The sequence below is a fragment of the Mangifera indica genome, chromosome 6, assembly GCF_011075055.1.
Source record: "Mangifera indica cultivar Alphonso chromosome 6, CATAS_Mindica_2.1, whole genome shotgun sequence".
NCBI classification, from domain to species: domain Eukaryota; kingdom Viridiplantae; phylum Streptophyta; class Magnoliopsida; order Sapindales; family Anacardiaceae; genus Mangifera; species Mangifera indica.
This window is the reverse complement of record NC_058142.1, coordinates 3,526,211-3,666,668: the sequence shown is the minus strand read 5'-3', so window position 1 is coordinate 3,666,668 and position 140,458 is coordinate 3,526,211. Positions and strand designations below refer to the sequence as shown.

General features: G+C 33.0%; 20 protein-coding genes, 1 non-coding gene and 1 pseudogene across 31 annotated transcripts in view; 10 read left to right on the top strand and 12 right to left on the bottom strand.

The window, feature by feature from the left end:
* LOC123218903 (transcription factor MYB106-like) overlaps positions 1–1,495 on the top strand; it is a 1,707-nt gene extending 212 nt beyond the window's left edge. Inside the window, exons 2-3 of the mRNA XM_044640556.1 lie at positions 28–157; positions 577–1,495. Of these exons, the coding sequence (XP_044496491.1) occupies positions 28–157; positions 577–1,495 (1,049 nt within the window). The remainder of the gene's footprint in view (positions 1–27; positions 158–576) is intronic.
* A 4,264-nt stretch (positions 1,496–5,759) lies between these two features.
* LOC123218449 (putative cyclin-D6-1) lies at positions 5,760–7,849 on the bottom strand. Its single transcript, XM_044639910.1, has 6 exons — positions 7,357–7,849; positions 7,173–7,259; positions 6,927–7,022; positions 6,635–6,836; positions 6,407–6,537; positions 5,760–6,328 (listed from the first exon to the last, which is right to left on the bottom strand). Exons 1-6 carry the CDS (start codon positions 7,531–7,533, stop codon positions 6,065–6,067), a joined length of 957 nt encoding a protein of 318 aa, XP_044495845.1. The 5' UTR covers positions 7,534–7,849; the 3' UTR covers positions 5,760–6,064.
* A 6,530-nt stretch (positions 7,850–14,379) lies between these two features.
* LOC123218283 lies at positions 14,380–16,040 on the bottom strand. The gene is made up of 2 exons (XM_044639633.1): positions 15,643–16,040; positions 14,380–15,542 (listed from the first exon to the last, which is right to left on the bottom strand). The coding sequence occupies exons 1-2, from the start codon at positions 15,890–15,892 to the stop codon at positions 14,488–14,490; spliced, it is 1,305 nt and encodes a 434-aa protein (XP_044495568.1). The 5' UTR covers positions 15,893–16,040; the 3' UTR covers positions 14,380–14,487.
* Positions 16,041–19,245: 3,205 nt separating this feature from the next.
* Positions 19,246–22,140, top strand: LOC123218175 (equilibrative nucleotide transporter 3-like). Its single transcript, XM_044639449.1, has 9 exons — positions 19,246–19,573; positions 19,686–19,790; positions 20,063–20,218; positions 20,341–20,484; positions 20,572–20,677; positions 20,909–21,081; positions 21,184–21,347; positions 21,559–21,817; positions 21,911–22,140. The coding sequence occupies exons 1-9, from the start codon at positions 19,532–19,534 to the stop codon at positions 22,019–22,021; spliced, it is 1,260 nt and encodes a 419-aa protein (XP_044495384.1). The 5' UTR covers positions 19,246–19,531; the 3' UTR covers positions 22,022–22,140.
* Positions 22,141–22,757: 617 nt separating this feature from the next.
* On the top strand, positions 22,758–26,172 carry LOC123218174 (equilibrative nucleotide transporter 3-like). Of its 6 annotated transcripts, none has more exons than XM_044639442.1 (11): positions 22,758–23,079; positions 23,198–23,230; positions 23,429–23,470; positions 23,573–23,677; positions 23,835–23,990; positions 24,113–24,256; positions 24,364–24,469; positions 24,752–24,915; positions 25,023–25,189; positions 25,412–25,670; positions 25,764–26,172. In XM_044639442.1, the coding sequence occupies exons 3-11, from the start codon at positions 23,438–23,440 to the stop codon at positions 25,872–25,874; spliced, it is 1,245 nt and encodes a 414-aa protein (XP_044495377.1). In that variant the 5' UTR covers positions 22,758–23,079; positions 23,198–23,230; positions 23,429–23,437; the 3' UTR covers positions 25,875–26,172. The 6 variants fall into 6 exon arrangements, with proteins under 6 accessions (XP_044495377.1, XP_044495380.1, XP_044495378.1 ...); XM_044639445.1 differs by having other exon boundaries at positions 23,198–23,286; XM_044639443.1 differs by lacking the exon at positions 23,198–23,230.
* Positions 26,173–31,209: 5,037 nt separating this feature from the next.
* On the top strand, positions 31,210–34,702 carry LOC123219105 (annotated as a pseudogene).
* A 720-nt stretch (positions 34,703–35,422) lies between these two features.
* LOC123219104 (probable serine/threonine-protein kinase abkC) lies at positions 35,423–40,103 on the bottom strand. Its single transcript, XM_044640849.1, has 5 exons — positions 39,909–40,103; positions 38,298–39,624; positions 37,455–37,724; positions 36,811–36,966; positions 35,423–36,458 (listed from the first exon to the last, which is right to left on the bottom strand). The coding sequence occupies exons 1-5, from the start codon at positions 39,914–39,916 to the stop codon at positions 36,339–36,341; spliced, it is 1,881 nt and encodes a 626-aa protein (XP_044496784.1). The 5' UTR covers positions 39,917–40,103; the 3' UTR covers positions 35,423–36,338.
* Positions 40,104–45,749: 5,646 nt separating this feature from the next.
* On the bottom strand, positions 45,750–47,342 carry LOC123218533 (transcription factor MYB102-like). The gene is made up of 3 exons (XM_044640009.1): positions 47,079–47,342; positions 46,862–46,991; positions 45,750–46,764 (listed from the first exon to the last, which is right to left on the bottom strand). The coding sequence occupies exons 1-3, from the start codon at positions 47,209–47,211 to the stop codon at positions 45,942–45,944; spliced, it is 1,086 nt and encodes a 361-aa protein (XP_044495944.1). The 5' UTR covers positions 47,212–47,342; the 3' UTR covers positions 45,750–45,941.
* A 10,167-nt stretch (positions 47,343–57,509) lies between these two features.
* On the top strand, positions 57,510–58,298 carry LOC123218569. The gene is made up of 2 exons (XM_044640060.1): positions 57,510–57,892; positions 57,968–58,298. Exons 1-2 carry the CDS (start codon positions 57,614–57,616, stop codon positions 58,133–58,135), a joined length of 447 nt encoding a protein of 148 aa, XP_044495995.1. The 5' UTR covers positions 57,510–57,613; the 3' UTR covers positions 58,136–58,298.
* Positions 58,299–61,635: 3,337 nt separating this feature from the next.
* On the top strand, positions 61,636–64,088 carry LOC123218091 (vesicle-associated protein 4-2). Of its 2 annotated transcripts, none has more exons than XM_044639310.1 (7): positions 61,636–62,091; positions 62,247–62,317; positions 62,439–62,499; positions 62,638–62,756; positions 63,406–63,483; positions 63,589–63,708; positions 63,803–64,088. In XM_044639310.1, exons 1-7 carry the CDS (start codon positions 61,842–61,844, stop codon positions 63,860–63,862), a joined length of 759 nt encoding a protein of 252 aa, XP_044495245.1. In that variant the 5' UTR covers positions 61,636–61,841; the 3' UTR covers positions 63,863–64,088. The 2 variants fall into 2 exon arrangements, with proteins under 2 accessions (XP_044495245.1, XP_044495244.1); XM_044639309.1 differs by having other exon boundaries at positions 61,640–62,091; positions 62,439–62,520.
* Positions 64,089–66,847: 2,759 nt separating this feature from the next.
* Positions 66,848–69,292, bottom strand: LOC123218049 (sugar carrier protein C-like). The gene is made up of 4 exons (XM_044639248.1): positions 68,901–69,292; positions 68,489–68,811; positions 67,574–68,203; positions 66,848–67,493 (listed from the first exon to the last, which is right to left on the bottom strand). Exons 1-4 carry the CDS (start codon positions 69,031–69,033, stop codon positions 67,017–67,019), a joined length of 1,563 nt encoding a protein of 520 aa, XP_044495183.1. The 5' UTR covers positions 69,034–69,292; the 3' UTR covers positions 66,848–67,016.
* Positions 69,293–76,131: 6,839 nt separating this feature from the next.
* LOC123218902 lies at positions 76,132–76,893 on the top strand. Its single transcript, XM_044640555.1, has one exon. It carries the CDS (start codon positions 76,132–76,134, stop codon positions 76,891–76,893), a length of 762 nt encoding a protein of 253 aa, XP_044496490.1.
* Positions 76,894–79,859: 2,966 nt separating this feature from the next.
* Positions 79,860–81,901, bottom strand: LOC123219515 (vacuolar protein 8-like). Its single transcript, XM_044641509.1, has one exon. It carries the CDS (start codon positions 81,774–81,776, stop codon positions 80,049–80,051), a length of 1,728 nt encoding a protein of 575 aa, XP_044497444.1. The 5' UTR covers positions 81,777–81,901; the 3' UTR covers positions 79,860–80,048.
* Positions 81,902–86,808: 4,907 nt separating this feature from the next.
* Positions 86,809–87,861, top strand: LOC123217937 (dynein light chain 1, cytoplasmic-like). The gene is made up of 2 exons (XM_044639030.1): positions 86,809–87,495; positions 87,581–87,861. The coding sequence occupies exons 1-2, from the start codon at positions 87,358–87,360 to the stop codon at positions 87,770–87,772; spliced, it is 330 nt and encodes a 109-aa protein (XP_044494965.1). The 5' UTR covers positions 86,809–87,357; the 3' UTR covers positions 87,773–87,861.
* A 21-nt stretch (positions 87,862–87,882) lies between these two features.
* Positions 87,883–93,763, bottom strand: LOC123217936 (protein TRANSPORT INHIBITOR RESPONSE 1-like). Of its 3 annotated transcripts, none has more exons than XM_044639027.1 (4): positions 92,873–93,763; positions 90,277–90,769; positions 88,362–89,133; positions 87,883–87,945 (listed from the first exon to the last, which is right to left on the bottom strand). In XM_044639027.1, exons 1-3 carry the CDS (start codon positions 93,370–93,372, stop codon positions 88,378–88,380), a joined length of 1,749 nt encoding a protein of 582 aa, XP_044494962.1. In that variant the 5' UTR covers positions 93,373–93,763; the 3' UTR covers positions 87,883–87,945; positions 88,362–88,377. The 3 variants fall into 3 exon arrangements, with proteins under 3 accessions (XP_044494962.1, XP_044494963.1, XP_044494961.1); XM_044639028.1 differs by having other exon boundaries at positions 87,883–87,938; XM_044639026.1 differs by having other exon boundaries at positions 87,883–89,133; positions 92,873–93,762.
* A 5,161-nt stretch (positions 93,764–98,924) lies between these two features.
* Positions 98,925–103,252, bottom strand: LOC123218518 (external alternative NAD(P)H-ubiquinone oxidoreductase B2, mitochondrial-like). The gene is made up of 10 exons (XM_044639987.1): positions 102,943–103,252; positions 102,431–102,695; positions 102,082–102,288; positions 101,672–101,922; positions 100,901–101,120; positions 100,637–100,741; positions 100,243–100,515; positions 100,027–100,148; positions 99,725–99,844; positions 98,925–99,263 (listed from the first exon to the last, which is right to left on the bottom strand). The coding sequence occupies exons 1-10, from the start codon at positions 103,029–103,031 to the stop codon at positions 99,176–99,178; spliced, it is 1,740 nt and encodes a 579-aa protein (XP_044495922.1). The 5' UTR covers positions 103,032–103,252; the 3' UTR covers positions 98,925–99,175.
* Positions 103,253–107,996: 4,744 nt separating this feature from the next.
* Positions 107,997–109,099, bottom strand: LOC123218587. The gene has a single exon (XM_044640081.1). The coding sequence runs from the start codon at positions 108,945–108,947 to the stop codon at positions 108,147–108,149; it is 801 nt and encodes a 266-aa protein (XP_044496016.1). The 5' UTR covers positions 108,948–109,099; the 3' UTR covers positions 107,997–108,146.
* A 2,809-nt stretch (positions 109,100–111,908) lies between these two features.
* LOC123218236 (bifunctional riboflavin kinase/FMN phosphatase-like) lies at positions 111,909–115,900 on the bottom strand. Its single transcript, XM_044639532.1, has 11 exons — positions 115,804–115,900; positions 115,538–115,669; positions 115,264–115,450; positions 114,419–114,549; positions 114,218–114,287; positions 114,053–114,118; positions 113,201–113,355; positions 113,017–113,112; positions 112,608–112,759; positions 112,438–112,521; positions 111,909–112,342 (listed from the first exon to the last, which is right to left on the bottom strand). Exons 2-11 carry the CDS (start codon positions 115,605–115,607, stop codon positions 112,214–112,216), a joined length of 1,140 nt encoding a protein of 379 aa, XP_044495467.1. The 5' UTR covers positions 115,608–115,669; positions 115,804–115,900; the 3' UTR covers positions 111,909–112,213.
* Positions 115,901–119,024: 3,124 nt separating this feature from the next.
* On the top strand, positions 119,025–119,096 carry TRNAD-GUC. The gene has a single exon. It is a non-coding gene; the product is annotated as a tRNA-Asp (tRNA).
* An 809-nt stretch (positions 119,097–119,905) lies between these two features.
* Positions 119,906–128,712, top strand: LOC123217946 (anaphase-promoting complex subunit 4). Its single transcript, XM_044639046.1, has 19 exons — positions 119,906–120,256; positions 120,342–120,453; positions 120,576–120,667; positions 121,168–121,251; positions 121,349–121,588; positions 121,728–121,808; positions 122,214–122,365; positions 122,607–122,767; positions 122,868–122,968; positions 123,054–123,128; positions 123,525–123,704; positions 124,597–124,679; positions 124,757–124,855; positions 125,747–125,851; positions 126,051–126,186; positions 126,397–126,615; positions 126,709–126,861; positions 127,302–127,383; positions 128,339–128,712. Exons 1-19 carry the CDS (start codon positions 120,188–120,190, stop codon positions 128,431–128,433), a joined length of 2,319 nt encoding a protein of 772 aa, XP_044494981.1. The 5' UTR covers positions 119,906–120,187; the 3' UTR covers positions 128,434–128,712.
* Positions 128,713–129,826: 1,114 nt separating this feature from the next.
* On the bottom strand, positions 129,827–136,939 carry LOC123219171 (calmodulin-binding protein 60 B-like). The gene is made up of 8 exons (XM_044640951.1): positions 136,422–136,939; positions 134,793–134,868; positions 134,113–134,171; positions 132,323–132,816; positions 132,053–132,213; positions 131,770–131,973; positions 131,154–131,370; positions 129,827–130,955 (listed from the first exon to the last, which is right to left on the bottom strand). Exons 1-8 carry the CDS (start codon positions 136,520–136,522, stop codon positions 130,399–130,401), a joined length of 1,869 nt encoding a protein of 622 aa, XP_044496886.1. The 5' UTR covers positions 136,523–136,939; the 3' UTR covers positions 129,827–130,398.
* Positions 136,940–138,787: 1,848 nt separating this feature from the next.
* LOC123219403 (nucleolar protein 12-like) overlaps positions 138,788–140,458 on the bottom strand; it is a 7,709-nt gene continuing 6,038 nt past the window's right edge. For 2 of the 3 annotated variants that reach the window (XM_044641355.1, XR_006502874.1), the window contains exon 3: positions 139,695–140,196. In XM_044641355.1, coding sequence (XP_044497290.1) covers positions 140,131–140,196 — 66 coding nt within the window. In that variant the 3' untranslated portion in view covers positions 139,695–140,130. Of the gene's footprint in view, positions 139,462–139,694; positions 140,197–140,458 lie in introns of those variants that run through there. The other variant, XR_006502875.1, reaches the window with a different exon arrangement.

The window sequence follows — 140,458 nt, the reverse complement described above, 5'->3', positions numbered from 1 at the left end:
CCTTTCTCGATCTTTCTCTTCTTCTAGGTTTGTTGAGAACAGGGAAAAGCTGTAGACTTCGTTGGATGAATTACCTAAGGCCAGATATTAAGCGTGGAAACTTCAGTGAAGAAGAAGAAGAAATTATAATAAAGCTGCATCTAGAACTGGGAAATCCGTGAGTACTGTCATATCTAAAGAAACATCTTTGGAAATTAGTATTAATTTTTCATTTTGCATGATTTCATGATTCGTTACCTCTTTTGGGGATCATTAGGGTTTGTGAAGATGAACATCTAATATTATCTCAATTTAATTATACCTTTTTTTTCCATTTGTTTTCATGTTTGACTCCGGTCTTAATAATAAAGTAAGATCGTTTCCAAAGCTTATATTTTGCAATAATTACATTAATGTATCATTATTACCCATTTTTTTTATTTTGAATTAATGTTAAAGACTTTAAAGGAATTATAGAAGTATATCATTTGAGAATTGGGATCATTAATTCCCTAAACAAGTTAATTATACATCCTGTGAATCTTTCCAGACCTAGCTATTTGGATTAATAACATTTTTGTCTTGTTCTAATCTCAGATGGTCCCGTATTGCCTCAAAACTGCCTGGAAGAACTGATAATGAGATTAAAAATTACTGGCACATCCGCTTAAACAAGAAGCGCTTGGAAGAAACGCAAAAAGCCAACCAGAAGCATTTGTCTGAAGCCGTTTCCTCACCACCAATCACTGATCCATCTTCATCCAACTTCAACAGCCATAAGGCTTCTCCCATATCCTCACAATTATCAACAAATGATTATTCATCATCAAACTGTAATCCTACTAGTGACATTTACGGAATGCAGACCCTGGAAGAGGACAATGAGTTATTTGAAACATATGGAGATCTTCAAAGTTTACTGGAGGAGTCATTTCCGGTGAACGAATCTTATGAGGCTAAAGGTCCTGGGTTTATGGTTCCAACTTCTCAAGTAGAGTTTTCAGATAAAGAACTCCAAAATTTATTGGAACAACCGTTTCCAGGGGAGGGTTTGGACATGGTGGATGTTCTAGGGGCTAGAGATCCTGAATTAGTGAAGCCAACTTCTCAAGGAGAGTTTACTATAGAAGCACTCCAAAATTTATTGGAACGACCGTTTCCAGGGGAGGGTTTGGACACGGTGGATGTTCTAAGTGCTAGAGATCCTGAACTAGTGAAGCCAACTTCTCAAGGAGAGTTTACTGAAGAAGAACTCCAAATTTTCTTGGAGCAACCATTTCCAATGGAGAATTTTGACATGTTTGAAAGTTACGGACCGGCAATAGACCCAAGTTCTATAGTAACAGCTCCTCAGGTGGGATTTTCAAATGAAGAACTTCGAAGTTTATTGGAGCAGCCATTGCCCACTGAAGTATCCACTTCTCAGTGGGGGCTCCAAGAGGATCCATATCCATTTGCTTTCAACTACAATGGTGGCCATGATTTTCTAATGGAAGTAAATGATAACGGGATCTGAAATTGTCTAATAATTTGTTTCCCTTCTTTCCGTACCCTAGTTATATGAAAAGTACTGTTGATGTATATATAGAGGCATCCTGGTACGATGCTTGCATGGGTCGATGTACTGAATGTATCAGCTGTAACAAGAGCTTTTTATGTTTGTTGAATATGAATAATTGCTCAGCAGCAAATGACTGAAACGATATGTTATGTTCTAGTTGTTAGCAACTTACACTATGGACTCTTTCAATAAACTTGGAACCAAATTTTATATATATATATATATATATAGAGAGAGAGAGAGAGAGAGAGAGAGAGATTGGATACTATTAAGGAATTCCAATCTAGCTAATTGGTGACTCAATTGGATAAGACTTATTAGGCAAAGTAATAAAAACTGCCCAAACCTCACCATTTCAATTTTTTATATAGAAACAAGAGTATAGAGATCTGGAGAGTTTCACTTCATTGCTCCCCAAATCAAATATCTCTCTTCTTCTATTCTTGTTCTAGGACTCAAGCTGTCAACAGTTGTCTTCTATGCATCTAAGACTTTGTCTTAAAATTTAATCATAATTATCAACATTTTAGGATATATGATACGTATCTTATGATATGATACGATACAAATAGAAAATAATACGTATCATAAGGTATATTGAATTAATACGATATAGTGAATGTATTATATGATACGTTACGTATCTTATAATACAATACATATTATCAATAAAAATTGATACACTTTTTAAAAAAAATCATGATATAATAGGTGTGTATATAAGAAATTTTAAATTTTTAATAGTGTTTGAGATATTTTCAAAAATGATGACGTGTCAATTAGATTTTTTAATTATTTTTTAAATATTTTATTATATTATTATTTAAAAGTCATATCCTATGATACGATGATACATAACACAAAAAATTAGATTTTTAATATACAATATAATACACTATTCGGTAATTCAATCAACATGATCAAAGACTGAAAGTTGACTTTGTTACTGTGTAAATAGAAGCATGAACTGTACAGATCACCTGGCTAATGAAAATCCAGATATTTCTGTCAATCTTTGGTTGTTTTCTTGAATCCGCTCGTGGTATTAGAACCATAGAAGACTAACGTCATTATTCTATCGTTGATCTTTCAGGAAATTCGCCACTTTCCACTCCTACAGTCACAATGAGTGAAAGGTATTCGAGGACAAATCAGTCTTCAATTCAATGTTGCAAGCGATCTCACCAAAGTTCACACGAAGTAATCATCCATTTTGGAAATAAAACTTTTTTTTCGCAATCAGAGAACATTATCTTGAAGACCATCTAATAGGCTTATCAGTATATCCACCTCCATTTTGTTAATACTCCGTCAGAGGACATAGACACCAATTCTCGTATACTCATAAAACCTAATCCTGATTATATGCTTTGGAAGAGAATAGATAATACATGTCGGTTAGTTGATTGTTTGCATCTGAAAGCATGTTTAGGGTGATTTCCAAATTTCAGTTTACTTCTGTAATATGGAATACTTTAGAACTTGAACTTATTATTTAATCTACAACTCGATTGTTACAGGTTCGAAGTCTTCTTTAAAAAACCAAAAGGATAATTTCACAATAGGAATATTACTGAAAATGAAAAGCATTGCAAAGATGTTGACGTTTAGTGGAGAAGATATACTTACGATTCTACCATTCCAAAAACCATAATGGCTAAGAAAACTGGAAAAGAAAGTGGAAAAAGTCAACCAACGAGCCATTTGATGTAGATCATATTATGTTACACTTCCACCTCTATGCCTATCATTGAGTGCCAATTTTTACCATGAATTGTGTTCCTCACTATAATCCTTCTCTAGATAGACATTATTAAGGAGGTATGCAGTTAATAAAAATCATCAGCATTTGCCCATAAGTTTTTTTTCCTCAAAATTCTGAAGCTACGTCTTCAATTTCATTGAATATTTAAGCCCTAGTGATCATAATACATTTTTTTTCTTTTAAGGTACAAGGGACTCACATGAGCTATACCATTCTTATTAAGTAGGTAAAATCCTTGAGTAATTCAAGAGTCTCATTTTGATCTAACGACACGGATTTCGGATCTGAACTCTCTTAAGACTCTATCTAGGGATTCTATGCTTAGTCAATATTCATAATTAGATAACACCATTGATAGAACAGGGAAGATTAAATCAAAATGCTGGATATAGAAAATAGCATTGTTCTATTTGGTCTTCCAAATGGAGCCTTTTCATCCTGTCCTGTACATTGTAAAACTTATTGTAACCCCTCCTTAGTCAACTCTTTCTGTGAAATAAATGAAGTTTACAATACAGCATTCTGTACAAACCAAAACCCCATTCTATAGAATTGTCTAATATTAGAATGCTGATAGGTTGGGCTTTAATTCTAGGACCACAGTGAGCCAATGGTCCCTAAATAAGATGTTACCATTCAAGGAACCTGCACTGACAATCACAAACCACAATTTTGAATCTTTGTTGTCTCCTTACAGTCTTCACTGCCCCAAAATTTAAGTACGAGGACCATTAAACCCAAGAGTTCAAGACTCATAGGATACTCATGACTTGAAGTTCTGTCACGCCCATAAATGGTTTCTATCTTCCACGGGGATGCTAAAATTTTTAAGCCAAATGATTAATTCCCATCCAAAGTTTGATGAAATGATAGGTTTTTATATGTTAAGTTTAAAAAAGTTAATTTTTTATTTATCTATTAATTTTTTTAACAAATTATAGTAACTTTTTTTAATAAATTTATTGAAAAAGCAAAAAAACTTTAAAACTAAATAACATTTACTCCGGAAATTTTATTAAATAATTTTATACTCTAATTTATATTAATTTCAATTCAAAATAATAAGAAAATAAATAATACAAATATAGATATGAATGTCAATAACGTATAATCATAAATTTGAGGGTAAATTATAATTTTTTAAAATTATTAGGGGTGTTGATAAAATTTTTAAGAGTTTTTAAATTTAAAAAAAGTTTGAGAGTGTTTTCAAAAAATTTTCCTCAATTGTTTTAAAATTGACAAAATATACTACAGATAAGTGATATAAATGTTATAGGACTTGTTCCCACCGGCCAAAAGACTTGTTCCCACCTAAGCTGATCTAATCTTAATTTCCCACCAGTCAACTTTTAAAAACTCAATTTCTCATCTATCAACTTTTAAAAACCAAATTTTTCACTAGTTAACTTTTAAAAACCCAAACTCTTACCCATCAACCAAATTCTATTAAAACTTTAAATTACATATAAGAGTAAAACTATCATTTCAATAATAATATTAAAAATATATATAATTTATTATATTTCCACCTCATATTTTAAAAACTAATAATTTCACTTCTATCTAAAGTTTTTTAGTTTTAAACATTGTCATTTTGTCAAAAATCATTTGAAAATCCAAATGAAAATTGTCTGAATATCCAGACAAAATTTGACAATCCATGGACAGAGAGATCAGAAAACTCTAACAGCAACGATTCAAGGTGAATTTGATGATCGTTGGTGATAGAGATTGTGGTTGGAGGGGAAGAAAACAAAACCCTAAGTTTGGAGGGCAAAATATAATTTTTCAAAACTGAAAAACTTTAAGTGTAATTGATATTATTAGTTTTTAAAATTTAGAAATGGAAATTAATATTTTTTTTAATATTATTGTTGAAATGACAGTTTTGCGATTATATATAACTAAAAGTTTTAACAGAATTTAACTTATGGATAGAAATTTAGATTTTTTAAAATTGACAAATAGGAGATTGAGATTACATTAAACCTTGGGTGGAAACAAGTCTTTTAGTATAGTACAAATTATTAATACTATATTATATTTTCAAATTATATAAAATAAATATAATAATTTTTAAAATAAGATAAAGAAAATATTCATTTACCTTTAGCAAATTTTTAAAAAATAACATTAACATTTGCAATATACTTTTTAAATAATATTTGAAATAAAAATCATATAAATACTTTTCCAAAAAAAAAATTAAAAGTTGATTTTGATATAAAGATGAAAATTTAACTTTTTTTTAAACTTAATCAGCGGAAATATATCATTTCATTTCATCCAACCTTGGTGTGACATATCATTTGGCCAAATTTTTGAGGAAACTACTTGCCTTAAAGGCTGTATCTTCTCTCTCTTATTCCAACCAACACACAATTAGATCTTACATGCCAATTTTGTCTTGATTTGTTCATATAATTTTCTTATGTTTTGCTCAATTTGATATACGCGTTGACAATGTGTACTCCATTTATTGCGTTTTCAAGAAAATTATTATCATATTGAAGCATTTGGAATACCCCCACTGCCACCAAGGAGGGGACACTGAGACAACCATATTAACTTTGAAACAAAACAAAAGCACAGAAACTTGAAGCCCTTTTTTTTGTTTTTGCTTTCAAAATTTTACTCTGGTGAGCCTTCCATGCCTTTCATATCTCCGTGCTGCTTCAAATCATGACCATCAATTGCTTTTCTCTGTCGGTAAAAATATGCTGAACTGTAGACCAATTTCTTTTTCTCATTATAATCTAACATTGTTGAATCCGAGAAAGCTGGAACTTGCTTTCACTAGAAAAACCACTTTTTTTACGCCTCTTGATGTCTCTCTTTTCTGGCCTGAAAGTTGCAGTGGTGGTTCTATTGCTGTCGATTTTCTCACTTGCTGATTTGCTGAATTTGTAATCCAGAACACTCACTGGAGTTCTTGTGCTTGACATTGCATCTATTACTGACTCCTGCACTTCCATCGCCACCATCTCTTGCATTGTTTCAAAACATTCTAACAGGTTCTCCTAAGATAAAAGTCCCAAAAAAGTCAAGTGAAAAAGTAATGAGGAAAAACTAAGAACAGCTATTCATTAACTTCCTACTTTATTTATATATTCACAAGATGAAATTGAAGTCTTGAAAGAAGGGAACTGCAAAGGGAATAGCTCATGAGATGACAGAAGAAGAGCTGATGCCGCTATTACTGACGGCTTGAACTCTAGTAACTTGATTTCTGTAACAAAAACAAGAAATCTTAATCTGGGTTTCAGATAATTTCCACAAAAGCATAATGAAACAAAAATTTATGCTAATGGGTTTAGGCTAATTACCATTATGTGCATTAAAGATGATATCTGAGGCTCGATCTCTTAGAGCCTCCGTCAAAGGAGGATCTTTGAGTTTGAATAAAGAAATGAAGTAACATAGAAATGGGAAAGGTGTAATTGATCTCATTCTCCAATTTAAAGCATCAAGAATAAGATGCTCCATCCTCTGAATCGTCTGTACATCAAAGATGAAACCCTCTTCTCCCTGTTTCAATTATTTTGAACAATTTGCCTGAGTTGCTCTAACAGTCAATATTTTCAATGAATATATAGCAATAAAAGTGGAAAACTTTACCTGGACTTTAGAGGGTGAGAACTGGGTATTTTTCATCTTTGCAGCTAGAGAAATGCAGGAGGTTACAAGAAGCCTTAAAACCCATGGCTTCCCTTGCTGCAAAATCAGGATTAACTAAAAGTCTAAAACTTTAACCGGAGTAATAAAACAGAACGCAAGGAAAATAGAAGCGCAATATTCAATAAAAATATTTTTATATATGAGAAAAAAGACCACCAAAAGCATTTTAATTAGCCACTTATGTACCGGAATTTCTTGCCGGAAGATGAACCGGTCCAAATAAGTGACAGCAAGGTAAAGAATGGATGGCTCAAAGTTGCAGGAAAATTGTGCCTGCCCAAGCAAACATGTTACAAAAGGTAACAAGAACATTAAATCAAAAAGAAAGAGATAGATCTCCAAAGTTGAAAAGCTACGGTTCAACTTTTACCTGCAAAATGAGAGACACAGCTTCTTGACGAAAGGAGACATAAAAATCAGTAAATTTCAAGCATTGTATGAAGCTGCTAGAGGGCATGTGATCAGACTCAGAGGCAAAGAGATGGGAAATTTTATCAGATTGTTGTTCTTCCAAGCTTGTGAATGGGTTCTCAAGATCAAAGTCCATGTCTAAAATTTCTTAATACTTTTTCCAATGACGTAAAAAACGAGTGAGGTTTGTGTTTTGTAGCAGAGAATGGTGAAGGAAGAGAGAAGGGAAAACAAAAGAAATAAAATGAGAGAGAAAAATTTTGCAAAGAGAGCTAGTAATAATAATGGAAAAGAGAACCTTCGCTTTCTGGGCTAAAAAAGAAGCTCTACAGTCCTCAACTCTTCAATTCAACCTCTCTTCTCATTAAGCTGCTCCATTACTTCTATATATATATTTATATATATATGTTGGTCCCTTCCCTGCCTCCCTCTCTCTCTTAATTTCTTCTTGGAAAATGAACATAATAAATTTCAGAATGTTTCAATGTTAATTTATCTAAACAATTTCTGTTCAAACCCAAAAACTATACAGAGTAACAAACTATTCCTGCATGAAATAATCAAAAACCTTCCTTGTTTTCATATTAATGTGTCTAAACCAGTAATCATATAATTAATTGATTATTAAAAGATTCTTTTTTCTTTTCTTACTTTTGCTTTCATCAGTTATTTTATTAACAAATTGGGCAGTTGACAAGTTCCTTAGCCAGCTTTATCAAAATCATATCACATGTCCTTCTGTCAGAATAGTATACAATCCCATTCTATATATATAATCCTAATATCATCAATCAAGTTCAAAGTAAAAACCAGTCTTACATATTTAAAAACAAATTCTCCAACCCTAAAAGATGTAAAATGAAAGTGGGGCTTTTGTGAGGAGGCCAGTTTCTTTCTGATCCTAATAAAAACTTGTGGCATTTCTTCATTACTTACTGCTAGATCTCTGTCAACCTTCGTCGTTTGTTAGGTTGTTGTTTTGCGGGTATTTTTCCAGCTTTCAGCTCAACGTCAGACACATAAACATGTAAATTAAATAGAGTTAAATCTCTTGAATTAATAACCATTGACATGGACCAAATTGTTGCAGGAAAATGAAGGTGGTCCATTTAGAACAAAGACCATACAGCCAGGCAAGATGGCGGAGTATTATTCATATAACAACACTATTGTAACTTAGATTTAAAAATATATATTTATATAATAAAATTATGTGTATATATTTTTAATATATAATTTAAATATATAAATAATATATAATATTTTTTATGATAACAAATAATAAAAAATGATCCGCTAAATATACCCAAACGTTCATTTTGTTTATACTGATAAATTGCTGCTGATTAGCTGGCAACATCAGCTTTTGTCACAAACGTTTCTCTTGTTCATGCTCATGCTCTTTTCTCTAACTTTTCTCCTCTTTTCTTCACTTCCATGATTCCGGTTAGTTCAAATCTATTTAATTTAATTTAATTTAATTAATTCCCTAGTAATTCTGTTTTCCTTTTTATTTAAAACAATTAAAAGTCAAGGAAAATAGATTGATATATAATAGGAAATAAATAAATATTTTTTAAAATGTCTTTTTATTTTTCTTGTTGACTCGTTGAGTATAAAGCTGGCAAAGCAGTTGAGACCAAATACTTTAATCTTCATTCTGATTCTTGGATTTTTTTTCTTTTTTAAAGAAAGACAGGTCAAAGACCCAATTTCATAAATAAAATTATTATTTATAATTTAATATTAAATTCTTTTTTTTTTTTTAAGGAACAATTGAATCTTTTTTATTTGGGTTTTTCCCTTTCATAATTTCAGGAGGAGTTTAATTTTTTAATAAGATTTTATATATTTATAAATGATTCTTAATACTTAGCAAACTCATAAAAAAAATAAATGTTTTTGAAAAAATACTTTCAAAACTGGTGCCTCTTTTATTTCTTAATTATACACATAGCATGCGCAACGTTAGCCACAATTACCTTTCAACGTAAACCGAACCAGGAAATCCAATCACGGGATTTAGACAGCCAAACTTTAATCAGTAAATAATTAAAAGCTAAATACGGGCTTCTGTATCAATTGCTTAACGTTAGGGAAAAGGGGACAGCTGCTCACCACGTGTCAGACTGGACTATAAGCAGTCCCATCATACTGGAGATATTAAGATTCATTGTCTTTATTTTTAATATATAAATATATTTATATTTATATATTATTATATAATTAAATAATTTTAAATTAAATATAAAATAATATTTAATTATACAATAATACATATAAATATATATTAAAATTAAACCCACACTTGCATGTGCCTCACGTGTATGTGATAAATGCCACTGTATACATATCCTAAACAATTTTCTTTTTTTTTTTAATTTAAAATTTTCAATAACAATTCTACAGATAATTTCAATAATATATTCATGATTAATGGGCATGTTGTGAATTTGACAAATGCAGAAAGGGAGATGTCATAACCCCGCCACTTTTAAGGGACGTCAGATTCCTGGAAATTTCCCAACGCAAAAGATAAAATGTAATCATAGTTTCTGTTTTCATATCAATAATTCATGACTATTTATAGATATAGATATTTATTTTAGTGTGTGATTCTTAAATTTTCTAGCTTTTTTTGGGTCAAAGCTGCAATATTTAGCTTACATTTCTCCGATATATTGAACCATATTGCACCAACTTGAGAACTCTATTGTTTGGGATATTTGGCATTTTCGGTGATAATTGATGGTCTTATCTGATAAATGTTGAAGATGATCTACGGAACTTGGTGGTGGTTGGTGCATGGGATATGAGGCCCCATCACCTACGATAAGGAATTTCCCGCCTTGTGAAATCTGCATTCATTTTTGTGTTCAGCTTTCCAGGAGCTATTCAATGTAAAGGGGAGAACAGGGAAACGTGCACTCGACAAAACAACACTCACTTTGTTTCCATATTTGAAACTTTCGAGGGTATAACAATTTTAATGATCTTCTTCATTTTTATTCAGGTATATATATATATATATATGTGCCGGAATAATAAGCACAAAATTATTAGAATAACTTAATGAAATCTATTTCAGATTCTTACAGACTTTATCTGTTTGTAGTTTTGCGTTGCTCTTTGTTTGGTTTGATTGAACTTAGATTATCTTTAGATCCTTTTGGTTTCCGATTAATTGTCCAACTGGGTTTGCACCAGTATGTTCAAATAATTATTCGGAATCAAGATGAGGTTCACTGTTTTTGGACAAACACTAATAATTTCATACATAAAACAAAACTAACTTTATGGGAGACCCCCCTTTTGACAAAGCTTATCAATTATAACGCATTACTGTCGAGAGGTATGAAAAACAAAAAGTCGTGTATGAATGAATATATGTGTGCATTATTATTTTATTAATAATTATAATTATTCATTCATGCAAATTTATAAATATAAATTTTAACATTTACAGTAGATTAGCTAATAACACAAGTATAAATATAAATTTTTTAACATAAAATCCTGTACATAATCTCTGAAATTTTAGCTGGTGTAGTTTTCAAGCTGAACAAAGGATGTTGAATATGAAATAATAATTATAGGGAGACCCACCTTATATTAAAAATGAACCCGTGAAGTGCGTGTAGGCTGTGGGACTAAATTGAAGGGCCAGCAGGAAACTTCCTGCAGCAGGGTTGATTGCTAATTATAATCATTAATTAATAAAATATGGGGATGAGTAGGTGATTGCAAACGTGGACGGAAGAAAAGGTGGTATCAATTCCTTTAGGGGGTGGGAAATTTATCCACGTGAAGCAAATGCATGCCATAGCTTTCATCAGTGCTGTAGTGGCAATGTTTGAATGTAAAAAGTGAATTTCCTTTTCCCACCCAAGATTGCCATTAAGGCTCTTTTTTACCTTTAGTTGGTAGAAATAATATTTTCTCACCCAAAATCAAACTTTATTGATAAAAAAATAGTATTGGAAAGTAAAATTACTATTTTATCTCTACTATTTTATTTTTAAAAATTATCATATAATCATAAATTTAAAAAAATTAAAAATAAATTATTTAAATATCCAAATTATGTAAAATATACTTATTTTCTTTTCCTTTTATATTCATCCTCATCTTCTTCTATCATATGACGTATCATCATATATTTGAAAATAAATTATAATTTTTGAAAATATAAAATATATTAATTAAAAATTTAAAGGGTTTTGGAAATTCAAAAAATGTTCAATGTATTTTTGAAATTTTTTAAATTTTGTTGTACCATAATTTCTAAAATGTTAGTTACACTTCCAAAAAATTGAATAAAATATAATAAATTAAGTATGTAAATATCATATTACAAACTATTAGATTTATATATATATTTTTAAAATATAAGAGGTTTAAAAAGATTTTAATGATGAATTTATGAGTTTTAATCGTTTTAAGGGTAGAATTATAATATTTAAAACATTTTGGTCTTATTTATAATACCATTTTTTTCCAAAGTAAATAGATAGTAAAATTACAATTTTATCTATATGATATTAGTTTTTTAAAATAAAATTTGATTTTGAATGATAAAGTGATATTTATTCTACTAAAGATAGAAAAGCGTTTTAAGGAAAACCTTGGGTGGGAAAATGTTGTTACTCAAATGTAAATGACTTTTGCGTACGTAATTCAGCTTTCATCAGCTTCACGTATAAAGATGACAAGGTAATGGGCTCTGCTTTCTGAGCAGTGGCTTGTGGCCAAGTTAGCACATTTGAGACTTGAGACATTATCATTTTGTTTTTCATCAAGACTTTCTTTTTTTAATTACCCAAACCCTATTAGAGTTAGATCATTATTTTTATAATTGAATCAATTAAATTAAGTAGAATAAATATTAAATACAGTAATTAATATCATAATTACTAAATCAAATAAGTTAAAATTTTGATTTTGATATATTATTAGAGAAAATTTAAACTCATGTTCTCTTATATATAAAATCTCATATTTTGCTATTCAAACTACTTTTAAAAGTGTTTATCTTTAAGATTAATTGTAGCCATGGATAATCATGCATGATTCATGGCATCGACAAATTTTTAATTTCATCTAAGAAGATTGAGACGGTATGTATGTTAATTTCACTAAATGCAAAACAAAATACTATAATATTCTAAATTAATTAATTGAACATTGCATTCTTGTATGAAGCTTTGGAGAAGATGTCTACATAAAACTTTCTTAGGGCTACGAAAAGCAAGGTTAAAAACTTGTATAAAAGTTGAGCAAATCTCTTTATGAGTTGAACCAATCATAACAGGGAATGGTTTGGAAATTTGATAGATACTCTCAATTGATATGGTTTTAAACAATGTATAACACAAGATTTCATAATTTAGAGGAGATGATGAGTCATGGACCCATGGTTGAATAGCAAGTTTTTATCTTTAATTTGAAAATTCGGCAGTGATGAGTATCTGACCCTATGGATTCTCTTTGGTTGAAGAGAAAGCCTTAAGCTTTTTTGTATAAATTTCCATTTTCAACTCATCGGGGAGACCAATCAACTTTTGCTTTTCCTTTTCATCACACTCTCCCTCTTTTCTATCATATATTCAATTCATATTTCTATATGTAATATTATAATTGAAGTTGATTACATTGAATAATAGGAATACTAGGGTAATGAAGTTGATTTTATTGAACGATAGAGATTCATAATAATGACTGCATGGCATGGATGCACATACCACCATAATTATTTATCCTCTTATTCCCCAACTGTACATTTAAATGCTCATCTTACAAGCACACTAAATCCATTAGTTTGAGACAATATGAAAGGGAAAGAAAAGGGGAGAGGGAGAAAAGCTGGCTGAAGATGATGTTGGAAAAGACGAAGAAAAAAAATCTTAAGGGGGACAAGGTAATATTTCAACTCTTGGTAAATATAAGTATGTTTTTCTATTGGATTTGAGTCTACCCATTGTTGGTTGATCTGACCCATATTACATAACTATTCATGACAATTAATTGGTAGTTGGGAGAGGTACTGTTCCAAAATTGCTGCTTTTAATATGCATAATGTCTTCCTGCTTCCTCCCATGTGCAAAACAGAAGAGAAACAGTCTCTCAAATACAGAGAATCCAGATCAAAATATGACAAAGTATATTGTGTTTTGGAAATTAATGTGTTTTGGAAATCATTTATCAAATAATCCAAGCGGGCGAATTCTTCAAATTTGGGTATGTGTTTACTATATTTTGATTTACAGAATTGGCTGGATTTTTCCAATATTTTCTTTGAAATGAAAAGTTATTTTATTTGATTTTAAAAACTATATATTATGCACACCTTCAAGAATGATGAGTGATTTTTGTAATAGAAAGAAATTGTCAATTCATTGTCCAACGAATTCGGTGGATCTTGGAATAATGGGCTATAGATTTGTGTTCGGCTTTAATGTATTAGCCCAGAGAAACTAGGGCAGCCCAGTTGGTTGTTCATCAGTACTGTTTCTTGTTTAGTAAGTTTTAGTTCTATTTCTTTCCTTTTATAAAGAGTAACATTTGATTGTCTTAATCAGTGTTTAAAAAAAGGATATAAATTTTAGATTTTTTTAATCCATACCCATTTTGACTGGGTTCAAAACGGGCTTACTTGAAGCTTGTTTGCACCAATGTGAAGCACATGAAATATTATAGGTTACGGGTTGGAATAATGTTTATTCATTGGTCACTTGCTCCTACTAAGAGTAGTATCCTTCATGTAGATTGAACAGGAATTTTGATCACAAAAAATTGTGTTTCTTCGAAATTTAAAAAAGAAAATCATATTTTAAAATATTGAAATATTTGTTAGACAGATAAATTTAAAATATAAACGTAATAAAAATTTAAACTGAAATATTTTTTCTGAATATTTTAATTCTTTTACCAATTTTACTAATTTATAGATTTTTTTTCTTTTTTTTTTTTTCACTAGTCAAAATTCTGATCAAACATATTCAACTCAGTTACAATCCACATGACAATTACCAAGAACCATAAACAAACGCAAATATGACAACATTAATTTAATTTACTCTACTTCACCCCTTCAACAGGACTCTGAGATCCGACCCGGCTTCACATCGGATCCAGTCCTTCCTAATCCTTCTCCTCCTGGTACAATCATACCCGGATACCCCTGAACCAAACCCGCATTTCTAACCCCGTAATACACCTGCTGGTTCACTCCCTCAGCTGGAACTACTCTCATTGTCCGCTCATATGCATGATCCATCGTCACAACGGGCCTCACAGCTCCACCATATACTTGACCCGAACCCGCCACTGGCTGATGGTACCCTACAGGCACTTGACCCCCAAGAACGGGATATTGTTGTTGAATATATTGGGCTCGAATAGGAACAGGCTGCAGCGGAGCACTTGCGGGTTGAACCGGACCAGGAACATAATAAACGGGTATTTGTTGTACGGCAGGACCCGAGTAATGTGAATCAGGAACATATTGCCACATGGGTTGACCCGAATATCCGGTTTGCTGTATTGGCTGCTGCGTTTGTGGCTCCATGGTCTCTGCATAGCCATCCACTTGACCACTCTGCTTTGACTCTACTTTCGCAACCGGGTTATCGGGTTTAGCCTTGACCGAAGGTAGATCAGGCATGGATGGAACAATAGGTGCGGATGAAGTGGAGCAAAACGGCAAGGAAACAACCGGAGCAGGAGAACCCGGATCCGATACCGATACATGCTCATGCAAAACAAATCGAGACTTCATTTTTAGTTCACGAGGCTGCGTCTCATCAGAATTATCCAACCCGAATAAGTAATCGGGTACTTCAGAAACAATGGAGGAAGCCTCTGAAGGTCCACGCTCAAGCGTCGCGCTGCTGTTGAGAGCGTCAAAGAACCAGTGTTCTCGGTTAGCCGCGCCGTCAAAGAGCGAGCTGATACTACTAGCTCGGGAATCATCATCACCTTTAGTAAAGAGAAAGAGACGAAGCCGAGCTGATCTTGGGTTTTGATTCTGTGCTATGCGATCATACTCCTCCATCATGTTCTCCACATCCTCATCAGTGGTGACCGAGATCAATGAATCCAAATCCTCGTTAGGCAGCTGATACTTCACGCTAATATTACTCCCACCTGAACAATCACTTTTAACATGCATCAAAAGATTAAACAATAAAAACTAAATATTAAACTTTTAAAACTGGATTCAATCTGATTAATCATTAATCTATACCAGCAAGCTTTGAGAGCTTGGTGAATAGAGCAGAGAAGGTGGTGGAGCGGTGAACGGCAACTATGCGGGTATCACCACCAACATAACGGAGCTGATTATCGTGGGGACGGGGGAGGATTTTGCCTCCGAAGCTGCACATGAATCGTACACGTGAAAAATGGAGATCATGGTGATCAGAACGAGGAGAGGAGGCGACAGAATCGGTGGTGCCGGAGTCGAGCTCTGATGAATAAAATGACGCCCTTAGCATTTAAGTTAAGTTTCCGTTAATTGTAAATGATTGTTTTTCAAAGTGTTGGATTCTCCGCCGGAAGTGAATGTGGGGGATGCGATGTTAACGAAAGAAAGACAAAGAGCTAGAAACTATAAAAGAATGTCTGCAAGTAAATGAGTCTTCCACGCAGGTGGATTATGGATATGTATCACAGACACATGCTGACCGTTGATATAGTTGATGAAAATCATGATATAATGGGCCCTACCCAGGATTAAAATATTTTTAAAAGTGTGTTAAGTCGAAGTTGATTATATGGTGCAGGCCAAAAGACTTATTCCCACCCATGATCTAGTCTAATTTCAAATACCCGTATAGGGTTTTAAAAATTCAAATATTCATCCATTATTTACCTTGTGTTAAATTTTTTAATTAGTTGCAAGGGTAGAATTATTATTTTATAATTAATATTAAAATAAATAAAATTATATTTCATTTTCTCCTTTAGTTTAAAAAATTATCAATTTTCCCTCATTTAATAACTTAAAAAGTTATATTTTCCTCTATTGAGGTTTATTTTATTTCCTTTTCTTATTTGAATATCGAACTCCAAACGAGATTGTCTTCATCATATCCTTCTCCCTCTACAACCAATGATAGGCAAAAAAACCCTAACAGACAATAAATCAAAGATGAAGAAACTGAATTGTTCAAACATCTCTAGATCTATCGACATTTTTCATTAAATGGGCTCTAGAAAAAGCTTCCATTGTGTGATTTGTCTTCAATCAAAGCCAAATCAATGAAAAACGAAGTTGATTCATGTCGTCCAGAGCCGATTCAATGAAGACTCTTTGTCTTTATGCTTCATCGGACATCGTCATAGGTGATACGGGGAGAAAGATAGAATGAAAATTGGTCTCGATTGAAGTCTGATTGCTCGAGAAAGAAAGGGAAAAAAGTAAACCTTAATATGGGATAAAATATAATTTTTTAAACTTTTAGGTAAGAAAATTATTAGTATTTTAAACTAAAAAAAGAAAATGAAATAAAATTTTCTTTATTTTAATATTAATAATAAAATAATAATTTTATTTTATAACTAATTAAGAAATTTAATAAAAATTGAATGAGAGGTAAGTACTTAGATTTTTAAAATCTCACATATAGATATTTGGAAACAAACGAAACCTTGGGTGGGAATAAGTGTTTTGGCCTACGATGTAATTTGATTTGGATGGGACTGGGAGGAGGTCGGTTACTGGGGTCCTTTGCATCCTGATAAAACAGTGCTTAGCTCATAATAATTTGTTTAGAAGCCACTTCAATTGCCAGTGAAATGAAATTAAAGATTAATTAACTATAATAAAAATAAATCATTTTTTAAAATTAGTTTAGGTGATTCTGAAGTGGGCATTGTGGGCCACGTCTCTTTGTCTGATTGTATTCTACGACGTGGTGGCAAGTCACCTCTTTGTCTGTGAGCAATGATAAAACCACAGGATTGTTTCCTTTATACTGACTGACAGTCCATCTGATTGAATGAAATGCCTTGAAAATTTTTCCTTTGATCAAAAGTTCTGGTGGTCTGTTTACTTTCTTGAGTTTTCCCATCGTCTTCCTAAAAGTCAAAAATTTAATTTTGAAGTATTACAAAGAAGAATTGAACTTTTAGAAAAGTCAATAATTTAATTTTGAAGTGTTGCCAAAAAAGAATCGAACTCATATTTTTTAATATATAAATTCTTCTCTTTTGTTACTTAACTTAGGGTTGAAGTCAAATTAAGGTAAACTCAAACTTAATTTGATTTACATAGAATCAAACTTGAATTTATCAAACTCACTTTAAATGTGTTCTAGTTTGACTCGTTTCAAATGAATCAAACTCAAGTTTAATTCAAATCAAATTTTAAACTTGTTTATACTAAAACAATATCATTTTAATTTATTTTGGTCTAAATGACATTGTTTTGTATTAAATTTTTCAACCTCACAAACTTGATAAATTGAATAGTCTAAAAGCTCTCAAACTCAAATTTGAAAATATTGAATTCTCAAATTCAAACTCATTTAAACTGAGCTCGTTTCAAACTCGTTCAAATAAATTTGATTCTGATCAAACCGGATTTGAAGCTATCCCCTAGGAACGGTTTAGTTTATTTTTGGTTTTTTGGCCATATGAGAAGTTTGCTCTTTCATAGTTAACTTGAACGTTGGTTAAAATTGTTAGGGTAATATCAATTTAAAAAACGTGCGTTTCGTAACTATAGCCCAACCTTGACTGAGAGGGCCAATGCTGATGGAAAAGCTTAAGACTTTGCTTTATAAAAAAATCAAAATCGAAGTCACGATATTGAATTGGTTGCGTAAGAAGTAAGATTATAAATAATTAAAAAAAAACAAACGTGGGATATTCAGCTAAGGTAGCAATTCAGCTACTTATTTAACGGCAGAAAACCATCTTCCGTTTCAGCTGAGACTGAGACAGGCAGCATCCATTATACCGCAAATGTGAATGTTAATAAAATTACGTGTATAAATAATATATATAAATTTATATATAAATAATAATATATTATTATATAATTAAATAATTTTAAATTAATAATAAAATAATAATTAATTTTAGAAAACAATTAATGCGTATGTTGGCCGCTAATTCTATGCCGACTTCGTAATTAATTTGACTTGTAGGGCGATATGAGCTGTTAGTCTTAATAAATGGCCATCATGGATTATACCAGCAATAATTTTGGGAGAATATTTTCAAACCTAATTTTCGTCTCCATGACACTTTCCCACCTCAGATTTTGAAAACAACATTTTTTGGGTCAAACTTGTATAAAGATTAATTTTACTTCTATCTCTTAAATATAAATAAATTATATTTTCTTTTATAAATTTAAAAATTATTATTTAAACCTCTACTTCAATTGAAAAAAGTAAAAATCTTAATCTAGCCCACTGTTAATCTTTTAATTGCACTAATCATAGTTGGGATTGGAGTCCGCCAACAATTGTTTTAAATTCTTGAATTTATTTTTTAATAATTATAAATCTTAAAATTAATTTAAAGAAGGGATAAAAGCATTTAATAAAATTTTATTCGAAAAATATTATTTCCTTTCCAGTAAACATTGAAAAAAAAATGAGATTTTTATTTTTTCAGTATACTTACTCTAAAAAATTATTAATTTTACTAATAATTCCACAAAATATCTTACATAATATATTCATATTTAATAAAAAATAATTCTATAATTAAATAATTAAAAATTAAAGATAAAATAATAAATAATTATATTATAATATATTATTATTTACACATAAAATTATATGCATATAATATTATTATTTTATAAATATTTGTAAACTGGGAACTCATGCCATTCTCTTGAGATTCTTTTTGATACTCTTGTTTGGTTTGACCCGCTCATTTGTCACTGTTACTTTCATAAACAAGCCAAAGATTTTCTTTTTCCATTTCATACTCTGCAGTTCACACTCTACACCCTTTTAATCAACAAAAGAAAATTCGTACTTGTCTTCCTTGCTGTCAATGCCTTGCTCTATATAATTCACGCTACCATTGTTTATTTCTACTTCATTATATTTATGTCTGGTGTTCTGTCAATAGCTACTAGCCTTTGATCAACAATATCATCGGAAGTGGCCATGAGTGTTGACGTTGGAAATATGACTCCAGAAAGGCTTGAGGTTTGTGTTCCATCTGTATTTAATTTGTTGAAACAGAAAAAGAAAAGGGAAATTGCTCCCATTTAGATGAAGTGAAGTATGGTGTCAAACAATTTAGTTTCTGCACTAACAGGGAAAGTATAAAGCAATGGCGATTTGCTGGATTCTTGGGCTGGGGTGCCTTGTCTCATGGAACAGTATGCTTACGATAGGAGATTACTACGGTAAATTGTTCAAGGTAGGTATCTTATGTTAATAATCTCACCTTTTTGCAGCCACAGATAAATTAAATCTTCCTTTATGCTGATAGCTTTCTGAAAAATGTTGAATTTTTTCTTGCATAATTGTTTATGTAGGAAAAAGTATAAATTCATTGAGACATACAATGTATTTGTTTGGTTTATAAATGTAGAGCTTCTTGTTTTCTTTTTCTCTCAATTTTACACAAAGTATTGTTCATCCATAAGTGCTTGAATCTGAGTTTGCTGATACTTTTCATTCTTATTCAAGAAATACCATCCTACAAGAGCTCTTACCCTTGTTTATGAAACATTTGCGCTGGGGACAATGGCAATACTAGCATACAAAGAGTCGAGGATTAATACCAGACAGAGGAACTTAGTTGGTTATACTCTTTTCTTTGCAAGTACTTTGGCACTCATTATTGTAAGTATCTCTGATGTTACTTTCTATATTGTTTCTGGTTATTCCATTTTTATCTCATCATTCTTCTGTTTCTATTCATGGTTTTCATTTTATATGATTAACTCTCTGGCACTTTGTGGCAGTTGGATTTAGCCACATCAGGGAAGGGAGGACTAGGACCTTTTCTTGGTATATGCGTCTTAGTTGTTATTTTCGGAGTTGCAGATGCTCATGTTGAAGGTGGAATGGTTGGTGATTTATCCTTCATGTGCCCTGAATTCATCCAGGTTGCTATACTTTTTGACTTTTTTGAATGTTTTCCTAGCTTCTCAAAAAGATTATCTCTCATAGCACATTGATTTTCTAATTCACAGTCCTATTTCGCTGGCCTGGCTGCATCAGGAGCTTTAACCTCTGCTTTAAGGCTAGTAACAGTGGCAGCCTTTGAAGATCAACACAATGGTCTTCGCAAGGGAGTTAGTACGTGGCTTTTTTTTTTTTTAATTACCAGTGCAAAAAATCTGTTTCTTCGCATTCGATATCAGTGATCTATAGAATATATATAGTGCTGAAGTGAAAATCTGGATTTAGATATGCAACTAACACTTTAAGCTATTGTAGTAATTTTGCTAGTAAACAAGTTTAAACAAGTCATTTCTGTATTTGTGTCTCTAAGAGATTTCTTTAATTTCTTTTTCATCATTTTTGCAGTGTTATTTCTAGGAATATGCACATTTTTTGAGTTTCTATGCATTCTGCTATATGCATATTTCTTCCCTAAACTGCCTATCGTGAAGTATTTCCGCACCAAAGCTGCCTTAGAAGGATCAAAAACAGTTACATCTGACCTAGCAGCTGCAGGAATCCAAACAAATGCAGATAAAGTATTTTGCTACTTTTTGTAAACTCTATTACAGTGTTGTATAGTCATATGTTTGAGGAAGTTTTCAGATAGAAATCAATAATAGCATTCGTGATTCTTGTAGGCTGAAGATGAAGTGATACAAAAAGAGCGATTGAGCAATAAACAACTATTCTTCCAAAATATAGATTATGCACTTGACATATTTCTGATATATGTGCTGACATTGTCCATTTTTCCTGGTTTCTTATATGAAGATACTGGACATCACCAATTAGGCGACACCTGGTAAGTGGTCTTTTATAACAGTCTTCATTTTAATGAGTGCCATAATTTTTTAAAAAGTCAACATTTCCTTTATTAGTGATGTATTTTTAATTTTTTCAAGAATTGAAAGGACTGGAAGAAATGTTAAATCCATTACCCTCTACTTGAAATTATTGATAATATCGGAAACAATGTTATATGTTCATCCTGCACATGGTTGGTGGTCTTTTAGGTACCCGCTTGTTCTCGTTGCATCATATAACATATGGGATTTGATATCAAGATACATCCCTCTATTGAAATGTCTGAAGTTGGAATCCAGAAAGGGCCTTATGATTGCAATTCTTGCTCGATTCTTACTCGTTCCTGCATTTTACTTCACTGCAAAGTATGCGGATCAGGGATGGATGATTGCTCTTACTTCCTTCTTAGGACTCACAAATGGTTATCTAACTGTGTGTGTCTTTACAATAGCACCCAAAGGGTACAAGGTTGGTTCTTTCGCCCTTCATCATAATTTCACAATGAATCTAAAATTTCCAACTGGCTCCGAAGAAAAAGTAATCGGGGTGCTCTTTTTGTAGGGACCTGAGCAAAATGCATTGGGAAATATACTAGTGTTCTGTCTATTAGGTGGCATATTTGCTGGAGTGGCTCTTGACTGGCTGTGGCTCATTGGTAAACAAAGCTTTTAACAAGAAAATGCTTTATCTTATTGCTGTAAAGAAATTGATATAAGTTACAGATGAAAACCCTCCTCAACCTTGCCAGATTCTTGTAATTATATATTTATTTTTTATTTGGTTTTGTGGCATGTGCAGAATTTAAAGGATTTTTTTATTTAAAAAATAAATCAATTATATCTGACCATTATGAAGATATGATTTTTACCAATCATCATAGTAGAATACAAACAAATAAGTATATAGATAAATCTAAAATCTTAACTGGGGTGGGCCATTTGTAACAAAAAAGAAAAAGAGAAAGTATATGTAATGTCAAAGACTGGATTGGATTGGATCTTATCTTTCATAATATAAAGCTTCAGCAGCAAAACTAGATTATTGGAATGCCATTTGGTACAAAATATGTTCTTCATATTGTCCACATAACAGCAGGCTTTTCTAACAATTCTGTAAATCAAACACTAAAATCTATATAAGCATTCCAAGGCTCAGAATTATATATGGCTCAATAATTGAAAACTTAAAATAAGATTTGGATTTGCGTTCATACAGACGCAGGATAAGAATTCTGTCCAGTTCACCTAAGACCTGAAAATTTAAATCATCATTTCTCTAATTTGCTAATTGCCAGAGTTGACCATTGACGCAATTGTGCTTAAAAAAACAAAAAAAAAGGGCTATTAGGCTCATAATTTTGTTTGTCTGTTCCAATTGGCATTTCCCTCTTATTCTATGCCATGGATTAGGCATCTTTTCCCAGCATTATTAATAAAATGTCCTATCCGGAAATATTGTTCTTGGCCTTGGATTCAGATAAATTTTAACCATGCAACGTTACTTTAGTATATCTGTATATGTAAGCCTTGAAAGTCATAATCTTCCTCTAAGATTCTTTTGATACTCTTTTCTTTTTTTCCTCCATTCTCCTTCGTTCAGCCTTAGCTATCAATCATTACATCAACCAACTCGTTTTGAGGAATCTTTAACCTTTTTCTATGGACTATTAGTGTCTGTGCTCATTTCTGCTTTCACACTTGCACTTCGCACCCATTCTTTGAAGGAAAAAGGTAAGTTCAAAATCATCATCATCCCTCTCTTTCTGTACTCTTGGTAAGTTTTTTTCCATGTTCCCATGTTTCTGCCTCTTTATAACTGATATACTCTGTTATTGTCTGTTCTTTGAAGCCGCTGTTAGTCTTCATTAAGACTCTGGAGAAAGTGAGCATATTAGCTTCTCATGTGTTAATTTTCACTTGTGGCATTTCATTTTCAATGTAATCAATACTTCTATAAATTTAAATCATGATAGTTTTCCTTTTGCATATCTCTAATATGCTTTAAGGAGTCAGAACTTGTGTACTTATTGTTGAAGTCTATATGGTTCCATTACTAAACCTTGGATGAATGATATTATAGGGAGTAGTCATGACTATTGCTGAGACGCCAGCAAGGCTTGAGGTATGTGGTCAAGTTGTCTTTGATTTTTTGACGATAAAAATTATAAAATACTTTTAATTTATTGAATGAATGTGATGTTCTTTTTGTTTCTGCATTAACCAGGGAAAGTATAAAGCACTGGTGGTTTGTTGGGTTCTCGGGTTAGGGAACCTTGTCTCATGGAACAGTATGGTAACGATGCTAGATTACTATGATAAATTGTTTGAGGTTGGTGGCACACCATGACTCTATTAATTGATTTGGTTAAGAATTGAATAATTTTTTTGCTTTTTTTTTTGGGGGCGAATTGGACTTTTTCAAATTTAGATAAGAGTATTGTTTAGTCATTGAGACCTGATTCATAGTTGGATTATTTCCTGTGAAGAAATACCATCCTACAAGGTCGCTTACCCTTGTTTATCTAACATTTGCGCTTGGGGCCATCGCAATTCTAGCATACAATGAATCCAGGGTTGATACTAGACCGAGGAACTTGACTGGTTACACTATTTTCTTTGCAAGTTCTTTAGCACTCATTCTTGTAAGTACTACTGATGCTTTTTTTTTTTTTAAAAAAAAAAAACTTTTTCCGGTCTCTTCCATTTTTGTCTCACCATTTTTCTTGTTTATCTACCAATGACTTCCAATATTGCGTTGTGGCAGTTGGATTTAGCCACATCTGGGAAAGGAGGGATTGGACCTTTTCTTGGTGTATGTGCATTTGTTGCTTGTTTTGGAGTAGCAGATGCCCTCGTTCAGGGTGGAATGGTTGGTGACTTATCCTTTATGCGTCCTGAACTCATGCAGGTCGGTATTCTTGTCTGAGTTTTATTAATGTTCTGTTTCAAACTATTCTTGAATACATTTTTTACAGAAATTTCTTTCTTAGTACACTTGGGTTTTTTGTTCTGCAGTCTTTTCTTGCTGGTTTGGCCGCATCAGGAGCTCTTACCTCAGCTTTGAGGCTAATAACAGTCGCAGCCTTTGAAAAATATCATAATGGTCTTCGAAATGGAGTTAGTATGTGATTTTTGTTATACTGGCAAGAAAATTGTCTGCTTGTACTCCTCTTTTCATTATCCAATGATTATCTTTGCATTTTGCATTCCAGCAGCCCATTAAAATTAGCTCTTGAACTTTTGAAATATCAATCACATGCATTAAGCTCTGTGTATAAAAAGTTCAAGCAAAACTACTCTTTGTGAGAGAGGTCCAATTTAATGCTCTATTCTGTGAAATAAATTTAGAGTCATCATAAATTTTCCAGATGCCAGATTTAACATCTTTTTGTCATTTTGGCAGTGTTATTTCTTGCAATATGCACCTTCTTTGAGTTTCTCTGCATTCTGCTATACGCATTTCTCTTCCCTAAACTGCCAATAGTGAAGTATTTCCGCTCCAAGGCTGCATTAGAAGGATCAAAAACAGTTTCAGCTGACCTTGCAGCTGCTGGCATCCAAGCAAAAGTAGGCCAAGTTTTTTGCACTTCTTATGAACTTTCTTGTTTTCTTTTATACTGAATATCAAGGAATTTTATAGAAAGCCACTACAGTAGCTTTTTAAATACTTGCAGATTGAGAATGAAGCTATTCAGCAGCAACGGCTAAGCATTAAGCAACTATTATTCCAGAATATAGATTATGCACTTGACCTATTTCTGATATATGTGCTGACATTGTCCATTTTTCCTGGTTTCTTGTTTGAAAATACGGGACATCACCACCGCTTAGGTGACACCTGGTAACACCAAAGAACCTGTTTTTGTTTACAAGAAATTGGTTATTTAGTTTCACATAATCGCTGGAGGAGTATAATTTTTTGTCATACTTTGTTGAATTTTCTCTATGCAAGCAGTAATGTCAACCGAATAAGCAGCATTCATTTCATTGAAACTGCATTTGTAAACCAAATCAGCATATATTTGGTAGAAAGGACTAAAAGCCACAGCTACTAATATTTCAGGTATCCACTCGTTCTAATCGCAGCATACCAGGTGTGGGAGCTAATATCAAGATACATCCCCCTTGTGAAATGTCTGAAGTTGGAATCCAGAAAATGCCTTATGATTGCAACTCTTGCTCGTTTCCTCCTTGTTCCCACATTCTACTTCACTGCAAAATATGCAGATCAGGGATGGATGATCATGCTTACTTCCTTCTTGGGGATCACAAACGGTTATCTAACTGTGTGTGTTCTTACAGCAGCACCCAAAGGTTACAAGGTTAGTTCACTACAAATTTTATCATAATTGAGCAACGAACTAAAATTTCCCAGTGGTTCCTAATAGAATGTAATTGGGATGTTGTTTTTGTAGGGACCTGAGCAAAATGCCTTGGGAAATATACTAGTGTTATGTGCATTAAGTGGCGTATTTGCTGGAGTTGCTCTTGACTGGCTATGGCTCATTGGTAATCAAAGCTTTTAAGAAGAAAGGTCTTTATCTTATTACCCTCAAGAAAGTTGATGCAAGCTACAGAACAAGGGGAGCATGAAATTGCACTATATAGAAGGGAATAAGGCTGCCTTTAATGGGGTCAACAGGAAGTTGCCATCCTCCATCTCAATTTCCAAAGAATGTATTGTAGATAAATCTTATAACCCTACCCATCTTGTACTCCTGGCAACCCATTTCTTTCTTTGTTTTCTTTCAAGTCTGCGCAATAAGTCAATATTTCCAATCAATGTGTGATTATGATGTCTATTGAAAGAGCCAAATTTACTGTAATAATTTACAGGGCGACGCCTTTTACATTTTGCGGTCTAAAAGTAATTCCCAAGAGGTAAAATATGTACATGTAAAATCACTTTTGGCTAGAAAATCATTTTTGCATTCTCTGATCTTGTTAGATCAAAGATGATAGATGTTTGTGTATCGTGAGTACGTTCTGGCCATGTGGCGTTCCTCTTGATTTCTAAATGGCCAAATGACTATTTCCCACCCAAGGTTTGATGAAGCGACTGTCAACCCTTTAAAGTTTTAAAAAGCCTAATTTCTATATATTAAGTTTTCCTAAAAATGATGATTTTCCCTTTTTTTTTTTAAAATTACCAAACTATTTTCAATACTTAATATAAATTTCAAATTATCAATATATCCTCATCTCTATAAAAAATTTATAACTTAGACTTTTAAAATAATATGAAAACTTTAACCAATTTTAAAATATTGCAATTTAACCATTTTTTCATCTTTGATTTTTTGGGAGTATAACTATTATATAATGAAATTTTAAAAACACCCTTCAACAGAACCTTAAAAATTGTCATTAATACCTCTAATATTTTAAAAAATTGTAGTTTGTCCCTTAAAGTTTTGAGAAGGAAAAAAAAAAAGAGGAAAATAAAAAGAAAATAAAAACATCTATGTAAAGTGACTATAATGTCCTTTAACTTTGTGAAATTCACTAACATAATTGAATAATAGATAAAACTGACTTTTTAAAAATTAAAAGTGGGAATTGTCATTCCAGCAAACCTTGGGTGGAAAATAGTAACTTGGCCTTTCAGAATTGATGAATCCTCCAGCATTCAAGGATAAACTACCAAATCCGTTTTTCTTTTGTTTTTTTGTTCTCTTGTGGATAACGGTATATAGTTATTTTAGGAGTTAGTGTTCAACGGTCAACAATTCTTATAAACTTGTCCACTCTTTCTTTTCACCTCTTCTTTAAAACACTTATGCACTCAAGCTTTCCGTAAAAACTTGTTCAACAGAAAACTTGTTAGAGTTGTTGAAGGAATCTCTCTGGCAATTCTCATTAACTGGGTATCGAAATGTTGCCTTGTTGCTGCAATATTCTATATTAAACTACCTTGCTTTCTCTTGACTCCATCCATCTTAATGCAAAATACATTATCATAAACTTAAGTTATTCTTAGCAACACTGGTTTCATTTCATCTTTTGACAATATATTCTCAAATTTCCCTTGAAGGTTTTCTCTTCCTGTTTTTGTATCTTTGGCAATATATGTAACCATAGAATTTTCCATTAATGATGTTATCCTTCACTAACTTCCCAAAATGCCAAAGGCTTGTGCAAAACCAAGTTCGTATATTACTTATCAGGAGTTGGCACAAAGAAGCTATTCCAGTTTCATGGGAGAAACCCAAATTCGGGTGGACTAAATTAAACTTTGATGGATCCTGCAAAGGAGGAGGAACAGGCAGAGGCAGCATTGGCGGGGTGTTCAGAAACCACAAGGCTGAATTTTTACTTGGTTATTCAGAATCCATAGGAAGAACCACAAGCACCATTGCTGAATTGGCTGCACTAAGAAGAGGCCTGGAATTGGCGCTCGAAAATGGCTGGAATGATGTTTGGCTCGAAGGCGATGCCAAAACATTAGTAGATATCATTGTGCAAAGAAGACAGGTTAAATGTGCAGAAGTGCAAAGGCATATTAATCACATCAAATCAATCATCCCAGAGCTTAACAATTGCTTGGTCACTCATATATATAGGGAAGGCAATAGAGCGGCGGACAGGTTGGCTCAAATGGGACAACAGTTCAAGAAGCCGCAAATATGGCTGCAGCCCCCTCATGAAGTTTTAAAAATTATGGACGATGATGCAGAAGGTAAGATTTTCCTTCGAAGGAGATAAAAATGATGCTGGGTATCATTATCATTTATGCATATATGTATTTATTATGTACATATTTTTTTGTTTTCCATCTCCTTTTCCGGGGAGTATGTATTATATTCAATTGTATACTGACAAAATTGAATATAGATGTGTATATATATGTAAATTTATACATAGACATGATGAGTAAATTCTAGTCAACCAATACAAGGAAAAGCAGCTTTCAAAATACAATAAAACTATGTGTACCCACTTTGGGTACACAAATGTATACATATTTATATGTGTTATCATGTGATTAAATGATTTTGAATTAAGAATAAAACAATAACCAATCATATGATGACACATATTAGTGTGTATACATTTGTGTACTCAAAGTGTGTATACATAGTATTGCTCTTCAAAATAATAAAAGAGTTCAAAACCTCTCAATTATCAGATAATCCATATTCAACTCTTCCAGGGGATTAAACTCTTCTATGCAAAATTCTAGTTGTAGGCAAGGCCAAGATTTCAAAATTTGAACAACACATAAGAAATAAATACAAGTCCAGGAAGATACGGAGCATACACATCTGGGCATTTTTCTAATTTCATATAGATTTCGAGAGGAATTGTATGTCATTCTTTGTCAGATATATTTTATACTATATGCAGAGATTATGAGGCCATATCTATGGCAATAGAGTAATAACTTCCAATGTTAATTGAAATTATTGGTATCTAAATTTTATTGGACTTCTTGGCCACGGTTCATGAACCGTCGGTTTACGGTTCGAAAAAATAAGGAACTTGAACCGCAACTGTAATAGGATGGTTTATAACCGATTCGGAACCGACGGTTCCAGTTCATGACCTCGATTTGGAACCGACGGCTCCGGTTGATGACCTCGGTTCGAAACAGACATTAAACCGTCAATTCTAATACATGATCTTGATTTAATTTTTAAATTATTAATTACAATAATTGAAAATTAAAAGAAAGGCTTTGACTTAATTTTTTAATTAAGCTTCTTACATATCTTATTGGGGTTTAGAAGAATCAAAGCCTATATAGTTCTCTTACTTTTGCATATCCAATAGCTGACAATACTCTCTTATCTTATCATTCACCTCCGCTATCTTGACTATTATTTCTCGTCATCGAACTATCCGTAGTTAAATCAAGCGATTCTTCATTGAAGTCCACTTTTATATTTTGTTGGGATAATTCGGCTCTTGAACTATCCACTTTTATATAATAAATAAATTTAATTATATAAATAAATTATATAATTAATTATGAAAGATAATAAAATAATAATAAATAAAATTAATTATAGGAATAAATTCTATAATTAATTATGAATTGTATAATAAAAATTGAAATTGAAATTAATAAAAAATAAAGAAAGAATTTAATTAAATTTAAAATAATTTGATTGAAAGATTGAGAGAGTATTAAGAATTGAAAGGATGAGAATGAGAGTAAATGAGAGAGTTTGAAGGATTTAGTGTGAGAAAGTTGAGAGATTGAATGGATATATATAAAAAAAAATTAAAAAAAAGAATTTAAAAAGGGAGGGGGTGAAATGAAATTTAGAAAATATGCAAGGACCTCCCTGCAAAAGATTTTGAAATATGCCAACAGTTCCCATCCTTTTTGTTAAAATTTTAAAAAATAAAATAAAATTACCGGTTTAGGATATGTAAACTGCAGGTTCATAAACCGGATTGAACCGACGGTTTTACGATTTAAAATTATATAAACCGGAACCGAACCATAAAAATTTGGTTTCGGTTCTGGTTCTTCCGATTTTATCCGGTCTAATTCACGGGCCAAACCGGCCCGTGGGCAGGTCTAGGACCTACCAATCAAAAAAGTTGTTGAAACATGATATCGACAATCTCAATTATAAGAAAGATTCAACTGGAAAATAAGCAAAACCTATGCAGTACGAAGGCTTATAGTACAATGAACCAGTACAGTGCTCATGCCAGTTTAATTAATAAATAACCAACAATCAAGTTGAGGAAAGTTCTTCAAACACGTCTTTGAACTGGTGAAGAGATGTGGTAGTACAATCAATACAGAAAACTCTGTACTGCATTTCATAACCAAGTTTAATATATATTCAGCAGATGCACCAAGATTTCTAGATCTAATGCAAGTGAAACAAAGCAACTTTAGATTAATTCCCAGATTGGAAAAATATCATTGAGTGCAGCGTTGATGAATTAATCCCTCGCTTCATGTTGTTGTTGGATAATTTCACCAGCGCTGCATTCAATCATGTTTTAGCTCTTTTGGGACTATTTCGACGAAGTAGCATCACAGGTTTGCTGTTTGGAAATTTCATTCTCTTTCCCTTTCCCATGACAGAACAGTCCATGCATTTATTTTATTATGTATTGATGTTCTTTTCCCAGACCCTGATGGGGAACGCAACAATTGCTGCATTTTGACTAGCATCTGCCATATGTGTAACCATTTTTTGTTTATTTCATTCTGTTGTGTGGTCATTATAATACACTATTCACCACTGGCCCTTGCATAGTTGGATAATCATACAGAATTGGAAGCAGATATCAAATGGGGCCTGGAATGCTACAAAGTCTTTTCTGCACAGTTTAATTTAGGTTCGCGAGAAAAAAAATGGGATGGGCTTCATAAATCTGGCACCACTTTTTGCATTATCAAGATTTAATTCTTGATCATGCATTTCTGGCATGTTGTGTTTATGGTCTAGAATTTAGTGCAAAAATAAAAATCTGAATGCAGACTGATAAATAATGGCAACTGCAGATAAGTCAAATTTTCCAGGATAAAGAAGCTTCTCTAATTAGCAACATGTATTGAATTTGATCTACAGTTAGATTCGAATTGAGTTAAATTTAAGTTTGATTCAGTTCATATATGATTGGTTCGAGTTCGAGTTCAGTTAAGATCGGCTCGTTTTAGGTTTGACCGAATTGAGCTCGAACTTGGCTCATTTTTCGTTATCAAAACAACGTTATTTCAATATATTTTTGATCAAAATAACGTTATTTTGTATCAAAAATTTTAATTAAAAACTCTAAAGAATAACTCGGACTCGAGCTCGACTGAGGTCTGTTCGTTTCGGACTCGAGCTGGCTTGGTTCGAGTCCAACCCTAATTTGAACCCTGCAAATGAATTTCAAAGAGATTAAGATCAGAAACTATAGAAATAAAAATATCTGCTGCAAAAATAAAAAACCCTTACTTCAAAGATACCGACCTAATTTTCTCGAGAAAATTTTTACTTTCCCGGAAAATACCCAAAATGCCAGAAGAAGAAGAGGCGGAAGCTCTGCCGGACCATTTGCGATGTAAGAGGACAGATGGGGGGCAATGGAGGTGCAATCGACGAGTAATGGACGATAAAAAACTCTGAAATTCATTATCTCCAAGGCTGCCACTGCCAGCACCGGCAGAAAGTGCCAGAGTGGCCGAAACTCCAGAGGAAAGGCAATAAAATCTTCAAGGTTCAATGCAATCCATTAATTAGGGCACAAAAGTTTAAGAAATTGAAGAAAAAGAGGCGAGTGATCGGTGAATCTGAGGCGTTGGATGAAGCTGTGAAGAAAATGAAATTAAAGCGAGGAGATTTACGGTTGGAACTGATAAGAATGGTGTTAAAAAAGGAAGTAGAGAAGCGAAAGGAGTTAAAAGATGGAGACTGAGAGAATTCTGATAATAGTGACAGCGATAGTGACACTGAGTTCACAACAGCTTTACCAAATGCATCAATGGCGGTTTCTACAATTTCTTCTAGTACAAATTCTGACAATGAAGATACTTCTTGTGCTGTGAAAGTTGGTGCCGAGCCAGCAACGGTTAGCAGACGGTGTTGTCGGTCCAAAAACATTGAACCAGTGCCAGAGGGCACATTACAGGTTGCTATATGATTACATTATAATTACAAAGTTGAGTTGTTGCTTTGGATTTGTTTGTGTAGTAAAATTTGTCCATAGGTTGTGCCATATAAGAGGGGTGTTGATGGTATGAGGAGGAGGAACTGCCATTGGTGTAGGAGCAGAAATTCGAGTTTGACAAAGTGTTCAAATTGTCAAAAACTGTTTTTCTGCCTGGATTGCAGAAACAGGCAGCATGAGCATGTTATGTATGTATATTTTTTCTTGCATTAAGATGTTCTAGTTCTAACAGCATTAGTTGTTAACATAATTGAAGAAATTAAAAATGAGAATATATATCAACTGTATTACATCAAGCATCAGCAAAATATTCGATATTAAATATCATATGAAATTTTAGCATACAAAATAAAATTATCGGTATAACACCAAGAACTTGAGTTTATAATGTGTTTCACTATGAACTTCAACTGATTATATTGAAATCACGGCCGCCAATCTAGATGAAAAACTATCTGCATTTCACCAATTGAAGAAAGTACTGATAATTTTTCTTATCCAGATCTACGGAGTTTTGAAAACTATTCTTCTAAGGAACTATTCATCCATCAGGCCAAAATGGCAATCATTTTTTCAATCTAGCTTTACCTAATGTGTTTGAAGACAATGTTCATAAAGTCAAGACATGTAATCAGACAATTGCCTCTATCAATGATGTATTAAATGATTGAAGAAATTTATTTTCACTTTTGCTCCATGATTTCATCATAGCTTTTGACTTTGAATCTCGTATAGTTGGTTAAAAGCAGATGTGTGAAATTTATGTATGATTTTAGGTATTTTGATACACAAGAAGAGGTTAAGAAGGCATGTCCAGTTTGTCGTGTAATCTGTGGCTGTAAGGCCTGCTCCTCAAGTCAATGTAGAGACTTGGAATATAAGGTTAGACTTTTGAAATGGCTAGATTAGGAACTATTGTATGCTTAATTTCAGGCTGAATTCTGATGCTTCAATTTACCACAACTTATGTTTCAGAACCTGTTGAGGGGCAAAATGAAGTTGAAAAAGTTCTGCATTTTCGTTATTTTATCTGTATGCTTCTTCCTGTTTTGAAACAAATAAATCAAGACCAGAGCATTGAGATAGAGATAGAGGAAAAATTAAAAGGTATGATAATAATTGTCCCTGTAAATGAACTTCCAGATTCATCTTGTAGTCCAGGAATTTACATGCTGTGGGTATATTCTAATGTCGTTTCACATGTGACAGGTCAAAAATCTACTGAAGTTCAGATTAAACAGGCTGAACCTAACCTGAATAAGCAATTTTGTTGGAATGATCCCTGCTGCTGATTTGTTACTACATATCTAGTAAAATTGTTCAATTTATTTGTGTTTTTTTTTTTTCGATGCATTGTCTGACTTCTGGAGCAGCAATAACTGTCAGACTTCTATAACGGATTTCCACAGAAGATGCACGAATTGTTCCTAATTCCTATGTGCTTTGCTTAAGCTGTTGTCAAGATATTCTTCAGGAGAGTATATCTGGAAGCTTTAGATCTCTCATTTGAAAATGCCCAAATACAAAAAAAGCTTATACATCTGGAGCCCAACTTTCAGAAAACAAGTCTGTTAGCAACTATCAGCAAAGATATGGAAGCAGAACTTTTGATTCATCTGCATCAGTGCTAAGTTGGAAAGTTCTTGAGGGTGGTGTTGGTATATCATGCCCACCCATGGAGTTCGGTGGTAGTGGTGATAGCCACCTTGATTTGAGATGTGTTTTCCCTTTTAGTTGGATCAAAGATCTGGAAATTAGTGCAGAACAAATAGTTGGCTGCTATGAGTTGCCAGAAATAATAGATTTGTCATCACGTTGCTCATTGTGTTCAGAAATAGACAATGAAGCTAATGGAATCAGGCAGCTGCAAAAAGCAGCTACAAGAGAGAATTCTCATGATAGTTTTTTGCTTTACCCTACTGTTATCGATATTCAAGGTGATAAGATTGAACCCTTTCAGAAACACTGGGGTAGAGGTCACTTGAGGGTACATCAGAATTGAGTTGGGATCCAGTAGTCATGTTCTGTTCTTATCTTCAGAATATCAGTTCCAAACTTGGGAATGATGAGGGAGCCGCTAATAATGCTGATTGCCTGGACTGGTTTGAGGTTAGTGTGATATTCTTTTTTACAACAAATTTTCAAAAAAAATCTCAGCTTTAATTTAATTTTGGATATCAAGAAGCTTGAACTGAGAAAATTGTGACTGCATTAGTGTCTAAATATTTTCCATTAATAGTGGTTCAGAGGTCCCTCATGTTCATTGTCTCTGCTCTTTGAGAATGTGATTGCTACTGGCCTTCAAGGAGCCTAGCGAACTCTAGAGAACATAATCCATCATGTCTCAATGTAAGCTGCTTGGTAATGGGTGACATGTTATCATAATAAAGTGGCACAAGTGTGAAGTGTCCATCCACTTAGCAACTTTGTCTCAAGATTCCAGACGGTGAACATGCATTGTTTTCTTTCAGGTCATTTATCGGTTTTATCTATTAGAATTTTAATGTTGAGATTATTCAGTGATTCATTTTGATATACTTTTTGGTATCAGAGCATCTGTCTATACAGTATTTATGCTGTGCGTAAACAATTGTAATCTTCTTTCTCCCTCTCCTGGAATCTTAAATGAGTCAAATCTAAAATAATTCACCTTTTTGCTGGAATTATAGAACCTTTAATCGTGAAGAACTTAGTGTTGCTTAAATGTAAAATCACGAAGTTTATGCTGATGTACATACTCCAAACATGCACTGGGTGACCATCCTGTGACTTGTGACAGACATTAACCAATGTACTTAACGGTGGTCACCGATGGTTTCGAGAAAAATTCAAGTCATTGATTCCTTCATCAGTTCATCCTTTTTTCTTCTTATTCCAGGTTAATATTTTGGCTCATACTACTGATGTCCCTGCATCTACGAAGCAGCTTAACAAGATAAGGGAGTTGATGAAAAGGCACAAGGATCAAGATCAAACGGACTCTGCATACGTTGCTCCAGAACAGAAATCATTATTTAATGGAGAAGACATGGAAGTGGGACTCTGTGATGTGGTCAGAGATGATTTAACTAGACATGAAACCAGTAATTTAGATCGCAAAAATAAAAATATGTCCAAGGATGGACAACATGATACCGATTCTGGTTTCTCAATACCATCTGTGGGACTATTCGGAGCTTAGAAACAACAGAGAAAAGAAAGGTCTCTGATTCCAAATATTTTACCAAGGAGAGAATGGCAGAGACTTGTGGCGTGCAGTGGGATCTGTCTCGCAGACTTGTGTGCAATTAAAATTCAAAAATTTTACACTAACCTCCAAACTAAACAGTAACTACACAATATAATAACCACCTTTTTTGTTAATTTATTTTCCGTTTTAACTGAATTTTATATGAAATTTTGGATTAAAATAATGTTTGAAAAGCTAGGATTCTAAGATTAGAAATGAAAGTAAAACAAGTATTAATTTAGAATATTGATTAAACACATATAATCCATAGAGTGGTTGGTATGATGTAGCCCAAAATAAATAAAGTCCGTAAATACAAAATTCTATTTGCAGGAGAGTGCTCCTGTCCTGTGAATATCTTCCTAATGAAATATATTCTATTTGGAACTCTTCTCCCTACAATATTCCAAAAGCGTGCAATTCTTTCTCCCTATGATAGTTTACTGAAATACTTACAATAAAAGCATGCGCATAGCACAATCTCTTACATATTTGAATCAACCAAACAGAACTGCATCAGTTTGGCCACTCGTTAGTATGCCTCACGTTGACTTACAGTTGATCAAATTCTCATTCTTACCATAGAACTACCGTCGACAAACCAAGTGTTGAAACATTCTCTTTTAAACTATGGCTGACAAGTTGTCCATAGACTTTTTCAGATTAAATTCAACTCAAACAATGCCCGATGACCAAACATATATCATAGACACAGAGAACTTTATATGTACACTAAAGGGCGCATAAAAATACTTCATCATGTTTGGGGCACCATTGAACTTTGAGAGTAGGAAAGTGCATACTGTACACAAAAAAACTTTGAGAGTAGGAAAGTGCATACTGTACACAAAAAAACTTTGAAACAATAGAATGTCAAAAAATTTATTTGTCTCTTTTGGCCCCCTTCACTGTTTCGCCTGAAAGTATGGAGGCTAAGATATAGCAATGGTTTATAGGAAAATTGGAATAAAAAAAGAAGAACAAAATTGGCAATTTTGAAAAGAGGCTCAATTTTGAAGGGAATTGAAAAAAAAAAAAACTTGAGACACTTATCTTATTTCTTAGGACTGGGATATTATACTGTCCTTGCGCTATCAAAATTGTTTCAGTGGATCAGCAACAAACAAAAACCTTCTTATGGGGCCATCAGTCCATCGATTGTGTAAGAAAGAGACTTTGCCCAATCAGCTTTTAGTAGTAAAGTTTGTAATGTGTCCATCACATTATACCCAGGATCAAGCTTCCGCTGCCAACCCTAAAAAAAATAAAACACGCACCAAAACATACAAAATTAAATTCACCATTGATGATGTCAATAAATTATGACATTGATATCAAATGTCTACACCAATTCAGCTAAAGTACATATAATTATACATTCACCTTTTAGGTCATTTCTAAAATCATTTGATCCACACAAGAATATACTAAATTATAGAGATTGAAAAGATAAATAGCGAGAGGGCAACAAAGACTAAGGGTGAGGTCCCCAATCCAGTAATTCAAATGTTTAATATGCATAGGAGGTCAACGTCCTCCAATTACCTTTTCTTTCTTGAGTGTTCAACACCTAATTGATGAAAGCAAAAATGTAAGAGCACAATTACCTCAAGAACCAAAGTTGTGACCATCACAGTGCACACATTTCCATCAATATTCACTCTATGGCGCCGAACTTTTTCAAGCAATTGTTGCATGCACTCAGCAGGCTGGACCAAATCACCTTCTGGAGAACCCCAGAAAGCAAAAGCCTCTTCCACTTCCTGTAAACACATTATGTCAAAAGCTATACAAATAAAATGGAATAGAGATCAACTACAATTAAAACATCAATGGCATGCACCCAACAGAATTTAAAAGAGTCAAATGCCTGAATATGACATAGTGTTCTTCATTTATAAAAGTTCTCTTACCAGATGATCAAGTGTAATTAAAAGTCCCAAGCTAAAATAGAGGAAACCCTCTAGAATGAAACAAAAGATATTGGGTTCAACTGCCACTAGAGATTTTATGTTCTCTTGTACAGTAATCATGATAGGAAACAATGAGAAACATATAATTTAGGTACAAACAAAGACACCTTATGAGTTACAAACAGAACAAACAGGAAAATCTTGTAAAGTTCTTGGTGCAACGATATAACTTAAGACAGAAGAATCTTGCAAACTTGAAGCCATTGCACACTCCTAACAAATAATCCAAATCAGAATTATTCACATCAAAGTAAATAAGTCATGATCCTGATAATAACCTCAATAAAAGCTTTTGGATTTGGGCAGTTCTGTTGCTTTGACAATTTAAGAGTGCACTCTGCAGCAGTGCGCCCATCCCGGCGGGCAACAGCCTTAAAAAATTCCAATAAATTTACTCGATCACTCTTAGAGAGTTCAGCAGTCATGCCTACATCAAGGAAAATGACATGAGGCTTTGATCTAAAGAGCCGTTTCTTAGAAGAGTTGCTCTGAGCCACCCGTACAAGAATATTTCCAGGATGCATGTCAGCATGAATAAAATTGTCCACCTGAAAGAAAACATTAACATGTCTTCAAATAAGAAATAATACTAAATGTCTATCTTATAATTAATAACTGAAACACCAAGCACAGAAAAGAAATCATGTAATCAATTAAATCAATGTTATTGTGACAGAAAAACAAATCAGCTCAAAATAGGAATAAGAAAAATATAACCCTGATATTCATCATCAGAAATCATTGTGAGAAACCATGTAGAATGCACATCTCAGGTTCTTTTTAAACATATAAAGGTTTTAAAAAAAAAAAAAACTTCCAAGCAGATTTGATGATTTGATAGAAAGACCAATAGCTGTATTAACAACTTTTGCAGTAAAGTGAAAGATTGATTTCTATTACGGTGTTGAACAAAATTCAGCATAGCAACAATTTAAATATCATATTGTCAACTTGAACATACTGTAGATTCAATTCATAGACAACATTAACTCAATTGAAAAGTCAAGAACATAAATAGACATATAATTAAGCATAAAATAGACTTAAAAGAAAATTGGCAACTGACAAATCATAATCGCATCAAGACATAAATATAAATTACTCATTCAAAAAAATGGTACCAGGAGCATTTTCAAAAGTGCATGGGTCCCGATGTGCGCAAGTGCAGTTTTAATCCGAGCATGTCCCTTAAGTTCGTCAACATAGTGTGAGACACTTTCCCCTTGCTCATAGCTTTCCACCAGAACAGCAGGATGCACAAGGGGATACACTGGTCTAGGAAAAGAAACATCCTTCCATCTTCGGAAATTATAAATAAACCGGTTCAAATGAGAAGCTTCCCTGGAAAGGTCAACTTGAGACATCATGAAAACTGCAAACTGCTGAACACTCTCATCCAACCTTAGCCACTTCAAAGCTGGAATGAATGTAGATATCTTTGCTGCCAAGTTGATTATTACAAAATCTCTCCTAATTGATTCACCAACGCCAGGATGTCTAACCTTTACGGCAACTACTATAGACTTCACCTTTTGACCAGGGTTCTGAAATCTCAAAGAAGCCCGATGGACTTGAGCGATACTACCAGATGCTACAGGTGACTCTTCAAAAGTATCAAAAATTTCAGAAAGCTTTCGACCAAATGCTTTTTCAATAGTCATTTTAGAATACGCAAAGCTATGTTCAGGAGCTTTAGTGTGAAGCTCCGAAAGCTTCTTGCATAAATCTCTAGGAAAGAGATCTGGCCGTGTAGCTGCCCATTGACCCCATTTAATGAATGCTGGACCCGCTTTTTCCAGTGTTTTAAGAACAACATGAAGCCATAGTTGCCTAAACTGGGGTCCTAAATAATCAGCAAAAGGTGCCATCGTTAAACTGGGTGAGAATAATACCATAAGATAGAAGGTTCTTACAAGCAAAATAACAGCTTCCACTGCTGAATATAGAAATGAGGTCACAATCACATGCCCATCTTGTGCACGCATGTATAAAGCATTTTGTGAAGGGTAATGCTCAGTCTCTGCAGACACTCTCTGTGCCCATGCTAGCTGCCCAGATGTCAAGGCAAAAATACCAGGTACAACGAGGGGTGAGCGTGTCAAAGACAAGCTGACTGCTTGGATGATCCTACTTAAACAGGGGAAAATCTGTTCATCAGAACCTTCATGCAAGAGCCTTCTCCAAGCAACTAGTGCTCGATGTGTCAAAGTACTACTTGCAGAGGCAGCTGATAAATTCCTGGTAGTGCAACTCCTACAAAAAAGCTCTTTGGTATTATACATGGGGTGCCTTCCCCTACTAAACCCATAATGCGCATAAAATCTGTACTGTGACGCACGTAACCCAGCCGTAACAACAGCTCCATAATTCCTTATTTCTGAATAACAGCTCCTGTGCTTCGAAACAATACAACGTGCAGCCCTCCGAATATTACGGAATGTCAAAATTCTACATCCCAACAATCACACAACTTAACTATAGTTTACAAAACAAGGACACATTCAATAATATATAATTACCTTCGCATCTTTTAGCTTCAAAATATTCTTTAAAATCTCATAAAAAAGGCTACTAACAACTAGCAGCTTAAGGTGAAAAAATCAATAATTCAAGATAAAATTGCCAAAAAAAAGTATAAAACAGTCATAATTCACGATTGAAATCAAAATTAGATAATCGAGACAACTAAAAAAAACCCTAAACGATAGGAGAGAGTAAAAAGGCCGACAGACCTAGACATGGCGATCCTTGACACGATAACTAGAAAAGACTAAAGTGCGCTTGAGGTGAATAATATTGGTAGTAATTGAAAGCATTTTCTACATTGATTCTTGTTCTGTGTGAGTAATTTGTACGGGTGATTTCGTAGTTTGTTTGCAAAGAGCGGCGCAGGAGGAAGAGGATGGAGAATTACTCAACAGTAGCGCATTATGGGCCGTAAAGTTGTTTAACTTTGAATAGGTTGGGCCCACTGTTGCTTTGCTTGGTTCTTTTTCGGTAATGTTTTCGGAACCGGACCATCAACTTGGTGGAAGGGGCAGTCCGGTTCAATCAGTAATCAAATTGTTTGACTAATATTCTAACCAATTAATTATTTAAAAATAATAATTAAAATCATTTTTAATAATTTATTATTAAATACTAATAAAGTTATATATGTAATTTTATGTATAAATAACGATATATTATAATATAATTAGATATTATTTTATCTTTAATTTTTAACTATTTAATCATACTGTAACACATCATTATTTATATATAAAATTTATGCATATAGTTTTATTGTTTATATATAAACAAAATTGATAGGTGAGATTTTTTATTTTAAGTAATAATAATGTTTTTTTTAAATTAGTTTCTTTTATTGACCTGGTCAAATTCAGTTTTTATCTAGATTAACATTCGAATTATTTGATTCAATCCGCTCTAATTCTAAAAATGATTTTCAAACAAACCAAAACTATTTTATTAATGAATAATGATCTAATTAGTCGAATCAATCAATTCAATCCGATTTTTAAAACCATATTTTTCACTTTTTTTTAATTTTTTTTTTTTGACATCATTCACTCATTAAAAGATGTTTGATATATATGTAAAGTTTTTATAATTTTATTTTTTAAAATAAGTTATAATTCTAAGCATATTTTGTGCAAAATGGGTCTATTAATACTAAACAAAATGAAAATAATAAAATATTAAATTTTTTAAAATATATATTAAAAATGGAATAAAGGTAATTTTAGAATTTATTTGGTGTCCAAATAAAAATTTTTAATAATAATTTTGAAACTTTGAAATTGAGTGACTTAACCAGTGCTTCCATTATACTGTACTCCAAATGAATCACTTAGTTCATATAATTGTTTAATCACTTGATTTTCATAATTTAGTTGAACTTCAAATATATTTAGCAAAACAATTTATATAAATATACATATATAATATAAAACTATTTTATAAACATATTTAGTGTTAGACTCGAACCTGGCTAGCTTGGGTTCGAAAGTCGATTTGGCTTAATTCAATTCGATTCAAATTTGAACCTAATTTAAATTAGAAAGTTTGACTTATTTTGAAACTGAGCCAAATTTGAGTTAAAGAAAGTTTGACTCAATTTGGCTTACGAGCTAAATAGATAACTGATTCGGTTCAAATTTGACTCGTGATTTTATTTGAATCATGTTAAGTAATTATTAAATGGTGTTGTTTTGTTAATGAGTCATGAGTTCGAATCATAAATCTAAGTCAAATATTTGAATCATGGATTTAAATTATAAATTCGAGTCAAACTTGAATCGAATCATTTTCATTTGAACTAAATTTGAACTATCTTTAATGTTGGTTCAATGAACTTGAATTAAACTTGAGTCAAAAGATGTTTAGATTTAGCTCATTTGTATCTATCCCTAAACACATTAACAAGTTTTCTTTAAGTTTAATACTTAACGAAAGTCATTTGAGAATATTAATGTTCTAAAACTTGAAGATGGTAGATTCCAAGTTCAACTTTTACATATCATAAACATAAGTTTGTTTATAACATGTAAATTTAACTATCTTAAGATTAAATTGAATGGCAAAAGCGAGACAACTATAATAATAAAAATTAAATGGTATGAGTTTGAAATTAATTGACGATATTTTAAAATTAACTTTTACTTAGTTAAGGGGTCGGTTAGTTGATTTGACGAGATTTTACCGATTTAATGTGATTAGTTTAGTTTTGAAAAGGTTTTATTATTAAACACCCACCCTGAAATATCAAATTTTGTGGACTGTGTGAGTGAAATAAGGGCCTTAGTGAAATTATTAAGGGAAAACCAAAGAGTTTCAGAAGCAAAAATTCTTGTAGACAAAATTTATGCAAGAAAAAAAAATTCTATTTTTAAACTGCTGAAACTATCATTCAACTCTAAAAGAGAACACTCATTATGTCATGCATGTCAATATGGGAAAAAGCATCAAAATTCATTTCTCAAATTGATGCTTATTACATTAGAGATCAAGTCACTACAAAGCAACTAGCGATCCAATATGTGCCTACTCAGTTTCAATAAGCCGATATTTTAATTAAAGCATTGGTTGCTCTCCCACTTTTGTTGATTGAGAGATGGTCTTAGAGTTTGTAGTTTCACAACTTGTTTTTCTACACCAAAGGGCCATGACCAACATAGATTTGTTGAGCAAAAATGTAGTTGGAAAAATGATGTAGAGGTGTTGAGGTTAAGGGAATATGTAAATGTTTAGAGAATATATAGGATTGGGGACATGGTAGAAATATATTTATCTCACCTCTATCTCATCTCTGACGATAAGAATTTTAATCATTCTCATCTTTGTCTTTATCATAAAATCTCTTTTGGTTCTAAGAGGGGTGGGCTGAAGACCCGTTTTCATATTGTGATATCTATGCCTTCTGTAATAGCAACAAAAGTAGACCAACAGTCCACTGTTTTTTTAATCACTAAAGTAATTTATATCAATATCCTAATCCAAGAAATACCCAAAAGCCATATGTTAGTCAATAAAAATCCAGGGTCGATGATAGAAATTCGCGTTCAGGCCCCGATTTCTTGTTTCAGTTGTGCTCATTTTCTTCTTAGAAAATGCTTTGTCTCATCCCAAAGCAATAGAAAAAGGCTACAATGTAAAAAGAAAACATGGAAGAAAGTTATAAAACAAAGAAATCCAGCCAAGGCAAAGACAAAAACCCACTTTAGGGGTTTACTCATTCAAAATAATGAAAAACGTTTTTCTTTGGGCGGTCGAGACAGAAAGAGATCGACATTATGGCTTTACTGTGGTCGGCTCCTAGTCAAAGGGTAGCCATTTTTAACACGTCAACCTCCAAATAGGATCCTGTACACATTATTGATTAATGCAATGGATGTTTACATCTCAAACACGGGAGGCCAAAAGACCTAACTATTTGTTTGCTTTTTACAGAAATCAAATCTAAGTTTTGATGTATAAATGACGTGTGGCTTACATGCTTGATGAACAGTTTGATCTAAATAATCGGTTGACCATTAATAATTCATTATTCATGCATCAATTTTCTCGAATCTAAAGAGAATTATTCCTCAGTAATATCGTCGAGTTTGCAAGTAGATATTTTGCAGTTTAAAAGACACATATTTACAATTAAAATCGTATGACCGACCAACCGACATGGCCACAAAAAGAGGAAAAGAGAACGCGGTCAAATATAACAAAATATTTGAATAACAAAATATTATTAGATATTTAAATTCATTAAGAGAAATATAATTAATTTTTAATTTTTGATATTTTAATTAAATAACTTTTTTTTGGTAATTGGAGATTTTAGTTAAATTTATTAGATGGGTAAGCTTAGAATATAATAATCTGATCTACAGCTACTGTATTAAATAATTTAAAATTTCATAAATATGATAAAAATTTGAATTCAAAACGTTACTTTAAAAATTTTAATATTTTATCAGTTTTATTAACTCTTAAAGCCTAAATAACATTTTTATCTTTAATTTTAATAATAAATTTTTAAAAATTAATTGATAAAAATTAAGGATTTCAACGAATCCCTTGGTGGAAATAAACATTTTGGCCTAAAAAATAAACCAAGGGTAATGAATTTCTAATTTGATTTGACTGACTGTTGACTAAATCAACTTCTTGCAAGTTACTTGCTTCATTGTTTCAAAATATTTTGCGTGTTTCAGAGAAACTTCTACTTTCTTCGGTTTCAGCTTGTAATTTAATTACAATGATAAAATCAATTATTGTTATGGCTTCAACAAGCTGCCGTAATTTATGTTGAAAAAAGACACGAGTTTTGTGTGGAAAAGCTGCACTAGCATATGTAGCCCCAGTAAACTTAGCTTTCGTCTTCTTCTTCGCCCACTGAACCACACAGACACTGAAACTTCATCTCTACGTTATCGCCATTTATTTGCAAATTAAAAAACTTGCATGAGTCGACACACGTGGATCATACAATGGTTTACTTATATTCATAAAAATGCTTTTTGCTATTCCCAGAAAAAGAAAAATTAAAGAACTTATGATTTTGAAGAGTGTATTGTGCATTCTATTTTATTTTTGGATTAGGGAAATTAAGTTAAATTTTGACAAAGATTTTATGGATTCAATTTTCATGTAGAATTATAACAGGGATATGATTAGGTTGGTGTACAAGGAGGTAGGTGTAGTGGAGATGGACAAGCTGGGGGAATAAAACAAGAAATAAATGCAAATTGAAGATTAATTAGTCAACCAATATAAAGTGGGAATAAGATTTAATTTGCGACGCCATTTTCATTCAACAGTAAGCTTAATTATCAATGATTGACTTAATCATGCACTTATGACTTAACATTAGTCTTAGTTGATTAAGCTGCCATTACACAGAAGCCAAGGTTTATGAAATAGCCGGCAAGTTTAAGTTAATTCTTGTAACCCCAAAGCACCTCTTCAACAGAGAAAGGGGAAACATTTCTCTATCTCTTATATAAGGAATAATGAAAAATTCTTATCCCCTTATCATGAAAATTTTTTTTCACACTTTACTTTTTTCACTCTATTAAAAAAATAAAATACTTTATTTATTATTTGAATATATTAATAACAATTTACAATTTTTAAAAATAATTTAATATTTAAAAATTTAAAAATTAAAAGGTCGAGAAAATGATTAATCAAAAATACATTTTTCATCCCTCTACCTCCATTCTTGCGTCCATCAATCAGAAAATCTATCACCGCGTTCGGAGAGAGACCGCCGATTTGTCATCTCTTCTTTTGAAAACTTGACAAGGCCAATCCATAGAATTACCTGGTCAACCAGTCACTCCATAACCCATTATGGGGACCCACTTGTGATTATTGTTTCCATGTGTCAAAAACGATGGCGTAATTAACACTAGGTCTTGGTTTGACGGTGAAGCTATTAAATGGTACAGCACAAGAGACCCGCCATGATTTCAATAAAGCTAGCCAGCTAGCTAGCTCTCTTTTATTTGTGGCCCTGATTCCCGCCAGGTCACCGCTGGTACATGGACAGCTGCCACCCTTTTTTGTCAAACTCCATTCCCATAATCCTCATGCAAAAACATTACTTTATTAGTACGTGAAAAGACAGTTACCCTAACAGGTGTCCGGGACACGTTAGCCTCCCCAACCGCCGGCAGCTCTCGCCGGAAATTTGCCCGGATTTGACTGCCTGTAGGGAACTTTGAAACAATCTTTCTATCTTTTTCTCAATGATAGTTCAATTGCTTTTGTTCAACTTTTTTTTTCCTTTAATTAAAGTTCATTTTTTAGTTTCATGCTTTGTTTAGAGATCAAAATTGGCCTTTTAAGGAAAGACAAAAGGATTTGCATTGAAGATAAGATTTAATCATAAAAGTGTAAAAATTTAATTATGTGGGCAGGTATATAGCAACATACTTCAAATAATTTGTGTATGATTTAAATATTTTATTTGGTTCTTTTCTGTCCATTTGAGGAAATTTGAACATATAATAAGATTTCCAAGGCAATTTAAAACCATAAGATATAAGCAAGGATTAAACAATACAAAGGCATATCAATAATGGAAACTTTTTATTAATTTAAGAATAGAAAGAAAGGACAGGATCTTACTTCCTGATACAGTAAGCTTCAGAAAAATGCAAGAAATGAAATATTAAAAACTTCGACACATATCAACACCATCGAATCCAAAACCCAGAAAATTGACAAAAAGGCAAAAAAGTTGGATTAGTTTCATTTTGAATTTACATGAATTCATTAACACCCAAAATCTCTGGGATTTCAAACTTCAACATATCGCTGCAGTAGCTTTCCCTCTCATCTTCAGTACTAATATATGTTGAATTTGAATTCATTGGAGTTGGACTTGAAGATGGTGTCGATAAAACTGATGTGAAGCTGAAATTTCTGTTATTGGAATAGAAATTTGAAGTTTCAGATGAAGGATCCATGACTCTTTGATCTGAGCCATTGTAATTAGTGTAAGCCGGAGGTAAAGGCTTATAGTCTTCAGAAAAATTTGAGGGCATCCCATTATTACTTTCCCAGTGATTAAATTGAGAATTTTGGTTGCTGAAGTTGGCAAAATTTGTTGGAAACTGCTCAACTTGGGTCTCTATTAATTGTTCTTCGTTAGAAAAAGAAACACTGCGGGGAGTAGTATCTTGAACAGGAAGTTGAAGGTGGTTATCAGTTTGAACAAACTGTTGGTATTGATTTTGAAAATTGCAGAGCTGGTCTTCTTGAACATTTTGAAGAAGGAAATTTTGGTTTTGGTTTTGATTTTGATTTTGGCTTTCACGTTGAGATGAGATGATAGAAGTTGCCAGTCTTAAAAGTTCAGGATTAACTGGGGATTGGAAACCTAACAACCCTGAAATGTTCATTTGAGATGAATTGTAAAGAGATGGGCTTAGAATTGAAGAGAGATCAAGAAGATCAAGGCGAGGACTGTGAGTCACTGGATCGATTCCCATACGAAGAAACCTTTTACGAATGTGGGTGTTCCAGTAGTTCTTGATTTCATTATCGGTTCTTCCAGGCAAGCGAGCAGCAATGGCGGACCACCTATAATCAAACAAAGAATAATACAAAGTTCATGAATATTACATCTTTGAAGATGGAAACAATTAAACCGTATATTTAAAAGCTCTTAAAGACTTGCTTGTTCCCCAGTATACTATGCAGCTGAATTATTGTCTCTTCTTCTTCAAAAGAAAATCTTCCTCTCTTGATATCAGGTCGCAAATAATTAGTCCATCTTAGACGGCAGCTCTTTCCACACCTTTTCAGACCTAAAATTTCAAAACAACGACACAACCCATCAACACAAAGCCTTAAAAAGAAGCCAATGAAATTAAAAGGAGGTGATATTCACATACCAGCATTCTTTGGAAGTGTCCTCCAGTTTCCATAGCCGTGATTTTTAATATAATCAGTCAACTTCTGATCTTCCTCCGGAGTCCATGGACCTTTCTTCAGGCCATTTTTATCACAACACGGTGTTCTTCCCATGGTTATCTTCAAATACAAAGGTTGTTTAACGTACTGTGATCAGTTTGCTTCAAGTTTGAGAGAGAGAGATAGATAGAGAGATTAGTAAATGCAAATTTGCAAACAAAATGATGTAGATTTCGTCTGCGGACGTAATTGTATAAATAGAAACAGGAGAAGATTAAGAACGAAAGGAAGTCAAAAGGATTCGGTGCCGTCCTCTACATAATTACATCAGTATGGCCACGTGTCCTCTTTCTTCGGAGAAATACGTTCATGTCTAATATCTCCCTTCTTACTTGGATTGAACATTTAATTATAAATTAACTTTCTCTCCAAAAGTCTCTTTCTTAATCTTATTACCCAGCTATCATTTTCCGGCGGAAGTCATATTATCTGTCATCCCCAAGAACGAGCCACGTCTCATCAATCACACATGAACTTGTTACAGGGAATCCTCGGTTTTCATCTCTGCAGTCCTTCATTACACGTTTCAAGCTGAGCTTCATCCTCAGCTTAATTACCTTCACCAGTCGATCTTTTTCTATATTTTTAGTCAATTTTGCATGGAATGTAGTGATTATTTATAATAAATCAGCAGGGAAAAGGTGCTTTCCTCCCAAAGATGTCAAGATATATAATCTTTCTAAATTTTAAAAAATATTTTTATTGATTATAGTTAATTATTTAATCAATCCTCGTTGTTGTATATTCTTGTGATAAACCGTACAACTTATCAAAGAGCTATTGAAAAATATTAACAAAGCAGGTTAACTGAGAACTTAAAATATGATATATATTATATTCTTTTCGCTTGATATGAAGGTCAAACAAAGCACAAGAAAAAGAGAAGATCCATTAATAGTCCAGACTCCAGCGCCCCCAACTTTTGATTTTACTATTCATTGCATGTAAGGTTAGGGTTAGATTCAAATCGAATTTATTTGAACTCAAGTTTGGTTTAAATGACTCTAAAACGAGCCAGTCTTATACGAGCTCAAGTTCGAGTCAAAATTTTCAATTAAAAATTTTGATACAAAACAATATCGTTTTAATTAATATGTATTAAAACGACGTCGTTTTAATAACGAAAAATGAATCGAATTAAATTTGAATCAAATTTAAACTTGACTTTCACAAGCTCGAGTTCAAACTCAAACTCAATTGTACGTAAATTGAGCTGAGCTTAAACTCAAGACTCGACTCAAATCCAACCCTATATAATGTTATATATGTTGGCCTCATGAGAAAGCCACCTAAAACGAGACATCTTTATTTGTAGGCGAAGTGACTACTTCCCACCCAGGATCGATATAATTCTAATATTTCATTAGTTAATTATTAAAATTTAAATATTTATTTATTTATTAAAATTTATTATTATTATTTAAAAATTTTATTAAAATTCATATTTTAAATTACCCTCAAATTTTGAAATTTTTATTTTTACTCTCTAGTTTTATATTTTCCAAATTCAAAAACTGACTTCTCTCCGCCCCCTCCCTAACATCTAAGGTTATAGAAGTCTCATTTTTTGCAATAAACAATTGCCCCCATCACCCCCCCCCACCCAAAGTTTTAAAAAATTCTAGTTTAACTCCTATTTAACTTCAGTTTCTTGATTTTCATCTCTAGCGACCAATCGTTATCACTAGTCATTGACTCTCTCCCTCCCGTCTTTCCAATCAACTGGTCTTCTCTCTCCAACCGTCTTAATCGAAGACGAAAATGAAGGGTCTTTATTTCAGACGAAGATGATCGGTTTTCGTTTGAGGAAAACTCTAATGACAAGTCTTCGTCTTAGACGAATACCCTTTTTCTTCATTGGAGACAAAGATAGTCGAAGAGAGAAGACCAATCGACCGGAAAGATGGGAGGGAGAGAGCCGACAACCAGTGATGGTGATTGGTCATCGAAGATGAAGATTTAAAAACCAAAGTCGAATGAAGACTAAATTGAGTTTTTTTAAAACTCTGCGGGGTGGTTGTTTTTTGCAAAAAATAAGAGTTTTACAACTTTAGATTTAGGAGGAAAAAAATCAGTTTTTAAACCTAAAAAATATGAGATTAGAGAATAAAAATAAAAATTTTAAAACTTGAAGGTTATTCAAAATATGAGTTTAAATAAAATTTTTAAATAGTGATTTTACTCGTAATAATAATAATAATGAAATTTAACAAATAAATAAATATTTAAATTTTTTATAATTAATAGATAAAAAATTAGATTTGTATCAAACCTAGGTGAAAATAGTCATTTGGCCTTAATTTGTATTAATAAGAATGCCAAGATTCGCAACGAAACGAGATCGGTCTGAATTGGGACACATACATTCACTTTAGTGTGGATCCTTTTATACTGTATAGTTTTATTTTTTTGTTCGATTGTCACTTTTTCAGTGTCTCTTCATAAAGTGATAAACTTTATTTTATAATTAAAAAAGCATAAATTTGACCATGCTTTTTCGAAAACACATGTTAAATGCCTCTTAGATTCCAAATAAAAAGTCTCTTTCTTTTCAGTTTTATTCAAAAATAACAGGCGGAACACTAACAAAAATTTCAAATCATCTAACAAATGGGGTATGCACTTTTCCACATAAGTGTTGATGGGTTAATTAACTAGATCCGTCTGATCGATCCGATGACATTAACATTACGTTAATATGATATAACTAAAATTTCAAAATAAGTATGAGGTAATAAAACGTTATGCTGATATCACATAACAGTGGAATCGGTTTAACATAGTAGTAAACCAAGTTTTGTCATTATTTATTTGGTTTAATCTCAAATTAACCTAACTTAATAACTAAAGCGAGATTTGTCATGACTTAGACTATATTTGGCTCTAATTCTTGACCGGACTGGTCAATTAGGTCCAGGTTATAAAGCCGTGATTAAAAGCGTTATCTACTTAATTATGCCATATATAAGCTGTAGGATGGCATGGTTTTCTGTTTGTCTCTCGATCAGCCACATCTGGAACATGATGATTTGCTGTCAACCAAATCATAACTTAACTTCATTGACTTTTTGTTATATGCAGTCTTAATCGATTTAGTAGTAGTAATTTCCTTAGTTGCCAGACGACTAACAACAGTGCTGCATCGCCTTAATGATAATTACATGTATGGTTGGCTACATTTCTTCTTGTTGACAATCACCACATTCATCACAACTGTCCTTTCAAACACCCCACAGCCTCTCGATCCTTCAGCACATTTATTTTCTTTATCTCTTTGAATGAATTAACAGCTCCATTGTCCTGACCATATATTCACAACCACCCCCTATCCTGTTAAATATATATAGGCCAAAAAAACTTATTCGCTCCCAACGTTTGGGGCAAAGACAAACTTTCATCTAAAGGTTTTTTAAAAATTCAGATACTCATTTATCATCTAATTTATGTTAAAAGTAAAGATAAAACTATTATTTAACCACTAAACGTTAAAACTCCAAAAGTTTATATCATTCCCCTACCCTTTGGTTTGGAAAACTATAAATTTTTCTCTAAGTTTAAGTTTTAAAAAATTACATTTTGCCCTTTAGAGTTTCAGAATTGACCCTCCATCTTCTGATGACCTTCCATCTCTGTCTGGTTGTCTTCCCTTCCCATGATTTTCACAATCAGTTTTAGGTTGTTTTCTCTTCTCGGTCTTCGTCGTCTTTGGGTCATCATCATCGTCAAAAAGATTAATATGTCAAATAGACGAAAACCCAACCTTCATCATCTCTGAGGCTATGATTCTAGTAATGGCACACATCACATCCTCTGTTTGGACAATGAATCCATTTGGACAATAAATGATTCATCGTCTAGACGAAGATGAATTGTCTAATTCATCTTTTTTTAGACAACAAATCCTTTGTTGTTCAGACAAAGTGGAGAAAAAAGACGACTTGGTCAAAGTTAGTCACCAAAAAATGGAGAGAAGATTTTGAAAGGGCCAAAAATTTATCTTGGGAAAATTTTATAATTTTCCAAACTAAAGGGAAAAAATCATATAAACTTTTATATTTTTTAATATTATTGATTAAATGACCTTTTTACTTTTATCATTAACGAAAAATTCTAACAAAAATTAAATAATAAGTGATATTTGCGTTTTTAAAACTCTATGGGTGGAAGTTTGCATTTGCACCAAACATTGGGTGTGTGTCTGTTTGATTGTCAACAATAAGGATTCCATTGGTAGAAAAGATCGTCACAATTTGATGATGTCCCACTTGTACAACACTGTGGGACAACCAACGACACTTGCTTAATTAATATTTTACCACAATAGCAAAGATCGATGAACCCAAAAACAGAGGGGACAAAAATAGCGGCTAGAAATTTAGAATAGAAGAGAAATTAGGGAAGCTAGTTTACGTCGGCCAAAGACTTTGAAACCCTAAAGTCCAAACTCAATCTAATGATTTATTAGGATAAGGGTCCTACTCTTTACCCTGCGCTTCACGTTTTTCTTCTCAAAATAGGCCAAACGACTATTTCCCACCCAAGGTTTAGCGTTTTCTCAAAAGTCCCCCCTTTAACTATGGAAACACTAAACACCCACCCATGGCCGGTTAGATTTAACCAAACCCTAACGGTGATAGGGGTAAAATCGTCATTTTTACTATAATATTAAAAATAAACTAAAATAGAATCTAATTTTACCCCCCTAAACTTTAAAAACTGAAATTTTCCCCCCGCCTAAGTTTAAAAAAATTGCAGTTTAACCCTAGGGTTTGGTTTTGAAATCTCCGGCGACCTCTCCGGCTCCGTTGCCGACGGCCGCTCCCTCCCGAAGCAACCTCTCATTCCGACGATCTCTTTCCTCCCATTTGGAGGTCCGATCGACGCCCGGTGACGTCGTGGGAGACGAAAAACTTCGTCGGGAAGACGAAGTTCTTCGTCTTCCCAGAAGAAGACCTCTGGGAAGACGAAGAACTTCGTCTTCCCGACGAAGTTCTTCGTCTCCCACGACGTCACCGGGCGTCGATCGGACCTCCAAATGGGAGGAAAGAGATCGTCGGAATGAGAGGTTGCTTCGGGAGGGAGCGGCCGTCGACAACGGAGCCGGAGAGGTCGCTGGAGATTTCAAAACCAAACCCTAGGGTTAAACTACAATTTTTTTAAACTTAGGCGGGGGGAAAATTTTAGTTTTTAAAGTTTAGGGGGGCAAAAGGAGATAAAATTTTCAGGCGTTAGGGTTTGGTTAAATCTAACCGGCCATGGGTGGGTATTTGGTGTTTCCATAGTTAAAGTGGGGACTTTTGAGAATACATCAAACCTTGGGTGGGAAATAGTGGTTTGGCCCTCAAAATACTAAAAGCCTTGAGAATAAGTCTTAAAATCAATTCACACGGCTGAATTTTGGTCACTTTTTCTTTATATTACTGCCGCTTTGATTCATAGATATCCGTTCAAAATGCTCATTTCAGACTTTTATCAGAAGTTGCCACTTCGCTACTGTCCATATTTCAACTTTATTGTATTTTCCCCATAAATTTATTTATCAAACAAACCATTTTTTGAAGAAGTTAAGATTATGGTCGGCTGGCTGTCTTTATCGGCTCAAATTGAAAGCAGCCACATGCATCAAAAAGGGTATTCTGGTCAGTTTACTTCATATATATTTTCATGCATGACGATCGATCTCCCATGTACGAAATGAAACTCTCTTAACAAACAGACGTGGCTTCACAGCATGGTGAGAACTAGTCGCTCTCATCAACCCGCAACAAAGAGCAAGTTTATCTTCTTCACAGCTATGACGTATAAAGTGCCATAATCAACTTATCTATTTTTATTTATTTATTTCTGATTATACTTTTTTATTTAATATTTACTGATAGCCATTTGCGTTTGTGTGCTCCATTGTTTTGCTTACAAATGCAACAAGCACACTGTTGTAGAATCTGATTTCCATAAGATTATAGCATGGCCATAATCTTTTGTTCATGTCTCCGTGGATGCAGTCAAAGCGACATGCTAGCGAATAATATTATTCTTTAATACGTAATTATGGACTTGTTAATCCAGATTATCACTTAATTTGATGAATATGCTTTTATCTTATTCTTGATAGGGTAATTTGTTGTCCATATTTTAGGGTTTGCTTGTTCATGGGTTACCCAAAGAAGTTGACCAACTGATTTGGACAGAATTAAAATTTGGTAGATTATCTTCTCAACTTAATTTCTATTGTGAGTTGTGAGGTGTTGGATTGTTCCAACAAACATTGAATTTTAATATTGATTAGGGTTTATTTAGATCTAGATTGTATAATTAATTCAATAAAACTATGTGTACCCACTTTGGGTACACAAATATGTACACATTTATGTGTCACCATGTGATTGGATAATTTTGAATTAAGAATAAAACAATAACTAATCATATAATGACACATATGAGTATATATATATTTGTGTATCCAAAGTGGATACGCATAGTATTGCTCTAATTAATTTAGGAGATGTTTGGCTCAAGATAATATTTGATTACACTAGTGACATTTATTTTGTTATTAACATTATTTTGTTTAATTTATTAGATAAAATTATGGCGTATAATAATATTAAGATAATTTGATAATTAACTTTATCTTTAACTATTTAAAAAAATTATTGAAATAATCTTAAGTTTATTATAATATTTACCTGCACTCATTAAAATTGCAGAACAAAAATATACCTTCCATTGTGACTATTTTACCTATACTTACATAATTTTCAAAACAAAAATATTTTTGTATTCAATTAAAATTACAGGCCAACCACTACCACTACATTGCCATCATCGTCAGCCTTCCATAACCCACACCACCAATTGCCACCACCCACCACCAAAAATTTGCAGATCTCACCCAAAGAGATCAAGGATATAATTCTCCACAAAATCTTCCTCATCCAATTAACCCATGCCACCAACTCCACCACCTATTCATGCATGATTTGTCTACCTCGAATTGGCCATCGTCCAAATCCTCAACAAAGATGAAATTGAGACGAATTGTGAACACTAGCAGGTTGTAGCCATTGTTAATATGAGAGATAAGATTAACATCCATTCAATCAAACTTTTTGTTTCGCCCCACCGTTTGATCAACTATATAGTTTTCCGCTTGCCATTTTCCTCTAGCCCCTCACCATTTATTCTTAATAGTCTTTGAAATAATCTACACTTGTGGCTCAAACCAAATGCATTCTTAGTGCTATTTCTGGATACGGGATCCAAAGTGTGTGATTGAAGGCCCATGCTCTTAATGCTATAAGCTAACCGTACACATATTTCACATATTTGAGACATATCCATTATTGAAATTTGATTAATTAGTATTATAATTGGTGTTATCAAAAAATGAATTGATTTTGTGTCCAATCCAATGGAAGCGTTTTTGACACGTGGAGGATGAAGGATGATGATGTTGTTTCTTGAAACAAAGAGCAGATGAAGCGAACAATCCAGATTCATGAGATGGAAAACGTGCTTCAATTCAACTTGATTGGTTTTGGAACTAAACGTTGACGTTTTAGTAGTCAGGCAATCCACGACTTGTGATGTGCTTTATTGAGAGCAACCATACATCTGTGCGCCATGAATAAATTATTTTAAATTAAAGATAAAATAATATTTAATTATATAATTTTTATATATATATAATAAATACATATAATATTACTATCAGATAAATTAGTAGGAAATTTAGCTTAAAGATTACACAAATAATCGAATTAATAATACTTTTACAATCAATTCTTATAACCCAAAAAGAATGTTTAGATAATGCCTCTACAGAAGAAATGGGCTTTTTTACTAAGGTAACAGGCCCAACTGAGATCCTTGCATAAAAGCAGGCTCTAAACCCTCTTCCCTAATTTGTTTGAAAAATTTTATTTTCCTCTCAAGTTATTTCTCAACAAGTTAGTGAAATTGTTCAAATTTATGTTTAACTTGTGACTTATTTCTTAAAGAAACTATCTATATTAATCTTGAAAAATCATCAATAATATACAAGTAATATCCGTAACCCTCCTATGATAAAATTGGTTTATGCCTTGAATACAAAGCCTGAAGATATTTTAATCTTAGTTGAGTGAACAAGTGAGTTTTATGTTTTGATTGGATGAGTTTATGCTTGGATTGGTGAGTTTTGACTAGATAAATACAAAACCTAAAGATATATTTATGTTCTAGGTTATATATAATAGAAAAAACGGTTTTATATATATATAAAAAAAATTATTTTAATCAATATCCTTTTATGATTTGTTATTTTTGAATCTATGTACCATAATAAATCGGTAATTAAGTTTGTTGAGATAAGATATCACATGATCTAGAAGGTCTACTCGTTGCTAACCCCATATTATTCACTAATTTCCGAGTTTTGATTGAACTGGGTGACATTGTCGAAGCAAGAACCAATAAAATTGGCCTAACTTATTCTATTACAAGTTCTTTGATTCTTGTAGCATTTTTAGTTAATTATCTCTATCTTCGATTAAAACGATAATAAATTTTCGCAATAACGTCTAAATTCCCCCTAGTGATTTTCACCCAACCAAATTCGTCCGTTAACTATAAAGAAAAGAGATCAGCACCGGATTCTTGACTCCTTTAGTTTTAAAAAAAAGATCCTGCTTACAGTGAACATCTCCTAAAAAAATCTTGCTACAGTAGATGCTTCCAAATATCCTACGTTGTCCTTATCACCTTATCCGAATCTCCTATGGCACGCAATTAACACGTGGCAACCACCCACAGGACTAATCGCCCAAAACTCAAAAGCCCACAGATTTATAATCAGTTTCCGGCTTAATGTGCCTATCACAGCCAATTGTTTCCCTAAAACATTGGCCTTCTTCGCCAATATGTAGCCCACCACAACTCTACCTTAATTTTTCACGATCTTTATAACTTCAACATCCTCGTATCCTTTATTTTTTATCAAAAGATCTTCATATTTCTCCACATCATTAAAATCATCAGTTGGTTTTTACATATGAGCTTGAGGTTCATGAGCAGACTGTTCTACCAGGGAGGAATGAGGGTGCTGCAGGGAATGAAAGAGCAGGCGTCAAAGTGCGACACGACCATCAAGTCTTTAAAAGATTCTGCTTGCTCTTCTTCTTCATCTTCAAAGAAAGCAAGGCGTTTCTCCGGCTCCACTGATTCAAGTGGCTTCAAATCTGCCAAGAACGAGAAGTTAAAGCAGGCGGAGGAATCTCTTCGTACTGTTATGTACTTGAGCTGTTGGGGTCCAAATTGAGGCCATGGTAGAATAGCAAGCAGATCGAAGCTGATTAATACTAAATCGAGGCGTTTGTAGATGTTAGTTCAAGAAGGTTTAATTAATTTTATGGAAGTGACGAAATAAAATTGTATATATTCTTATATGGGTCTAACGTGTAACCACGCATGTGAATAGTAGAGCTTATTGATTCTCATGTAGGCAAAATCAATATGTATTTCCACTGTTCTACCTACTAAAGAATACACTAATTTGTAGCTGGATTATGGTGTTACATTTCTTAATTTAAGAGGCTCAGGTATTAATCCATAAAGATAACTATTGTTCTTTGGCTTTCAGGATATTGTATATTAGTACTAAAAATTCTATTGCATGTAACTTGATGTAAATGGATTGATTAATTTATTTAATGAAATTGAAACAAAATGGTTGGGTTTCACATGTAAGGATGACAATGGAACGAGTAAAAGTCAAATACCTTAATCTATATCTTGATTGAAAAAATCTTTCTTTGTTTCATACCATTTTTGATACAAAAATAACAAGAAATTTTTATCTTCTTTTTTATAAAAAATAGTGATATATTCTTCTTATAGTAAAAATTCTCCACATTTGTCTTTCCCATTCATAATAGAAAATTAATAGCATATTTATTAGGTTTTTGTCTCAACCTTAATAGAAAATTAATAGCATATCTTTTTTTTATGTCTTTCAACCCCCCACGGGAAAAATTTCTTATACTTTCTTCTTCCACCTTGTTAAAAAATTAATGAAATATATATTAAGTATTTAAACATATTTATATTTTTAGAGTAATTTAATATATAATAGTTTAGAAAATATATAGAAAATGGGATAAACTCAAGAGGGGACATGCCACGAAGGAGATGAGTTAGGATTATATTTATCATCATCCCAACTATAAAGACTTTTGTCATTTTCGCCCTATCATATTTTTATTAAAGAATCATCTCTCCAATTGTGAAAATACGAATTGAAGTCCTAATTTTATTAATTGAATTGTCATCTCTATCCATGTAGCCCACGTGGGAATTGCAACGGATGTTATCAATTTTCATCAGCCACATCAATTTGATATCCACCACATAAATCAAACAATTAAACAGAATCGATAAGCCTTTCTTCCTCTACTCAATTCTCTCTTCGACACCCCAAATGTCAAGAACTATGACCCCTCTCAAGCTCTATAAAAACTACTGTCAATCACCATTTCTTCCCACTCCAAAGCTTCAGAAATTAACAAAATCCCAAACAAAATTTTGCGTAAGCAAAGATCATTACAGGAAAAAAATTATAGTGAGAGGAAGTGTAGGGGAAGGAGAAGGAGAAGGAGATAAGAAGAAAGAAAAGCAAACTTTCTTGACTCTAGAAGAAGCTGGCTTAGTAGAAATATCTGGTCTAAGTACTCATGAGAGATTTTTATGCCGTTTAACGGTACGTCTTTCACTCTAAAACCTTGTTTATTTAAGTTTTGATTGTTGAGCTCTTAAGGGTTTAATGTTTGTGCAGATATCATCTCTGAATTTGCTAAGAGTGATATCGGAGCAAGAAGGATGTTCAATTGAGGAGCTGAACGCTGGGAGAGTATGTGACTGGTTCGTGAAGGATAAGCTGAAACGGGAACAGAATATAGATTCTGCAGTGCTGCAATGGGATGACTCTGAGTTCCAGTTTTAAACTTCATTTCTCCAACGTTAGAAAGATGGATTGACAGACTTCATCATCTAATTGTATGAGCAATTTTTAGCAAATTTTATTTCTCTTCTTCGTGTTTATCTTGTTAAATTTCCATTAGAGACTTAAAAATGGTAGTAAAATAAGACAAAAAATTAGTGGTCAAGGGTACACAATCTAGTTTGATGCGGTTTAAGAATTTTTTAAAATTAAACTGAAAACACTTTTTCAAATTTTCAAATAAAACTAAACCAAATCATTTTAAGTTCCAAACTAAACCAAATCAAATTAAAAAAAAATACGATTTATTCTAGTTTGAACAAATTAAAATAATTAATTTTTGAATATATATTATTTAATAAAAGTTTGGTTTATACCTAAACCAAATTATTTTATAAACTAATTAATAATTTTTAATCGGTTTGATCCAATTTTATAGTTTGAACAAATCTATACACCCTCCTAATAGTGGTTAAGTGAAAAAGATTACGTGGATGATCCAGAATTCAAGTAATTTGCAGAAAATTAATGCCAAATTTTGCTTATGTAAACAAGGTCTACACCATCTATATCTTAGCCGAAATCTCAAGCAAATGAAGAAGAAAATTTTGTCAAAATGACCATCTTTTCAGGTTGAAACTAAAATATATAATAGCTGATCCATGTTTCTTTTTATAATTAGGCACTTTTAAAGTGGTTGTATATATGTAAATACCCCATAAATATTAAACTATAATACCCCATCTATATACTTCTATGATATGCCCTTTTTTCCCTATAATCCAATGTATTTTCTTCATTGTTAAAGCCATCAAAGATGATGGTGTTAAAAAGATGGTATTTAGTTCTCATGCCTTTGCTTGTAACGAGATTTTCAAAGATCTTATGTTAAAATTATACTTTTTCAAAGAAAGCCCACAAAGAAAAAGAGATTCTTAGGGTTATTTTAAACAAATAAAAATTAGGTTAATATTGGAAAGCGGCAACAAGAACATTGGCCCCATCAATATGTGCAATCGTAAGATTACAATAATTCTTGTGAACAATTTCATTTTTATGATTTTTGTTTTGAGTAATATTATGCATATCCATTTTGATTTCGAGTATATAAATAAATACATATTTATATATATTATTATATGATGATATATATAAATGTGCATCTGAGTATATAAATAAATACATATTTATATGTATTATTATAGAATGATACATATAAATATATATCAATTTATGAATTCAAAAAAAAATCAAAATAGATATTTATAATTTTAGGAAAAAGAATAATTTTTCACTCAAGTTTTAATTCAATATCAAAAGAATACCCATGACAAATGAAAAACTCAAACATCTACTTATGAACTAATTGCTGTTAAAATTTTTAGTTAGAGATAGGCCTAAAATCGTTATTTTACCTCTAAACCCTAAAACCCTATATTATTTTTTTTCCCTTTAATTTTAAAAAATTAATAATTTTCTTCTGTAATTAAATTTTAAAAAATACACTTTTTTCTCCTTTCTAGGTTTTATCTCAGGGGCTTAGGAAATCTAGCCAGTGATCAAGAAGAAGCAACGATCTTTTCTACCAAAAAACAACAAAACCTATAGATTAAATTTAAACTTTTCAAACTTTGAAAATTGGGTGAAGTGTTAGTTTTTAAAACTAAAGAGAAAAATGATATAAATTTATAAAATTTTAAGATTTAAGAATAAAATAATTATTTTATTTTTATCTTTATTTAAAATTTTAATAATAATTAAGTTATAAATTAGTACTTAAAATTTTTATCTGCGATAGGTATAATTTTAAAAGTGTACTAAAATTAATTGGGGAATGGTCCTTTGCTCATAATTTTATTGTTTTGTTTAACAGTGGAGATTGTGGCAACTTTCACCTACCCATGTTGAAATTTGTGGCTTTGTAATCAAATATTAAAAAGAGAGAGTGGGTTAGTGTTAGTGATGAAGTTAATTATTGCCTCGGAATTATCTCTTAATCAATCACCGATATTGCCTTGCATCAAGCCGTGATTGATTAGTGAAGACGAAGTTATTGAGCATTTACACCTGGAATGCACCAAAAACATGCCTTAACAAGAAATTGGAACATCCACTTTCTTTTTATAAGGCCAAAGACTTATTCCCACCTAAGGTATAGTGAATTCTCATTTCCACCCACTAACTTTCAAAAAATCAAATACCCACTTACAATCAAATTTTTGTTAAAATTTTCAATTAATATTAGGGGTAAAATTGTTATTTAACAAAAAATTAAAGTTTTATCACATTTTCTCCCCTCTATTTAAAAACTTATATTTTCCCCTCAACCCAAAGTTTGAAAAGTGACAAAAACCCCCTCTAGGGTTTGTTCCTCTTCCTCTAACATCGATCTCTCCTTCCCCTGTAGTCGGTCGTCTTCTCTTCCCCTCTTATCTCTCCTCTGGTCTCTCTCTATAGTCTCTCTGACTGTCTTTGACCGAAGACGAAGAAAAAGACAAATGTCTTCGTCAAGACGAAGACGTGTCATCTTCGTCTCTCAAACAAAGATGATCGTTCTTCATCTGAGATGAAGATGCGTCTTCTTCGACTCTCAAAGGAAGACAATGTGTCTTCGTTTCAGATGAAGAGACAAAGACGATCATTCTTCATCTGAGACGAGAATGTGCCTTTTTCAACTCTTAAAAGAAGACGATACGTCTTTGTTTCAAATGAAGACCGATCATCTTTGTCTTTGGTTGAAGACGGTCGGAGAGGCTATAGAGAGAGACCAGAGGAGAGACAAGAGAGGAAGGGAGGACGGTCGATTGCCGAGGAAAGAGAGATCGACACCAAAGGAAGAAGAACAAACCCTATAGAGGTTTTTGTCACTTTTCAAACCTTGGGTTGGGGGAAAAATGTAAGTTTTTAAATATGAGAGAGAAAATATGATAAAACTTTAATTTTTTGCTAAATAATGATTTTACCCTAACATTAATTAAAATTTTTAACAGAAATTAGATTATGGGTGAGTGTTTAGGTTTTTGAAAGTTGATGAGTGGAAATTTAGGAATTCACTATACCCTGGGTGGGAATAAGTCTTTTGGCCTTTTTTTAATCATTTTCTTGAGTTAATGATTCAATTCTCTTTATGTACGATAGAATAATAAAAATTATTCTAGAGTTCTAGAAACGAAGTAAATATTTCCATAGTTAAGTTTTAGATGTTAGCGTAAATCATAAAAAGATAATTGGATAAAACAATCTTTCCCTTGGATAAAAAGATAATCAATCTTAACAAAAATATATATATATAAATATCTAAATTTTTAAAATTTTGCTAACGATTTTTTGAAAATGCGCCCGGCCTCGAGTAGGAATAAGTCTTTTCCTTCTTACAAAATGAGAGTTTTTTGGAATTTCCACGCGTTCCTCTCACCTGCCTTAAGTAAATCATTCATAACTTTGTCATTAAGTGGCCAATTCCACCAAATCTGTACTTAAAACGCGAAACTACAAAATACCTACTAGAAAACTTTTTTCCAAAGTCAACCAGATCGATGCGATGTCGTTTATAATATCTTTCTGCCTCTCGTTCCCGTTGGTCAAGTCATGGACTCAAAAGTAAAGGCAACGGACTTGATCAAAGCAATTAAATTGAATAAATTCCTGATTCCTCTCTCGTGGTCAAGTAGAAAGAAACGGCACCGTGGTTTATCTGTTAAGAGAGGAAATGGCCATAGCTGACCAGAAGTCACCGTCTGACAGTAAAGTCTGGGGGTTCTTCAAGCTGCCGTTTCGACAATCAGGTAATACGACGTCGTCGTCTTCCTCGACCACGTCGCATCACCACAATCAAACTAACCATCATATGGAGGGATCGAATACACATGCTTCCACCTCAGTTTCTTCTGTTGCCAGGTCTATTTTGCCTGCTCGCCGTCGCCTCAAGCTCGACCCTGCCAAAAAGCTCTATTTTCCTTGTATGTTCTTTTACTATCTTTGTTTTTCATTTTTATTAATTTTATAAATGTGATTATGTTAATCACTGACTTGAAGCTCGTAATTTTGATTAAACTATCCTGTAATTGATGTAATTTCTTTAAATTAAAATGCGGATGTGTTATTGTGTTTCTAGATGAACCTGGCAAACAAGTGAGAAGTGCGATCAAGATAAAAAACACAAGCAAGTCACATGTAGCTTTCAAGGTAAATCATAGCTTTGAGGTTTTGTGTTTGAGGACTTTACTTAAAAGAATTATATATATTGTGTTAGATTCTTGTTTTTACAACCGCTAACTGACTAAACTGCTTGTTATTGTTGTTTTAGTTTCAAACAACAGCACCAAAAAGCTGCTTCATGCGACCTCCGGGTGCTATTCTTGCTCCCGGTGAGAGTCTCATAGCTACTGGTAATTGGTTTCTCAAGTTTTGGATCAAGGTTTTGCTTTGCTTGTGATTTATGCTACCATCTATTGTTTTAATTAGTGCTTATGGGTTTTTGGCTTGATTTTGAATGGATCTGCTAGTCTTCAAGTTTGTAGAGGTTCCAGAGAACAATGAAAAACCAATGGATCAGAAGAGTCGGGATAAGTTTAAAATTGTTAGTTTGAAGGTGAAAGGAGAGATGGACTATGTTCCTGAGCTGGTAAGTTAACATTGCATACAATTGGTATATTTTCTAATTGTTGGAATGCTTTTATATAGTGGTGTATAACTGAAATGCACTATATATTTTGATAAATCATGCAATTCATTTATCGTGTTGGTGAGCATTTTAATGATTTTAGGAAAGTTTTCTTCAATTGATCAGTCTATATTTTATATGGGCTAGAAGTTCTTATCAAATTCTAGGTTCTGCAGGAGGATATTTGATATATAAAGTGTTGCTATTTCAGTACCTGGTTGTATAATCAAAAGACTATATGTCACTGTAGGCAGCTAGCTACTTCAAATTTTCTGGCTCGTGTGAGCCTTTCTTAGAAACACAATAACCAATTTGGGGGGCCAGTTTCTTTCATCATCTAATTTTGCTGGTATGCTTGCAACTTTTAGTGTAATTTAATATGCGCAGGGTCTATACATGATCAAGTAGGCATTGCTTGTTGAAACTTAGCTGGTTATTCTAGATATGTGCTTTTATTTATGGAGAACTAGGTGCTTTTAATTGCGGCATGCATAATATCATGGTTCAGTTTGGATCATACTTTAAGTTGCTCTGGTGCCTTTTTATGATAGACACTTAAGGCTAATCTTTGCGAAGTACCTTGCTGCTAAAGTGATTTTGTTACATGCAGTTTGATGAGCAAAAGGATCAAGCAGCAACCGAGCAAGTATTGAGGGTTGTCTTTCTTAATCCCGAGCGTGCTGATCCTGTAAGTATCTTTAGTATGCAAATAATTTAAAAAATCACTGCCCTATAAAAAATGTATTCTTTGAAAATTCCAATTTATATGGTTGCACCTCTTTGTATTATGAAGGCTCTGGAAAAGTTGAAGCGCCAGTTGGCAGATGCTGATGCTGCAGTTGCAGCTCGCAAGAAGCCTCAAGAAGATGCAGGCCCAAAAATTATTGGTGAAGGGCTTGTCATAGACGAATGGGTAATTTATCTTATTAATGTCTTTTGAAAATTTACAACTGTAAACTATTGCTCACACTGTATGGTTTCTGCCTGTCCTTATATTTTTGATGCAGAAAGAGCGAAGGGAAAGATACCTTGCTAGACAGCAGATTGAAGGAGTAGATTCAGTATAGAATTGTTATGCTTCTGTTTGCTTTGCCATGGTTGACCAAAAACTTGAAATGACACTGTAAAGTATGTACCTCCTCAAGTCTTACCCTGTAACGTGAATTGAAATGAAGAATCATGTAGGAAACTGAAACATTGTGGTAGATTGTAAGTTGATTTTTATTGTTTGAGATGTTATGAACTTGAGTAATGTTATATGCACACAGTTTTGAGTATACAATTATATAGACATATATGATGTATCATCGTATAATGGTGTGTTAATTTATTATCAATTCAAAATCATCAAATCACAAGATAACATATTATATATGTACTTAATTGTGTATGCAAAATTGTTTGCACATAATTTTAATGTATGAAACTTGGCTAGTCTCTATCTTGTAGATAACATAAGTTTGATTGTCTACCAAAATATATCTGTTCTATACGGGTGTATTAATACAATGGAAACTCATCTTCAGAAGAATGGCCATCCAATAAATGCAGTTCAATGGGTAAAAATGAAAGTCAAAAGTTACTATAAAGAGCAGATATTATGTAATGAAGTGAATCCATCATTTTTTTTTTTTTAATAAATTTTTTCCTTCAATTTTTGCTTGGAGAAGATCTAGTATTGAACATTGCGTTACTTGGCTGCCTTTTGTCATTATAGTCCATTGTTTCTTTGTTGAATTACATGTATAGATAAACAAAGTCGGATTATTATTTACCATTCAATCACAGTAAAGCCGGCTTCTTGTGAACAACTCAAAATATTAACGGTTTCTTGGCCTATTGCTATGCCTCTTCCATGGAATTTTACTATAAATAGGAGCATTTCTTTAAGATCTCCATAACCCAGAAAAGAAATAGCTTCAACAACACAGAGAGATTAAGAAATGGCCACCAAAACATCTATATTTCTCGATCTGGCTTTAATCTTTGCTCTTCTCCTCGCTGTCTCAGTGGCTGAAGGCCACCGAACATTTGGCTGTAAATAGTCAATAGATGGTGAATATTTGCACAAGTTTATAGCTTTATGAAACATTGGTAATATATTTAATCTGTTTGAACTGTGAATACTGGAATGTGCAGTTGGGTCGTCGAAGGCCAACAGCGTCCCACAATGTTAGGCAGTGGTTGGGGTGAAAAGTGGAGACACATGCTCAGCCATTGCAGAAACATTCGGATTGACATTGGAGTTCTTTAATGCAATTAACCCAAACCTCAACTGTGACGACCTCTTTGTTGGCCAATGGCTCTGTGTTGCTGGCTCTGCTAATTAATCAAGCAGCATGTCTTTATAACAATATATTATATCAAGCTTTAAAATGTGGGCTTTCTTTTTGGTTGATTGTTAATAAGCACATTCTAGTGCCTAAAACACTACTGATAAAAGTTCAGCTCATTTTCCTTCCTATATCATCATTACAGGATTGAAAAGAATTGGTGCAATAAGTTTCACTGTTTACCTTTTTAGAGTAATGTTATGTGCAAACTTAATTTTAAATATTCAACTGAATATTCAGATAATATGTTATTATATAAATAGTTGAATATCCAAAATTAGATATACTTAGTTTTATTGAATTTTTAATTTCTATTTCCTGTCGTAAATTTTTGCGATCGCTCTCGTAAAATAATAAAATTAAAATATACATATTTTTTAGTATACAAATAGATATACATATCATATGATAGGATAATTTTAAATTAAATATAAAATAATATTTAATTATATAATGATAAATTATATTACTCGTATAATTATACTAATAAAGCTATAATTTTAATAATATAGTAAATTAGGGCAAGGTTAGCTGGGCTTAGAATTTAAGGCCAGTTGAATCTATGCAGTTTTGTAAAGAAGCCTGGCCCAATTTCATTGTCGTTTATTTATTATCCATACAAAAAAAAATCAAAAACCAAAATTACAAATGTTCTCTCTCTCTCTCTCTCTCTCTCTCTCTCTCTCTATATATACCCAATCTCTTTTCTTTACAATTTTAATCACATGTTATGCGAGAAACGGAAATTTGTTGGAGAAGTTACAAAGTAGAAAACAAATTCTCATTGGCCATTTCAATGATCTTATCCAAAAGCCTTTTTTAGGTGCCCCGTTATCTTAAATGACTAGTCATGCGATTCTCCTTTGCCTCAATGCAAGGCCGTGACCACATTGATAAGCTATCTTTTTTCCTCCAGAAGGTTTTCCTGCGTATCATTCAACCTCACACTTGTCCCAAAAAGCTCTTCCAATTTCACTGTTACCGCCCTCAAAAGAAAATGCTTCATGAGAAACTCGATTCCCCCCTTGGAATAAAGTTTCGGTTTTGGATCATATTCATTTATTCCGTGGATCACTCTGGATAAGAGTAATATTATGTATATTCATTCTGAGTATATTATTTAATTATACGTATCAAATATATATTTATTTATACACCTAAAATGATATACATAATTTTATTATTAGCAAGTGATTATGTAATTTTGGATAAATGGGTTTTAAATGTGGGCATTATTTAATGGATTATTTAATATTTGATAAGGAACAAAAGTGTAGTTATGTTCTATTAAACACGATTTAAGGCTTTAATGGAAGTTTGATGTAACAAACAACTAAATATTATATCATTTAAAAAGGTAAAAAAATATTTATGCTTACTCTTTGTCATTGAAAATTTTGATAAAGTATAAAGATGATTGGCCAAAGAACTATTTTCCATGTCATTCCATTGAAAGCATTGAAAATATTCCCCCCCTCCATTGTTAAGAGCAAGTTTGTGCAGTAAAATTGGAAAGTTCTCATAAAATTTGGAAGCTTGAGCTGTACTGGTGCCATGAGAATTCAACATCACTCTTCTTTGAACTTATCATGAAGAAGGAAAGGAAATTTGATTATTATGCCTAAACCAATTTCTTTCTTGCAAATATACCACAGTTGGCAATGCTATTAAAACTTTGGCTTATGTTTTTATTACAAAGTAGCTCAAGATGAGAACAAATTTTACTAATCAAAGTAGAATTACTCATAATGTTATAAAATTTTCAGGAAACAATGTTTAAAAGTCTGAACATAAAATCCCACATAAGGTAATACAGCTACCCAATATTAATTAAAATTATATATATGAAAAAAAGAAGCTGTTTATAATTAAGTCTATTAAACATTCTTCACGAAATAGCAATGTTTCCCTTGCCCATTTCCAGGTTTCCAGCAGAGACAAAATCATCTGGACCGACAAAACGGGACCAATACCAGTGAGTCTTCCATACTTGCCCCATCTCTTCGATAGGGATTCCCTTTGTTTCCGGCACGAAGAAGAAAATAAAGGCGGTCATCACGACCACGAAGAAGCCGAAGAAGAGGAAAAGTCCGAACTTAAAGTGGCAGAGCATATTCAAGAACACTTGAGCAACAACAAATGTGAAAAACATGTTCACTGAAACATTGATACTCTGAGCAGCTGAGCGAATTTCAAGTGGGAAAATTTCACTAGGCACAAGCCACCCAAGAGGCCCCCAAGACCAGGCAAATCCTGAAACATAAATGCAAATGAAAAGCACCACAACAATGGCGTACCACTTTGGTAAATCTCCAGGATTCCCATCAGTTCCAAATTTAGCACCAATAAAAGCTGCAACAGCAACCTGCACATAAAAAATAACCTCATCAGAATTTCAGGGAATCGAATTGGCTAATTTATTTAGAAATTTGTTAACAATTTTACCTGGCAGATGAACATTTGAATTCCGCCTTCCAGGAAGAGAAATCTTCTCCCAAGCTTGTCGACATATCGAATTGAAACAATGGTGGCAGCAACATTAACAATACCAGTGATCACAGCAGACATAAGTGAAGCATCACTACCGAACCCAATTGTGTTGAACAAGACAGGAGCATAAAACATGATCACATTGATGCCAGTGAGTTGTTGGAAGAAGGGGATTAAAATGGAAATTGTGAGATGAGGCCTATATTTCCTCTGCAACAAATTTCTCCATGGATGTTCAACTAGTTTAGATGCTTCACTTGCTGCAATAAGGTCGTTGAATTCTTCATCGACATCATCAACACCACGAACTCTTTTGAGTTTCCTTCGAGCTTCATCATGCTCACCGCGTTCGATCATAGAATTGGGGGTGTCAGGGAGGATCAATGAACCGACTGTGATGATAAGAGCAGGAACAATGGCGCCTCCCAAACTCAAACGCCATCCCCAGCCACCCTTTATCTTGGCAAAGAAATAGTTCAAAACATTGGCAACAAGAATTCCAATTGTGATTGACAACTGAAATCCGATGTTGAGGGCGCCTCTGTATTTGTATGGAGCCATCTCAGAAAGGTAGAGTGGCACAGACTGTAGTAAAACAAAAATCACATAATTAAACCCCAAATATAATCTTTGATCAGATCTAAATAAAATGTTAGTAACTCCCCAATAAAAAGCCAATAATGTTAATGGATAAAACCAAGAAAAAATATAAAAACAACTCTATGTTTCACGGAAGGAATGTAAAAGATTCCATCTTGGTTTCAGAAAGAAAATTTCTTGTTCTCTTCTGGCAAGTTGTAATGATCAAAATAAAAAAGAATCTGAAAATCGAATATTGAAATAAAGATCAAAAGCCAAAAAAGAAAATACCTGATTGGCGAAACCGATACCGAAACCGAGCAAGATTCTACCGAGAATGAGCATCCACACGGCATTGGCGAAACCATTGATCAAACCACCGGTAAGAAACAGCACGCCGCCGAATAACATAGACAATTTCCGGCCAAATCGTCTTGTTACGGTGGAAGCAACAAGAGAAGATAGTAGAGCGGCCAAATACAACGAAGACGTGAAGAGAGTGAGCGTCTCGCTGTCGTATTGGCAGTACTGATTAGTTGACGTGTTAGCTTGCTGTTTATTATACACAGAATGAAAGAACTTCTTCAAGAATGGCGCCATTGAAGTCACACCACCTATAAACAGATTTAAAAAGAAAATCAACTTTCATAAAAAACCAACACCTTAAAACGTAAACATAAGCAAAACTCAAAAGGGTATTTACCAGAAATCCCAATATCGTAACCAAAGATGAGACCCCCCATGGCAGCCACCATACATGTTACAGTAACGAATGGGGTAAGGTTACCAGGGTAGGCTTTCCCTGAACCCTTGTCAAACCCTCCAGCAGCAGGCATTTTGAGTGAGCTTTTAAATCTTCAATGATCAAAACAGAAACAAGAATAAAGACAGAACAAAGTATTGTCAAGAGGAAGAAGAAGATAGAGAGGTGCAAAACAAGTATGGGACGAGCATTTATATAGAAAGATTAGAGAGTCGGCCCAAGAATCAAGCGTTGAGCTGTCATAATCCCAAATCAAAATTTTATTTCTCAATATAAGCCACCATCATTCATCCATATTCACATTCTCTCTAGGAAAATAGGAAGTGGGTTACATCTCAGCTAATTTCAATATAAAAAACTCCAATATAATAGCAATTACTCATGGCTTAAATGGAAGGCAAACAGTTGGAAAAATGAGATCAAAATTACACGTCAGATATTACTCAGCTGAGTCAACAGTTTATCTAAACTTGGATAACGTATATAATTAATAGCCCTGTCTGTGGCACGGCCGCTAAGCGGAGAAAATGTGACTTCTAAGTTCTTTACAGCTAATTTTGTACCACACATTTTCTTTTCACATCTAAATAACATTTCATTTTCATTATCAAATACTAATCCTCTTTTAATACTAATTAACAAAATTTACTATACATTTTTAATTTATTATTTTAGTTTTGGTGGGGTCTGATCATATGATATATTTTTTAGGATAAGCTTAATTTTATTATAAAGTTTGAAAAAAAATACATATATATACAGTTGTTTTAATTAATGCCGGCTTATGATTTTCTTATTTTAGTCTAACCACATAATTATATATTTTATAAGTAATAATATCATATTAATATTATTTATATATTAATTAACGTGCTACATTTTTTTTTTCATTTCCTTAATTCATATCCAAATTATTTTAGAGGTCTAGTATAAGAAAATATAATTAATATAAGAAATATTATAATAATAAATAATATTATTTTCTTCAATTTAAATAGTAAAATGGCATTGTTAATGAGTATTTTCATCCATTTTAAAATATTTAAGAGAATCAATTTATCACGTTCGCTTGACATATATATATAATTACTAAATATGAGTATTAACAAGAAACAAAGAGACCTTCCAAAGGAAATTTTGTTAAATACTCTTATCAAGAATATATATTAACCTTATAAATATAAAAATTGAAATCTATATTATACAAAATTAATTAACTTATGTTAAGGTTTACTCTATATACTTATATATCGCTCATTTTAATCAATTTTTATTAAATATGAAACTCTTTCTTTTTATTTGAATTTTTAACATCCTCGCTCAAGTGTAACTATTTAAGTAGTTAAACTTGTCATTTAGTTTAATCGATTTTTGACTGAGTATATTGTCACTTATTTTCAAAAATATTTTGAACTATTAGATCAACTATTTGATTTGTAGTCTAATGCCATATTGAAAATATATATTAAACTTATAAATGTGAAAACTAAAACTCATATTATACAAAACTAATTGATTTATGTTAAAATTTAATTTACACACTTATATACTACTCGTTCCTTAAGGAGATCTTGGGAACAACTTAAACTTACCCTTCCTTATGGGAGGGGTAGCCAAAATAAGGAAAACCAGACAAAGCCTGCACTGAGACAAAAGCTACATTATCTTCTCTCAAAAGAATTATGTTCAACTTATACATCTCAAACTTTACAACGCAGTGAGCATATAGGCCTGTTCAACGAAAAACTCTATGCAAAACATATTTCTCAAAAGGAAACAGAAGCCAAAGTAAAAGGAGATTTGCTGTGCCAAGGCATCCATTTAAAGTTGGATGGGAGAACTGGAGATAGGAGCAATCTGCAGGAAAGGAATCTGCAGAAACCTGCAGATTACCGAAATTTATAAGTATTTGTTAAGTATAATAAAAATATTTATGTTAAATCTACAACAAAAGAGAGATGGGTAAAATAAAATGGCAATTACCGAAATTATATACTAAAACGAAGGGCTTTTAGATACAGAGATTGAGATGCCTGATGACGTATCCGGAAGTGATTGCTGCAAAACTCCCAAAGTCGCGGGATCTGGTAACGATATTGTAGTGTAAAGGGTAGTTGAACTCTTTTGCTTTTCCTTTCTGACAATTTTGACCCTCTCATTCTTACCAACTTCTCACTTCATTCCTCTCCAATCAGAATAAAAATTACTATTATTTTCAAGAAACATTAATTTATTTGCAATATTTTTTCCTTATTTTTTTTTATACATACCTTAATTGTTATCTTTCTCTCTCTCTATATATATATATATTTTTTAGTGATAAAAAAATTTTATTCGAATCGAATAATTTTATTGAGATTGAACCAACCACACAAAATAAACTTTCCATATTAGTATTGATTTTTATAATTACATTACATTATTCATTTCTCCTCAAAATCAATTTATATATATGATTTGATTGCATTAATTCTACACAAAATATTTTCTCTTTTTTTGCTATTTATTACCCAATATAACATCGATTTGAAATTTCTCAACATTTTGAATATCTAAATATGATATGAAATAGAAAGATATTAACAAAATGTATGAATACGAAATCGAAATTGTCACAGTGTAAGATTTGTAAAGGACATGATTCCATCAACTGAGTGTTCAACACTAAATATTTTCTCGAGAAAATTTGGGGGTAATTTCCAGGAAAGGTAACAAATTTTACTTGTATAATTCGTCTAACTTCAGTTGAACTTGACACTGTTTCAACACTCTAATTTTCAGTTGCTTTACAAAAGTTATTTCTATACAAGAAGTTTAGCAATAAAAGGAGAAGCAAAGCAAGAATTCCATCTTTATAAAGTTAAAGAATAAAGTAATGATTTATTCATATATTCAACTATTTTCACATAAAATTATGATATGGATTTAATTAGAGAAATCACATACTTTCGAGAAAAAAGGGAAATATTCCTTTAATTATTTTTTAATTAATTTTATCATAATATTATGATATGGATTAGGCAGTAATTGACTTAAAAAAGGTAAGACAATCTCATATTATCCGATGGTCTAATTATAGTCATTATAAATGGATTTTCTAATTGTTCTTATTTTTTCCTCTTTATTTTATCTTCTTTTTGGGATTTTCTGGGTCGCATCTTATTCAAAGTAGATTATGTTCAGATCTACTTTAATTTATGAATCGTCTAATTCAGATTGATTCTATACATTGCATATACGTATATTTGACCTATGCCTACGTCTTCATGCCACGTTCCTTATTCCTTCTAATTTATTAAAATTAATTTCAATAAAAAGATCTTTAAAACTAGGAAAAAATATTTATAATTCTAAATTTGTTGTGAATGTTAGGTGAATTTGAACCCTCACAACTTAGTTTACGTCGTTGAAAATTGAAAGCAATATGGCGGGTGGGATAACGAAGAAGTTAAGATAATATATAAATGTAGAAAAAAAACCCTAAGTGGAAAATCCCACATCAGATATTGAATTCCATTTATGCAGTACGAAGGTGGCCAATGCCGATTGCTTAATCGTGATCATCTTCCCATTTCGGAAAATAAATATGAAGTTTACGTCAAAGTCAAACCAAATCCACCATCAATGACCGACCCACCGACCTCTTTCGGTGCGTGCAGTCAATTCTATCGTCATCTCTCTCTGTGAACTGTAAATCTTTAAAACCGCAACACCGCGTCAATTGATAAGGCATAAACTATACCGGATAAGGATTAATTCGGAAGTCAACTGTTTTAATATCTATAAGTCAACAATATTTGGATAAAATAAAAGGAATAATCGATGAACTGTTCCAAATTTTGTTGCTGAAATCATGGAGACGACTTTCAAGTTATAGAAGATGGACAATGGAACATTATACAGCTTTGCAAAGTCTAAGGAAATGTATTATGAAATAGATGTATGACGTGTGAATATTATAAGGAATCCATCCTCATTTTATAACAATATAAATGCAAGATCCATACTGTATCCATACGTAAATAATGCAATCATGCAACTGTATATAATCAAAATATCACTTAATGTTATCAGTTCATTACAAATAGAGAGGAAACATCATAGGAAGTCATGAATTATGTCTTGTTCAGACGAGCAATCTACGAACTCAAATTCTTTTCCTTGGAAAAAAGAGTTTGTTTGAGTGTAAATGTTCAAACTTCTTCTAACGATATTTTAAAATTAAACTAATCTAGTGTAATGGTTGTGAGGTTGATAACTAGATTCAATGTTTCATTTATTTGGTATGGTCGATTTAACTTTGAAAAAATAATTCGACTTAAATAAGATTTTTTTTTAATATTAATACAAAACCATGTAACTAGAAATGAGACATTCCTCCGACATCCTTCGTATCAATGTTTAATGATACAAATAATGATGTACATGACTTCATTGCAAGTCGAACTAATTTTCATATTTTCTTAAAAACTTATAACAATATTTTTACATTGTCTCTCAATCCTTGCTACATGCACAATGTTATAATCTATAAGCATGCAGGGACACTTTATTTTTTATTCCGTTGAGACAAGACAAAATTCCATACTTGAGGTTAGATTAATACAAGGAAACAAAGAAGGAACGAACAAGTGAAGAAAATAAGTTGAGAATATATAAAATAAAATGGAAAGTTTTCATGAACAACTTTTTTAAGGGCAAGGGATCGATCCTCCTATTAATAAGTTATTAATAAGAGAGGCATTGCTGAGCCTTCTTGTTGTTTTCTTTCACATGATCTCAGTTGTCATAGGTGCTTAATAATTTGATGGCTTGCGGTGTTCATGGTTTTCTCGGTTCCTATAATTCCCATTTCTTTTTTCTTTTTTTTTTTAAATCAATAAATTAATTCAAGTCGATATCACGAGGCTTATTGAATTTATAACCACACATAGAAACAAATATTACTCTGGCTCCTCGTATGTTTTACGTTGAAGTTGGCAAATTAAGCTCGCCTCGCTATAAATTCCTGTGTACGATAGTTATTCAATCATCTTTGGCTTTTTAAATTATTTATTTTATTGATATGACTAGTTCTAAATGAATGAATTTCCAGGCAAACCAAATTGTTTTTATTATTAATTTCTGAAGGGAGCAGGGGTTAACTTGAGCAGTGAAAATAAGTTCTCCTTTTATGGAAGGTTATGGTTTTTAAATCTCTGACATGGGAGATGTTAGAGTATAAATAGTTTAAAATTTATTAACGATATATAATAACAAAACAAATATTTGATTTATTTTATACAATAACTATAGGTTTAATTATTGTATTTTAGAGTTTGTCTAATCGACAAAGGTAAGTGGGCTTTTGGTAATTAAAAAAAAATTTCTAAAGGTGAGAAGGGGTGCTTTCATAAAATATTCAATATTATCGAACCAATAATCGACAAATTTCCCTCTCGTGAGGGAGAACAAACAACAATACATTGAGGAATGATTTAAGTTTAGGCTGTTTCTCTGTTGGCTATTTATTACCACTCAAGAATTCTTGTACAAAGTGTCCTCATTGCCATAACTACAGTATAAACACATGCCTTGCCTAGAATCTATAAACATTATCTCTGAGATGGGCATTGATAACTGATCATGTTTAGTAATGGTATTAATTAAGTGGACCAACTGGAAGTGTTGAATCGAACCCTACCAGGGAAACTTCCCTGAGCCTGCTTCACAACTTGATTCGTCAATTTTGCACATTCCTTATTAGCCAGGTCCACACTCCACTTTCTGCCATATATTCTTCTGTATTTTTAAAATTTAACCCTAACTTTTTTTTGAAAGAAACCAGACAGCTATTTTAACATAAATCTTCGATCCCAAGTTTCTGTTTTGAGTAATATTATATGTACAAATAAATTGTATAATATTATCGACCCCAGCAAGTATAGTGAGTAGAGTTAGTGAAGAAATTTATGATAAATGAATGAATATGACCATTGAAATAGTTATAGTGTTTGATGCAACAATTGCCCCCCACCAACCAATCCACAGAAAAGGACTTGCCATCTTTCCACATGCTGTGTTCATGAATGAATTCATTCCTCCATTTCAAACTACTTGGATTGTTATTAGCTATTAGTTATTACAGAGTCCCAGATGCTCATGCCCCAGATTTTTATTCATCAATTGCCGTCTAAATTTAGCCAATAGAAACAAGAAGTTATGATGCAGAATAAGTTCAACTGCATTAAACTTCATATATATGTGTGTGTGTGTATGTGTCTGCGTGTATCTGATTCATCAACTGTGATCCTGCAGGATAACTCAACACCAGACAGGGTTCCAAAACTAACACAGTTTTGGGACTGTCAGTGGTCCAAGAGGGTGTCAATTATTATAAGAAAAAGCTGTTCATAAGCAGTACTAGAATTCAACTAACAATCAAAAAAATTGAATGCAAATTCTCAAATACATAGATGAGCGGTTCATAAGCTGTCAGTTTATGGTTGTGAGTTGTTGAGAGATTGATAGATAGGTACCCGAGTAAGACTGTCTCTCCTGAAACTAGGAGCAACAAGCCTCCTCAACTGCAGAACCAACCGCAGATTCCAGAATCCAGTTCAAGTTCCAAACCACAAGCAATGGAAACACGTTGTAACTATAGTAATTTATGTGTAAAATGTAGAACCAAACAACAATTAAATGAACTGAGAATTCTTGTATTGAGCACTTTTGAGAGATGAAATACAAATTGTTCAGACTAACTTTCTGGCATTTTTACATTCATTGATAGCAAAATCATAGAAAACATAACAACGAAAAATAAACAGCAACTCAATCTCCCTCCAGCTTTGGAGAGGCTAGGTCTCTCCTTCACTGCCTATTCTTCTAGTTTTTTCTCGCCTTTCTCCTTATTTCCCACGGCTATTATACCAAACTTTTCCTTGCAGTGTCTTCTCCAATCTGTGGTCCCCTGAGTTGGTTGTAGTCCTGCTGCACATAATACTGGTGGATGGCTTTCTGTTGCGTACTCCTTCTCTTGTGGCTGTGGCTTGACACTTGTTACTCCTAAGTCTTTGACACTTGTAATTTCTGCCCTTGCCGAATCTGCTGCCCTGGCCTTGCCTTTCTTCCTCACATATACCTTGGCTGTAACAGAAATCTTGTAGGTGTAGAAGAAATAAAGTTTTTTATGGTTGGAGAAGGGGCAATTTCCTTGTTTCTTAATCTGGCAAGATCCCAAGATGAAGTTGTTCAGATAAATTCAATCGAGTTTATTCAAAATATAAGTTATGAGGATGAGTCAATTAGGAAAATGGTGATTAGAGAAGGTGGAATTCGTTCACTAATGCAAGTTTTGGATCCCAAGTCATCTTTCTCTTCAAAAACAAGGGAAACAGCACTGAGAGCCATTGAGAAATTGTGTTTTTATTCATTGGATTATGTAAACATGAGGAATTACGGGTTTATGGGAGTACTGCGGTACTTTTTACGGAAGGGCGATGTTTCAATTCAAGAATTGGCATTAAAGGTGGCATTTACGCTATGTGGCACTTCGGACGAGACCAAAAAGGCAATGGATGATGCCGGTTTCATGGCTGAGTTCGTTAGATTACTTGATGCAAAATCATTTGAAGTACGCGAAATGGCAATTCAAGCACTCTCTGGCATGCTTTCAGTCCTGAAAAATCGAAAAAGATTTGTTCAAGATGATCGAAATATCGGGCTCCTCCTGCAATTGCTTGACCAGGAAGATGAAAATTCAGATAACAGAAAGTTCTTGCTATCTATATTAATGTCATTGACAAGGTGCAATAGTGCAAGAAGAAAAATTGCAACTTCTGGGTATCTTAAAAGCATAGAAAAACTAGCAGAAGCAGAGGTTTTGGATGCTAAACGACTTGTGAGGAAATTGTCTACTAATAGATTCCGTAGTATGTCAAGTGGAATCTAGCATAGTTAAATTCAATCTGTGACTAATGCATACCTAATATAAGTGTTATCCCAGTTCTATTTACCCCATCTCAAACATGTTTTTCTTTCTCTTTTCTTTAATTTTTCTTCTTTGCGCAAACAGCTTTTTGTTTAACAGTTGTTTAACACCAGAGAATGCAATTATAGTCATTTAAGTTTGACATTACAATCAAGCTTTTGTCTACATAAATCTATGAACAAAGAAGATAGTGACACATGGAGTCCCTTTGTGCATATTCCTTGTCTTATTTCCAGCCTTTTTCTCCTTCTAATACAAGCTTAAGATAATCACAAGTTAACCAATTGAAACACAAGTTTTGGCATGTGGGATTGCAGAATTGCTCATAATTTTAAGGCCAAACGACTATTTCCCACCCAAGGTTTAGCGTTTTCTCAAAAGTCCCCCCTTTAACTATGGAAACACCAAACACCCACCCATGGCCGGTTAGATTTAACCAAACCCTAACGGTGGTAGGGGTAAAATCGTCATTTTGGCTATAATATTAAAAATAAACTAAAATAGAATTTAATTTTGCCCCCCTAAACTTTAAAAACTCAAATTTTCCCCCACCCTAAGTTTTAAAAAATCACAGTTTCACCCTAGAGTTTGGTTTTGAAATCTCCGGCGACCTCTCCGGCTCCGTTGCCGACGGCCGCTCCCTCCGGAAGCAACCTCTCCTTCCGGCGATCTCTTTCCTCCTATTTGGAGGTCCGATCGACGTCCGGAGACGCCGTGGGAGACGAAGACTTCGTCGGGAAGACGAAGTTCTTCGTCTTCCCAGACGAAGCCGACGCCGTCGTCTTCCCAGAAGAAGACCTCTGGGAAGACGACCGTCTTCCCAGACGAGGATGACGGCGTCGGCTTCGTCTGGGAAGACGAAGAACTTCGTCTTCCCGACGAAGTCTTCGTCTCCCACGGCGTTTCCGGGTGCCGATCGGACCTCCAAATGGGAGGAAAGAGATCACCGGAAAGAGAGGTTGCTTCCGGAGGGAGCGGCCGTCTGCAACGGAGCCGGAGAGGTCGCCGGAGATTTCAAAACCAAACCCTAGGGTGAAACTGCCATTTTTTAAAACTTAGGCAGGGGGAAAATTTCAGTTTTTAAAGTTCAGGGGGGCAAAAGGAGATAAAATTTTCAGCCGTTAGGGTTTGGTTAAATCTAACCGGCCATGGGTTGGTGTTTGGTGTTTCCATAGTTAAAGGGGGGACTTTTGAGAAAACGCTAAACCTTGGGTGGGAAATAGTCGTTTGGCCTAATTTTAAACTATGAGGAGGACAGAAAGAGGGTAGTGCCGATAAGCCCATTTGTGGTGATAGAAGTTTTGTGGACAATGAACAGCCGTCTTGACATTTGACAGGTAGTTGGTGTTGTCAATCAGACATAGGTGGATTCATGAGATATCAAAGTGGCAACGTTACAAAATATACCATAATTAACCATATGCTTTAAATAGTTTTGTAATTGATATTTAACAACCTCGACGTCAATAAAGGAATGCAGCTCTGGCTCTGGCTCAGGGCCCCATTAATAGACAGAAACAAAACCCATCTTCTTCATGCCAGCCCACCCCTGCCGTGTTCATATCTTGTCTATCCAATTAAGCATATTTTCACATTGCTAATAACAATCACAGGGCCTATTGTTGCTAAGAATCATAAAGGAAATTAAACATACAAATTAATTGCCAATAGTCAGTGAAAATGTGTAATATGCAGAGATTTATATAAGGTTTGTAGATCACAAAACTGCCAACGAGGGTTTAGAAGTTTGGGCTGGTTCAGGGCCTTACGTTATTGGTGATCATATGACACTAACGTAGGCCCAATTCAAATGATATAGCAGCTCAGCTTATTCTATATTCCAAGTACAGACGAAGCGCATACATTTTGCATTGGGACACTGTTCGCAAGCTTTTACTGATGAAAAATTACAAAACTTCAGTGTCATGCAGTTTATGCTTTCAAAATACGAAGTGGGATGTTACTTTTTTTTGTGATGGGAAGCCTATAAATATTTGTCTTTGTTGAAATCTGAGAGTGCTAGCATTGAAAGAGGAAAAGATTAGAGTTGAAGGAAACTAAACGAGTTTCTTAGCATAAGTGGTTCAGTTTCCTCCAACATCTCCTCTGCCAAATTCTCTAATTGCAAAACATGAATGAGTTCAAGTTCTTTTAAAGTTGTATGTGAGAATTGGAGGAAAGTAAAACAAACTAGCGTCTCCAAATGCATTGGTTATGCTCAGTTTCCTCCAATATCTTACCTCCAACTACGAAATTTCAATCACAAATTCCTTCTCTAGTTGCCATTTCAGCACCAAGGTAATTTCTCTTGCTAACATTCAACTCGAAATATGATGGGTCCATTTCCGCGGTAAAAGAGACACTGTAGATACTCATGACAAATAAAAACGACAATCATTCACCTTTGAACTAAAAGCAAACTATAAGATGGGTAATATCTTTTTGCACAGGATTATGATTCATGCCTATTTTATAAAGTCCATTTTCAAACACGAACATCTCAATTAATAAAATTTCCTTTCTTTCCAGACCCACAAACAATTCATTATCAAGAAGTATATGGAACACATGGGGCTCTCTATCTCTGATTGACAACGCTAACAACCTGTCAAAGGCCACATAACTTCTATCACCACAAATGGGCTTATCGGCACCACCCTCTTTCTGTCCTCCTGATAGTTTACAGTAATGAGCAATTCTGCAATCCCACATGTCAATAATTCTGTTTCTATGGGTTAACTTGTGATTATCTTAAGGAGAAAAAGGCTGGAAATAAGACAAGGAATATACACAAGGGACTTTATGTGTCACTATCTTCTTTGTCAATAGATTTAGTAGACAAAAACTTGAATGATGAAATTCACATGCGCATCAGGATTAAATGCTTTTCCCATGGTGATACTTAATATACATCCAAAACACTATTATAATGTCAAACTTAAATGACTGTAATTGCATTCTCTGGTGTTAAACAACTGTTAAACAAAAAGCTGTTCTAAAGCTGTTTGCACAAAGAAGAAAAATTAAAGAAAAGAGAAAGAAAAACATGTTTTGAGATGGGGTAAATAGAACTGGGATAACACTTACATTAGATAAACATTAGGCAGAGATTGAATTTAACTATGCCAGATTCCACTTAGCATACTGCGGAATCTATTAGTAGACAATTTCCTGACAAGTCGTTTAGCTTCAAAAACTTCTGCTTGTGCAAGTTTTTCTATGTTTTTAAGATACCCCGAAGTCGCAATTTTTCTTCTTGCACTATTGCAGCTTGTCAATGACATTAATATAGACAGCAAGAACTTTTTGTTACCTGAACTTTCATCTTCCTGGTCAAGCAATTGCAGGAGGAGCCCGATATTTTGATCATCTTGAACAAATCTTTTTCGATTTTTTGGGATGGAAACCATGCTAGAGAGTGCTTGAATTGCCATTTTGCGTACTTCAAATGATTTTGCATCAAGTAATCTAACAAACTCAGCCATGAAACCAGCATCCCCCATTGCCTTTTTGGTCTCCTCCGAAGTGCCACATAGCCTAAAAGCCACCTGTAATGCCAATTCTTGAATTGAAACATCGCCCTTTTGAAGAAAGTACAGCAGTACTTCCATAAACCCGTAATTCCTCAAAATGTTTACAGAATCCAATGAACAAAAACACAATTTCTCAATGGCTCTCAGTGCTGTTTCCCTTGTTTTTGAAGAGAAAGATGACTTGGGATCCAAAACTTGCATCAGTGAACGAATTCCACCTTCTCTAATCACCAGTTGCCTAAGTGAGTCATCATCATAACTTATACTTTGAATAAACTCGATTGAATTTATCTGAACAACTTCATCTTTGGATCTCGCCAGATTGAGAAACAAGGAAATTGCCCCTTCTTCAACCATAAACCTCTTTATTTCTTCCACACCAACAAGATTTCTCAACACCCCACAAGCAGGACCAATGACTTCTCCTCTGTATTCAACACCAGAGCATATTTTCAATAGCGCCGTGACACCACCATGAGCTGAAACTGACCATGCATTATCAGAATTCTCTGTCAATTTTTGCAAACTTCTCGCAGCAAATTCTTTACCAAAATCATTCCCGTTTTCAAGAACTCGAATCAAAGGACCAATAACTCCAGTCCCAATCAACACGTTCTTATATGAATCAACCCCAGAAATCACATAAACCACCCTTGTAGCCTTTTCTTGGATTTCCATATCCAAAGAATCAAGAAAATTTACCAAGATATTCACAATCTCGTTGACTTCAACAGCAACTAGTTTCACATACTTCTCATCTTCAGCTACAACTTCAAGCAAATTCATCAAAGCTTGCCTTTTCATTTCTTTATCTCCAATCTTCAATCTTGTCACCAAGTCTCTTATGTAGAACCCCACATCATCTTTGCAAGCATTAAGACTCGGCCTTGAAACAATAATTGCGAAACCATGAGTCAAAACACCAGCCGAGTAAATCCCAGATAAATTCTTTACATGTTGATCAAACTTTGTGGAGATAACATCCAAATCACTCTGCATCAAAAGCTTCCCACTGTAAGAAAGATCCAGGCATCTTCTTGCAAGATCACAACAATCTTCAACAGTGACCAATATTTCAGAAATCAACTTTGAAAGAGCAGAGTTTTCACAAGAACCACAATTCTCAACGGCTATAAAGCCTGAATTGAGCTCTTCTAACTTGTTCCGAATGAGCTTCCATTTGACCGAAAAGACTTTGACAGAATGAGAAAGAGTGATCAAAGAAGAAACGAATTCAATGGCTTGCCTAAGATTGGTTTTGTCAAAGGGTGATGATTGTGGTGAGTTTTGGTTTTGTCTTTGTTCACCCATATCTGGCTTTCATGAATCTTGAAGCAAACCCATGTACCAACTCTGCTGAATAGAAAATTTTAGAAGCTGCAAAGACGCAGAGGAGAGAAGATGCAAACCGAGTGCTTTGTTCTGTGTTTATCTTCTGTTAGGAGCTGATATTACTATTATTATTGTGCATTTACAGGTATGACCTTTTGGGATACTGCGTAAAACTGACAACTCGATGGATTGTTGATAAGGGTACTTATGTCATATTGAAATTTGGGAAGGATAGTTTAGAGCCTCAAAACTCTAGCAGTTTATTAATGTCTCTGTTTAGGAAAAAATCAACCACAGTAAATATATCAAACTTCGATACGATACCTAATCTTATAAATAATTTAAAATTTAAAATATTATAAAATTATATATAAATATATATATATATATATATATAATATATATATAAAAATTAATAGAAGTAGAATTAAAGATGAGAAGTTGAGGATTTAAAATAAATAAGAAAGAAGAAAAGCATTGAGTGACAAAGGTTCAGAATGTTAAGTTTGAGAATAAAAGTTCATATCTTTTTTAACATATTTGAAGATGAAACTCTTAATTAATATGATGCAAATATATCTAGTCATAAATTGGGTCTTAGGATTTAGTGTTTAATGAATTTTGTAACATAGTTTAGCAAGGATTGAAAGAACAATGTGGGCTGATCTATAAAGAAAACTAAAAGTGTTTTTCAATAGCGTGTGGTTGACGATTAGAAGATTTTCAAAGCAATTTCGGAGCTTTATGGATCTTACTTTGAAGGCACACTTGAAATTCACTCAGTTTGCTACTTGTTTTCGGGGAGAGAAAGAAAAAGAAACAGTTGTAAAGAGAAAAATTAAAAGGGTATTTGGGATTAAGGCCTGGAGAGAAAGAGACAAGGCCTAATGGACCAGCCATTAATAAGGACATTGGGTTTGGATTAGGTGAAAAAGAAACAAAAGGTTAAGCTTTCAATTTTTGTAGCTTCAACCCACCATGTGAAGCTTCTTTGTTGGATGCCTTGAGGCTTGAGCTACCTGTCAACTTTACAATGGGAAGTGGAGATGAACCTTAACCTAAACATAAATTCATTGAAACTTTCCTTGGATAATTGACTAACTTTATCGAAGACTAAAAGTTCAAGGTGTTTTAACTATTTCTCTTGAACTTTCTCTCTTTCCACCTTTTTTTTTTTTTGGGTTAAGGCATTGATAATGAGAGCACCTAAACAAAAGCCAAAAGCTTTTCTCGTGTGTCAAACACTGCATAAAGATTAAAGACAAGTTAAAGGGTATTTTCCATCCCTTCTCATTAAGCAAGACGATGAGCTTTCTTTACATGACAAATTCTACCACATCATTTTGCTTGTGACGGATCTTTATTCAATGAAATCTTGCTGCAATGAGTATGTTTTATACCTGGTTTTAAGGATGATCAGGTCATGCAATCCAAGTTAAAATGAAAACAAAAACTTTATTTAGTGGAGTTAGTCGGCATTTACACTTTTTGGTTGTCTTATGTTTGTGGGTTTTTAGGCCGCTGCTCACCAATATACTGTTGTAGCTACGTTTTCCTTGCCAAACAAATATTTGTTGCAGTTTATTTCATTTTCACTTATCACTTGTTGTCATTGTAAAACATTAATATTGGGTTGGATCCAATTATAACGGGTTGACTTGACTTGATTGTATTAACTGTTAATGAACAATTGGCTTCACAGTTAAACAAATATATATAATGTCCAAAACTATATTCTCTTGTCCCTAATATACGGAAAATCATTTCCTCCCGAAAATGCAAGAACAAAAGAAGGCAGAAATGCTAAGCCTCCCAAATGCATCACAGAATCCAGAAAACACCGTACCAAAGGCAAATTGTCTTGTAGAAAATAATTAATCACATTACAGATCACTTTCAATCTGTATTGAATAGAATCGAAATCGGGGTATGCAATTTACTGTGTTTGATTTACAGAAATGACATGTTTTTCCAACAATTAATATGATGGATCCATTCAAATCAGGGAGGATATATAATATGAATTAAACCCATTAATTTATTGGATGATTTCTCACCAAAGTTGTTTTTCCACTGCACATGTCCTCACTCTTCTATCTGGGACACAATGCCGACACATTTTCATATACTTCCAGCACTAAAAATCAATTTCACCATCTTAGCTTTTGTGGGGTCTTGTTCTATTTTCATATGCAGTTGGGTGGAAGAGCACGAAAGTGAGAAATCTAGGGAGGCACCTTTGAGTAAGGGAGAAGGGAAATTCAACACACAAGAATAGTAGCAAAATTAAATATCTTTGGTTTGAAGAAAAAGACTCATCTTCTTCCAATAAGAAGCAATATTGACCAAGTTAATGGAAAAAAATTATGAAATATCAGCGGAAATATAGATTGCTTAACGTGGACATCTCGGTTTGGTGTTTATGAATATTAAGTTTATCATGTGCCCAAATCTCTCCAACTGTTTTTGATTATTCATACAGTCGATATTTTTCTATTTCCTTTTGAATAGAGGAATCTTATTTGAGTTGGATAATCGCTTTTATGAGATCAAACCAACCACACCAGATAGAATAAACTCTAAGTTCAACAATTACCTCCATAATCAATGAATTAAGGAAGTTAAAAGTTTGATTTTAATTTATCATTAAAATAAACTTAAACGCATACTCTCTTATTTATGAAACCTCTTTTTTTATCATTCAATTTATCTTTGGGGTTCATAGAATCAATATTATTTTCTCATAATCCTCCAAACAAGTAATAATTTTTTTTTTTTATGGTGTTTTTAGTCATCAACCATAAGCTAACTATGGAGAAATTTGCCGCAACATCCACCTGAAATAATAATATGATAGTAAAGGCTATTAAATACAAGTAATGTATAATCTTCAATTAATTTTATGTGATGTATTAAACTATTGAAATTAGTGGTTGATGATGACTAGCTGAAAGACATAATTAAGCTCTAATTACAGCCTTTACTATTTGGCCAAACATAATTAAATGAGTCCCAAAAGGATGGCGTTAGTTAACTAATTTTAGGGCCATGCAATCAAAGAAATAAAGCATCTAATTCTGAAAATAATGAAATTGTGGAAAGAAAAAAAAAAACCCTCAGAATTTATGGTTATCATTTAGTTATTTGAAGTCCAGTGAGTAGTTTTACAATCATTATACCAAAAATATCAAGAGTTTAATCTTATATGTCACCGATGAATCTCGAACATAAACCGGCTCACTTGGGGATTCTAAGTACTTTTGACATTCAAACTATCTCTTGGAGCTAATTGGACTGATATTGATAACAGTTGAAGTAAAGGTGAGTTTTTCTGCAAGATGAAGTCTAGAAGTGATGTGGGGCTGGAACCTGGACACATGCATTAGGACTGATGGAGCTATAATTTAGCTTAAAGTTGTGAAGGAGACAAATCACCTAAAAACCTTGCATAAAAATGGCCGAACTTTAAATGGAGAGGGTTAAAGGATTGAAGAACAAAGCACATGTAAATGGCAACATCGGCACATCATAAATGGTTAAAACAACTAGACTACCTACTAGCTTTTACCAAACTTAACCTTCAACTTATTAAAAGAGAAAAGAGTTGGAGTAACACCTTTTTATCTGCAATCTTGCCACACCATCTTCCATCAATTTGTGCTTATGTTTGGCTTATCCGGTGTTAGTAAACAGGAAATTTTAATTACTGAAGATGGATCTAAACAGTATTAAGTAAAGAGCCTTAAAGAACACATGGTTTCCAGTTGAGCTCCTTATTCTTTAAGGATTCGGTCTTCTCTTCATTACATTATGTTGATGTCATATTTTGGGCGCTTTAGTCGACTGTATATGGGCTAGACGTATTGCTGATGAACAAACATGACCTTGACACTCAAATCAGCTTAGAATGTTTAGTGTATGGATTGTTACCTTATACTTAAGATCCTAATATATCACCTACTAATCCGGATGAACATTGCAATGTCGGTGTTACCACCCGCACTGCACGATTACAACTGAGAGACGTGATGATAATTTTGATATCAAATAGTATGAATATTAGGAGAACTACATTTCAAAATCTAACTATTGATATTAACGAATCTAAATTCATATAAACCCCACATTAAAAACTCACACTTTTTAATATGGGATACAAATATTATACTTTACACTTAGGATCTTAACATACTACCAAAGAGACTATTCAAAATGAATATTTTTAAAGCAAACTTTTGTTAAAATTAAAGTACCTAGAAATATTATTCCTTCGTTCTCTCTCTCTCTATAAATTTATGTATATATATTCATCTATAGAAGAAATTTTATGAAGATTGTAAAGTGTCTATGGTATGGCATTCATATGCTTGCGATTTTCCCTTTTAGGGTTGGGTCACTTTCTGGCCATGCACGTAGAATTGTTACCAAAAAATTTTGTGCCTTTTTCCTGCATATTATCCAAGAATGTTTTGTATATAGCTTACCTCCATGAGACATTGTCCAATCAAATCAAATTCACCGTGAAATCAAACCAATATTTGTTACAAATAGAAATTAAACATCAACAAACCCGCATTTAGTTTGCTCAATTAATTCCTCGCATACACCTAGAAAATAGCCTATTTCCAAATCTAGAATACATAAAGTACCACTTGGTTTCTGGTTTCCCACTTAGCGTAGTTCAAGCTCCCAAATTTTTACAACTAAAATCTCTCCCATTTTTGGTCTAAAAATCCCTTCAAGAACTAGACAAATATCATATCACACAATTTGTTTAGATAAACCGATCAACGAGAGTTAATGAGACGAAATATTCGAGAATGTAAAGCAGAAAAAATAGAGCCTAAAAGTAAATATTAGCAGGAAAACAGAATATCTAAGTCAGACAAATCGACAAAGAAGGCTGGTTTAAATAAATAAAGAGACACACGTCCAAATCAAAGCATTCATCTGAACGCAAAATGCTTTAAAAAGGTGTCAAGTTAAAAAAGTTACAAAATGTGAGCACAAAATGCACCAAAGTGTGCACACAATGCCTTACGCTTACTAATTTGGATGTCATGGAATTTAGTTCAGGAGTCTCACCATTTACAGGTATCAACATTTTGATCATCAAATCAAATATAGAGAAAAGCACAATTGGACAAAAAAAGCGTGTAGGGAAAAGACAATTCATTATCAACGATAAAACATCCACCAGTGAAATTCATGGCATAATATTTCGCCACAACCACAAACATCCCACCATCTCCAAGATAATGTGGACCAATATTCATTTTATCCTCCCATCCTGAGGCATCCCATCTAGCCATTGATTAAAGATGAACCAAATCCAATTGCGTATGATTCGGCCACCTCCAATCAACTGAGACCCCTGATGCTTCCATGTCCTAAGCTCTAACCATTGCACCCGACACCTCCTGGATTCAGACTACATACAACTGAGCCATCAGAACCAACCCTTTATTCACTTCCCCCATAGAAACCCACCATTACCAATCCGTTCAATCCCCACATCTTTCTCCTGCTCATCTTAGTTACTTAGTTTTTCTCAGCTACCATGTTAGAAGGCAAAGCCATAGTCAAGGAGACTGACATGCTTCAAACAATGCAGCAAAACGCACTTCATTTGGCTGCAAAGGCTCTTGATCTTTATGATGTTACCGAGTCTACTGAAATAGCCCGATTCATAAAGAAGGTTACATCCTAAACTCTATTTTTTTTATAATATTGGGTCTTGATTGAGTAATCATATTTCACCACGGTGTTTCTTCCAAATGCAGAATTTCGACAAGACATATGGACCTGGATGGCAATGCATTGTGGGGACAGATTTTGGTTCATTTGTGACACACTGCCATGGCTGCTTCATCTACTTTGGCATTGGCAGTCTTGCAATAATGCTTTTCAGGGGTGTGGTAAATCAAGCAGATGAAGCAAACTTGTTTCCAATCTTGGAGACTGTAAAGGCATAGGCGCTGTTTCTTATATCCTTTAGGCTTTCCCATTCTTCCTGGGTTGTATTAAGAAAAGAAACTGCAATGGAAGAACAAATTTCATGTCTCGCCAGTCCCCTTCTTTCCTCTTTTCCAATCACACATATCATTTCAGTTGTATGGATATTTTGAACTCCAGGTAACCCTGAAATCTTAAAGTATGTAATTCGAAATCAGTGATGGGCATAATATATCACAGATACATGAAGCATGAAGCCAACTCAAGCATATTTACATCAAATTCTAATAAAACGTACCCAAATATGTATTTCAAAATATCATCACCATCAGTAGGAACAGAAAGAAGACTGACAAAATAATGAACTACCATAAGCCATTATTCAAATACTTCCATGCTCAATCATACATACAGAGAATACTGGCCACACTGGATATATATACCGAGGTCCATAAAGAATTTATAAATTGATGCCAAGTGGACAGCTTTGCCTCAACTATGAAGATACAGGATTTCATTAGCAGGACTGCTAAAATATCCAGTTGGGATCTTACCACCATTGTGGGCCTGTATCTATGTGTTTGTGTGCGTGAAAGAGAGAGAGATTACCAAGTAGCTTTGAAAATTAGAGAGTGAGTACAGAAGGCGGGGCATCCCTTCTTGGCCCGGCAACAGAGCGGTAAACATAAACCTTATCAGCCTGACTGTCATCACTTCCATCTTCCTTCATCACCTCCACATTCAACCTAGGCATCTCCCTTGCCAATAGCCTACAACCATTCATTGTCACGTTGCAAGCTGACATCCAAAGTGATCTCATGGATTCATATTTCTCCAAACCTGAGAGCAGAGCCTTATTTCCAAATGGGCAATCCCTTATCTCAAGTTTTCTCAACTTTGGACAACCTCCAAGTACACACTGCATCCCCCAGTCACTGCTGCCTGCAAAAGCTACTGAAAGGGTTTCCAAATTTTTGGCATATGTCCCAATGTACTCAAATGTCAAGTCAGTTAATAGACCTGAAACTGAAAGTCTTCGGAGCTTAGTGCAAGTCTTCACTACAGCACCAAAAGCCTCATCCATGGGGTCGTTTGTCACATAATCTGGTTGTCCAGGATTCATTATGCAAAGCCGGAAGTGGGTGAAATCAGGGCAATTCTGTACAATGGTTGCTACAGCAGCATTAGTCATTTGCCTGCAAAAGTAAAGGACATAGTGCAGTCTCCGACAGCCAAAAGACACAGCAACAAACCCTTCTTCAGTGACCCCATGGATAATTTCCTCATCAAAGGGATCGGCAGGGAAAACACGGAGTTCCTCTAGCAATGGACAATAGGAACCAACAGCCTCAAGCCCTTTGTCTTCCACCGTGTCCAGGACCTATATGAAAAAGTCATTATAAGATTGGACATTGAAAAATTTTAAGACGCTAAAACTGTAAAGTTTATACATGACAAGTCATTGCAGAAAGTCACAGCATCTTTTCAGGACAATTTTCACTTTTTGCTCAAAATTAAAAAACAAGACATCAATCACGAGCCATGACATAATTTTAAATATCAAGCCAACCTTTTTGATGTAGGACACATAAGCATGGCACTGCAGTATAATCTATTTTAGTAAGATTTCTGCTTTTGATTAGTATTAGAATTTGAAGACTACAAATGCACCTTTATGTTCATTTGAATATTGACTTTGATGATTGATTAATGAAATACTGTTTTCCTACTATCTCTGCAGAGTTTCTTCCCTCTAATCTTTCCAAATTTCCATCCAAAAAATTATTGTCAACACTTAAACAAACCCTGAATTCATTCCCCAAACACATCACCATCTAAAATTTACTTTCTCTGTTCATGCAAATCAATAGGAACCCTAAGACTAAAACCTGAAGTCCAAAACTTTCTCGACAAATAAAACCCTAAAATAAACAGAATAAGAGTCTAAAATAATTAGCATCCATGCTTATATGTCCTATATCGGTGTTGATTCAAAACACTTTGGAAACCAATGGCAGATAGATCTAATGGTTGCAACAATGAAGATCACCCATCAGCAAATGAACATAATATAACAGTAAAAAATGTAGACATACTTCTTATTGGTCAGGAAATGAAAATGAAAATGAAAAATCCAAGAAAGGTGGAAGCACAGCTGATACAAATAAGTAATATCTATGAAAGAATAGTGATCATTCCTAGTTTGGGTTTAACGTAAACTTCTCCAACAACTTCTACAGTACATCCTAATACAGGAAGCTGCTTGTGGTTCAGAAATTAATCATAAAACTCTCCCAATTTCTTCAGTTTCAGAAAGATAACAATATGAAAAGATGACTTCTAAATCAGCAGGCAAAACCTAGTACCTTGGTATGACAAAGAAAAATGAATTTCTGCAATTAGCAGTCTTACAAGGATAAAAAAGAACAATTCCTTTTTATCTATTATGTCTTATCAAACTAGAATTATTTTCCCATAAAATAAGATGAATGGCAAAAGATATGATAAAAAAATGAATTCTTACCCAAAGGCGCCAAAGACTTGGACAATGCACAAGCAGCTTGGCAAGGTCACCACTTTGCAAAGCAGCATAGCTTAAATTCAAGAATGTCAAGTTTGCACTGGCAGGGTATAGAACTGGGAGATATAAAGCAGTTGCTTCCCATAAACCAGACAAGGTCTGTATATTCTTGCAATTGTTGAACGCATTTTCTAGCTCTGCGTAATGCCTGGTAGTGAGATCTTGTGAAAAGGAACCAGTGCCAAGTTCCACTAACTGAGGAGCACAAACAAGTAGCCTTTGTAATTGTTCCAAAGAAATACTTTTGTTAACCTTCAACGCCTTCAATGATTTGCACCTACTGACAAGTCTCTCAAGTGCATCAAAATTGACTTCGGCACTCATGTTGGCGAAGTTCAGTACTTCCAAAGATGTAAAGCTTTCAGGGAAGCAGCTCAACCAACTTCCACTTTTATCTTCGACACCATTCTCCTGGATGTCAAGCTCAGTCAAATTCCTGAAATCAAAATAAAATTTAGAAGTTCGGTACTACATGCAAAACCTAATTTGGGAAGTAAATAAATGGTTGAATATCATAGAGACAGTAATTGTATTCTAAATATTTAGAAAAGAATACAGAACTAAGAATCTGGAAAACTATAAACATACATGAAAGTAAAAGTGAAAAGAAATAATGAAAACCTGAAAAGGCTTCACTGAAACTACCAAGCAATTTTTCTAAAATTTTCACCATGGTGTCATTCATTTTCAGCCTTTGACCCATTCCGAGTTTCCACCGGAGAGGATCAAGTTATGATAAATTGATTGTATGTATGAACAGAGGGCACTGATTGCAATAATTGTCGGCCCAAGTGACAGAGATCAACTATAGGAATCTGATGAGACACATATTTTTGTTGAAAGTCTTGGGTATATAGGCACATAGCAGAATCAGTCAAATAAACTCTCGACGATAAGATCCTGCAAGTTGATTAATTGATTGGCCTAGGGAATTGGTTTTAAGGGATTTCTACTTTTAAATTAGTACAGTTACATGGATTCTCCACTATTTATTAGCCAGGTTTTGGTAGCCAGATCAGTCTTATAACAAATGATTCTCCATTAGAAAAACATGCCCAGAAAGAGACGGGCTTATGTTGAGGATGCAACACTAACAATGAGTCAAGTCAGCCACATATCATACACATAATTTTAACTCTAATTCTCATTACTTAACTTATGGACATAAAACCAATCAGGAATCACAATAAGTATTGTAATAGATAATTAACAATATTATAACATGAAATAAAAGGTTCTAGCACCAGTAATAAATCCAAAAGTTCATGACAATCGCAGCATGATAGCCTACCTTCACACTAAGGCCTACCATACACAACAAAACATATTCTAGACAAAATTTTGCTTTCAGATGGGGAAATACATGAACCCACTATAGTGACAACCTGAGAATTAGATGAAGAAAGAAAAGCAATCCACCTGGTGAGATAAGGATGAATATTCTTTCAACCAATGAACATGGCTATAAATGCAAGGATAATGACATCACAGATGTAAGTGCATATTAAAAGGGGAAAAAAGCAAGAAAATCAGAGGATAAAAGAAGTGGACATGTGCTTCTTCTTTAAGCACGAAAGTCCTGTTCAAGTAGTACAAAGAAAAGCAAGCAAACTTTCTACTCAAGAAACAAACATATTTACTTTAAACATAGGTATTAATACATGTCATTCAATTGACCAAACAAGGACACCAATCAAACGCAAAGTTCTCAAGAATACTGTACTCCATTTCAGGCAGAAACTATTCCTTGCTTATCAAAGAAACAAAAAATTATTATAAAGAAATAGTAAAAGCAACAAGATTCAAAGTCAAATCATCAAAAGCAAATAATTCATTGTCCACATCTATACAAAATCAATAATCAAAGCTACCCATTAAACTTTGCATTCAAACTTCTACTTACATAATAGCAAAAACTAGATTGATTATATAAATACAAGCTAATCCCTAAGAAGAAGCTAGGGTTCGGTTTGAAAGAAGATCTTTTACATGAATCCAATTGTAGCAACAGAATTAGATAAGAATTTAACAAAGAATCATGTGTGCCTTCATTTCATCTCAAGACGCAAGAAGATCAAATGAGTTAATCATTCTTCAGATGAAATTATTCCCTCGTAAAAACATTAGTAGGCAACAAGTTAGTCATCTGTTTCATTAATTTTAACTTGTAGTAATTAGGGGATATTTTTGTGTAGGATGACGAGGATATACCTCCAATTGAATGCTAGGCACAGGTTAAATGTCACATCAACAAAAAACAGAAGAAAAACAAAGAAATAGAAACGAAAATAACGCTTAAATTTTCTTATATAGTAACAACAACAAAGCTAAGGCATTTATTTCTCAACCACGTGTTCCATTATTGTTCATAGCCTCATCAAACCAAAAGAGAACCCATTGACAGTAATACTCCGACAAATCAACTTCTTTTTAATAAACAAAAATACTGCCGAGATCTCTAACTATTAAAATCCAAACCAACTAAAACAAATAAAAAAATTTAAATAAAAATAAAAGCTAATATAATTTTCAAACTTACTTGCAATGTGTAGCAATTGCAGCAAGACCATCAGTGCTGAAACCATCACAACTCAGAAGAGAAAGCACTTTAAAATTCTGGAAATTAGCGGCCACGTACTCCAAACTCTCATCACTAACGGTCATTCTTTTCAACCTCAGTTCCTCAAGGAATGGATATTTATCAGCAAAAGCAACGAGCCAGGCGTGAATATCAGCTCCCCAATTTTGTGGCACCAAATTGAAATCCGAGAATCTCGGCTTTCCTTTCAGAGTGACGCTGCGAATGTTAGGGAACCGGCGAGCCAGAATTTCCGGCGAAACCGAGTAACAGTTACCGATAAACACATGAGTCCTGGACCAGCGTTCCGCGTTGTACCAGTCTTTACAAACCAAAGAGACTGAGCTTCGATCTTTGTGTGAAGTTAAGAGAGCGAACACTCGCTCGAGTACCTCGTCTGGGAACTGAGTTGACACGACAGAGCTCGGAGATTCCTTTTTCCTCATCGACTCCATTATCATTATCTCAATCACAGAAACTTTCAAAACTCTATAAAACAATAACTAACTAGTAATCAATTCACGAAAATTTCATTTTCATCATTTCGTCACCGTCGCATAAATGGAAGATTAGATTCGAAGAAAGCAAACAAGTAAAAAATAAAGAGAGAAAAAGAGATTATGGTAGATTGAAGCTACTGAAAGGTCGGATCTACCATTAAAGGAATCTCTAAAACAAAGCTAATTTCTTTCTCTCTCTCCCTGTATACTTATAATAAAAAAACAGTTGCAGAGCCAAACAAGAAGGCAACAGAAGACCTTGCGTATTATAGCAAAAGTAGTGAAGAAACAATTGTATAAATGAATAATAATTATAATTATATGATTATAATAATTATTAATAATATTATTGTCTGAGTTCAGTCCTTCGCTCAAGCTGACACAGACATAAGACATGGAGTGAACAAGGACGACCAGCACTACACATCTACCTAACCTGTGCCTAGGTGCGTACTGCGCACATCCCCTCCACGTAGGCGATTGAGGACAAAAGTCAAAATCAACTAAAGCGGTGGGCGGTGCGCGACTGGTGTAGGTTAGAGGGAGGTAGTGACTTTGGGCGTTGAGTAAATAACTGGTTAAAAATTCAGAATGAGCGAGTTGAAAATAGTAAAAAGTAATTTTTAATGAAAAAGTTACTGATGCCGACGCGACAGCTCCTTCGATCAAACGATATATATTTTTAATTATAATTTTCTAACCCGCCATGAACGGTGATGATCCTTACAACTCCACATCATCGTTTCGAGAGGTCCCCGTTTTCATTTTCATTTTCATTTTTCACTGTGCGACCAGTTTTACCAGTGTAGATCACGTGCAAATCATCACCTCCATCATTTACTCTTTATACATCATTTCATTTTTATTCTTTTCTTTCTTCAAAGAACGAATACTTGGATAAACAGGGTATAGTGGACCTCACATTGCATATTTCATTCATACAAATAAGAAGGTCAAGAGACTTATCCCCACCAAGATTTGGTAAAATCACAAAATCCTAATTTTAAAAAATTTAAATATTTATTTTTTATTAAAATTTATTATTAAGATTTTGACACTTTTCGACAAACTTCATCGTCCCTGTTCACATCCTTTCTTTCTTCAGATTTTTCTCTCCCTCTCTGCTCGACTGTCATAGTCTCATTCGCAAACAGTTCTTCCATAAAATTGAAGACATTATTTACGGAGGCTTTAGTTTTGATTGTGAACAAGATGGGATGGGCTGATGTAAAAGTTACTGAATTATTCAATTTATTCCACGCATAGTTCCAAACGAACCAGTCAAATCTTGATCATTCTATGCAAGGTACTTTCTTTTGTCTTTACAAGGCATCAGAATTTTTTCAGGTCACCTTCTTCTTCCCCATTAAAAACAATATTAGAATCTCAATCAGAATCTAATTTGTCTGTGTAATCTTCCAGCAAACAACAACTGAATAAATGGAATAAAGCCTGAAATTCTGTCAGCGGAATAAATAGACCTTACATACTTTCTTGGATCAAGCTGACAATTTCCTGAGAAATCATTTTCCAACACAAATCCAGATGAATTTCACTTTCGAGTGAAAAAAATAAAAAATCTGCCTGCTTGTGGGGAGTCTAAACAAGAGTCATATAACCATTAACAGTCTTATGTAAGTTAGTAGAATAGAATAAGCGTTTTGTAGAGATGAACAATCAGGGGAAAGATTGTCCCACAAGGTTTAAGAGACTGTTAAGGGTTGTGTATTAATACCTAGACATGTCAAGATACTCTATGAACCAGAACATGAATATGACATGAATTATTGAAGGTAGAAGCAAGATAAGCCGAAGAGATGCTTTACAGGGCTTGAGTTCATTGACTTATGAAACATGTTTTGTAAGTTCTCAAGGTGTTTAGCGATCGTGCATGTTCTATGTATGATTGTTTGATGTTTGTTAGTGGGTTACCTAAATTGAAAAACGATTATGTGAGTCTTATACATAATCATTTAATGCATGCAAAACCTTTATGAGTATTCATATCTTTAAAACAATTGTTTCTACTCATTTGAAATATTGTAGAGTGACAAGAGTCTAGACTTTGGGATAAAAAATTTGGGTTTGCTTCACCCATCAAACCCAATTATGTGTTAAAGGGTAGTCTAATAGACATGGTCATTGAAAAGAGATATGGTATATGCGAGTCACCATTAACCGATCATTTAAGGCATCAACACTCAAGCTGTTGAGTAAATAGAATCCACAACAAGTAAAAAAAATATTATATTTATTAAGATATGTGTTAAAAATTACACATATTGTTAGCTCATTGTGTAAGTTGTACTTTCTCAATTAACACTACAATATGAGTGTGCACATGTTTGAAAGTGGTGCAAAAGAGAGAGAGAGAGTGCATTGCTTAAGATTAAGGAACCTTTTTACTCAAAAAAAATGAGAAGTGCATCATAATTAAACAATTATATAGTACAATTTATCCGCCCTTAATGAGTTAAGCTCTACACCTCTAAAGCTATTCATGTAGTAAATTGCAATTAAACGTTGCATTAACATATTTTAAGGACACTATCATTTTGAAGTCTTCCTCATTATCTTTCTATGAAAAGTTTTATAAAGAGTGTCTACTTTAAGACTAACATATTAAGAGACTTTTTCATTCTATTGAAGATATTGGAAAAATCATTTGCCACAAATCAACAATAAACCAAAATGTTCAACGAGACTCCTCCTTCTAATTATAGATAAAGGTATACATAATTGTTTTTACAATTAGCCATTTTTTTGAGAGTCAATATGTAAGTTAAAATTTATTGCATAATAATAATAATCATAATAATCTAAAATTAACTTTAATATAAATTTTATGAATTTTAATGTAGTAGAATGCAAATTTTAATGAATTGTTAATTGAAAACCCATTGCATTTAGTACGTTGCCAAATACTTCGGTTATGAATATTGCATTAAAATTGCCTTGAATTGATTATACTACTTACATGTTGTAGATGCAAGTAATTATTTCCAATAGAGAGACGTCTTCCGATTACACTTGACAATTTCCAAAGATAGGACGCGCACCTTCGTCTCCCATCTTTGGGTTGGCTAAGGTGTACTCTCCATCTCCATCTCCAACTCCAATTTTGCGATTTTGGAATAGTGATGTTACATGTAACTATTTTTTCATCCATAATAAATAATATATATATATATATATAATATTTTATTATATAATTGAATATTATTTTATTTTTAATTTAAAATCACTCAATCATTTAATAATATACATCAAATATATATTCATTTATATATTAAAAATCGATACGTATAATTTTATTATTTTGAAAATATGAGTGAATATGTAGGGATAGATATAAACTAAGCTAAGCCCAAACATTCCTTGACTCAAGTTTATTTTAAATAAAAAATAGTTCAATTCGAATTCATTAAGTCAATATTAAAGATAATTTGAATTCAGTTTGAATTTGACTCAAATTTATGATTCAAATAAGTAGTTCAAATTCGTAGTTTATTGACAAAATGACATCTTTTAACAATTATTTAACATAATTTGAATCGAGTCATGAGCAAAGTTTAAATTGAATCAAACCATTTATCCAACTCATGAGCTAAATCAAACCGAATTATTTATAATTCGAGTTTTATTTTGTTTTAAAAAGAATCGAATCTTTTAACTTGAACCCTATTCATATTTAAAATAAATGAATTTAAACCGAATCAAATCAAATTAAATTGACTTTTAAAATTAAACTAATTTAATTCAAATCTAATCATAAGTGAATAAGAACATGGTTATTCAACTTTTTTTAAGGGTTATCTCATTTACAGTACAAATGGAACAATTTTTTCCATTTTTGAAAGCATGTGCACACCATATCCCATTAATCCCGACCCTCACCTTTCTTCCACTCGTTTAGGATGGCATTGATGGCATTGTCGGCCAACGATAAAAGTGGATTTTCTTACAAAACTTACGGTATTCTGATTCAAATTTATTTAATTATATAATTTTATAAATTAAATATATATATATATATATATATATTATATATATTTAAAATTAATATATATAATTTTATTTAAAATATACTATGTCTATGTGATAACTAATACCTAGACTAAAGATCACCCACCCATTGGCATATTAAAAAATTATTATGGATATAACTTTTTATTCTGTTCATTTTATCTTTCGTTGTAATGAAAATTAAAATTAATTTATTGATCTTTATTGTTATTATATTAGATGATGAAAAAAATCTCATCAATAATCATAAACTATAAATAATTATCTGTTTATTAAATTTTTAAAATAATATATACGAATCAACAATGTTATTTTTAGGTTAGTGAATTCACATTAGGAATTATATTAATTATTAGTGGCTTTTTTTAAAATATTTTTATTTAAATTTTTTATTTAAATATTTTTAATAATATAATGTTATTACTATAGATTAAGTTAAACTTACGAAATAAAATTTAATAGATAAAAAACTTGCCAGGAGAAAATTATTGATTCTATCATCAAAATGGAGAGAAATAAAATAGGCCACACCATAGACTTTTCATCATCACAAACTTGCATAAATTACACAACAGTTTTAGGCAAAATCATTTTTCTACTCATTAGAAATTTAAAGCCATTCAATTTGTACTATTATCCAGAAAATTTTCTTCTTGTATTCCTTAAAATAAACTAAAACCTTATAAATATCTAAAGTTAACAAAATTAATAAAACACTAAAATATTTTTTAAAAAAAATTGAGTTTAATTTTTTATCATATTTATAAAATTTTAACTTATCTAATATAATAATGATGAGATTATAAATCCGATTATCTCTTTCTGATTTACCTTTTAACTAAAATGGATAAAGTCTTTGGTTAAAAAAAAAAAAAAAACCGCAAAACCCTCTAATTCCACGTACAAAACCAAACCCAATTTGTCTAACTTTTTGTCCCCCAAGGATTAGGAACCCCATGTTCAACCAAGTCTACCTTTTTTATTCAATGTCTAAGGAGTCATTATCTGATTTATGCAACTGGGTCTGCCGAATTTCATTTTACATTAAGGGTTCTCCTGTATTTGTTGTGGGGTGATTACACGTGGCATTTGAGCTTCAAGACAAAATGGGCCTAACTTGTCTAACCAAATAAATCTCTCATGTTTGTACACGTGAACGTGGACTATTGAAGATTAAAATGGTATTTATAAAAGTAATTGATGGTTTTGTCAATGCATTTAAAATTAGGTCAAATTAGTTAGTTCAATTAATTAAATTATAAACTAATTTATAATCTAATTCAGTTTTACAATTCAGTCAAACTGTAAATCAATAAAATAATTAAGTAAATCACCAATTCAACTTTAAAAACATTGATTTTTCTCTTGATATGAATTTAGCTAACTAATATAACAACTTTTTTGTAAACCTAACCACGATATTAAGTTTGATAGTTGTATTATGGGTCTAAATATGACGCATTATCATTAGTGGTAGATGAATAAAATGATAAATTATGATGACCCCATCATATATAATATTAAATTTCGGGTGCAAAACGATGTGGCACCTCAAGTAAAAAGGAACTAGAACCAATTGAGCCCACAAGTTCTGTAAATTGGAAAACTACAGCGGGGGCCGGAACTGTGAATTATTTAACAATTAAAAAATACTATTTGTCCAACTAGTATGTGTGATTGACAAAACATGCTTTGACTCTACCCATCAGGAGCTCTTGGAGCAGTAACTGTTGCTGCCTCATATGCCACTTGAATCCCTTCCGAAAACAAAACGCCTCATCCAGTCGGAGATCACCAGTGTCCTCGTGCGCCAGCTCACAAGCTTGCTGAATTTTTAGAGAATCAAAGCATTAATACAAGACTTACTTAAACAAAGGGTATAAGTCGGGTCAAGTCTGAATTTGTTTAAGTTTAAATTTAATTTGATTTAAGTTAATTTAAATTTAATCTTATTTTAAAGTTATTCAAATTTGACTTATTTAAGAAAAATTAAACTCAAGTTTAATTTAAACTTAAACTCAAATGGATATTTAAGCTAGATTTAGTAGTGTAATCAAACAAAAAATTACTAAATAATGTTGTTTCGATATATATTAATCAAAATAATATTATTTTAGTTGATTCGTATTAAAATTTTTTAAAGTTGCATGTTTGACAAGTTAAACACCTTTAAAATTCAACCTCAAACTTGAAAATATTTAATTTTCGAATTCGAATCTAATTATCCTCATAGAGTTTTAAGCCAGAGGAGCGGAATTATGAATTAGGAAAAAAAAAAAAAAGGTACCTTGCATAGACTGAATACCAAAGCCACTGGGTACTCTGGCCTATAGAAACCCAATCCCCAGGAAGCTGAGCTGCAGTTTGTTCCCCTCCCAACGGAGCAAATTGTCCTAAATGCCTATACCTGGTTAAATCCACACCACAAACCTCATCATAAAAACATTTCTCAAGTTGCAATTAAATCCCAGCTTCAGGAGAGGATATCTCCCAATTTGGCATTTTAAGCTCAACTGACATTTAAAAAACACCCATGTTGAGGAGTTTTCTATCTTAAATGTAATGTACATATGTGGGAAACAAATCTACCTAAATGGTTGAAACCGATGGCGGCCTGATTCCCTGAACCTGAGAGGTCCTTCTGGATTTTTTTCACACTCTTCCATACGGTTAAAACACTTGGCAAGATATTGACCTTGCTGAGCTGCGACCTGAACATCAGGCCAAAGATTAATATTCAAGTAGACATGTAAAAGAAGGGTCGGTGAATATTTAAAGAGGCATGTAGTGATATCAGTGTAAAACCTGCGCTGTTGCTGGGAGATTTTTCATCTGACTATCCACTTCGGAAAGAGCCTTTTTGAATTCTTCGATATTCAGTTCAATAGCCTCTTTGGCAACATCCCCTTTGGCATTCATCAACAAATCAGCAATATTCCTCATCTTCTTGTTCTTCAAGTAAAGCTCTACTTGAGGGTATCTTTCACAAATGTCGTCGATGGCCTCTTGGAATTCTCTGACTGTGAGAGTTCCAGATTTGTCCTTATCTGCCTTCCTAAATATTGCTGCAATATCTTCCTGGAAAGAATTTAGCACAAACAGGGAAAATATTAGCCGGACTTAAACATCAAAACACTGGAAATTTAGTTAAACTTTTTACGCTCAAAAGAGAAATGAGATGGGAAAATAGCAAAGATACCATCACTTTGCGCTGGTTAATTGTTGCACAATCACCCAGTGCATAAACATTATCACATCCCTCAACTCGCAGCCATTCATCAGTTGCCAAAGCACGCCTATTTGTCTGTGTCAACAGAAGAGTAAATTATATGGTCAGCCGTTGTGATGAATACCAGTAAGAAATTGCTTCATACATTCAGAAACTAAAATCACAAATGGCAGACAGAATTTAAGATAGTGAAGGCAACTAATAATGAAGTTGATGACTCTTGAACTAACACACCTGACCAACAGTCTTCATAAATTCCTTTATCATAGGATGAGGTCCAATGCCTGTCGACCAGACAATCATTCCAAATGGCATGGAAGTGGTCTCCCCCTTTCCTCTTTCTTTGGCAGAAATTTCTTTATCAGTTACTTTAACAACCATGGATCCTAGTTTCACATCAATTCCATCTCTTTGGAACTTGTCTTCAGCAAAAGCAGTGATTCTTTTGTCAAACCTGCAAAACAAGAAATTCTACAGCATTAGCAAACTTTAATGCAAATCAAAAAATAAAAAGTTGTTGACCTTCTTTTATACACAAAAAAAAAAAAAAAAAAAAAGAACTAGCTGAACTTTATACATAGATCTAGCGTATGCACATTTGTGATACATGCAAGAGACTCTGAATCAGTGTAGATAAGATTTATAGAGTCAATTCATAAAAGATGCGAAAATAATTATATTAAAAAATTAGCAGATTTTAAGCAGGAATGAAAGGATGGTTTCTATATTAAATAGACTTGTCTGAAGGCACATAAATTAATTCTATCATTTTCTCGACAATAGACATTTCTTCTGGGATGAAATTGGGAGATTATATATACAGTTTAGATCTTCAAAATTATGTAAAAATCCTGAGTTCCAGTTTCAGAGTTATTCAGGACAGATAAACATATTTTTAAAGCTGAGGCAAGCTTTTCATGTTATAAGACAATTGAAAAATTAATGCGTCATGAACAACACACTAAAAATTGCTGACCAGAAGGATTTAAAAGTTTACACCCTTACATGTTAAGAATATGATCTGCTGCCTCCAGAAGGGTTATTTTAACTGATTCTTTGACCGATGGATATAGCTTCATCAAATCCTCAGTTACAAAATCATGAAGCTCTGCAGCAAACTCCACCCCAGCTGGTCCACCACCAACTACCACAAAATGAAGAATCCTCATCCTCTCTTCATCACTTAGACCAGGATGGCTTGCTTTCTCAAAGTTATCTATAACATGCCTGCGGATTCTCTGAGCATCTTCAACTTCCTGGATGACAAAAAATCATTTCTTTTAGAAAACAATAGCAACGAAAAGAAGTTTAGAAATGTCCAGTTCTTAATCAGAGGAAGTATGTTTTACATATCGGGAATATTAATAGTTACATAAAGATACAGCAAAACATCAATCCATGGCAAGGAATTTTACCTTCAAGAAATGGCAATTCTCCTCAACACCAGGCGTATTGAATGTGTTAGGACGAGCTCCCATTGCTATTACAAGGTAATCATAGTCCACAGCAAATTCTTTATTTCCATTCAAGTTGGTGTTTTGGTTAGATCGACAATAAACTTTCTTATTTTGTGCGTCAATCTTGAAACATTCAGCCTCCCAGAAAGTGACGTTAACATTTTTCTACTCAGAGAGAAAACAGCAGGAAAATTATGACAACTACATTACAAAATTTACAGTAATCAACAGAGAAAGTAAATAATCACTGTCCGTATATCAAATCAAAATACAAGAAGCATGCTCAAGGCAAAAAAATAAAGATTACCTTCTTGACTATGTTACGAACTGGTTCAACAATGCTGCGAGCTTCCACAGTACCACATGTAACACTGGGCAGTAACGGGGTGAATGCAAAGTAATTACGAGGCGATATCACTTGAACATCGTATGAGGGACTGTTGAGACTCTTCAAGAAACTGGTTCCCGCCCAACCAGTTCCGAGTACCACCACCTTCTTTTTCTTGATTCCCGTTGCATTTGGAGCATCTTTATATGCATTCGCCTCAGAATAAGCGATAAGGCCACCACCACTGCAATAACATCAAGTAACCATAAGCAAAAGGAACATTAAAATCCTACCAAAATATACTTGTTCATACACTTTTTGCTCTTTCTATTAATTTAATTCTACAACGATCAATCTTTTTTCAATCTTACTCTACCGGTAAACGTTAGATCTCCATGTAAGTTTACTTGCAAAAAAATAAATAAACTTAAATTTTTAAATCACTAAACAGAACCAAACTCCAAAGCAGAGGAAAGATGTAGAGAGCTTACCTGATGGTGGATATGATAATCAACTTAGAAAGTTTAGGATAATCATGGAAAGCTCTAGAAAATCTCTCGTATAACGTAAAATTTCGCATTTCTAACGCAGAAAATTTTAAATTCTGAAAGATGAAAGCGATTAACCGTTTTGATATGAAACGAAGCAGTAACGAAGAGAGAGAAAGACGCGCCTTGTTGTAGGGTTTGTTGTAGTAAATGGTAGAAAAAAAGGCGGACAAGAAAGGGTTGAGAGGAAAATATGGAAATGAATAAAGAAAGAATCCAACTTGGTGGGAAGGGAAAGGAAAGAAACGTGTCGGGCGTGGGAGTGTAAATCTCGCCGCATCGGTTCCCATTTAGTTGCTTGACTTGGAGGGCGACGAAATGGCCATTGAATTTCTGGCCACTATAAAGTTTTGAACAATTTTCGGAAAACCCATTTGTTTCTAAAACTAACATTAATACCCCTGAATGTCAGAACTATTCAAGGGGTATATTAGTTCATGCAAAATATTTCATTTTGACAATTAAAAACACACTTAATTACGTAATTGTAAGAATTATAAGTGCTAAAATGCTGCCAAAATTATAGTGGTGTGGGATGTAGTGAATTTAATATATTATCGAAGAAATCTTTTATTAACAAAAATAAATTATTACCTCATAAATTGATTAAGTAAAAATTACTTATTATATTTTATAAAATTATTATATCTAAATTATTATTGTATTTGATTGATAATATTAAAGAAATAATAAAATATTATTTAACTTAACTATCTTATTAAATATAAATTAGTATTATATTTGGTTAAAGTAACACCACTTATGTTAAATATTCGTTCTATGAATTTTTTTAAAATAAATTGCATATTTGAACTATATTAGCCTTTTTTATAGTGTCAAATTATTAAACAAATCGATTAAGTTAATTATTTCAAGTTATTATCTTATTGTCAGTATATTTTTCTAAAATATTTTTTATGATATTTATTATTCTAATTAAAAATAATAGTATTTTTATTTTAAAATTTTTAATTAAGGATAAAATTATAACAAAATTAAAATTATCTTGATAATCTTATAATATTCAAAGTAAAATTAGTAATTTTATATATTATCCTTATATTACTTGTCACATCATATTTAGTAATAAATATTACTTAAAGTAAACAAAATAACATCATTAATAAAATATGAATTACTCGGTAAACAAAGATGACCCCAAAACCAAACACCTTATAGATATTTTTATGTGTGTTTTGTTATTTATTCATCATAATTTTTGATGTTTTGATATAAATATGTTTATTATATGGTTTTAATTGTAATTTGTAGTTACGTTATTATTGAATAAAAATCCATGACAAATGATAGAGGGGTATTAACAATATACTTTATTGAAAAAAAAATTATCATATTCTAGTTTAATCCATGCCTCAACCCAATTTGATAAGCATATAAAAAAATATTTTTAGAAAAAAATGTTTTAAAGAAAAATGCTTTCACAATAGTTTTTTTCATGCATTGCATATACTGAATCATTGTAAATTTAGGATCCACGGGTGTTTTGAGATTGTTACTATCATAATAGACTACACTTATATGTGCTAATTTTTTTTATACATCTTTTGATGTTTCTGTTGATAAGTTTAATTTTAGGGTACTTTGTAAATGACACTTGAAATTTTTATATATGTCAAATATGTTCAAGTGTGTCATACTTAGTTAAGTACGATAACATTCTTTTTCGAAGGATAATATTTTTCTAAAAAATGTGTTACAGTTCGATTTTGATACAATATATATATATATATATATATATATATATATTTGTCAACTTATTAGGTATTTTACCTTTGTTAAACTTATAAAATATATATTTTTAAAAAATTAGATTCGACATTAAAAGGGACAACGTTAGTTGGGCATGATGATCTGACATAAAATATTTGAATTATGTTGAATTTTAAGTTTTATTAAAATAATCATTTATATTATGATATTTAAAATAAGTCATTACAAAATATATATAAAGTTTGAGATTATTTATACAATATACAGAACTAAAATTAAAAAAAAAAGACTTTTCTGTCTAATCAATATGTAACAAAAATAAATAAATTTCTGGGAATATAACTTAAATCTCAGATCCAAAAATTTCAGATTCTCCTTCCCTCACCTATATTTGTTTATTACATATCAAATTATTCAGCAATATCATAACTACGGAGGGAATTATTATAATATTTATATAGTAAAATAACGAATTTCACTAATGTTTGTGAAGGCTTTTTTGGGTGGATTTGTTAGTTTCCAAAAGTATTGAGTGTCATTTATTTCTCCCAAACTTTGAGGAGTAAATGAGGTAAGAAGAATGTTCGTTGGTTGATGACATCACACGATTTGGTGTTTGACCATAAAACCCAGTTGGAAAGAAAGGCCGCCGAAAGTAATGGAGAAATCAAAGCCGTACAAGTAATCTAAATACCCAATCAACTTAGATATTTAACTTTCATACGACACCGTTTCTTGACACCCTGGCTGGTATATTACTCTAATCCCATTTTTAATAGTCTCATGTTGAAGTCTTAATAAAATAATCCGAATATTTACGCACAATCAGCCTCGGATAAATTTTATACTATGCCTAAAGTCAATGCAAGATTTTAGTGACACAATCTAATTATTTATGTTACTAAATTATGCCAAGAGTATACACACAATAAAACTATATTTATATATATTTTTATATATAATTTAAATACATAAATAATATATCATTATATATTTAGATATTTTAAATTAAAAATAAAGTAATATTGAATCGCATAATGATATATTATTTATATACTTAAATTATGTACAAAAAATATATACACATAATATTACTCATTTATACATAATTCTAAACATTCACATATATTGATATAACGACTAAAACTTGTGTACAAAAAAAAATGTAGGAGTCTTAATTTTAACTTTAGAAGTTTGGGGAAAATTTATATTCAGAGACGAACCTAACCTATTTTGAGTAATGATAGATAGAATATAAATATATGTGTTAGTTTATTAATAGATATAGTTTAATTAGACATATATATATATATTTTTTAAATTTAATGAGGTAAATTATTGTTATTGGTTTTTTTTTTTTATATAAATCTTTTGTGATACCCTTAGGAAAATCTTACATTAATGAAATACAAAAAAATATTGAGTTTGTTTATGCATCTCACATTGTTTAGGGATTAGAAAACTTGACTGGTTAAATAGTTTGTGAACTCTTTAAACTATCAAGACGTCATTTGAGTTGTAAAGCCGAGAAACAAAATTAGAATGGACTATATGTCCAAAATGTATAACATCTTGACTGTGGATCAGTTTGAGCGATGATACATTAAGTTTCATAAAGAAGAGTATATGTGATACTTTTAGACAAATCTCACATAAGCAAAACTATGATACCCAAGGATGTTAAATTTTTTGTTCCAAATTCCAATCTTAAAGATATAAAATAAGAAAATAAAAAGAAATAGATAATATCTACTTTATATTGGCTAATTTTAATTGGTAATTTATGGTAAGTTGATGTCATTTTACACCAAAATAAATAAAGCTTTAGACTAATAATTTTAAAAGCCAGGTTTGATTTTACCAAGCCTATGACCTTATCAACGAAGTCGAGGCCCAGTGGAAGAATGCCTATACAAGCCTTTCTTTGGAATCCGGTTGGTTTTGGTAATATTGGGTAATGGCCAAACACAAGACAACAAAGACAGTACAATGAATTTAGCAAATGTGTTTGAGCTTCAAACATATGCTTTGATTCTAGGTGCAGGAAGCTTCATCACATAACTTTGGGAGACTATCAATAACCACCCCTATAGTTTCATTAATAGATAATATATACTATTTTTCAAACAATTTTGAAAAGCCTCATCACTTAGCTTCTTGAGAGAGTTTTACTTACAAAAAATATATGGGTTTTATTGATTATTGAAATTATAGGGGTGATTAGTGATAATGTCCTCATAACGTCAGCTACATTCCAAGTAACATTTGGATTAAATTTCTTAATCAATCAATCAATATGGTAAGAGACATATAACATGAGATTTTAATTATTATTTTGACCAAATCTATTTGAATGCCTCATCCTCTTATTTGGCATGGAACTATCGAAGGCAATTATAATTACAAGGCCAAAAGACTTATTCCCACCCAAGGTTTGATGCATATTCAATTTTTATTTGTTAATTTTTAAAAACTTAAAATCTTACGTATAAACTATTAAAATTAACAAAATCTGTTAGTTTTAGGGATAAAATTATAATTTAACTAGTATTTTTTAAAAATATAAAAATTTATATCATTTTACCTCATAAATCTTAAAAATTAACAAATTTTCTTATGATTAAATTTTGAAAAATTACCTTCCCTTTCTAGAGTTTCAAATTTTTCAGAATAATTTTCCAATAAACAACCGATTTTTTTAGTGCTCTCTGTCTCTCTCGGCAATATCCCTCCCTCTCAAACAACTTGAAAGTTGTCTCTCTCAATATGATTCATCTATATGAATTGACAAAAATGAGTGTCTTCATCGGTTCTTCTGAATGAAGACGATTCATATTTGTCCAAACAAAGATGAATCTAGAAGAAGGGAGAGAGAGGGCCAAAAGGTGTTAGTTTTTAGATAGAGAGAGAGATTTTGTTGAAAAATTGAAACCTTAAAAGAAAAATACAACTTTTTATAACTTAATATTAGGGAAAATTGATAGTTTTTTCAAACTAAAAAATATATAAATTTTTATTTTTTAAAATTATTAATTAAATAATAATTTTATACCTATAAGTAACAGATTTTGTTAACTTTAATAACATATAAGTAGAAGTTAAATATTTAAAAATTAATGGGTGGAAATAAATAGAACATCAAACCTTGGGTGGGAATAAGGTATTTGGCCGAATTACAATTACAATTACAACATGTTGCATAAAAGTTTAATCAAATATTTCAATATAAAATCATGGAATGATTTCAGAGCTATTAGTCAAAAAGCAACAACAGAAAATCCCAGTATGTAAAACCAAATACACAAACTTATATAATGCATTAAAATTTTTGGATTAGGTAATTAATTCCATCAAAATTAATTAAAAAACTCAAAACCCAAAAAAAATTAACTATAATTATCAGTAATCACCTTCAATTAACTCTCCCCTGAAATGTCAATCTCTATCAAATTATTCTCTTCTTCGCCATGAAAATTATCCACAAAATCCAACTCCATCTCCATCTCCATCTTATCATTATTTCTACCATTATTGTTAACACCATCGACCGCTATTTCTATCAACCCCTCTCTATCTTCGTCTTCCCACTGAAGCCTCACACTTTCCGGCGAACCCCATTCTCCGATTGCCGGATAATCACCATTGGATGAACTATCAGAATCCGATTCCGGGTAGTACAAAGACAAAGATGGGTACCGCTCAATTCCAAGCCGGGTCGGGTCCTTATTATTTCCTTCGATTTCTTCTTCTTTACCTTCTTCAGACGCCTCATAAATGACTTCTAACGGAGCCGTCACGTTCCACTCAATGAACGAGTCTTCGAAACGGGGGCCCGGGGTGAGAGTACACTTTTCAGCGCATGCCCATTTGTGATCTTGACGATCATGTGAATTATTAGAGTCGCACAATAATTGATCAGCGGCTTCAGGAGTGCAGTTAGTTGGAGTCCGGGTCCGGGTTTGTTGAAGTTGTTTTTGTGCTGTACCGAACCGGAGGAGAGATAGGAGAAGAGTTAAAGTGATAATGGGAACTGGAGAGAGAATGATTCTGAAGAAAAGGCGAGGAAAGTAAAGGAGAATTAGAATGTACAGAGTGAGAATAGTTGAAAAGAAAGGAGGCGCATCGTCTGAAGAAAATTTATTAATATTGTTACTCATGGGGATGATGGCTGAATTGAGTTTTGAACTTTGAATTAATGGGTTTTCGTTTTCTCCCATGAGAGAAAGGGAGAAGATTGGAACTCAAAGGGAGGATGATGAAGAAAGAAAAGCTAAAGCCATTTGAGAAATTGAGTAAAGAAAGTAAAGGGAAGAAAACTGAAAGAGAAGAGAAGAGAAGAGAAAAGATTTAGATTTTGAGAGGCTTGTAGGCTTTTTATGAGATTGTCATTAATACCCAAATTTAAGCCCTCCTGAAAACATTAATTAACGTATAAAAAATCAATTTTTATTCTTCCTTTTAATAATTGATAAAAATAAAATTTAAAAATGAAATTGAAATAACCAAATTGGGAAAAGTAGCTCACTTTTACAAAAAGGTTGTTTCTTGATGAGCAAATTTTGAGTGTCACAGTGATATGACCGAAGGAAGACGACAAGGCAAAGCCAGGTAACAAATGTATAAGTTAGATGTTGAAAATGTTGAAAGAAAAGCAGTGGGGATGGTAATGCCTGATTTATTGGTTTATTGGTTCTGAGGTCACTATCTTCTTTCCCAGAATTATTTCTCCCTTTTTCATTGTTTTCTTTACTCTTTTGAAACAAAATGAGGCATCCCATCTTTTTTTTTATTTGGCATTGAACTTGTCTTGATATTTTGGGCTCTCTTTTCTTTTCTCCTTTATTTGTGGCACCTTCAAGTGGTTTCATGTCTTTGATATGACACTGCTATAAATTTTTGGAATTCATTTTGCAAGACTGGATCTCTGTAACTTAGGTATATTTTGAATGAAAAACGTTTGTTTGAAACTCAGAAGAAAACTCTTGTGGGCTCGAGTCTTCTAAGGTGGTGAGTGGGAGTGAGGAGCTCGAGCTTTTCATTCCTGATGAGATGAATACTGGGGAGCTTGAGTATGTCATATCCTACATGCTAGCGGAAGCTTAGAAAGCAAACTCTTGCAAGTTTGCATCCAAAGCAAAAAATTTCTTTTTCACATTGACAATTTGTCATGAGAATGCAAAGTTAGAGAACTACTTTACATTTATTTTTCTCTCCCCTTCCCTTCTTTATCTCCGCAATAAAAATACTGAAATATGTATCAGGTTTAAAGATACATTTGTAATAATTCAAAATTTTTAAGAGTAATTTGATATATAAGAGTTTAGAAAATATGTATGAGAGAAAAAAAATTGGAAAAAAACGAGTCAAAGATTGTGAAGATTTTAATTATTCTCATCTTCATCTTTATTAAGGAATCCCCTCTCTATTCAGAAAAGAATAAGCCAAATACCTCGTTTCATGGGTTGAACTGTCATATTTATTTTTCCAAGTAAATGTTGGTTATATAAGAGTAGGGTATCAGCAAATTTAATTAATTAGATTAATTAACTTTTTTATTAGAATTTAGGGACACTAGGTAGTTGGGACTTGAAAATCTGATCACCCCATTTTTCCAAAATGCAAACGACATCCCTATTCCCTAATTGCCAGAGCAAAATTAAAGGGAGACTAGCAGATTTGCAACTTGGAGCAACAAGCGTGGATAGAAGTCTTGCCAGGCACATCATCTGCTCTGCATAAATATAAGCAAGCCACACACACACACACACACAAAGCGCTTTTTATGAAAAGAATGAAGAGTATTGTTCTTTAAACTTACTGGGAGTTAAGTTGGTTGTCTAATACAGAAAGGAAACCAAGCTCTCTGTGGGTCTGCCAATAAGAATATGTAGCTTCATCTCCAAGAAAATAAATAATGCACAGTTATGATTGGAGACCGTCACTGTGTGTTCAGTAGGCTCAATATTACATTAGCTGTTTGGTTGACTTATTTCTGGTATTCTAATTGCATTTCAACTGTGGTAATGCAAGGAAGAATAAGATGATAAGACTAATGAAAAGACTATTGCGGTGTTTGTTGGGGGGAAACCGTGCTTAAAAGATGGAGTGGATGGTGGTTGGTTGTGGCAGACAACGAATCAGTGTCGTCTATTAGATTGTCAATTACGCAGTAGCAACAGAAAGAAAGGAGAAGTGTAATTGAAGGGAAAGATGGCGGTAGGGTTGAAACGTATGAATCGGTGGTGAAGACACTGAGACCCCACGAGGCTGATCACATGGTTTTGCTGGTGATTGGGTGTAAAACAAATGGGCCCTAAAACAAACCTTGACTTTTAGGCCTAACACGTCAAAATTGTATGCTGCCAATTAGTCCATTATTTTGTGAGGTCCTTATTTTTCAACAGGGTACCCAAAGTTTGTTGCTCGATGAAACCTTTGAGAGTGTTTCTTGTTTTCTTTTTGTTAAACCTGAAGGAGATGTCCGTCATTCACTCTTCTTTTGTTATTATAGATTTTCCATATAAAATCCTAACACAAATCAAACGTAAAATATGAAACTAAAACAATTCGTAAACCAACTTTAAAGAGTTCAACCTTCAATGTACTATACATTAAAGAAGAGATTCAATTTAGATTAAAAAGAACTCAGCTTCTAGGCCTAGCGAGTACATTGAAAAAGAGGATCAATTAAACAAGTTAGTAGACACATACGTAAGTCATATCAGGTCAAATTCAATATGAACTACCGTATTCATAGGTTGTGCTATGTCAAATCTAATCAAAAGACAAGTTTTGTGAGTTATGTCAATCCGCTGGAATAACAAGGCTGGAGACACACTAAAAACCCTTTGGGTTATGCCTTTGTGAGCCTTTAATAGACTGACCTGTGTATTTTGCTAGTTGACCATCATATTTTATAATTATTTTTAATAATTTTATTTTTATTTTTTACAAACCATATCAGATCAGTCTGTAGACCTATGCCAGAGGCCTCCGGCATGGCATGGACAGCCCACAATTTTGCTGATCATGCTTGAAAGGCCATAAAAAGGACACAGTGAATATAAAATCTACAGTAGTCAGAACCAAAAAAACACTACAAAAAGAATGGCCTATTCCACTCAATCCAAGAGATGCATTGACTATTGAGTCAAATTAATACTAATTTAAACGAATAATAAAAGATCAACTGGTTGGAACTGGATATTGAATAATGGATGCAATCATCCATGAAAAGGTTTAAAACAGACTCTGGATCACACGAGAGGACTTTCAAATTTGAGCGTGATTGCAGATAGATGATTCATTACAACTATTAGTTTGCCCTCCGGGGCATTACTTTAATGCCCCACCTCCACAGTTTATGAGACTAAAAACACATATAATCAAAGTAAGAATAAAATTCTGTCATACTCAAGAATCTCCCACCAGCAGCAGCTTCAGTGGCAGTTATCCGGATCAATGACTGCAGATGCTGGCATCATCACAAAGCGGTTTTCAAGAGTGGGTCCTCCCTGTATTTTGAGTACAATGGAAGATCAAGGCCTCTTTCTGCAACTCTCTTGTCATCATGAATCTTTGCTACCAGGCTCTCGAGGGATGGGAAATTGGCCTGTTATAACATGAGCACAACTTATAACTAAAACAGGAAGGCAGGAACATGATAATGATCATGGAGGTAAAAAAGGTACTCAGAGTAACCTATACCTCAGGGCGTATATAGCCAACTATAACAAGACGTAATTCCTCTCCATAGAAATCCTCATAAAATTCATGTAGCAACCAGGGCTCCTGCATTACAACATAGATTTATATGACAAAAGAAAAGAATAGGGATCTGAAGATGCTACCATCCACATCTATGTTATTATACTCACTATAGTTTTTTCAGTGTTGTTGAAATATGGATTCCAACCAATACTCATGACCATTTTATAAATGCCTCGATTTGATAACCCAGCCCAACCAAAATATACTCCCGAGGGATGTTCTGAAAGGACATCTGAATATCCTTCTGCAGACAAATTAGCTGAAAATAGATAACGAAAATGTTAAATAAGCAAAGGGATAAAATCAACCAAAAAGAGGAGAAAAGATAAATAAAACATAAGCAAAATCTTCAAGCATAACCTCAAGGGCAAGACAGGAGTAATTGCAAAACTCTTATATAGGAGATAGAAGTGACATCAGTAACAATTTTGAAGTTACAGGTATTAGACATGAGATGTCAAAAAGAGAAAATCTAGCTGAATAAGCCAAAGGATAAAAATGTTGATTCTGACCAACCTGTAGGAATTCCAAGCACCTTTGAGCCACGGCCAAATCCCTTAATTACAGGACCACCAATATACCATGGCTCCAGAGGCAAGGTACCCTCCACCCCTGCAATTAGCAATAAATATTTGATAAGAAATTTCTGCTAGACGGTAAATTTGGAATATAATATAAATTATTTATGTCCAGGGTTTACAATCTTGAAATTGGGGTAAGCCCCACTTTTCAGGTCGCAAATCAAGTAGAGAGTTAATGATTTCATCCGCAGATGTGTAAAGATGAGTTTGCCTTGGAAGTGATGGTACAGCGACAAGTTCCATTCCAGCAGCCTTACCAGCTGTAACACCTGGCCTGAAATGACCAAAACTTTTACAATGTAAATGACTGAGTCTACGGATGCATGGTAAGAATGATAAAAAAATGAAGTTTTTGCTCATGTTTTTGCTCATTGATCGCAGGAACAATTTATTTAGATATTGGAAGACACATCATTCGGGAAAACAGAAACAGGCAGGCCTCACAGATGTTGCAGAAAACCAAGGCCAAAGATACAATTTTTTATTCATAACATTGTTCCAGGCTAAAGTGTCAACTAGATTGCTTTAATAAAATTTGATGATGATTACAGGAAGTCATCATTTCCACATAAGTATGTAGGCAAATACGAACTATCCTTTTTTTTTTTTTAAATTGAAGTATCAAAGTTCTCATCTACTACTCATCTCCTCATACAGCGCTTTAACAACACAAAATTTGTTCCAATGTTCATTTCAGTAAGAATCCACACAAGTATTTGAATGGCAGGCATGCCAAAGGCATCATAAGAATTTAGTACCATCTGGTCATAGATATCCAAACAATTATTTCTTCTATGCAAGTTCTGGATAGAAGTGTTCTTTTCTATTCTTGAAAACAAACTCAAAAATTAAGCACACGTGTAGTGCACCAACCAAGGTGATAATGTCCTCCGTGTAAAGCACTGGACTAGAGGCCTATGACCCCTGAATAAAAGAATGTATCTGCAATAAGGACTTAAAGACTCACTTACACAGAATCTTCAATAACCAGGCAGCTTGAAGGTTCAATATTTATCCTTTTAGCAGCTTCCAGAAATCTGAATTATGAAACATCAATACATTAGAATTTGAATTGAGTTTTCACATTTTTATAAAAGATAGAAAATAGTCTCAACATATAGATTAACGAATTTCACATTTCAGGGGATGGCTTTCCCATTTTCACTTCATCACCACCAATAATGACAGAGAATGACTCCTTCCAGCCTATAAAAGAAACACTATATGTAAACAAGCTTACAAATAAAAACGAAAGAGAACATATCCTCAAGGCATGTCAGAGTGCTGATTATTTGAGAAGCAAGAAGTAATTGTCAACAGAATTTCTAAGAAACTACCTTGGTGATAAGAAATTTTGGATTCTATGCTTGCCCGAGGTGAATTTGAAGCTAGTGCCATAGGCACACCATGATCACTCAAATGTTTAATCAAACGATTGGCACCTGGAAGAGCTTTAATGTTGCACCACCTGTAAAAAGACATTGTGAAAATGCCTTTAAAAATTACCATAAAATCTACTGCTACTTAGTGAATAAAAAGTAGTTTTGCAAATTTTTAGAATGCTTCAAGGCAACAAATATTATGGCTCAATTTATGACATCCATTAAGAATGGAAAGGAATATTTTGCTAGGTCTTAATTCCTTGAATCCAAGAACAAGCTCAACTTAGAAAAGCTTAAGGCTACATAGACAAAGAAAGCAAAGCCAGCAACAAATAATTTTTATATAAAAAATGTCAGTATACGATGAAAAGTAAAGGTCAAAAGATTGTGCTGAGTGGAGATCCAATAATAAAAAGAATTATTTGGTAAAAGTATCAAAATCAGATTGTAAGCATAGAGTTAGGCATACATCCTAATTTTGAACAGTTTGCAAAATGAAAATGCAATTTCAAATTTAGGGATAAAAAAATATAATTTGGCTGCAAAAACAATTTCCATAATTGATGCAAATTGAAAGTCAGGATAAAAAAATATATAATTAGGCTGAAAAAACAATCGAAATGTCGTTACCCTTGCTTCAAATTGATCCCCACCTACACACACCATAAATCACAAAAATGTGTGGGCAAAATAAGGTTCCAGCCACTTGAGATTCGTCATTTGAACTTTTCAAAAAGACAGCTATATTAACACATAATCTAATAATAATAATAATAGAGCTGAGGAGTTTAGTTAATTACTGATCATTAAACATGGGAGTAATTTCTGCAATAAATTCATCCGTTGTACAAGGAAGCTGATATTCCTCCACAATAGCAGCTGCCTCTTCCACAGGCGTCTTTCCCACAATTTTCTGAGCTTCTCTCCCATCCCACTGTTTCCCATACTTAACCAGAAGCACTTTCAAAACATTGGTTATAATGCCATCTGCCGATCAATTGAAAACAAATTATCATACCAACAAACAAAAACAAAATTTATAAAGTGATCAAAATGAATGGAACACGAACACACCTGTGTTCAGAAGCGTCCCGTCCAAATCAAGAATTACACATGACACTAACTTCTTTAGCGGTTGAGCCATTGAAAATTCTCAACTATTAATCAATTTAATCAATAGTTCATTCAATATTCATCCTCCCACCTCTGAAATTGAAGAAAAATATCATTAATATATAATTTCAATAATCTGTAGACAGTAGAAATAATCGAAAACGAAAAAAATATTAAGCGAGAAGATAAAAACTTTGGTAGATATTAGAGAAGAAATGTAACCGTACAAGCATGGAGTTCATGTTCTCTGCTTTCCGATAATGAAGATGCAAAGCAAATGATGGTTTATGCCGTTATTTAAATCTTTCTGGTGCTATGCGTTTTGTACGGTTGCGCCTGTACTATCAATAAAAGTGGGCCTCCAATTTGGGATATCAAATACGGGTCGGATACTGTATTCCCCTATAATTAAAGTTGAAGACGACATAATAATTAAAAAAAAAATCAATATTTCTACAAATAACGAAAAAAAAATCAATATTATTAAAATTAATGTCCAATTTATTTTCTTTTTTTATTACTTAAAATATTTAACCGAATTTGAAAATATGATATAAAAAAAAATAAAACGGATATATTCATGGCCATATCCATCTAAACATGCATGGACAAATTGTAAGATTCACCTGCCACCATGTACAATCAAATTACAAATTGCTTGGATTCCAAGAATTGGATGCCAGTTACTTGATGGCATATTCCATTCTTTTAGGCTCTGGTGATGCGACTTGACCGTCAATCTTCAGATAATGTAAATGTTTTTTTATAAAATAAAAAGATAAGGCCAAAAAACTTAACCACAAGGTTTGCTAAAATTATCAATTATTACTCATTAAGTTTAAAAAATTTAAAGTCTCCCTTTTTATTAAAATCTAGTAATTGAGTTAAAAGTAAAAAAATCATTTAATTAAAAATATTAAAAAATTAAAAATTTATCATATTTTTTTTTTTAGTTAAAAAATTTAATAATTTTTTTCATTCAAAATTTGAAAAGTAATTATTATTCTCTAAGATTTTTTTTATCACTAAAAATGGCAAAGTTTATTGTCTTCTACTGCATTTTCTCTTCCTCCTAAACTCTTCCTTGACCGTCTTCATTAAAGATGAAGATGAAATCGTTTTCTTTTCAAATAAAAATAAAATCGTTTTCATCTAAGACGAAAACAATAAGGGAAGATGACAAAAGAGACTTGGAGGGAGAGAGAACGTTGACAGTCGAAAAAGAGACAATCACTAAAGAGGAGGAGGAGAAGAAAAAAATTTTAAGAGAAAATAGTTACCATTTAAATATTGGATAAAGAGAAATTGTTGAGAAAAAATTTATATAAATAATATTTTTGCCTTTAATTCTAATAATAAATTTTAACAAAAATAAATAAATTTTTTAATTTTTAAAAATTAACAGTATAAATATGAGATTTTACCATATCTTAAGTTGGAATAAGTCTTTTGGCCTAAAATAATTGATCAAAGTCTTGTATTGGATAATGACATCGAGAAGGGAATTAAATTGAGGCCTGTTTTTGGAACTTGGTTTGGAAGTTTCTGAAAAAAAAAAAAAAAGGTAACTTATTATTACTTGTATGTATCCTTAAAAATATAGGCAAAAGGACTATTTCCCACCCAAGATATGCGTTTCAAATTTCTACCTAGTAACTTTGGAAAACCTATTTATCTATCTATGGGTTATTAAAAAAAATGTCAAGTTGACGGATTTAAGAGCAAAATCATCATTTTATCTATAATATTAAAAATAAACTTAAATTTAATCACCCAAACCCTAAAAACTAACACTTTCCCCCCAACTCAAGTTTTTAAAAATTGTATTTCCCCCCTAGGGTTTCCAAACTTTCGATTGAATTTTTTGACAACGACTGACGATCTCCAGGTGACATCTCTTCTTCCTCTGTGTCTCCTCTTTCCGACCGTGCATCGTTCGACGATCTTAGGCGTCGCGTCGTCTTCGTTGAGACGATTTGTCTTTGTCAGAGACAAATGACGAAGACGCGTAGTCTTCGTCGATGACGACTCCTAGGAGCGTCGGACAAAGCACGATTGAAAAGAGGGACTTTCGGAGAGGGAGAGGAGGTGCTTGAAGATCGCTGGTGATTGTCGGAAATTTTGGATCTGAAGTTTGGAAACCCTAGAGGAAAAATGTAGTTGTTAAAACCTTGGGTTAAGGGGAAAGTGTTATTTTTTAGGGTTTGGGAGGGAAAATAATATGATCAACGGACTCAGTTAAGTTTAACGGTCTATGGATGCGTAAATAGTATTTTTAAAGTTAATGAAAAAAACTTTGAGAATTCAACATAGTTTGGGTGCGAAATAGTTCTTTGGCCTAAAATAATTGATCAAAGTCTTGTATTGGATAATGACATCGAGAAGGGAATTAAATTGAGGCCTGTTTTTGGAACTTGGTTTGGAAGTTTCTGTAAAAAAAAAAAGTAACTTATTATTACTTGTATCGTATCCTTCAAAATATATGCAATGAGGCTATTTAGAGTGTCCCAAATCCAGCCCCAGAGGACCTATTTATTTATAGTCCGACTCTTAGTCTTTACCCATGTTCTCTCTCCGGTGTCGCCACTGTATTGTATCATTCCAAAAGGAGATTCCAATTAACATCATTTACATCATAATACACTTTAAACATTATTCCAACACCTTTTGGAAAAAGGAAATTTAAAAAAGCGAATTGTCCTTCAATAACATTTGTATTTAGTACAACATAATTAGAAATGATAATTTTAATCTAAATTTAATATTTTTGATCTTAATGAATAGAGAATTTTTTGATAAAATGAAGAAGAGAACAGAAACATAAATAAAAAATATTTATGCAATTGGGAACAGGCTAAAGACAAAAATATATATATCTCCTCTCTGTCTCATCATGCCCTTATCTCTACTCATTTATATTAATATATTTACTTAAAATACTAATATATCATTTATATTTTTTAAATTTATTTTTGTTTTTATTATACATATTAAGATAGTTAGCATATGTTATTTATAACATTTGAAATAGTAAGTTGGTTTTAATTTTAGTTAATTTTATTGTTTAATATGTTTATATTATGCTTAGAGGATACGGAAGGAGGATTATTCTTTATACATACAAAAAATGAAAGGGAGTTTTTCTCGCAAATAAGGGATGAAGAGAAAATTTTTCATCACAAAGGGTGAATAGAAAATTATTTTTATCCATGTAATAGAAACGAAGAGGATGAATATAGAAGTAGGGACGAGAACAAGGAATAGAGTATTCAGCCTGCCCCTCCCTGATGTCATCCCTAAACATAATTAGAGATTAGATTTCAAAAGAAGAATTTGGAGAAGAATTATTTATATTGTATGATTTTATTGCTTGGAAAATATTGGAATTGAGTTTTCCAAAAGATTCTCTTTTATTTATTTTATTACAAAATGCAGCACGTACAAACAGGTCGTTGTAGTATAGTGGTGAGTATTCCTGCCTGTCACGCAGGCGACCCGGGTTCGATCCCCGGCAACGGCGATTTTTGTTACTCCTTTACCCCTCAAGTTCGGAAGGGTGAAAGTTGGCCCGCATTTTATTTAAAGCAATTTTCTTTGCACCCCTTAAGTATCAGAGATAACACAGTTTGCACAAACTAACAAACATAACCTCCAAATCAGTTTTTTAATTTTTCAGCTAGTTCAATGTTTTGTCAGGTTTGTTAATAAACTCTATAATTTCAATTTTTTTAATTCATTAACCCAAATTTAATTATACTCGTGATTTTCGTATCATAAAACTCTATTTATAGCTTATATAATTGACTCTAATCATTAAATTACTATCTATACATGAATTTTTAGTACGGACTCTTGAATCTTTTGGTTTTTCGGTTGGTTGTAAACAATGCAACTTGTGTTGCAAGAGATGCCTAACCAACAGGAAAATGAGATATATATCGAGTGCATTTTGCTTATATAAAGTATGATTTACATGTTTATGATATAACTAATTAAGTTATGAAGCATGAAAATAGTTTAGAATCGAGCCATGAAGCACCTTAGTAGAAAAAGGTAAAATGAATATGCCTTGTTAGTATTAGCATAGAGCAACTTACCAGGCAAACATACTAAATACACAGACAGGTAACTCACACTCATCACCTGATCAACTTAATTAATTCACACACAAATTAGCTCAACTCCTATGGGTGGACAAAACCTAGATTTTCATTTATTGTTACAAACGACAGGGGAACTTTGTTAATTCAAAAAATTAGGGGGGGTATTTTAACTAAACCGCAGGGTCTTTACTTAATTTTCAGGTTTGAATTTGAATTCAGATAAGAAAAGGGGTAATGGCCAGTTTCTGAAACTGCGGGGGAAATTAAGCTCACATAAGCGATAAATTTGTAAACCCAATACTTTGTTTAAACTGAGTTACAAACTCATCGATTAAACCCTCAAAAAGCCCGCCATCCGCCCTCATTTTCAATCGCCAATCACTCCGGTAATCTGCTTATCGGACGTGTTCATTGTCGTCCTCTTGCTTGGCATTGCACTAGCTCCCCTGTTTTTAGGGTTTTTACTGCGTTACATTGAGTTCTTCTGTTTCTTTGTTGAATTTTGGTAATGGAAACCGATGAGGCACAACGTGTGCTCCCGTTTCAGCTACAGTTCGACAAACCAGTCGCCTCCCAGGTTTTTCTATTTATTGTTGTTTTTATACCTTTTCAATTAACTTGTTTGTGCTTCTTCTTATTTATTTAGTTTTCTCAATTGATAGATCAAAATGGCGGAATGGAATCCGGAGAAGGATTTATTAGCTATGGTTACGGAAGACTCGAAGATTTTGCTGCACCGATTCAATTGGCAAAGGTTATGGACCATTTCGCCAGGTGAATACTAAATATTATTATTACTATTTTATATGTATGTACGTATGTATACACACATTCTGTGTTAATTAAGTGCAATTTTCTCAATTTTCTGAAATTAACATCTGTCATTTTGATTTTAGGAAAGTCCATTACGTCCCTGTGTTGGCGTCCTGATGGCAAAGCAATAGCCATTGGGCTAGAAGACGGAACCGTTTCCTTGCATGATGTTGAAGTGAGTAGCATATGCACTGGCTAAATATGATTACACATGACTTTGTGAACTGATTAGTTTGACTCAAATGATGTATTCTTGGTTAAGGCATTGATTGACACGTGATGCACCTATTTCATTTAGGTTTTTGTGTCTTGAATAGTTAATAACCTCTTGATTCTAACAGAGGTAGAAAAAAATAAAGACATTTATTGTTTCATGATCTACTTGGATGGCAATATGTACTTACTTCCCTACAGCCAAATGCATTAAAATGGATATGATTCACCTCGCTTTATTTTTAAAATCTAATGGAAGATTTCGGAGTTTGCCATTTTATGCTATGATGCTTTGGTCTTTTGTATTGAAGTTAGCTCTCATATGGGGCACTATTATTGTTTATACATATAATCATTATTTTGCTGTGTTTTCTTAATTTATTGTGATTTCATGTGCAATAGTTGATTTGTCATTGTACATTCTTTACGCTTCTTATATCTGGTGTATATTATGTTAAGCAGAATGGAAAATTGCTGAGAAGTGTAAAATCCCATACTGTTGCTGTTGTGTGTCTTAACTGGGAGGAGGACAGACAGCTCACAAAGGTTTTAGTTTATTTTATCCTTTTTTTTAGCCGTCATCCGCCCTTAAGAGTGGCATGCTTATTCTTGTTTCCTTTTCCTCTTTGAATTGGGTTTGCAGAATGACTCTTCTGACATCTTGACATATGAAGACCGCACTTCTCGTTTCTTCCCTCCTGCACCAAGAATTCCTCGAATGCCTGGATTGGTCTCGGGAGATACTGGTTTCATGGATGATTGTGAAGATTCATTTCTTGAGCTATCTAATTCTTCACATCAACGTTTTAATATTCTATGTAGTGGAGACAAAGATGGAAGCATATGCTTCAACATCTTTGGGATTTTTCCGATAGGGAAAATAGTAAGTTGTAATCCTATGAATATGTGATATATATATATATATATATATATATATGCTGATTTTATTAGATTCTTTATTTTTTTCCCTTGTAACTAAGTTTTTTTCTTATTCTTTTCTCTTATGTTTTATAATAAGCCAGAATATACATGAGTTTTATGTTCCTACTCCCTATGTGGATCATCAAGCTGCATACCAATTTCTGAATGCTTCCATTTGCAAGGTATGCTCATCACTCATGTGGATAACCTTTGAGGAGATGTATAATGTATGTTATAGATTGGTGTCAGTGACAATTCGAATCTTTAGTTATTTATGTGACGTAATTTGAGTAAATTCATTTAATACTAAAAGAATTTGTTTTTAGATAATCTAAGGCAGTTCTTATAAATGACTTTGGTCAGGTTTGACAAAGAGAAGAAAAACTCCTGTACTTTGGTCCAAGATTTTGCCATGTTCTTCTTGTTAGGTCCAGCTGTGAACTAATGAAAATATTATTATGAGAGAAACCCTTTTCTTTTTTGTCTTTATTCCAAGGAAAATACCATTTTACATGTTTTAGTTCTCACAGGCCAATAGCAGTTCTTGCTGGTGCTAGCTGATGTTGTTTAATTATTGCTGTCATTAGGTTGCTTTGTCAAAAGACCTTTGTCGTTTGATAGTCATGTGTTCAGGACAACTTAATCAAGATGGGGATAAATCGAGAGAGAAAAAAATGGGCAGACATGATATGCATGGCTTGCATAGCTTGGTTCTGAATACTTCCATATTCTCAAAGAGGTAAATATGCTGGAGAAACTAATATTTATCTACATGAATTATGACATTTGACAACTTCTAAGTATTAATTGTAGTATTAAAATTAAAATTTTTTTATTTTTTATTTTAAATTAAAATTCTTTGCTGTATTTTTTTTTTCTCGCTTAGAAATTGCTGCTTTAGATGAAATAATTCATGGGATTCTGGGATCACTTTAACGTGATATAAACATATTAAATAATGCATTTTTCTCTCATTGAAGGAAAAATGAGCTCCATCAGATGGCCCAACAGGCTTCAAACATTGAGGATTTAATGGAGGTTATCCGAGCTTCACTAAAAATTATGTGTAAGCAGTGGTCAGATGCCATGCACACTTTTCATGAGAAGTTTGATCCTCTCTCTACTTTGATTGTCAACAATGGTAACTTCTGATTGCAAATACATTGCAGTTATGATATTTCTCTCTCTTTTTTTTCTTCTTCTTGTATTTTTTTATATTAATTTTTGGGTCTTTCATATAGGTCTGGACTCATCTCCCCAGGAGGAGTTTCTGAGCCTTTTTTGTGGAGCTCGTACCAGTCCAGCAATTCATCAGTTTCTAGTAAATTCTCTTGGTGAAGCGGTATGCTTGGCATCATGAGGATTTTAATTTTTCTTCCAATGAAAGGCTATTCTGACTCTAAGTTATCAAATTTATTTGCTGACAGGCTGTCAAGCGTGTGTCAAAGGCTGTTTGTGGTGCTGGGAAAGAACTTCAGCTTATTGTTCTTGATCATCTTCAGGTGCACTAGTATCTGTCTTCTGCTAATGTGAATACTATTTGGAAACCATTAATAAATTTAGTGCTAAGTTCATATCATATTTCATTGAGTGGTTGGTAACAAATTTTCATGGTCTAACTGAGAATTGAGGGTGACTGTAACTCAGTCTTCTATGGCTGGGTTGCAAATTAACATATTTAATTATATCGACCCATAAACATACATCTAAGCACACGCACACACACACAGAGTATAAGTTGGAGTTATACTTATTACTTTCAATCAAAATTTGTCCCTTTTATTGGATATTCTTTGCAAGTTTTAGCTGTTTTTGTGTGCCTGATGTGGTTTGTTTTGCTGTGTTCCTTATATCAAGGGGCTTGAGTGGAAACTAAAAGATAAATGTCCATTTCCCAGCCTGCTGCAGAAATTATTGGATTCAGGATGGGAGAACTAAGAGGCCTTTCAAGATGGCGTGTACGCTATCAGGGTATTGGGTTGGATGAGACACTAATTAACCATGCAGCAGAGAAGTCCGGTATGTTTCTAGTACAAGTCGAGCGGTTTATGATGGTGCTTTCATCTGTAGTACAGCAGGTATTCTGAATTGAGGACTAAATTCTATGTGACAGTTTTGCCTATACTAGTATATGGACAACTTTTAGCATTCATTATTTACCTTTTAAATGTCTAGCATATTCAGCATTGGCATCCTGTATGGCTAATTTGTCAGTTTAGAAATTTTTGAATTAGTATATTGCTGATGATGTATGACACACATGCATTGTTTTTTGTGGCTCACTGAAGCAAGTTTAGAGATGTTCATATTGGTAAACTTACAATTCTTTCTTTAATTTAGGCTTCAGTTGCAATTGAGTTCAAGATTATTCTTTCTTCTTTGTCCATCTTATGTGGGGAGGACTTTTGGGTTAATTTTGTATGGTTGATGGTATACTTGGTGCAGGGGAGGATGATGACTCACTGCAAATTTGTTTTCCTGGTTTTTTGGTTCTTTGTGGATAGCTGTGTCTACTGGTGTTTCTCCTTAAAATTTGACTAATTTAATTCAAGGTTTATTTTTTCTTATGAAAAAAAGTCCCTGGTCAACTGTCAAATATATAACATAGTTTTGCAGTTTAATTACTAAACTCATGTTCAGTTTATGTTTTTTTGAGTTTGTTTTTACTAAACACGGCATTCAAGTTTGGTTACTGAGAATTTTTTTTTTGCAATTTTAATTCAATTAATTAACTTATAACAAAAAGCTTTTTGTCAAAAAACAAAAAAATAAGACATAGGTTGGGCTTGTTTGGGTGACTGGATCTGCATGACATGTACATTGGGGCTAAAATTTGGTCATGTATGTAATGGGTGTTAGTTAGAAAACTAGTCAAAAAAAAGATCTGACACTGTCCAAAATGAAATATGATTTTCTTCTGCTGTAATTGCATTATTTGTGTTGAAATTTTTGCCTTTTTTTTGGTTTCAGTTTTCAAATTTCTTCAATTGGCTTTTGAAATGCATAAAGCTACTTATGCAAGAACCAAGTGATCAACCTCCAAGATACAATAGGTTTGTCTTTCAGATGTTATTTTTTTTATTACTGGCAGTTGACCCTAATTCTGTGGTTAGACTCTTTCTTTTGGCAGTGAGCTAGTAGTTGTATTCTTGAAGATTTTATACGATCAGGATCCCGTTAGGCAGTTGCTGGAGCCCTCTGAAATTGATCATGATGTAGAAGTTGATCTGTGAGTATTTCCATTTCTTATAGGCAGTCTACTTTGCCAATCAACGTTTTGTCCCTGTAGATCCTGTCTCTCCCAATGTATTGGATTGGCATTTATAAGGCCTTATGTTTTAGTCCACAGTTCAACATAGGTGGTGATGTAGTGGCAATTATATAAGCTGAAATCCAACTTGGCTAGACCTTGCATTCTTATTTATTTATCAATGTCTCCCGTATCTTATCTTTGTGGCCCACTCTTAGTTTACCACGCAACTATCATGCAGCTGCACTGCATCTAATTTTCCATTGGAACCTGTCATCACATGGAAATCATATCTAGATTTTAAATAAGCCCCTCCAAATCTGGGTATAGCTTTTTTAATTTATTATTTTGCAAGTACTAAATTTTTAGTGAAAATTTGTTGTTGATCTTATTGATGCTTAGCAAAAGGCAAACAAATTTTCTTTGACATGTCTAATGGATGCATAAGAAGGTACAGAATTGGTTGTTATATTTGGGTGGGATGTAGTATGCATTTAACTATTGAAAAAATCCTACTTATTTTGTTTATGCATGAATTGGGTTTTAGTGCTTGCTTTAGAAAATGTTTGTGCACATGAATGCCATATTAATTCTACCCCCCCAAAAAAAAAAAAACATGTGTATCTATGTACAAGATCTTAACAATAATTCTCTAGTGAGGACTTCCTTATGTTTTTTTGTAAGGACCAAGCTAAAATGTCACTGGATTCATTCATCTGTAAAATATCATTTCAGTCCAGTGATGGTGAATCTAATGGCATCTAAGTATGGCCCTTATAAAATCAATGTAAGGACATCCCTACTCAAGATCTTAATGCTTTTCAAATATTTGTTTATTCTTTGAATGATCTAGTTTCTCCAAATCCTTAGGGAAACAATGCAAAGAGTTAAAGAATTAGTTCAGTTTGGAGGATTTTCAGATTGCAACTATCTGCAAAGAACATTGCTCAAGGAGTTTCAGCAGATGGAGGCCAGGTATAACTCTCTTTCTCTTGCTCTCACCTATTTCAGAGTGCTATTATTGCAAAGAACACATCATGGTTTATTTGAGGCTACAAACACAATTTGTATATATGTTATGGAATGATTTTCTAGTTTTGATGTGTAACTGAATTTGTTTTAGCTTCCATTAGTTCTTGTTATACATGTCTAATTAATGCCTACACAATTTCAGTTTCAAGGAAGCTTTCCTTATGCCCTTCACTACGATTTCAAAAAAGATTCTTTGTGAGGATCTGCTGCCACTATTTCCTCTTCCATCTTCTCCAACACCTAATACAGCTGTTCCTATGTCAGTATCGTACTACGAGGTGATTAAAAAGTTATATCTTCTTTTTCCTAACTGTAGTGTAAAGTCCTATCTTTCATGGTCACCAGATGACTTGCACTTTTTATTTGAGTGCTTGAAAGATTTAAGTTTTATATGATTAATTTCATTATTGATGACAATGAGTGCAACCTGTCCTTAACTTTCTTACTAAATATCCTCTCATACTAACAATTTTTTTTCTTGGATGTAGGATGCCTCCCAATCTGACCAGAGTTTTTGTCATGATTTTATTGATTACATAACTTTTCGAGTACTGGATGAGACTTTCTCTGATGTTGCAAATTGTATAGGCGTTGCAAGGGGATTTATGCATGACTTAAGCAATGTAGAAAGGGGTTTCAATTCATTGGAAGTTGTGTTGTTATCTGTTCCTGCAGGTTATAACTGTGTGGATCTATCATTATATAAGGTAGGACCTAGCTGTATCACATGGCAGTGTGCACTCTTTCAGTTTCAGTTTCAGTTTCATGGAGTCTGATATTACGTGCTATATTTGATACAGGAAAGCCAACTTGTTTTGTTATTAAATGAAACAAGCACCTCCTCTGAAAACTCTGGAGAAGGTTGTATGATGATTGTGCAAGCTAGCGATCTTCCGTTTGTACCTATTTCAAGATCGACTAAACTGAACCATTGGGAGTTACATCACCTAAAGGTAAATGCTGCACATACTTGAATTGAACAAAACATTGTTGTTTCCTGTTGTTTTTATGTTTTGGCACCGTGAATTTTGTTTACATTTCAATAGCAGCACAAGTTATCCATCGACCTCTGTGTTTTATTATCCTTTAGCTCTTTCTCATTACAGGGCTACTTCTTATTTCACATTTTTCTAATGTAAATTTGTCGTCTTTTTCGTCTAATACATTTCAGTGAAAATGAATTTCTTTTAAGTTGAAACTATACTTTTTGGCACTGTTTTTGCCACATTAAGTACATAATAAGCATTTCAAGTGTCTTCATGCCCTTTCTTTACTATTTTGTGTATCCTTAGTCAATTTCCAAGCATGAAATTCCCCAAAGTCAATTTACTTGTTGCTCTACATTTTCAAGTTTTGTTTTGTCAAAATCTTACCCAGAAACTTGTTCAATTAGGACTCAGTTGTGTACCTGGATATGGAAAACCAAAAGGTCCGAAGTATTCCTCATTCAGTAGTTGCTCCATTGGCAGTTAGTGGTAAGCGTGTATCTGAAATTTCTGTTTTTTCTTAGCAGTATTTTTGAAAGAATGGCTCTAATTAGGATATGCAAGTTGCACTGAAAATCCCAGTGTTGACTGATATTATTTAACAGCTACTGTATTTGCATCTTTGTTATGTTTTTGCATGTGCAGACACGTTGCACAATAACTTCCTTTGTATTGTCAAGGTTCACTCAAAAAAAGAAGGCACCCACCTTGCATGATATATAACTTGAAAAACTAATAAATTTCTGTTTTATTAGTTATTCTGAATTAATAAAACAGAAATTTATATATATAAATGGCGACCAAAATTTCTCATTCCTGATTGAATTTAACATGTAAGGTGCTCATCAGTTTATTAGTACATTAGAAGGTTATCTTGCACATAAGCAAGGAATTTATCTTAAGTGACAGTTCAAACACGACTGCTGCTCGATCCTTTATTAAGAGGTGATAATTTGTGACAAACTGACCAAGATTTGTGTAATAATTTCATTCTTGTAAGAATTCCTGTTTAACATTTCCCTGCAAAGGACTGGTTTGTGTCCCCAAAGCTAGACAAAAGAGGGATAATTATGTTTCAATGATACATGCATGTGCCTCTCTTCCAACTTCTTAACCTTTCTTCATCTAATGCTGATTCTCATCAGTTCATCATGTAACCTTCGCGGACATTGTTGTCATTCTTTAGCTTCTAAACCATTGCACAGTATTCGCTATCATCATCTTCATTCTTTCACCTTTTTTGCCATATTGTTCCATAAAGAAATTAGTGTTACTTAAGTGGGTCAAACTAGTGTTCCAGCTCAGATAAAAATAACTTATATATTATAGTCTTATGTGTACCCTCATTTGTCCATCAGTTAATACTAGGTGTCTTGAGATGTATTCCTTTGTAAACTCAAGCTCAAATGTTTTGACATGCATATATGGAAATGTACTGTAACAGCATCTAGAGGGGTGGCTTGTGTGTTTGCCACGAGGAAGCGAGCCTTGGTCTACATTCTGGAGGAAGATGAAGATGAAGTTTCAGATACAGAATAACTCTCAATCGGCTGTTCTTGTTAGGTACTTTCTATGTCCTGTAGTAAATGTCAAAATTAAACCGACTTCAAACTCACAGGTTAAAAGAATGGAGTAAGGGCTTTAAGGGCCTGTTTATTTGTAAATTTATTTTGTTTGTGTTTGTGATAATATTTAAAATATTTTGTTTTGTGTTTTGTGAGGAGAGTTCTTTCATTTTATTGGGAGTTTTTTTAAGTATTAAACATATCTGTTTCGTTAGAAACTATTAAATACTCCTTCATCAAGGATTTTTCGTTACTTTGTGAGGGGATTTTGGTTTGTTTTACGAGGTTCTAATATTTTTTAAAACAAAATGGATGAGTTTTATATTTAGAGATTTAAGAATCATACGGGGACAAGTGAATCTTTTGTAGGAATATTGAAAATAATGGAAAATGATTTTTCAAACTAATCTGAACAAAGCTGATAACTTTTAACATGATCCATTAATCTAATACAAAAAAAAAAAAAAAGAGTTAAGGTTGAATGTTTTTGACACAATTTGTTTTGAATCAATTTGATACAATTTAAAATTAAATTTAATAATGTTAGAGGGTATATGAAAGTAATTGGTACAATCTGAATGATTGGAATGTTTTAGAAAAATGTTAAATTTGTTAAAGATAAATTATAAAAATATTGAAAGACAATATCAATAATAATTAAAATTTTTATAAATTATATATAGTTATATTTTTATATAATTATAATTATTCATTATTTTTTATTTTTATTTAAATATATAATTTTATTATTAAATGGTAAAATAAAAATTATGTTACATTATTAATATATTTTAGAAGTTGTAATATGTATTTTTAAAACCATTTTTAAATAATATGAAAGGTTATATCATATATTTTATAAATAATAAGTTAAAATAATTTAGTGTAAAAATTAAAATGATAAAAATATTTTATAGAATAAAAATAATAAATAATTTTAAATTAATTTAAGTTTGATTAAATTAATTCGAATATTGAAAAAAGTTAGATTAATATTAACAAATTTTAATACAATTTTAATTTTGATTAAATTAGAATTAAAGATGTTTAACACAAAATTTAAACTAATATAATACAAATAGTATATGATGATACGGATTATCAACGCGGAACTTGAAAGTGAAAATGAGAAACTGTATGTGCACGCTTACGTAAACAATATCTTAAAATTTTAAAATATATTTCATAAATATATAAAAAGTGAAACTTCAAGCTTCATCAACCTGCAGAAAATCCCATAATCACGAGGTTCTCTGTTTCAGTTTCAAGAGACTAAAAACCCAAATTTAAATACAAGGAAAATAAATGAAAAATAAATAATAAAGATCGACACATCACTGCCGAACTTCATTGTTAAACAAGACGACTTAATAAAACACGATTTTATTATACATTACTAATGTTTGATCAAGTAAGATAAAGACCACCATAATTACAGAACAAAAACATCAACATATGTTAAGTCCGTGGCAACTAACATAATGAAAAGAAGTGAGTGCGAAATAGGATACAACATACTTGCCAAATCTGAAAGTGATGAAGTTAGACCTCCATTTCTATCGAATTTGTCTCCAAAAGTAAATAAAAGCAAGACCTGTGCCAAGTTTTCCGGCTTTTGGAAAGGCTCCCTGTAAAGCACCCGTCCGCAGACATCTGCAGTTGAAACAGCTCAACTGTATCTGTCATCATGATTTCCGGAGACAATGCTCATCGGTGGAAAAAGACTAACAGTTGTTAATACAGAAGATGCAAGCTTATATACAGGCAAGAACTGTACAAGCAGGGAGATCCTCAAATGTCAGGATCATAATCCAAGGAGCCAACTAAGAATTTGAAGTCCATGCCTTCTTGTTAACTCACATTGGAATACGATCGAGCATGGTGGGAGGAGGTAGCCTATTAACAAAAGACCAGATCAACTTTGCTTTACAGGTCGTATCTATGAATCATCCAACTCAACAAGTTGTGCCCGCTTCTCAGCGGCCTTCTTCCTGACAAAGATACCCCATCGAAGGGCTGCTTTAAGTTTCAGCCAACCAACAACAGCTTTGCCTGATGAACGAGAGCGATCATCCTCAAAGCTGTAATTGGTAGCCGGGTTACCCATGAATGCAGACGAGTAAGGGTATCCATCATCTGTTACATTGACAGAAGAATGGCCCTGGCCTCCCATGTTGAATATACGAAGTAGATTCTGCAGGTCCTCATTTTCAAGCATCTCGTGACTTCTCATACGAATGTCCTCCTCTGTGAGGAAGTCCTCAACTCCCCTATAACTAGTAGGATTTGACGTGCCAACATCCTGGAAACCCAATGATGATGTGTGTGGTGGACCGAGGGCCAAGATGTTCTCACTTCTTGAAAGATGGGCTTGCTGTGAAACAGCCATCAACGGATTCTGAAACGGGAATGAAGCACCATCATACTGGATTGGAGCACTGAGGTTAACATTTTGTTGCTGTATCGAGAATCTGGAAGGTGTACTATCAGTATAACCTAGACTCAAACAGAGAAAGAAAAAAGCATTAATTGTCAGCAAAACAAAATGTTAAAACAAATGAAAAAACTAACAAATAAAATGTTGGGAGGGGTTCAACTATAACAAGACTGCAATATTTGTCTTTTGCCAATGGACCAATTTCCACAATGTACTAACTATACTTATTCCTAGTGTTCCTATTAGCAAAATCAAACCTCCAGCTGTTAAGCCTGAATGCATGGATGGCTGCTCTGGAGGAGCTGGAACTGACAGGGTTGGTAAAGTGACCTGATCAAATGCATTTGTTGGAACATCAGTTTCAGGAGCACCTCCGCACTTATTTTGTGTAAACCCTAAAAGAGATTTGCCATCATACTCTATTACATGATTCCAATTGTCATATGCCTTCTTGACTAAGGTGTCAACAGGAACCTGCAATAACAAACCATTCCCTGATTTCTCAAGCTTTCATTCTTCTAATATAAAACAGAAACTTCTATCTAAATATTACACAAAGTTTAAAATTCCAGAAAGTATTGTTTCAAACACATTTTGAATCACAAATTTGTGCTGGGCAACATACAAAGTTTATTGTGCCTAATTATACTTCTATCTAATGGCAATTGCTTGTGGACTTACGCCTACCTCTGTCTAGGTGTAGGAGAGTTTCCCAGATGACAAGACCATGGAAAAAGAACATAATCTTTATTTTAAGTTTTCAAGGCTTTAAAGTGCCTGAATATGATATCAGTTGTCCACATAAGGAATGAAAACCAATTAAAGCATATCATATAGAAGATCTTCATAAAATGAAACCATAAGAATATGTACCTTCTGACTGTCAGAAAGAGAATCACTTGAGAGATATTGTCCATTAGAGATAAGGCCACAGAACTCATAAATATTGTTGAAGACAACGCCAATATTCCTTGCATCATCAGGATAATACACATAAACTATCCCACTTAGAACACAAGTCTTTGCATGCTCCACAAGGACGTCCCACATTTTATTTGACATGCCACTTCCAAGAATCTACGAAATGGATTATTAAAAAAATTACAAATTATACATATGTGATCTATTGATTTGAAAACCAAATCTTAATACTTACATTTCGCAATCTCTGTGAGTCTGTAACTACAAGTCGCAGGAAGTCTTCAACTGTGTATATTCCAGCTTTATTCAGCCTCTTATGAAATGACCCATCTTTACCAATCTTCTCCAATCTCCAAACCTCATCATTTAGGGCAGGTGGATAGTGTTTCTTATACACTGCAAAGCAAAAAATTACAGATTTATCAATCACATCAAGGGAACACAAGCAAATATGTAAAATACATTAAATCTTAAATAGAAATTTTGGTAGTAATTAAGAACTCACATTCTCCCCGATGATCCTTAACAGTGAAGGCCTCTGTTTTTGCTTCACGAATGCGAATGCCTTCACAACAACCTGAGGCAACCTTTAGCCCTAGCCTGAACTTCCTGCTCCTTATCCAGCTTGAATTATCAGTAAAAGTAAGCTCCCCTAATGTCCCTACTCCTTCCTTCAGTGTCACTTGCAGATCGCCAGTTAAAAGCGGTCTCTTTCCTTCGCGCTCTTTAACCACATGACTCTCAAATTCTTCTTGAGTCCAAGTATCATCACTTTCATTGTTAAAATCACCCTCAAGCACCACAACATCCAATTTCGCTATAGACTCAGGACCCGATGTGACAACATGTCCTGCATTTGCATCAATCAAGACAATGTGGATTGCAGCACCATGCTCTCCTTCTACTTTCCCTCCGGTGAAAAGAGGAAGCGACAACCTGGACTTGAAGTGCAGCTGCAAGTTTCTTCCATCAGGTCCTTCTATATGTTTAGGAGAAGACCTGCATTTGCTCAACCATTGTAAAAACAAACTACCGATAACCATCACTTTAAAGGCAACAACAGCAAGCACAATAATCAACTAAATATAGACAGAAGCTAATTTTTCAATGAAATGGGCTGTAAGCTGAAATTTGGGACAGTTGACTTATAATAAACTAAAACAAATCTAATCCAGCTCTGATATATGGGTTAGCATATAATCTATCAAGTTTTGAAATGTAATTATAGCCAGATGCCCATATCTCAGCTTGACATAAACCTTCTAAACTATACACAACTTCTAGTGAGAATAGTTGATGCAAGCCAGGACTCCATCATTTAACTTGATCCAAAACAATAAAGGATTGCTTGATGTAAGAGACTACATCCATTTCAACCTCTTCTTTAATATAAAGTTTATTTTTTCTTATAAAGAAATAAATACAAACTAGGGCTGGATTCGAGCCGAGCCGAGCTCGGGCTCGGCTCGACTTTTTAATGGCCGGCTCGAATTCGGCTCGTTTTCAGCTCGGCTCGTTTTTTATATCAAAACGACACCGTTTTGTATATATATGAATCAAAACGACGTCGTTTTGTATAAAAAATTTTTTAAAAAAATATACCGAGCCTACCCGAGCCAGCTCAGGCTCGGCTCGAGCTCGATCGAGCCGAGCTGAGCCCGGCTCGTTTCGGGCTCGAACCGAGCCGAGCCGAGCTCGAGCTCGAGCTGGCTCGGCTCGAATCCAGCCCTAATACAAACACACACACACACACACACACACACACATATATAGTAATTTTCTAATTAAGGTCATTCTAATATAATTCCGTCAAGACCATGCTTGAAAGACATTAAAATGATATTTTTTCCTTAACCAGACAAATAAGAGGCAATTTTTTTACATCTAACAAATTCATTTTCTTTATTGCTAAATATTACTGATAACGGAATTTCAAATGATGACTGTATGGTGGCAATACAAAATGGGTAGTAACACCAAAACTCAGATCAAATTAGATACAAGAGTTTTGGCATCTTCATAAGACGAGTCATTTCCTACAATATGCAAGATGATCATGTGATGTGGTTACCTACTAGCTAGTACGGTAAAGTCATATTTCATTGCACATTTAACCTGGGATCAAATCCTATGCCCACTGATACTGAAAAGGGGGACATGAAAAGGGAGATGGGTGCCACCTCCAGATGTGTAGTTCATATGACCAATGAAAGAAACTTTTCCAAAAATGTGTAAAAACAAAAAAAACCCTACTCTGAGTATTCGGTTTTATAAGCTAAGCATTAAATTCCATACCTCCTGGTTAGTTTGGCAGGGCCCAGCTTTGCCAAAGCCCTTTCCACCTCTTCACTAACCTGTCCAGAAAAGAAAAGAGGAAGTTCAGAAACAAGAAAGCACCACGTACAAAATGTACAATCAGAAAATAAGTACTTCATAAATCATGCATCTAAATGTAACATAAAATCTTCTTTAAAATAAGTTGTGTTGATGCTTAAAGGACCTCATTTAACTTCATTCACCATATACCAAGTCTACACTTGATAATTATTTTGAAAAAAAGAAACTCACACTACAAATATTGAAAACATTATACGTAGTCGTAGACACTGTTTCATATTAGAAATGATATATAATAGTTGTTTTGAAATGTCCGTTGGTCGTTCATTACCTATGTAACATAGTTGTTAACACAAACAAAGAATATGCAGTCTCTAATTTTGCATCGGTCCATGTATTACAGTCTTTAGTTTCGAATTGGTCCATGCAATCATGAAACATTACAGCCTTTAGTGCAATATATCATATCCAGACAGGTAGAAAGATTTGCAGACTGTTTGATAACTGATATACAGGTAGACAATGAACATATATGATTAAACTCCATAGATCATGATATTAAACAAACGAAAAGTCAAAAGAAAGTTATTCTAATTTATAAAGAAGAACAAATGCAACAGGGGAATTATTAATCTTACAACTCTTCGAAGAATAGGCTCTAATGACGAGCAAAGTTTCTGTAAACTATCAACCTTGAGAGCTTCAACAATGACACTGCATCAGAAGTTGAACTTTTCAGTTACATAATATCTCATTTAGGCACCAACGATAATTACGAATTCCCATTGAACCTTAGTAAATGAAAAACTAAGCTCTACTTAAATAATTATTCATGATTTAAATTCAACAAATGAAACATCTACTTACAGCAAATTAAGACAAAAGAAGAATCAGGCATTCATAACATCTTTTAGGTAAGAACGATATCATGACAACATCAAAAAAATTCCAAGAGAAAATAGATAAGAATAAAAAACTTAGTTAAGTACTTTGGCAAATTTTAAAAACACCACAGATTATTAGAAAATAAAAAAAACAATAAATAATAAGATGGCAAGAGAAGGATTTGAGTGGCTAATTAAAAACTTAATTAGCAGCCTTGAAAAGAAATTCTTAAGATGATTGGTGACTCTTCTACTAGGAAAACTTGATGTGTCCGATAATTGTTTTCATCCATGTCCAATACAGATATGGATACTTGTGGAAGAATCCAATCTATCTAACTAAATATTTCCAGTGAATTTTTGCATACTTGCAAACTTAATAATCGATTCACTTCCTGTTATTCTTACATAAGCAGATAAAAATGTAATCTTAATCTCAATTACAAGTGTTTATTATTATAAATACACAAATAAATGCATATATAACTGCTTCCTCAGGTCTAGATTCACAGAGGGCATCAATATCAAACACTGTGTTACAATTCTATTGCAAGGTATGGGACTTGAGTCCCACATTGGAAGCATGGGATTCTAATGTAGGATTTATATGGGCTTTGGGCTCTCCACCCTTACAAGCTAGCTTTTGGGGTGTAATTCTCTCAAGGTTCGCATTACACTGCATGTCCATAACTATACAAATCATGTCATATATCCTAAAAATTCATTAAATGGACCAATCTTGTTCAATACATCGTTAACCTTTTTGCAGTCCATACTACAAAAACAACTACCACCACCAGAATAACACCAGAAACAGCATAAACAGCAAGAAAACCAGTCTTAACAATTCCTTACTCCATAGCTAAACCTAATAAACTCTTTTTCTTAGTTTATTTCGGTGCAGGATGAAACCAGTTACACCAAAACCAAGCAAAAGCATCACAACTTAATGCTTTCTACTTTCTGTTTTCAAAAGATTGCTTTAAACTGTAAGCCAGTACCTGTAATTACTTCTTCAGATTTATTTACGTTTCATGTGTACCGAACATCAAAAACTAAAAGCTCCTAATTATTGTCAAGTGTGGTCCCTAATGTGTCAACAGCTTAGTTCATTTACTTAAGTCGAAGTCTTCCCGTCTACTTCACTTAATTGTTACCATATCAATATATTTATCTCTTTAACTAGCATATCCGTCATCTGAATTAAATATTACTTAACGACTAACTCAAGATTCAACTAACAAAATTCTAACTAATCATATACTGCGACTAACAACAGACCAAATTAAATAGTTACAATATAGACAAAAATAAAAACCAAAAAATTAAGCAACAATTCAACACTTAATTTTTAAACTGAAATATAAAAATGAAAATAATTACCTAGCCAAAGCAGGTCGTTTCCTATCAGGCTGACCTTCTTCAGCTGAACTGGAGTCCAACCGTCGCTTACTATTAGATCTCTCCACGTACCTCGTTTGCATCTTCTGAATCACGGCCGTAACGTATTCTCAACAGAAACTCCTCGAAAACAAAGGAAAAATCAATGAAACTCACTTTCCGTACCGTTATACTCTGATAAACTCCAAGATGACAAGCTCAAATCAAATTAATAAAAAGCACTGAGATTCAAGATTTGGATAGAGTAACTGAAATTGAGCTAAAAAGGAAGAGAATAAAAATAGGATAAAAAAGAAAAGAAAAAGGTGAAAAGCGAGCGGGAAAGTAAAACCTGAAGGACAGGAATTTCAATTTTAGAGTACGTAAGAAGTTTCGTGGAAATGACTGCGAATTTTCGCTTCACTAGAGTGTTTTCTTCAACTTTTGTCCATTTGTGTGTAGCGACGGCTTTGGTTTTGAATTCAAGCGAATCTGTTGCTGATTGGGACTGCTTGATATTCGGGCGTTAGATGCTGTTGGGTGATGGTTGTGAGGAACCTTTTGTCATTTTAAAGTCTTGACAAGTGAGTGATTCAGAATGAACGGTGGAACTTGGTTAACTGATTTTTTAAGCTAACTTTATTATTATTTTAAAGAGATATGATGTCTAGATAATACAAAGTAATTTCGCTGATATAGACAATCTAAAGATTTGATGTGAATAATTTTAAAGTTGAAGTCCATTAAAAACTTAGATTAATTTTTTAATTTATTTTCATAAAAAATCACAAAATTTATTCAAAATAAATAAAAATTATCCAATAAGTGACACCCAACCCAAATTAAAACTCATCCACATTTAAATTATTAAATTAAATAAAAAAATAAGCAAAATTTAGTTGCTACCAAAAATAAAATAATAAAATCTATCATAAAAAGTAAAACAACAAATTATTTTTAATTGAGTTTTATTTATTTATTTATTTTTAATATATTTTATGATTTATTGGAAATAAATATAAGAAAATAATATAATCTGAGATCAATATAGGTTAAAAATATTTATATTAATACACAAATTATTTATATCATCAAATAAAATGCCCATGGTCACATTAGCATTTTTAATTAAAATTGTCACGTCATTATTATTTAATATTGTTCAAAATTAAGTAATAGATCATAGTAATAGTTTGGTCCTTTGAATAGAATAATATGAAAGTTAGATTAATTAAATAAAAAAAAATGTGATGGTTTAATATTTTTAGGGGTTGTTATCTCTTATTCTAAAAGCATTTGTATTTGTGTCATGGGCTAACTTAAATTCAATTGCAAGCTCGGCTTGTTTAAAATCAAATTCGAATTTAAATTATAAGAAACTTTACTAGATAGGCTCATAAGTAGTTCATAATTGTAAAAAAGTAATGTTATTTTAGCTAATTATGAGTGATAAACCAAAATGACTTCGTATATATTTTGAACTTATAAATCATATTTTTAGAAATTCTTATTTTCTAATCAAAGGAAATATTGAAGGAAGGTTAATTATGTCAAAAGGAAAATAATTTAATAACTTATTTTCTCCGTTATAAATAAGTTCAACCTAATTATAAAGATTTCTTACAAAAAAAATTTTAACAATTCATTTCATTCATTATAATTAAACTCACATTACAACAACAACGTCGAGGTGGTATGGGCTTACAATGGTGAGGTTGTTACTAATTAGAATTTTAAAAAAGAAGAAAATGTGAAGATCAAAGAAAAGAGAATCAAGAGGTTTCTAATGCAATTCCATTTTAAGAGTTTTTTTTTAATTATTTTTGTTAATTTTAGGTTATATGATAATTTAAAAAAAATAAAATAATAATTTCAATTATTTTTTCCCATTTATAAAGTTTTATTTCGGCGGGATTTATAATATAGAGAAGAAAAGTATTTTTGAGTCGAACCTGAAACGGGGAATGTGATTTACTTTTATTATAAACAATAAAATTATGTGTATATATTTTTTATATATAATTTAAATATACAGATGATGTTTACCTATTTAATTGAATAATTTTGAATTAAAAATAAAGTAACACTCAATTACATGAAGACACATCATCTATGTAAAAATATGTATACATAACATTACTTTATTATAAACCCCTCTCTACAAGAGTTTTGCATGCATTACAAAATCTATAAATCGTAACTCACAAGTATTTCTGTATTTGAGACTCAACAATCTTTTAGTTGCGTACGAAATTAAGCCAAATGAGTTTGATGATTTTGCTTTTCCTTATCCCTCGGTTCTGTTTAAGATTTAAAGATAAAATGCCATAAACTGATAAAAAAAAGCTGATTACCATGACTAAAATCAATAATGAAAGGCATAGGAAACTTGTGTTTCAGAGAAAGTTACAATTCTCCAATATCCAGCAAATCACCAGAGTCAAAGAATCCATCAAGGTTCAGATTATAATATCATCCAAGGGGCTGTGCACCACAATAATAACAGAACCATTAGACAAATAACAATGGTGCAACTCAAAGTCTCCAACCATCAGTGATCTCTTGTATGGGGTAAAATGAAAAAGATCGAAAAGAGAAAGGAAAAACAATTTCTTGGCCAAAAAAAATAGAAATTTTCTTGTAAGGATTCAAAAGTGGCACTTGGCCACCAACCAAAATTCTACGCAGCTAATCGGGAAATCTTAGCAGCTGCACTTGATAAACTCTATTCATCTTAATAGCTGAACATTTCAACCCAGTAAATTCAAAGATATGATAAGGGAAAACAGCTGCCGCCTTTTCTGGTTCTTTTTCTTCCCTTTCTTTTTTTTACTTTTGCTTTGTGGCTTTGGCCGTGATTTCTGTCTTGCAACTTTCTTGAATGATTTACTTTTGCTCACAGGTATATGGTGTTTTTGTTGACTCCACTAGAGCTGAGCACACTAGCAGGTGTATTTCCAGTAGGAAAGTTTTCTTAATCACCAGTGAGCTCACTAGTTGTCACAGTGACTTTCATGTCACGATTGTCATAAAAGTGTTGTTCCTTTGAACGGTGAACAAATACAATAACCAAAAGTTAACTTGAGTATAAAGCTAAGCTCATAGAAGAACACACTCCATTTCACCACGAACAAGCAAAATGCTAGTCATTACATGCATGTACCTAGAAACTACACACTTTGATTATCAACAAGATGATTATAAAGGTGAAAATAAAATGTGAACGAGTATGTAAGTAATAGTACATTTCTTTCTGCAGAAGGGAAAGAATTAGGATTGCCAGTATCAACAGTAACCCAAATACCAGCTTCATTTAATGTCTCTGAGATGTTGTAACATCATTACAAGAAATATATGATGCTATTATTTCAATCCACTGGATCAGTGAAGTTTAGAACTTTTAGGAACAGCATATATAATCAAATTATTTAATCCACTAGACCAGAATAATTAGGCTACTTGAGAAACAAGATCTTCTCAAAAACCAGACAACCACAATTTTGCGAAGTTAGAATTTCCAGCGATAAGCAATTAGCAAGTTACAACTACCACAACGAGAAGCAGCAACCATAAAAGCTACTTAAAGAACACTGATCTATTGACATATCTCATTTATATTTTTCATCCAAAAGGCGGTAGTTTCCGGGAAATACCAGTAGTTGGTGCCATTGGCTCTGCTTCTTCATCCTCTTCAAAGTTCCTCTCTCTTTCATCAGGCACAGAATTGGTGGCTGGTGGATTTCCACCATACAAAGCAAGCCTCTTTTTCCAATCTTCTCTGCCACATAAATTAAAAGACAAAGTTAACACTTATGTCTGGTACCTTCCTAATGACTTTAGAATTACACATAACTACCCAACTCCTACACAAACATATAATTACGTGTGAAGTGTACCATTGGCTTACTCCTAGACTAATAATTAAATTAAATAAACCATTGTCAAAATTGCAAAACCATATTGGTTTTTCCAAAAGCTTTAATTCTCTCAAGGTTCATGAATCCCAATCAATAATTGTTTAATGCTATGCGTACATCAAT

Coding starts and splice junctions, on each gene's coding strand:
- LOC123218449 (XM_044639910.1), bottom strand. CDS start 7,533: ATGGACTTTGATCTTGAGAACCCATTCACAAGCTTGGAAGAACAACAA. Junction 7,260..7,356: donor CTGTGTCTCTCATTTTGCAG/GTAAAAGTTGAA, acceptor TTGCTTGGGCAG/GCACAATTTTCCTGCAACTT. Junction 6,837..6,926: donor TCTCACCCTCTAAAGTCCAG/GTAAAGTTTTCC, acceptor TAATTGAAACAG/GGAGAAGAGGGTTTCATCTT.
- LOC123218283 (XM_044639633.1), bottom strand. CDS start 15,892: ATGCTAAGGGCGTCATTTTATTCATCAGAGCTCGACTCCGGCACCACC. Junction 15,543..15,642: donor CAAGCTCTCAAAGCTTGCTG/GTATAGATTAAT, acceptor GTGATTGTTCAG/GTGGGAGTAATATTAGCGTG.
- LOC123218175 (XM_044639449.1), top strand. CDS start 19,532: ATGAGTGTTGACGTTGGAAATATGACTCCAGAAAGGCTTGAG. Junction 20,485..20,571: donor TGTGCCCTGAATTCATCCAG/GTTGCTATACTT, acceptor TCTAATTCACAG/TCCTATTTCGCTGGCCTGGC. Junction 21,082..21,183: donor TCCAAACAAATGCAGATAAA/GTATTTTGCTAC, acceptor TGATTCTTGTAG/GCTGAAGATGAAGTGATACA.
- LOC123218174 (XM_044639443.1), top strand. CDS start 23,438: ATGACTATTGCTGAGACGCCAGCAAGGCTTGAG. Junction 24,916..25,022: donor CTGCTGGCATCCAAGCAAAA/GTAGGCCAAGTT, acceptor AAATACTTGCAG/ATTGAGAATGAAGCTATTCA. Junction 25,190..25,411: donor CACCGCTTAGGTGACACCTG/GTAACACCAAAG, acceptor CTAATATTTCAG/GTATCCACTCGTTCTAATCG.
- LOC123219104 (XM_044640849.1), bottom strand. Junction 37,725..38,297: donor CACTTTTGAAAATGCTCCTG/GTACCATTTTTT, acceptor GTTTTCTTTCAG/GTGGACAATTTTATTCATGC. Junction 36,459..36,810: donor TCACAACTTTGGTTCTTGAG/GTAATTGTGCTC, acceptor TATTTTTTTTAG/GGTTGGCAGCGGAAGCTTGA.
- LOC123218533 (XM_044640009.1), bottom strand. CDS start 47,211: ATGGGAAGAACACCGTGTTGTGATAAAAATGGCCTGAAGAAAGGTCCA. Junction 46,992..47,078: donor GACACTTCCAAAGAATGCTG/GTATGTGAATAT, acceptor TTGAAATTTTAG/GTCTGAAAAGGTGTGGAAAG. Junction 46,765..46,861: donor CATAGTATACTGGGGAACAA/GCAAGTCTTTAA, acceptor GTTTGATTATAG/GTGGTCCGCCATTGCTGCTC.
- LOC123218569 (XM_044640060.1), top strand. CDS start 57,614: ATGTCAAGAACTATGACCCCTCTCAAGCTCTATAAAAACTACTGTCAA. Junction 57,893..57,967: donor GATTTTTATGCCGTTTAACG/GTACGTCTTTCA, acceptor ATGTTTGTGCAG/ATATCATCTCTGAATTTGCT.
- LOC123218091 (XM_044639309.1), top strand. CDS start 61,842: ATGGCCATAGCTGACCAGAAGTCACCGTCTGACAGTAAAGTCTGGGGG. Junction 63,484..63,588: donor ATCCCGAGCGTGCTGATCCT/GTAAGTATCTTT, acceptor TGTATTATGAAG/GCTCTGGAAAAGTTGAAGCG. Junction 63,709..63,802: donor GGCTTGTCATAGACGAATGG/GTAATTTATCTT, acceptor TTTTTGATGCAG/AAAGAGCGAAGGGAAAGATA.
- LOC123218049 (XM_044639248.1), bottom strand. CDS start 69,033: ATGCCTGCTGCTGGAGGGTTTGACAAGGGTTCAGGGAAAGCCTACCCT. Junction 68,812..68,900: donor TTACGATATTGGGATTTCTG/GTAAATACCCTT, acceptor ATCTGTTTATAG/GTGGTGTGACTTCAATGGCG. Junction 68,204..68,488: donor GTATCGGTTTCGCCAATCAG/GTATTTTCTTTT, acceptor GTTTTACTACAG/TCTGTGCCACTCTACCTTTC.
- LOC123218902 (XM_044640555.1), top strand. CDS start 76,132: ATGGTTGGAGAAGGGGCAATTTCCTTGTTTCTTAATCTGGCAAGATCC.
- LOC123219515 (XM_044641509.1), bottom strand. CDS start 81,776: ATGGGTGAACAAAGACAAAACCAAAACTCACCACAATCATCACCCTTT.
- LOC123217937 (XM_044639030.1), top strand. CDS start 87,358: ATGTTAGAAGGCAAAGCCATAGTCAAGGAGACTGACATGCTTCAAACA. Junction 87,496..87,580: donor TAGCCCGATTCATAAAGAAG/GTTACATCCTAA, acceptor TTCCAAATGCAG/AATTTCGACAAGACATATGG.
- LOC123217936 (XM_044639027.1), bottom strand. CDS start 93,372: ATGATAATGGAGTCGATGAGGAAAAAGGAATCTCCGAGCTCTGTCGTG. Junction 90,770..92,872: donor GCAATTGCTACACATTGCAA/GTAAGTTTGAAA, acceptor TTTTGATTTCAG/GAATTTGACTGAGCTTGACA. Junction 89,134..90,276: donor CAAGTCTTTGGCGCCTTTGG/GTAAGAATTCAT, acceptor TTTTTCATATAG/GTCCTGGACACGGTGGAAGA.
- LOC123218518 (XM_044639987.1), bottom strand. CDS start 103,031: ATGCGAAATTTTACGTTATACGAGAGATTTTCTAGAGCTTTCCATGAT. Junction 102,289..102,430: donor TTCGTAACATAGTCAAGAAG/GTAATCTTTATT, acceptor CTCTCTGAGTAG/AAAAATGTTAACGTCACTTT. Junction 100,516..100,636: donor TTAACCAGCGCAAAGTGATG/GTATCTTTGCTA, acceptor AATTCTTTCCAG/GAAGATATTGCAGCAATATT.
- LOC123218587 (XM_044640081.1), bottom strand. CDS start 108,947: ATGGGAGAAAACGAAAACCCATTAATTCAAAGTTCAAAACTCAATTCA.
- LOC123218236 (XM_044639532.1), bottom strand. CDS start 115,607: ATGGCTCAACCGCTAAAGAAGTTAGTGTCATGTGTAATTCTTGATTTG. Junction 115,451..115,537: donor CGGGACGCTTCTGAACACAG/GTGTGTTCGTGT, acceptor ATTGATCGGCAG/ATGGCATTATAACCAATGTT. Junction 114,119..114,217: donor GGAAAGCCATCCCCTGAAAT/GTGAAATTCGTT, acceptor TTCATAATTCAG/ATTTCTGGAAGCTGCTAAAA.
- LOC123217946 (XM_044639046.1), top strand. CDS start 120,188: ATGGAAACCGATGAGGCACAACGTGTGCTCCCGTTTCAGCTACAGTTC. Junction 122,969..123,053: donor TAAATTCTCTTGGTGAAGCG/GTATGCTTGGCA, acceptor ATTTGCTGACAG/GCTGTCAAGCGTGTGTCAAA. Junction 124,856..125,746: donor CATGATGTAGAAGTTGATCT/GTGAGTATTTCC, acceptor CCAAATCCTTAG/GGAAACAATGCAAAGAGTTA.
- LOC123219171 (XM_044640951.1), bottom strand. CDS start 136,522: ATGCAAACGAGGTACGTGGAGAGATCTAATAGTAAGCGACGGTTGGAC. Junction 134,869..136,421: donor AAACGACCTGCTTTGGCTAG/GTAATTATTTTC, acceptor CTTCTGATGCAG/TGTCATTGTTGAAGCTCTCA. Junction 130,956..131,153: donor TTCAGGCTTAACAGCTGGAG/GTTTGATTTTGC, acceptor GTTTGAGTCTAG/GTTATACTGATAGTACACCT.